Source organism: Mytilus californianus, unplaced genomic scaffold, assembly GCF_021869535.1.
Source record: "Mytilus californianus isolate M0D057914Y unplaced genomic scaffold, xbMytCali1.0.p SCAF_3, whole genome shotgun sequence".
In the NCBI taxonomy this organism is placed as follows: Eukaryota; Metazoa; Mollusca; class Bivalvia; order Mytilida; family Mytilidae; genus Mytilus; species Mytilus californianus.
In genome coordinates this window covers 45754126-45898304 of record NW_026262679.1, presented here as the reverse complement: position 1 = coordinate 45898304, position 144179 = coordinate 45754126, and the positions used below count along the sequence as shown (strand labels likewise).

Genomic DNA, 144179 nt, shown 5'->3' with positions numbered 1-144179 from the left:
GAATTCGTCTCAAATCTAGCCCAAATTCACAGATCTAACATTGTTGGGCTAAATTTGAGACTTATTTATATATATATTAAATATACTTTTTCACTTTTTTGGTCTTTTGGAACATGTTGTTTGTGCTGTATTTAGACCCCTCTGTCAAGAAATCTGTTTTGCATGCACACGTATAAAAATTGCAGTTTTTATCCAAAAATTGTATGGCTTTCCAAATACCGTTTCGATTCTATATATATAATGCCAATTTTGACTGATTAAATGAAAACAGAATGAAAACAAGGTCAAAATAGGCCGAAAATTACGGATATCAATAAGAAACAAATTTGCACAGATATTAATTCAAGCCTTTTCAAATTTTGCTCTGTTTTGCTCTCTGTACATTTTTACTTCGACTTGGGACACTACCAGAAAAGAAGAATACAAATGAGTAGATATGATATGGTCGCATAAGACAACTATCCATATCATGATATGTAAAACTCAAATGGACATCCAAATTTGACCTCATAAAGAAATACAATTCCAAATCAACGGCCAATTCTACATATGTAGTCCTACTGTTAACAATTACTGAACGTTGTCTATCTAAAATGCCTAAAAATTGTCTATAATAGTACTAAAAATAAAAATGAGAATGGAAACGGGGAATGTGTCAAAGAGAAAACAACCCGACCAAAGAGCAGAAAACAGCCCAAGGCCACCAATGGGTCTTAAACACAGCGAGAAAATTCCGCACCCAGAGGCGGGCTTCAGCTGCCACCTGGAACCGAAATAAAAAAAAACATACAACACTACAATGGCAGAGATTCCCGACTTGGGACAGGCGCAAAAATGCGGCGGGATTGAATATGTTTTGTGAGATCTCAACCCTTACCCTATACCTCTAGCCAACAAAACACATGTGCAATACGCACAGTAAAACTCAGTTTAAAAGAAGTTTGAGTGTATGTTTGTACAATGTATCACTTTATTTTTCGATGCATCTTGCCTCTTAATTAAATAACCTACCGGAGGTCAACTTTGGTTAAATCAGAAAAACAAATACCAAATAAAGATTCATTTGTTTTCTAAAATTTTTTCATGTAGATATATAAATAAAAATCTACTCATAATTTGGTTATTCTCATTGTGCATAATAACGTTTCCGCTGAATATTTGCGCAGATTTTAAAGAGCAAAAAATCTATGTTGGCAATACTTACTCATAAAAAATGAGATATGGTATGATTGCCAATGATATATTATTTGTAAAGGCTAAATTCAAAGTAGAAAGAAGCGAACAGTTATCGAACACTATGCGTCCTTCAACAACGAGCAAAACCTAACCCATATATAGTAAGCTATGTGTAAGTACTTAAAAAAATCCTTGGGTAACACATTTCTATGTATTAGCGTTCCTGATGAATGTAAATCCAGAAAAGCAATTCGGACGCAACACATTTAAAAAGTGTTATTTTCATTTTTCCATAAAAGGCCCCGATAAGACACCATGTTAAATAATACAAAAGAGAACATTCGTGGATAAATTTGTTGGCGCACACAAACCTCCTCCCAGTGGGACAGAGGTGTGGCAAAACAACAAACCTTTTCCTCCCAGTGGGACAGAGATGTGGCAAAACAACAAACCTCCTCCCAGTGGGACATAGGTGTGGCAAAACAACAAACCTCCTCCCAGTGGGACAGAGGTGTGGCAAAACAACAAACCTCCTCCCAGTGGGACAGAGGTGTGGCAAAACAACAAACCTTCTCCCAGTGGGACAGAGGTGATGCAAAACAACAAACCTCCTCCCAGTGGGACATAGGTGTGGCAAAACAAACCTCCTCCCAGTGGGACAGAGGTGTGGCAAAACAACAAACCTTCTCCTCCCACTTGCACTCCGTGCACTTGAATTAAATCATTTGAAGAATAAAGAAAATAATTGTCAAATCATACACTTGAATTGAATTATTGCATACCTGTGTAAATAATTGTAAAACTGTGCACTTGGATTAAATCATTGCAGATATGTGTAAATAATTGTAAAACTGTGCACTTGAATTAAATCATTGCAGAATTTAGGAAACTAGTAATTGTAAAACTGTACACTCGAATGAAATCTTTGCAGAATTATCAAATAATTGTAAAACTCTGCACTTGAAAGAAATCATTGCAGAATTTTGAAAATAGTTGTAAAACGGTACATTTGGATGAAATCATTGCAGAATTGTGAAAATAGTTGTAAAACGGTGCACTTGAATGAAATCATTGCATAATCATGCAAAAAATTGCAAATCTGTGCACTTGAATTTAAATTATTAAATTTATATTCATCATGAAATAGGAATTATGCAGCATTTTGTTACTTGTGTTCAGTACGAATAAAACTTGCAGAATTATGCATGCCCGATTAGTCTGATATATGTCTTTTTGGGCATGCCAAGTTCGGCAATTATTAGTACTCATTTATATCTGCCAATCATGAAATTGATTAAATCATCTTTCAATTTACTAAACTTCGTTTGTGTATTGCAAAATTTTAACTAAATCGAAAATAAATTTCATTTGAAAAATAAATAAAAAATAATTATAAATTATTTCAATTAAAAAGATACACAAAGAAACGCGGGTTTTCTTTTCTCCCGTCTCTACCTTGTTTGTTTCCTTCTGTTCTTCTTCATTTGTATATTTTTATTGCGTAAATTTTCTTATATTTTGAAAATACTACACTTCAGAATAATGTGTACGCAGTTTCTAATTAAAAAAAAAGTTATGGACATAAACTGCAATTTTCATCGTTTTTTTTTTAACAGTTGTGGAGTAAAGAGCTGCAGTTATAATATTTGGGTACAGAACTATAGATAAACTGATGACAACAATTTCAGACTCTTTTTGAAAAATGTGTGTGACTCTGAAAAGAACCGTTTTTTAAGTAGTCTGGTGCTTTTCCTCTAGTCATACATCTCAATGTCTGCTGAAGAATCTCCTGAAATAATGTCGACAACTTCCCCAAACAGTTCATGCCTCATTTCGGCTACGGATTCTGCTTTCTGGTGAGCTTAGTCATAGTACATGTTCCGCATTCCATCAACAACTGCTATGCGTAGACGTAGCGAGTATATGAACGACTTGTTGTTGTCAATCTTGGCTCTGTTGTATCTCTTTTGAAGTGCGTCTAAAGAGTAATTCAATTGGACAATCTGTTCACAGGCTCTCTTGAATCGACAATCACTCTCAAACAGTTTAGACCTCTTGTTGAGGTTTCTCATTTGTACTTGAGCTTTCATGAATGATAAAGAATATGTAGTTGTTAGCACTATGCGAGTTGAAAACAAGTTCTAGTGAATATTTGGAAAGGATTGATTATATAGCTCTTTTAAGTGACACATGAAATTGAGAAACGGCAGGGTAATGAGGCAGAGTAATTAATTTTAGTTTCTAGTTACGCACGAGTCCATTGTCAAAACAGTCTCGTGTCGTGGGCTTGTGTATATTGTCAAACTTCTTTGTTTATTAATCATGATTTATTGTAATCCAATCAAGAAATTGATTAAATCATCTTACAATTTACTAAATGCTGTTTGTTTATTGCAAAATTTCATTTTAATCAAAAATTAATTTCATTTGAAAAATTAATAAAAAATAATAATAAATTATTTCAATTAAACGAAACACAAAGAAACGCGGGGTTTCTTTTCTCCCGTCTCTACCTTGTTTTTTTCCTTCTGTCCTTCATCATTTGTATATTTTTATTGCGGTAATTTTCTTATATTTTGAAAATATATAATTCGTTTTATGAGAGAAGGTTGTTGCTCGAAACTACTTTTTCACTTTTTTTGGTCTTTTGGAAAATGTTGTTTGTGCTGTATTTAGACCTCTCTACCACGAAATTTGTTTTGCATGCACACGTATAAAAATTGCGGTTTTTATCCAGCGCAATCATAGGTTTGAACGTTGTTTTCAATTTAGACTTATTTATATTTTTTTCGTTTGGGCTTGTATTAAATTTGCCTTCGGGTTTATATGATCCGTTTATCCTATTTCGACTTCAAAATTCAAGAGTCTATCCTCAATTTCGGTAAATTATATGGCCTTCCAAATACCGTTTCGATTCCTAACATCACTGAAGATACATTAATTGTCGAAATCCGGATATGGTGTACAAATTTTTGCACCTCATGTTTGCGGTATACTATCTTTTCCGCAAATTTATTGTTTTCTGTTGGTATTAAATTAATAATAAAGATCCATTTTGTTACACCTTGTGATCCGTTTATTTAGCAATCGCCAATGGCAGTCAGTAGGGTTTAAGAACATCCGTTGTTCGACCTGTTAGTCAAATGCGTTTTGTGTAAATAAACTTTTTCACTTTATTGGTCTTTTGGAAAATGTTGTTTGTGCTGTATTTTGACCTCTCTACCACGAAATTTGTAAACTTTTGCTCAAGCATTGTAATTAAGGTTGACATCTGCAATCAATACAGGGGCGGATTCAGGTGGGGGCGTGGCGGGCGTGCGCCCCCTAAAATTTGCAAAGCATGGGTTGTCCTCAGCTTAATAAAGAATATTTCGAAAATTTTACCTCAAAAAAATATTTAAGTTTGCGCCCCCCTAACCAAAAATCCTGGATCCGCCCCTGCAATAGATAGGCGGGGCTTCAGCTTGTATTCATTACACATAACATCCAATTACATTTTTTTTTTTTTAATTTTTATTATTTTCAAGATTTACAACAAATACAACACATCAAACATACATACAGTAATATTAGCAATACATTTGAATATCTATTTATTTATGACAATAAACATTGTTGAAAATTCAGTTTTATATTTATATGAAAAGAGAACATAAATACGGAAGAAAAGATAATTTGAGTTAATATACAAGCTGAAGCCACGCCTATTTATTGATTGCAGATGTCAATCTTAATTATAATGCTTGAGCAAACATTTATACAAACAAAGCAAGCAAGCCAACCAAACCTTGAAACTACAAGCTTTAGGAAAATAGCTCTAAATGAACGAGCCTATTTCATCAAATAATTGTATAACTGTGAACTTGAATTAAATCATTGCACAATCATACAAAAAAGGCTAAATGGTGATGCCCTCGGAAAATATGATTTTCTTTTGTGAAAAAATCTTCATATCTCCCTAAAAAAATGTATAATATCGCAAGAAACAATACATTTTAAAACATATCTCAACACATATGCCTATAGAGGTGTCAGACCACCAATTAAAAACCCATATTTGTACGACTTTGTCCCCAGCAGAGCTATAGAAAAACAATGACGTTACGCACGATATTGCGTCTCAAATTGTAACGTCATTTTTTTTTAACGTTTTACGGCGATTAATGATTATCATGATTATATTGGGGATATTGTTTTTTATTTCGCTTGCAATTTCTGTTTTGCACATCAATATTGATACTTCTTAATGTTTGGTTGTACTGAATTTGCATGAAATATTTCCCACTGAAAGTAACGTAAGCAACAAACAACAAAATATATCGTATTTGGGTAATGCATAAGTCTATATGAAAAAGAAGATATATACGGTATGATGAGTGACAATGAGACAACTCTCTACCAGAGACCAATTGACATAAAACGTAATAAAATGCAATGTTTCCCCATTTTGATCCGAAAAGGAAGAAGATATATATTTTGATTTAATTAAAAAATGTTTGTCGGGAATTACAAGTTAAACGGGTCTTGGTTATAAAATTCACTGTACTTTCTTTAATAACGGAACAATTAGATTAAGAGATGAAACGATTGTCAGAAAAAAGGTTAATTCTATTCATCTCATATGTTTACAAGCCTTGTATGATATGGAGAGGTATATAGCCACGCTTCAGGTCCAATTTTATTTTTACTTTCAAGTTCTATACATATGAATCTTATTGCAGAGAAATAAAAAAAATCGCAGTTTTACGCTCCCCAAATTTGAAAATTTGAAAAAGATTATTTTTTATCCTCTCGTAATACACAATTTTTCACAACTAAAGAACCTTATCTAAACGAACAACCCCAGCCATCGGATTTTTTTTTATACTTTGTGGTCTTTTTGATACTATCTGACTATCAAGAAAATTCTATCTGAGGAAATATATACAGATGATCCACCATAAATAACGTCCCGAATTTACAACGTTCAAAACGTATGAAAATCGTCCAGTGGACAAACTTGCAAGACATTTCATTTCTTTGAAAACCTAGTCGTTTTGACTACGCAAATTATCAAAAAGTATGTAGCTGTTTCGTAGAGTTAAAGTACAATTACGGAAAAGCAATATTTAGCATACAACAAATCTCAATTTTCAATAATAACGTCGCAAATGACAGTTTATTTGTAAAAAGCGGCGAAATCCGACATTGGACATCTTGCAAGACATTTGCAAGAAGCCGTTGCCTTTTTATATGTGGTGTGAGTGCTGCAAAAATTTGATTTTGGTATGGTCTATATATGTACTTTTGTGAGCATAATTTACACAAACGAAATTTCATATAATCTGACATTTTGAAACCTATAAATTTTGATAACTTAAGATTTTCCTAAATCTGACCATAATGGACACTTTTTGTTTTTGCCAAAAAATAACGTTGGTTGTTACAGGAACGCATATTCAGTAATATTGTAATACTTCATATATAAAGCATATCATTCATTCGAATTTTCGCGGATATAACACTGTTTTGAAGAACACAAACACCTCTGCTAAAGTTATTATGCGTATAGTCTGTTACGTCTGACACGCATATTTTGGACGTTTTGTCAATATGTTGTCCTTATTTTAGACTATTGTAAAATATGATAAAACAGTTTGTAGTTTTTTTCGGAATAGTTTTTACTAGTCTAGTCTATGGATAAAAAATTTATATAACTTCACTGTTATGATTTTATAGAAAAGCTGTTTATTAGTGTGGACTGGTTGATTACACGATATTGACGCAATAACGTGCGTAACGTCAGTACATTAACGGGTGTTACACGGACACTTTTTTAGAAGATACACGTACACTTTTTAGTTGTTACACGGACACTTTTATGAATAGAATCACTCGTGCATGATCAGTGAGTTCATGGGCACTTTAAATTTCAATTTGATTTGAACTTTTTGATTTGATTTGATTTTTGGTGTTTTAACGCCACTTTTAAGCACCGCTTTTGGGCTATTTCGTGGCGGCCAGTTTTTATTGGTGGAGGAAGCCGGAGTGCCCGGAGAAAACCACCAACCTTCGATAGGAAAACTGACAATCCTAGTCAATTAAGACTGGAGTCGAGTGCACCAGCACGAGCGGGGTTCGAACTCACAACCTCAGTGTTGACTGGCTAGTGATTACAGTAGTAACTACTTAGACCACTCGGCCACCGAGGCCCCTGAACTTTTTGTTTCACCGACATATTTCTTGTCTTTTTTATTAAAATATTTACGTTGGCATCAATAACTATATTTTTTTCAAACAATTCCAGTATATTACTATTCTAAAAATACTACAATCGCTAAAATTATTAATAACAAAAATCGTGGTTACCCTTCTATCTATTATATGTTTTGGAGTTTAGTGTGACGTCCATTTTCACTGAACTAGCACACAATTTTAGTTAGGGGCCTGCTGAGGACCACCTCCGGGTGCGGGATTTTCTCGCTGCATTGAAGACCCATTGATGGCCTTCGGTTGTTGTATGCTCTTTGGTCGGGTTGTTGTCTCTTTGACATATTCCCCATTTCCATTCTGAATTTTATTTTTAACAGAGTTTGTCTTTAGTGCCGTGTGGAGACAAGTAGAGTGTCTCCCCGTGCTTCAGGTTTATGCTCTTATATTATACTAGTTAATGGAGTGTTTGTCCGAGCGAGAACATCTCTATGTTCATTACTTTAGGAATATTTATTCAAAACACAGTTTTCACTATTCAGCCCCATTCTACTGTTAAGGCAGACGTCAGACGCTACCCTGATATACACTGTCTTTTGTTTTTTGTCCTCAAGTTTTGTTGTTAACGTATTTTGTCGGGTACTTAATGACGGATAGCGTTTGATGTCTTTAGCCGAACAGTTTTATCATTCATGTTTACTTTTTTATATTCCTGTTTGCTGGTTCATATTCTGGACGCCATTCTTTGCTCCTTTCAATTGGTAAAACAGATAACAAAAACAAATCATGTCACTTCGAAATGGAAAAACACTTAATACTAAACTCGTTCAAAGGGTATCTACACGTCTCAATCTTCAAAATCGATTATCTAAAAATACTACAATCGCTAACATTTTTAATAACAAAAATCGTGGTAACCCTTCTATCTATTATATGTTTTTGGAGTTTAGTGTGACGTCCATTTTCACTGAACTGGCACACAATTTTAGTTAGGGGCCTGCTGAGGACCACCTCCAGGTGCTGGATTTTCTCGCTGCTTTGAAGACCCATTGGTGGCCTTCGGCTGTTGTCTGCTCTTTGACATATTCCACATTTCCATTCTCAATTTTATATCAGTACATTAAGGGATTGACCATATAACTTCAAAAGGGGAGCTATGTTTTTTTCCTAAAAAAATATTCTGATCCCCAATTTTATGAGAAAAAAATATATTGTGGTCAATCAGATGACAAATTAATGTTCTGATTCCTGATTTTCCGAAACAAAATATTTGGGTGATAGCGTTGAAAAACTAAATCATTTTCTTACTCAGAAAAAAAAACCCAACATACCCCCTCATCCTTTGAAGCTAAATAAAAATGACAGGAAAACTATAATTACTATAAAACATGTTTAACCCTGCCGCATTTTTGCGCCTGTCCCAAGTCAGGAGCCTCTGGCCTATGTTAGTCTTGTATGTTTTTTAGTTTTAGTTCATTTATATGTTGTGGAGTTTAGTGTGACGTCCATTTTCACTGAACTAGTACACTTTTTTATTTAGGGGCCGGCTGAGGCCCGCCTCCGGGTGCGCGATTTTCTCGCTGTATTTAAGACCCATTGGTGACCTTCGGCTGTTTTCTGCTCTTTGGTCGGGTTGTTGTCTCTTTGACACATTCTCTGTTTCCATTCTCAATTTTATTAATTGATCGATAATACATTTATGGTCATGAGACATTTTTCATTTACTATAAATAAGTGACTTAGTCAATATATTTAAGGTAGAAAACTTTTATTTGAGACAATTTATGGAATTGGGGCGTATTTATGCAGTTTTTACATAAGGCTATGCTATCTGCCAAATACATGGAATGATGCAACAATATAACGGGTAAATAATTTCATAAAATCTTCATGTCAACAATTTTTTTTTGACAGCAAACAACCTATATTTACTGTTTAATATCACAGAAACAACTTACTTACAGTGCATTGATAACAATTCCAGACATTTTATTTAGATGCATGATTTTTTTATTAGTTGTTATTTGCTTTGAACTAGCTTGTTATTTGCTTTGAACTAGCTGTCTATTACTGTGAGTACTCTCAGATCTGTACTAAGTGTCTTTTTTGTTGTGGGGATATATAAGTACCCTGCCACGTCCGGTCTGTATTTTTGTTAGATGTATTCTGGCTTTGTATCGATCTGATGAGTTATTCCCTTTTCAATGGATTTTTATAGTTTGTCCTTATGTTGTACTGTCACTACACCACTGTTTCAGGTTAGGGGAGGGTTGGTACCTTCAGACTAGTTTAACCCCGCCACATTCTATATGTTCCAGTCCCATGCCAGGAGCTTGTAATTGAGTGGAGGTTGTTGTTTGTTGCAGTTTATCATATTTGTTTTTCATTTATTATAATGTGTTCTTGTGTTGTGCTGTTGCACCACTGTCCAAGGTTAGGGGGAGGCTTAGGCGCCATCTTACTAGTTTAACCCCGCCACATTCTGTATGTGTCTGTCCCAAGTTAGGAGCCTGTAATTCAGTGGTAGTTATTTGTTGCTGTATATCATATTTGTTTTTAGTTCATTATTTTGAACAATCAGGCCGTTAGTTTTCTCATTTGAATTGTTTTACATTTGTCATTTTAGGGCCTTTTAAAGGTGACTATGCGGTATGGGGTTTGCTCATTGTTGAAGGCCATACAGTGACCTATAGTTGTTAACTTCTATGTCATTTGGTCTTGGGTGGAGAGTTGTCTCATTGACAATTATACCACTTCTTATTTTCATAGTGCAAGGGTGGAAAAAGTTAAAAATAGCACAAATTCAGGTTTAAGGCTCTAATCTGCCAAAAAAATGTTTCACTGCTTTTAGCTTTAAAGTTGACAGATGACTAAATCAAAACCCCTATATACCGGTAATTAACCCAATTTTTCAATTTTCACAGCTTTCGAAATGTTTTATCTTAAGGATGTACACCTCTGAGAAGCCAAAAATTTCTAGAATTAAACTTTTTTTCTTAACCTGATTTTTGTGTTTATATGACTGTAAGACTGTAACTGAAAATCATATAGTGGTGCACTTCTTTTTTTGCTACAGCCATTTAAAAGTACCCATTTTTTGTGATTTTCCCATTTTTCATCAATCTTTGAGCTATTATCATGAAAACAATCACAATTTCACAATTAAACTTTTTTTCATATTTTCACTAAAGATGAAGTGGACCAATCTGAATAAAGGAGTAGGCTGGTAAGACTCCTTTTTGGCCCCAAAATATAGCATTTTAAAATTTTCTTAAAAATATAAACTTTTAGCTATTAATTGGAAGGTAAAATACTTCTGTTACACAAATATGGGTTGTTTTTGGCAATAAAATGCACATGTATCAGGTACTAGCAATATAAATTCATGCAAAATTTAATTTTTAGACGATTTTTGTCTAAAATGGAAGTGGCTGCACTTGTGTTCAGTCTTTATATTTATATGTATGTTGTATTTGATGATAATACATAACATATGTAAAGGTTGAGGCTAAACATGAATGCGACCACTTCCATTTTTGACGAAGACCATCTGAAAAGTGACATTTTGTGGCATATTTGGTAGTTTTTCATATTTAAGCTTAAATTTGAGCGTCTTTAATGACCAAATCAGTTCAAATCTTTTACATTTACTAATTAAATGGACTGAAGTAGACACGCAAGTGTTTAAAAAATGTCAAAAATCTTTCATCAAATGTACTTCGAATTTTAGGCCAGAATTAGCCCTTACCGGACATTCTCCTTTAACTAAAGACAAAAACGTTTCCATAGTACACAGATGCCCCACTCGCACTATCATTTTCTATGTTCAGTGGACTGTGAAATTGGGGTCAAAACTCTAATTTGGCATTAAAATTAGAAAGATCAAATCATAGGGAACATGTGTACTAAGTTTCAAGTTGATTGGACTTCAACATCATCAAAAACTACCTTGACCAAAAACTTTTACCTGAAGCGGGCACTATCATTTTCTATGTTCAGTGGACCGTGAAATAGGGGTCAAAACTCTAATTTAGCATCAAATTAGAATGATCATATCATAGGGAACATGTGGACTAAGTTTCAAGTTGATTGGACTTCAACTTCATCAAAAACTACCTTGACCAAAACTTTTAACTGAAGCGGGACAGACAGACGGACGAACGAACAGACGGACGAACGAACAGACGGACGCACAGACCGAAAAAAACATAATGCCCCTAGGTGGGGCATAAAAACAACAGAATATAGGATGAATGCAGGGACCAGAAAACATAATGCCCTTCAACTATCGTAGGCGGGGTATACTTATTTGTGTGCAATCTATTCAAATGTCCATCAAACTACAAACTATTATTTAAACCTATCATAGTTAAATATGTAATAGTTTTCTATTTTCAGTTTAACATGGCCTAGTTGCAAGCAAAATCTGTCCCTATACCTGATAAAAAATCTCAACTACATACAAAAGAAAAAAGAAGAAAACATGTACCAGTTTTGTAATATATTCTATTTTAAAATTATGCACATATACTACACAAACTGTTGCATTTAATTATTTTTGCAAATGCAATTAAAACAAGAGGCTCTCAAGAGCCTGAATCACTCACATGTAATTTTTTGCTTAAATCTTTCATCAATGATTATTTTTGCTTTTCAATATATATTAATGAATGGCTTAAAACTTCCATTGAAATGTTCTTTGTATCTGTCATATTTTCTTCAAAATCAAAGAAATGCATTTTACCCCTATGTTTCATTTCAGCCATCGTGGCTATGTTTCTTGACGTACAAGAAAATAAAATACAAAATTTATACTAGATACTCTGAAACTCATTCAGCCCAAGTTTGGCTGAAATTGATTCAGCAGTTTCAAAGGAGAAGATTTTTTTAAAGTAAGCAAACTAAACGAACAAATTGTGAAAAATTGATTTTAAAGGGCAATAACTCCTTAAGGGGACAATTGACAATTTTGGTCATCGAACTTATTTGTAGATCTTACTTTGCTGAACATTTTTGCTGTTTACAGTTTATCTTTATCATTAATAATATTCAAGATAATAACCAAAATCTGCAAAATTTCCTTAAAATTACCAATTAAGTGGCAGCAATCCAACAATGTGTTATAAGATTCATCTGAAAATTTCAGGGCTGACAGAGCTTGGCCTAATAAACATTTTTACCTCTCATCAGATTAGCTCTAAATGCTTTGGTTTTTGAGATATAAGCCAAAAATTGCATTTTACCCCTACGTTCTATTTTTAGCCATGGCGGCCATGTTATTTGATGAAACAGTAAATAAAACACAAACTTTATTCTAGATACGCTAAGCATCATTCAGCTTAAGTTTGTTTGGAATTGGTTCAGTAGTTTCAGAGGAGATGATGTTTGAAATAGTTTACACCAGACGGACGACGACAGACGATGACAGACGCCAAGTGATGGCAAAAGCTCACTATTCCTTCGGAACGGTGAGCTAAAAAGGCATTAAACAATTCATTTCTGCTAAAAAAATCTTGCATTTTTATCTGCCAAATTTATCAATTGGATAAAACAAATGTCATGTATGTAAAATCAATACATCAGTACATGTAAAAAATCTGACTTATTTAAGCAATTTAAAAAAATTACAAAATATACATATAAAACTTCTGAATTGCTGAATACTATTTTTCAGTATTTGCTATTAATGAATTCAAAATCAATTTGCATATAAAAATCTTTACAACATCACTATCTATGAAAAGTAACAATAAAAAGTCTGCTCAAAATGTATATGTAACCTGTTTCCCACACTACCATGCTTTTATTTTGAGAATGACTCCTTCATTTGAATTAAATCTCCCTAACTCAGGATACATCAGATTTGCATGTTTCGACCGTACCGATAATTGTACCTGTTCACAAAAATGTTCTTTTAAAAAAATATATAAAGACAAAACAACTTCTGTTAACATAACAAGCCAATTCCTAAGTTGGTTTTAGCAACGATTTGTATAGAATAAAAATCTTGTTTTAAGTTATTCACTGTTTTACAGCATAGGCTATAATTGTAGTACTACATATATAATTTTTTGCTAAGGGGAGATAATTCCATGGTCAATTACAATCATTTAAACAATTAAGTTCATTCTACATGTATCTTATTTTGAATTATTTGAAGTCAGCAGTGTTATTAAACATGATGTAAATTAAATATATAATTGTTTACATCCTTGACCTTTACTTGACATCTTCTTCTTTCATATCTATTACTTATATTTAGCAAAATGGAGGGTTATTACATGTTGAACCAACTCCAACCAAGACACAAATAGGCATTGCTTGTTTCTGACTGTAAATTAAAAAATCAAACGGTACTTGTCAAAAATTATATTTCAATCTTAATATGCTGAACCATTGGAATTTAGTGACAAATAAACATTATAAACTACAAAAATCAAATTTTATGACGACATGAGATTTGCTTTTTTTATTTTTACCTTATATGACTGCTAGTTTGAATGTATATATATATAGCAGTTCTCCAAATAATGAATTTTCATATAGTATAAATTCTGTCAAAAACTTCATAGAGTGGGGTGCTCATTTTGCCATAATTTTCCATGTTTTCTGCAGTTTATGTTCAGATCTTTAAGTTTTTGAAGTATACTGATATTTCTATATGAAGATAACATCAAAAACAAACTATTCTTCGCTTGAAAACGTGTTTCTCTGAAAAAATTCATCTGAAAAATTAGATTAAAGGCTATTTGAAATTTCCTGATGTTTTGTCATAGGGGGACAGATATTCGCCGTTTTTACACATCTATTTAAACCAAATAACTGCAGCATTAAACAATATTTATCAAATCAATTTCCTTATAGATGAATAGCAGACATTTCAAAGATGTAAAGAACTGAAATTTAGGGCAATCAGTCAAAGAATTACTAAGAAATACTTCTTTGAAATCTTTTTTTTTCATTTAGGAAATTGGCCGAAATCGTTGTCCGTTTTTCGGTCCTTTGCGGTAAGTGCCGAAATTTTTTCTAAGTTTAAAAAATAATCCTTTATGTTATAAAAATATAATTTACCAGCATATTTCTTCCATTTCAGCAATCCTTTGAAGTTTCTACACCTCAAAATCATAAAACGGCAAATATATGCGCCCCACTCTACACAGTAGGAAAATGGCAAAAATTTAAATCTTTTTGAGAGTACGGTAAATATAGAACAAGCCCAAATAATTAGAACTGAAATGACAAATTTGGTCTTTCCAGTCTTTCAGTCAATTTTGATTAATTTCCATTGTAGTAAATTAAATACTTTTAGTTTTTAGACACTTTGCTTGCAGTCACTAAACATTTCCTTATATCAAAATAAAAAGATGTGGTATGACTACCAATGAGACAACTCTCCACCAGAAACCATATGACCACATTAACTTTAACATTGAAAGTATGCAAATGTTTCAATGTCCATGAACCATGACTGATTGGGCTGGCCATTTAGTCTCAATGGAAATGGGCAGTGTTAACAAAACAAGCTCCTGAGATGTGTCTGTGATCATTTGCAAATACCATGGACTTACTAATAAAGTTTCATTTTAAACTGACCTATATATTATCACTCACTTTAACATGTAAACTAATCTATGCAAAACATTCAAATTCAACAGACCATGACAGAGGGAGCAGGCCCTGGATATGATATGTGCAAATGTTAATACAACTGCATACCAAATGCCATTGACCAATAGTGGTTCCCATAAACTGACCTAATCACAAACTTTAAACATGTAAACTAAGCAAAATTTTCAAAGTCAATAGACTATTCTTGAGGGGGGCGGGGTCATATCATCTCCATGAAAATGAGATGTGCCAATGCTAACACAACTGCATACCAATTATCATTGACCTGAAACTTGTGGTTTCCCTAAAACTGACCTAATCGCATACACTGTTGACACTACTGTCCTGGGAAACAACAAACCTTTGTCTCGCTTTCATGACTTTGTCAAGACAGGACAAAAGAAATCAATGTCTTGATGAACAAACCTTGTTTGACTGCAAGAAAGTATTTTTTTGTTCTGGAAACTAGATATTAGTAGCAAACAGATTTTTATCTATTGACCAGTGCAGCTGATCATTTTAAATACTGAACTGCTGACAAGTACATTACATACTACGTGGGACAAATCTTAAGTAGTCTTTACTGACAACACAGTGTAACTAAATACAAATGTACAGAACTCATTCCTGAGACATGTGCCTCTGATCACACTATACAGGATAAAAGAACACAATATTTGAGACATCTGTTCTAAGAGATCCTTGAAACTTGACTGTATTATCTTCGTGTCACCTGTTATTGTTACCATCTGATGATAAATGCATGAAATGACCCTGTAAACAAAGCAAAAACTTATATTAGTTATAGAAAAGTTTATCTCCCTTGTAATTAAGGTAACTTTATTACCCACAATGACACATTTAAGTTTTCAGCAGCCATGTTTTGTGTTAGAATTCTGATACACACTATTCTCTTAAAATTCTGTTTGCTACTCACGTCATATAACAAAAATATATGAAATCAACAAATTATTTCATCAAATCTACATGAAAATATTAAACTTTCCATGTTGATTATTGAGTTACAAAATGGCTGGTGAATATCTGATCCTTAAATCTGTAAGAGTCAAACTATTTAATGGTAAAAGAATTAGTTTAATCAAAGAATAACCTTTCTTTTAAACCTAAAATGAAATGCATGTAGGTATGAAAAGTTCACTGTTAAATGTTTCACAGTTTTTAACTTTTTTTTTTATATTTTTATACTTTGAATGGATACAAAAATATGAAGTATTTAGTATTATACATGTTAGGCCTCAAATCTGTAAAATCTCGTGCCCAATTACACTTATACCGTGTTCACACTATAAAATCTGCACCGGGTCGAACCCGGGTTAATTAACCCGAATTAATTACCCCAGTTCACACTTGATAAAAAATTAACCCGGTTTGGGATTTTCCCTCTCAACAAAAATAGAAATGTTAGCGCCAAAATTGTAACCCGCATCTGTCCACTGTACATATTTACATTTTTTTTTCATCACAGATGCATTATTTAAAGTCTGAAATGTTTTACCGCACTCCTGGCCGCTTTGGAGGAGTTCGATTATCATCAACCACTTTTCGTGTTTTTAAATTACGTCCCTTTATCCAAATTGCACCCATTTTTCGCCCAAAAAAGCGACGGAAATGATATAGGTTTCATCGTTGTCATTATGCAGGTTTTTCAACATAGATTAATACACTTATATCCCTCTTGCTGCCGCTAATTTAATATGGGTTATATAATTCGTGACCCAGTAAATACGGTAACTGGACGTCTGTCAAAATATGACGTCATTCGATATATGACGTCACGTAATAGTTACGTCCCATTGAAGACTTATTAAAGCAAACGTCATATATGTCACTATAGCAACAACCTCACATTAACTTCACTTTGCGTTCACATTTAGAAGTGAGGTAGTTAACCCGGGTTCGCCCCACATTAACTCCACCTCAAATGAGGGGTAATTTTAATCCGCGTTCGCCCCGGGTTAAGGCGTTCACACTACCTTAATTTAACCCGGATTAACTAATTCGGGTCGAACCCGGTTTAAAAAGGCATAGTGTGAACGGGGTATTAGACAGCATTCATTCAACTTGACAGTCAAAAGTATTGGATAAAACCCTTAAATAGAAAAAAAAAATAAATACAGAAGTATTGAGCAACATGAATTAGCAGCCATTGATTGACTGATGGGACTGCGATTAAATACCAAAAAATCTTGATAAAACAAGTAATTAGAATCTCATTTTTGTTCATTGATCAACAATTGTTATAATAAATACATTTGATAATTACTTTTCTAGTGAACCTAAATACACTTAAAATAATATCTAGTTATCAAAATTTAAACTGTGCCCTTAGTTAAAATACTGCCACAACAAATAATGCTTTTCATTCAGATATATCTTACCCTTTGTCCAGCTAAACACTGTCGACAATTATGTTGTTTGACTGGTAAGGTCTGAGGATTTCTGTCACATTCCGTTTCTGTATTATTATTACTGCAAATATTCTGAAATAGAAAGGCCAATGTGTTACTTTGAGGGAAAAACACATTTATTTACAACATGTATTAAGAAAAAAAAAACATGCTTGCATATATAAAAGATGTAGTTTGTGTAGTCTTGTCATCTAATTGTTGGTATAGACTACTTGAATGACTGTTGAATGATATGTAATGAGTTTGATATAAATTGTTATGCTTCCATGAATCATAATGACTGGACATGTTGACCAAATGATTTTAAAGAAGGAAAAAGAACTTTAAAAAGAAGACACTCCAACAGCACCAGTTCCTTTGACCTTCCAGCTTATAAATAAACACTCAAGAGTTTGGATAGCTCCAGGTTGAAATTAGATAATGTATTTACACTTGTAGAGAAATTTCACTCATAACCAGAGCACAATTGGATTACATTATTCTCATGGGCCAATAACCTTTTTAAAGTCAGCACAAGTTCAAGTGTATGTTCAATGTGTGTGCTTACTTTCAAAATGTAGTTTTGTATTTTATGATTTTGAATAAATGCCAAAGAGAAGCGAAAGATACCAAAAGGACATTCAAACTCATAAGTCTAAAATAAACTGACAAAGCCATGACTAAAAAAGAAATCTTCTTTTTATATATATCATATACATATATTGTAGCAAATCATGCTCTTTTGAATGAATGAACTTTTTTGTCAATCTTGTTTTATGTCATATAGAAAATCAGGCTTGAACTCTGGCCTGTTATAAATGTGAAAATGTAAATTGCTTTTTATTGAAGTGTGAAAAATATTCCAACTATAGAATATAAGCTTTAATAGTATTATTAAATATACTGACTACAAGTCATATTTAGAATAAGGTAAATACGAAATGTTCCATTAATAGCAAATTATTCTTTAAAAATCAGGAAAATGACTAGTTCTTATATATGTAAATGTCTAATCTATAGAAATGAGATTTTATCTTCCTAATTATAACATATCATTTCATTAAGATATATACATTGTAATAATGTATTGAAATATGGCTCATTGGCAAATACTGTATATGTCAATAAAAATATTTGTATATATGTATAAGTAAGTTTATAGTACATGTATCAGTGTGTGTGTGTCTTAAAAAGCATGAACATTTTCTTTTGACAATGAATTTGCATTGTACTTACAGTTTCCATTGCTTCATGGTTGGTTGCTCTATCAAAAATTTCATGACTTTTATTAACTGGTAGGTGTGTTAACTCTCTCTAAAAAAAGTATATGGACAAGTATTAATAAACTAAGTATCCTGAGTATCTGACAGAAATAAACACTGCTTCTAGTGTGTTACAATATTTCTCCACTCCAGACAGTTAAATATAATATTTAAAGTGTAAGGTTTGCTGAGTTTTTTTAAATAATTAAAATTTAACTGTTGGGAGTGGAGAAATATCGTTATACACAAGTTAAAGTGGTGGAATCTGTTTCTCTAATGATTTTCAGACGATATCTAAACAAACTTTATCCTTCCTTTTCAAAGATTTGCAGAAAGTTGTGTTCTTTATATGTGACATCTTCAGGCATGGTTGCCTTTTTTTCATGACGTCACAATAGCAAATTTAGAAGAAAGCAAGAAAATTTGACCTCATAATTAAATTTCAACCAATCATTTGCCAAGAACAAAGTTTTCTCTAGAGTTGAGAAATATTTTTCTCACACCGACCGAGAAATGTGGAAAAAGCATGAAAATAAGAGAAATAATTGTCACATGTGCACTTTTTTCTACAATATTTAACACCAAACTTAGCTTTTAAATACCCAAATAGTGTTCATTAGTCCTTATGTAGAAATAGCAATAATAAACTTTTTACAATGGTACATGTACAAAGTTTATTTCTAATTTTTCAGAAGAAAAACATTTCTTATTCTACTGTAGATACAATGTATGTATACACTCAAAATTACCGTAAAAAAATATTGTTGAATAAAGCTTATTGTTTAAATTTCTGAAATTAAAAAAAAAAAAAAAATGTTGATAGTGTCCACATGTGGACACAGATGATGCCCCCGCTTGCATATCATATAGTTATAAAGGGACATAACTGAAGAACGGTAAAAGTGATGCTACCCAAATTTGAACTTGATCTGAGTTTTGTGGTTTTAAGCATTGTGTGTAAGTCTCATGACATTTGGTTGAGGCTTACTTAAGTAGAGAACAGAAACTAAAAACTCAGCAATTTTTCTATTTGTAAACACGCATAACTCTAGAAAGTTTGTGTATAAGTTTTATAACATTTGGTTGAGACAAACTAAAGTTAGAGAACGGAAACGAAAAATTCAGCAATTTTTATGTTAATAAAGGGACATAACTCAAGAATGGTAAAAGTGTTGCCACCAAATTTCGTACATAATCTGTATTATGTAGTAATAAGCATTGTGTATAAGTTTCATAACATTTGGTTGAGGCAAACTAAAGTTAGAAAACGGAAACAAAAAAATTGTTCTTGATCTTAGTTTTGTGGTAATGAATATTGTGTATAGGTTTCATAATGTTTGGTTGGGGCAAACTTAAGTTACAGAATGGGAACTAAAAATTTTGCAATCTTTCAATTTATAAAGGGGCATAACTCAATAATGATTAAAGTGACACTACCCAAATTCAACTTGATCTGTGTTTTATCAGTGGAAGTCAAAATTTAACATTGCATTGTATAAAGCATTGATTGTAGTTGATCCAACTATAATCATGGACAAAGGAAGATAACTCCAATTTAAAAATTACTTGATATTTAGAAGAAAAATTTTTTTTGCAATTTTTCCATTTCTAAAGGGGCATAACTCTAGAATGGTTAAAGTGACGCCACCAAAATTCAAACTAGATCTGTGTTTTGTGGTAATAATTAGCATTGTGTATAAGTTTCATAACATTTGGTTGAGGCAAACTAAAATTAGAGAACGGAAACAAAAAATTCAGCAATTTTTCCATTTGTAAAGGGACATAACTCTAGAACGGTAAAAGTGACGCCACCAAAATTCAAACTTGATCTGTGTTTTGTGGTAATAAGCATTGTGTATAAGTTTCATAACATTTGGTTGAGGCAAACTAAAGATTAGAGAACGGAAACGATAAATTCAGCAATTTTCCATTTGTAAAGGGGCATAACTCTAGAACGGTAAAAGTGACGCCACCAAAATTTAAACTTGATCTGTGTTTTGTGGTAATAAGCATTGTGTATAAGTTTCATAACATTTGGTTGAGGCAAACTAAAGTTAGAGAACGGAAACCATTTTGGGACGTACGTACACGTACGTACAGACGGACAAGGGTAAAACTTAATGCCCCCTCCGCTACGGCGGGGGCATAAAAAACGATCTTAATTTCCAAAAGATCTATAGTACTAAAATAATGAGGTCCAATTTGTAAGCCGGCATGACGTTAAAACGATGAATCAAAGAATTCAACTTTATATATAACTAATATAGGACAATGGTGTTGATTTAAAACTACACCATTCAGGCCCTTTTATTTTCCACATATCTAATATTACCAATAACCATGATAACTAACAAGTTCTGAGTCGAATCCGATACCGATACCAATAGTACCTGTTACCTAATCTGTACATTCCGCCTCTGTCAGGCGCACCACCAAACAGTGTATTTTGGATTTGCTATATACATGGGTCATAATCACAACCGAACTTCGTCATTATATAATTTCTGATGATAACTGGAACTGAACCAGTACTGATTTTATCACCATTTGCAGTGATGAAAAAAAATCATTAATGCCCATCAAAATCCAAAAAAAAGATTTTTATCACTTTGACTTCGTTATCATGGTTATTGGAATAAAACATCCCATTTCGAATATCCACTACAAAACAAAAGTAGACATAGTCTGCACCAAAATCTTTTCCAACAGTGAACAACTAGTCCAAAGACCAATATTCAGACATTTTCCTAAGTGCCTAAACAAAATCGAGCAAATACTTACTAATCCAAATAATATTTTACTAGTCTTGGGCATCTAACGTGGGTCTCATTGGGGTCTAAGCGTGACGCGGGATTGCCGATTTTTTGTAAGCGTGACACGTGAAAGTCAAATTATTGTGCCGTGAAAACGGGAAATGATGTCTAGCGGGATACGGGAAATTACAAAAAAAAATGAGAATTACTTACGTACATAGTGTAAGCGGGATACGGGAATCTGACAAAACAGTAAGCGGGATCCGGGATCAGAACCCCCCAATGAGACCCCTCTAACTAGTGGCTAACAGTAAAGAATGTAAACATAGGAAAAGCCATTATAAAAGCCAGAATCTTATCAGGAACATTCATCCTTAAGTTAACTTTGATAGAGCTAAATTAAATCAGTCTGCCAGCTATGTTGTTTATCCAATGAAAATATTACTCATTTTCTTCTAGACTGTCCACTTCTACTGAAAACTCATACAACTTATTTTGAACTAATGAAAGAGGGAATAATACAAAATACTGGTACCTCGAATAATATTATAATAATAATAATAATAAATTCTTTATTTAAAGAGGGTAGACTCAGTTAGTTACAATAAACTAATCTTCCCTGAGGCCCTCACATACAAATTACAATACAATCAAAAACAGATATTTACACATAGTTAATTTACAGTCAATTAGTTCAATGTAATATTACTAACATGATAAGATATAAGGCTGTTCAAGATGTACATGTAGTCAAAAAATCAAATAAAAATTAAAAAAAAAAAATAAAGAATGACCAAATAACACTGTTATTATCCAAATAACACTTGTAATGACCAAATAACACTGTTATTATCCAAATAACACTTGTAATGACCAAATAACACTGTTATTATCCAAATAACACTTGTAATGACCAAATAACACTTGAAATTTTGATATTAGCACATAGTGGTGACATTTCAACATTGATTATTATATAATATTATATTATAAGTGTATTTTATAACTTACATGTAGAAATGATTTACAGAAAGTATATAATCAATTTTTTTTATTAAATTTAAATTAAATAATATTATGTGAAAATTCTTAATATTAAAATTTCAAGTGTTATTCGGATAATTTGTTACCCTACAAAATACTGTTGCCAAAGCCTGATTATTTAACAAGAAACTGGACACAATTTAATTAGGCTTATTATAGACTGTAGACACTTTACTCATCTTTTCTCTGATACCAACCTGATGGATACAATCGAAGTATCTACTAGGGAACTCTGCTACAGGCTTCACATCTAACGCTTGAAAATGCTTGAGGCAAATGGTTGGTTGACAGGGGCGTAGCTACCCGGAGGCATGACAGCACGTGCATCCACGTCGTTTTCACCAAAAAAAAAAACACAGAGAGGGAAGGAGGGGGGGGGGGGGGGCAAAGGTAACTTATAGGAATTAGTCTTTCTATGTATGCATTTTAAAAACTACACACAGAATAAGAGCAAGAGGAATACACATGCAGCGAAATTTGTAATCCTGTAAGACATGTATGTGTACGATAAATACATACAACTTCAATAGCTCATAAAATGTCATTTACCAGAATTAAAGCAGATTCTAGACTTCTTTTCTTTCGATTTGAGACCTAAATAATACAAATATAAGGTAAAAGTCCGAGTCAGCCTTTTCCCGCCATTTAAAAAGAAATTAATATCTCGAAAAAGAGCTCCATAACCTATCAATTTTTTAGCTTAATTTGTTCCTTAACTAATGTTTTTATGACATATAGTATCAATTTTAAATTCTAGATTTTTGAAATTTCACCCAAGTACATCCTTAAGCAAATTACATCTTGACTACAAAACGAACAATGAAGAATTTAAAAAAAAAATATTCCAGATTTCCTTTGTTGAATGTTTATTTTTTGAATAAGGGTTATGTTGTTTTGCATTTTATATATTGTTTATACCTTAAGTAAGATATTTACTATTGTTAGCAATTCTTTCAGAAATGGTTCTTATGCTGTTCATTGACGTTTTTATATTGTTTTATGGTTTTATTTACTACATTATGAATATGTTTTAATCTTTTTCTGTAATACGATTTAATCCATTCATTATTGGGTGGTTTATTTATTCGAGGAATGCATAATAGAACAGGAAATGCTAGTGTTTCGTATTGATTGTCGTCTGTAAAGTATAAAATCTTGTTTCGTAACGAAATCATCCGTTAACTCAAACTCAAACGTGGAACCCTGTCATGTGTCAAAAGAAAGGTATATAAAATCTTGACTGACTGCCGTCTGAATATTGACGGCTGATTGATCTCTCTATCAGTACAACCTACGAATGAAAGTACATGTACATGAATAATGTCTTCATAGTAATATAACTATTTAATTTCCAAAAATAAAGCTATGAGGATCACAAACTATTGGATTACAAGTTTGAGCTTTTTTGTGCAAACTTTTGGTAAGTACAATATATTTGAATATAAGAACTTGATACATTGTCATAATTTGATATTCATTCATCAAAATAGATTGCAATATCATTTTTTCAAGAAAAAAATTAAATATCCTCATCAACATTTTTTTTTATATCTTGTTTAAAGTATTTTAAATGTTCTAGCTGGTTCAATTTTCAAGATTTTCATTACAGAGACTTTATGAAGAGATAACGACTCAAATAACTGAACTTATACATCCTGTTTCTTTAAATTGGTGATTTCATGTTGTATGATCTTTGAATAGCATTTCGGGAGAACATTGCGCTTAAAAAGGAAACCACCCAAAGCTCAACTTATTCGAGGAATGCAGCCACACGAAACTGGATGAAACAGATTATTGGTGGGCCGTAGACCTTGGACAGGAGTATACCATTAATATTATAACAATGTATGGTAGAGTTGACTGCTGTGGTAAGTGATATTTGAATGGTGTTATTCTAATGTTTACCGGTTATTTTAATTTTTAAAAGTTGGGACTTTTTTTTATGAATTTGTTAGCCCACGCTGATTTGCCCCAATTTTTTTTTACAGCGGATCAGCGGATCTATGTAGAGCGTTTTTGGGATCTTATTCGCAGAGGTAGCGAACTATTTTATTTAAAAGTTTACTTTTTATGATATATGTTTTTATATCTAAATTAATTATTTAAATAATTAATGACATCAAAACTCGTATGAGATATAATCAAAAGCCAATTGTTCCGGTTGAACTTTTTCAATGCCATACAACCTAATGCAAAATCTAGAATCTAGAATACCACACCAAACTTTGACCTTGACCTTAATCTCGAGGTCAAAAAGCACGGATCTCAAATCCAATGACCTTTGGTCTCTGCTATATATGGTTAATAAGTAATATCAACATACAACTAATTTTAAACATTATAGAGTCGAGAACTCTCATAAATTGTCAACGTACCCTTTCAACTAAAACTTGTAATTAACTACCAATTTATTAAAAAATATTCTGTCGATGTCTTAAACAAACGAGTTCTGCAGTGTAAGTTAAAAAATATGAACATGACCTGAATCCTATTCTTCTTACTTACAGTTTGTTTGTTTCAATTACATACATGTATCCATGATATGTCAAATACATAAACGGAAATAACTCTCACAATGGTTTGTAGAAAGTAGTTGTATGATTTAGCTTCTGGATAAATCACCCAAAGGTTTCAAGGCAATAGACTCCTACTCCCAAAGGGCCTTTTAAAATTCTTTCGTTAACTCGGAATGTCTCATAGTTGTTTATAAAACCATGTGGAATGAAACTGGGAATATGTTTTCTCCATCTTAATATACAAGGTATTGTCCCGCAATTAATTGAATCACTTAGAATTACAAAATAATTGAAGCTCTTTGTTAAAACGAGAAGGATGTACTTGTAAGTGAGCACTTGCAAGTTGAAAACAATTATATTCCCCGGATATCAATAACTTCAAGAGAATATGAAAGCAACCTGATTGTCATCCATCCACTATCACCCTTTGATTTCCATCTCTCAAATATATAACCGATAATTACGGGTTCCTTAGGTGGATCAGAATATGCTTATACCCTCCCGAAACACCTAGGATCCCTTTCTTTTTTTTGGGTAGGTTCGTGGTGGTCAGTCTTTGGTTTTTTATGTTGTGTGTTGTATATTGTTATTTGTCTCTTGGCACTTTTCTTTTTTTTGCCATGGCGTTGTCAGTTTATTTTCGACTTGAATGTCCATTTTTGTATCATTCGCCTTTTTTTAAGGTTAATTACGAAGTTGTAACTGTTTATTTTATCTCTATCTGATTCATCAAATTCCCCTTCTAACAAAATCTGTAAGACGCGATAGGAAAACCGTTCTTAGTTTAATACAAATGTGTTTGATTAGGTCTTTCCACTTTTCTGGGTTTTTTCCTCCGCCACTTTTTGATGTTGAGATTTTTTTTGTTTCGCAAGATATCGAAAAGATTTTTTGTACATGATATCAAATAATGAATACACTTTCGTAGTAACCTCTGTGTAACAGTACGCTTTCTCCTGTGAGAGTTATATCCATGTACACTGTTTTCTTCCTGTCACTCCTTCGCAACCGTAAAAGAAATACACAATTTTTTTTTCCAAATTGCTCGTTATATCCTCAGGTTGTTTTGTTAATTTTTGTCCGAAGCGATACGGAGATTCTATATGAGAGTTATTTCCCCTTCTGTATTTAACAAAGTGATATATAAATGTTAGTGATGAACTATAAGTTATAGAGACCTAGGATATTTTGATTTGATGTCCTTGGCCCACCAAAAGAAATTTGAGGTCAAGGTCATTATCTAAAAGTTTACTTATGATTGTTTTCGCTTTTCCTCACAAATGGTAATAAATAATGACAAAAAAGTTACCAAATTGTTTGTTGCGACATGTCGTGACTTGAAAAGTTTGGTAGAAAGAGTATCGTCCCTTTAAATAGGAGTTTGTTCCTCTGGAAAGTTTAAAATAAGTTGCATGGCGATATAACTCATGACGCATACATAGTAGAGACCTATGGTTTATTGATTTGAGATCCTCCCTTTATGGCCTTAAAATTGAGATCAAGGTCAAATGAAAATTTGACGTTCTAGATTTTGACCTTTGCTATAATTTCATACTGGTACATAATAAAGCCATAGGATTTTTTGCATTAGGTTTGGAGACTTTTTACTTTGAAAAATGTCAACCGAAAGTGACCTTGAGTCAACCGGAAGTAGCAATTTTTGCACTTCTTTCATGGAAAAGTACGTGGAACATATATTTTTTTCAATCGACATTCATAAACCTATCATTTGAGACAAGAGGTAAACTTATGTTAACCGGAAGTAGCAAATTATCTCTCTTAATTCCAGCAATAGTATATCGAAACCATATATTTTTGGAATCAGTGTGAAAAAAAACTATGATTTGACGCCAATAGTAACATTGTGTAAACCAGATGTGACTTCTTATCAATGATTTTGAAATCAATAGCGGAAAGGCTTTCAATTGTTTTCTGAACAATTGGTCTTTAATTCTATTGTCGTTTTGTTGGATAGAGGAAAAAATTACTGTTATTTGAAAACAAAAGAAATTCGGTAAACTAAAAAGTAAAATAATAGTACATCCTTTATATCTTTAAGGTAAGGTATCGGAAAGAACCATTAGATAATAAAATACCATTTTCCTTGCATGTTTTAAATAATTTATTTTTTTATTTTTTATTTATTTAAAAGTATTGCCCAGATGTCAAAACATAACCAGTGAACATCCGTAATACTGATAAAAAATATAATTATACAAAAATAAATATGGCAAAATTTACTACTTAGCTATTACCAGTATGTGTAAAAATATGTAAGTGTTCGGTAAACAGGAAGATGTTGAGTGGTGAATCTGAAAACGTACCAGACGGTGTAGCTCGCTCATATAAACCTTGAAACCAAAATTCAGAAAGCCTTGATGTGTAGTTCCAGAGAAAAAAGCGACGAAAATATGGGAAAATTTACTACTTGGCTATTAAGTGTTAAATTATGTAAGTTTGCGGTGAACATGAAGTTGTTGAGTGATGAATCTGAAAATGTATCACACGGTGTAGCTCGCTCATATAAACCATGAAAGCAAATTTGAGAAAGCCTTGATGTGTAGTTCCTGAGAAAAGTGCGACGAAAATTTACTACTTGGCTATTATGTGTAAAAATATGTAAGTGTTCAGTAAACAAGAAGTTGTTGAATGATGAATCTGAAAATGTATCACACGGTGTAGCTCGCTCATATAAACCTTGAAACCAAATTTCAGAAAACCTTGATGTGTAGTTTCTGAGAAAAATGCGACGAAAATTTACAACTTGGCTATTATGTGTTAAATTATGTAAGTTTTCGGTAAACAGGAAGTTGTTAAGTGATGAATCTGAAAATGTATCACACGGTGTAGCCCGCTCATATAATCCTTGAAACCAAATTTCAGAAAGCCTTGATGTGTAGTTCCTGAGAAAAGTGCGACGAAAATTTAATACTTGGCTATTAAGTATAAAAATATGCAAGTGTTCGGTAAACAGGAAGTTGTTGAGTGATGAATCTTAAAATGTATCACACGGTATAGCTCACTCATATAAACCTTGATACCAAATTTCAGAAAGCCTTGATGGGACTTACTGACGGACGGACTGACAGACAGACAGAGGTAAAACAGTATACCCCCCCCCTTTTTTCAAAGCGGGGGTATAAAAAAGATGCATTAAAATGTTTGTTACATTGGTGTTAGTCATGCATCAACTGCAACACTATCATAGGACTTGAGTCTATATTTTCTAGAATAGGGATTATATTTTAAATCGAAATACACCTATCAACTGAAATGACTCAAAAAGCAATAGCCATTTATAATTGTCATAGCATACACATTTTCATACAATTTAATTTAAATTAACTTTAATTCCAGTCCTTTGTTATTTCATACAACTCAGCTACTAGATGTTGAATATTCATGTATTGTTTATTTACTTTTTACACATCTTTGATTTGATATGTGAATATCCAATAGCCTGCATTTTGTAAATGAGTATACTTGTGTTACATCTCCAGTACTTTATTTAAATAAACTTTTACAATTGATTTTAACTTTAAATTTTGAATTATTTTACATTGTCCATATAAGTTCTGTGTGACCGATTTAAAAATAAATACCTTAGAATAATTTACCTGTGACGAAGAAATAATGAACTGTTTACATAGGAAGCCATAGCAGGAAAAATGGCTCAAGATATTATAAAATGCCAATTGTGTGATGCATCAAAAAACGTGAAATGGAAATGTGTTGATTGCAGTCTCCACCTCTGTGATGAATGCAAAACAAAAAGACACTCAAAATTTAAAGGATCTGAGGATCATGTCATTTTCCAGATAAACCAACTTGGGACATCAGTCGTAACAGATGCCATGCGTATGTTGGATCTCAAAAACATTCAGTGTTCATTTCACGGCGAGAAGTGCTCTCTTTATTGTGATGATTGTAACAGACCTGTATGCTCCTTGTGTGTCCTTGAGAGACATCAACATCACCAACTTGTTAAAATTGATGAAGCTTTCAACCAAGAGCTGACAAAACTGAAGGATTTAAAAGAGAAAATTGAAAACGACCTTCTTCCATTTTATCGTGAAAATATCAAGGTTATGAACAGGATTCTAAACAAAGGACTTGATACTTATGAAGAACAGAAGCAGAAAATACTTCATAATGAAAAGAGGAACAAGAGATAAGGCTACACTGGAGGCAATTATTGAACTTGATAAACGCTGGACACCAAAAAATGAGGCTGTACTTACAGAACTACAAAGATTACAGATGGCCGAAATGGATTTAAAGGAAAGACAAAGTGAAATAAACAATGCTATGCAATTACGTCAAGCAACATCTGTTTTTCAAACATTTCCACGTGTACAAAAGAATCTACCAGTCAAATCAGAAATCCCAAGGCATTTATTTAATTTTCCGTCAGAGAAAACTCCTGATTCAGAATCAACTGTAAAAACTCCCGAACTGAAGATCGTAAACACTTATAAGTATGCATCATTTTTTATCTCTGATCTAAAAGTGCTTAAAAATGGTACATTTGTGATACAAGACAATGCAAAAATAAAGTACTTAGTAGTGGAAAATTCTGAACTGAAACAGATTTGTACAATTGGCATAGAAGAAATGCAACCTGGATGTAATGACATGACAGTAACTGATGATTGCACGGTCTATCTATCAGAGTGTAGAGGGCATGATGTAATGTGTGTGAAGAAAGGCATGAAGCTAAAAAGATTTGCAACAATAGCCCATGAACCCCACGGTCTCCATGCAAAGGATAATGAAACATTACTTGTTGGTTTTATTTCTGGTGTCATTATATTTAATTTACAAGGGAGACAACTTCAAAAGTTTGAAATGGACACATTCTTGTGCCCTGAAAAATTGACGACAAACTTGAATGGCGATATTTGTATAATTGATCGTAGCGTTGGCGATCCAGACTACATGTATGGAAAGATTGTTGTACTCGGTTCAAAGGGCGAGTTGAAGTGGACTTACAGTGGTCATGGCATTGAAAATAGTTCCGAGGATGAATTTTCACCCTGCTGTATTGTCACTACAGAAAAAGGAAATATTCTTACATCAGAAAGTAACACCATTCATATGCTATCAAAAGACGGAAAGTTTATCAGAAGTTTTGAAGAAAAACAGGGTATTCCTTCCTCAAATATTGTAGCGGTTAACAACAATGGACAATTAATCCTTGTTGAAATGAGTGGAGAGATTTCTAAAATACATATAGTTGACTTAATTAACATTTAAAGAATTCTTTGTATGAGTGTTATCATGTAGATTTTAAACTTGTTAATTATCTTAAATTGAAATATAACGTAATCATCAATTACAAATCCTCAGCCCTCAGTAACTTATATATCCCCAGCCCTCAGTAACTTATATATCCAAGGCCGTAGCGCATGTCCAAATCAACTGAGGCAAATCGCCGAGCGGAGCGAGTCGAAATTTTTTTAGGGGGGTTCGGGTGCCTGAAACGGGAGAAGCTTATTTCAGCATTACTATGGGAGAGGTCAATGTATTTATAATAAAAAACAAAAAAAATATAACAGAAATGCGTTTTTTTTTATTAGCTAGCCTAGTAAGTAACAAAACAAGTTTCAATATTAAAGTTAATCTCTGTTGGTCAACCAAAACTTTCCGATTCTCCTGTGACCTGTACTATCGAAAAGCTTCAACACACGTTCTTTGTCAACTGTATCATTCCTATGCACATGGAGCATGGCAAGCCCACAAAGCCTGTCACCACCCATTGTAGCCCGTTCCCAGGTTTTCAAACGCCTTAAACTTGAAAACGATCTCTCACAACAGACTGATGTGACAGGCAGAGTTAAAAGTACTTGTAATATTATGAAAACATTTGGGTATAAGTCTTTGTTAGCTAGCTTAATTGCTGTCTGGAGGCTTCCTTCATCTAGCATTGCTACTGTCTTTCTTACCCACCTTTCAAGTTCACATGTTAACTCTTCCTTGTTAGTTACGTCCGGAAATGCTTGGAAAAGGGGTTCAATTAAGTCCGGTGTTAACTTGCCTACATTTTTTGGAATAAGGTAATATCCTAACATTTGATTTTTTATCTCACCAGGAAACCGGCGTTGCATTTCACTAATGACGTGATCCAAAAATGGGAAAAATAAATTAATTCGCCAATGCTGCACTGCAGTAGAGGCAGTTGCTGGGTTCTCCCTATGAACTTGACGCCCAACTCGCCTACGTGGCATTAAGTCTATTTCAATAGCATCTGCTATGACAGTACCTCGCATGAAAAGTTCTGAAAAAATTTCCTCTGTTCTCTTTTCCTGTCATAATTCCAGAAGAATTTTTGATTCCTCAAAAGCATCCACCATGTTGCAGTCAGTCTTTTGAAGGAACAATGTTAGTGGCTTAAGAATGCTCAAGACAAATTGGGCCACTAACACGGCAACAATGCATTCGGGGTCTTCCAGGTAGCGCCGATAACCACTTGCATTTGTCCTAGCATCACTTGTGCTTACATTTTCAATTTTAGTCAGAGCAGCATGAACAGATTTGTAGTTTGCAAGAAGTGACGAAACCGTGTCTTCTCTTGCTGTCCACCTTGTTTCGCATAAACGCTTCACCGAAACATCTGTTCCCTTTTTCAAAAGTTTTATGTGACATCTTCTTCCTCATTTTGTTAACCTTCAAGCATATCATCTACTAATTTTGTATTGCCTGTAAATGAGTTTAGAATGGTTTTACGCTTATGGGATGCACACAAGAACCATGTCATTTGGCCGACTGATGACATCAAATTCCGTATCTGGCGCACATCCTTGCAACTTTGCGTCACCACAAGGTTAAGGTTGTGCGACTTGCAGTGAACGAAAGGTGCATCTGGACATTGTTCACGTATGCGCTGTTGTACACCTGATACATGTCCACTCATGACAGAGGCTCCATCGTACCCTTGTCCACGCAGTTTCTGCAATGGTAGTCCCCATTTTTCTAGGTTATTAACAATTGCATTAGCAATATGTTCAGCGTCAACTTCCTTAGGTTCAACAAATCCTAAAAAATCCTCTCGTACCTCACAAGTGTCACTATCAACGTATCTGATACAAAGCGATAGTTGCTCTGTCACGGAAACATCCGTAGTTTCATCGGCCATTATGGAATAAAAGCCTGATGCTTTACATTTTTGCACAATTCGTTCTCTTATTTCAAGTTCACAACATTGTATCAATTCGTTCTGAATCTGTGGTGATATGTAGGTCATAGACTTGTGTGCTGTTTCGAGATGATCTATCAAAGTTAGATTTCCAATTGATGAAAAATTGAAAGTTTCCGTCTTCCTGGTGAGCTATTTTATCCCAATTTCCCCTTAATGCGATGTTCCTCTGCCCTAACACGATTATCACATCAATTATGGAAAGAAGTATATCATGATTTCTCTTGACCTTGTCTTCATATGCTTTGCTTGATGATGAACATATACTAGGTTTCTTGCCTTCGCATACAGAGATAAAGTTTTTAGCCTTCTCAACTGCATTCTTATGATCAACTGAGTCACCATGTGATTTTAAAGTTGATCTTTTATTACCCACTGCATTTTTCCAGTCCGTGAAACCTTTACTGCTAAAAAGTCCACCTTCATCCCGAAAAACAACACAATACCTGCAATATGCAGAATCTTCCGTACAGGAATACCTTAACCATGGAAACTGGGATTCCCAAGATGGCAGATATCGTCTCCCCCCTTTTTTAGGATAAACTTTAGATATTTCGTCAGCATCTTTTAGCATTGCCAATTTTTGACCATCTGTACTATGTTGGTTTTCAATAAGAAATATAGCTGGATCAAGCCCCTTTTGGCTACTAACTGACATATGAGTGGACTTTTTACTAGTACTCGGCTCTGGTGTTTCACTTATTTCTGGATCTTGTTCACTTTGAATGGGGGAAGATATGTCTGGAGTTGTTTTTTCTGTATCAGAATGGTCATCTACAAAGAAATTGAACAAATAACCAGATGCTAGCATTATGATAACGATAATGATGATGGATGCCTTTTTTATGTCCAGTAGCAAGTTATAAGCATATTAAGGACGAGAACATGTTAATGTGAATATGAATACGAACACAGTCACTGCTTTATTATATGTATATATTTACTAAGTCCAACAGCAAGTTATAAGCTTATAAAATACGAGATCATGTTATATCAGGATATATTTATTTTTAATACATAATCATTAACCATAAGAATAGGTACAGAGAAGACTAGACCAACATTGTTACTTAACCGGATTTTTGACGTGCTAATGTCACAAGTGATCACAAGTTACCTGTAAACATTCCGCTGGAAGACATGTCAACCTACCTGGACACATTATTCTACCAATTTTCAAGTCATTGGTTTGACCTACCGGGATTCGAACCCACGACCTACCGCACCAGAATCAATGGAACACGCTAGCATACAACCAGACAATGCTGATCATAATCAGAAAAAGAAACACGAAAAAAATATTTTCAAACAATACCAAAAATATATTTCATACTTTTATTAAAGATAAATAAAAATCATGAATTGCCTTATACATTAAAGACTTCCATAGAAAAGGCGCTTCATGATTTTGTTTAAATTAATTATAGATAATTATTATATTTTTGGTCAATGAATTATTTTATCGATTAGCATTTGTTGTTCAGTGAGTTGATAGTGTAAACATTGGTAACTAGAGCGCTATCGATTCAAAAATAAACCAAGGAAAGTAATAAGCCAGCATACTTATAGGGGGTGTTTATACTCATGAGTTACCTTTTTCATCTTTTTTTCTCTTTAAAGAACCCGTCTTCAACCAGTTTTGTAACGAAATTAAGATATGTTTCAATTTTTTTATTTTGATTTGTATTCGGAACACTTATTTTTTTACCGTCACCGCTATGGTAAAAGCTGCAATCGCTGCTGCAGATTGGACACACTGTATGTAGTGTGCCGGTAGATAATTTGAAACTCGAAACTCGCATATTGATAATGTAAAATACATAATTGAAAAAAAAATGACACTTCTAAAGTTTGGTCGTCGTTTAAAAAGTGAGGTATTTGCCTCCATTACGCTACGGCCCTAATAAGAGGTAATTCTGATGCATAATTTTGAAAATTGTATTTGTTTCTTCATTTTCCATGTTTTACCGATAAATGAACTTAGTTAAATTGCAGTTAACATTAAGATGAAATCTGGATGTACATTTTTGAAACATTGATAACTTTTTCAAACTTTCATGGAATGTTATGCATGAAACTACTGACAGAGCTTCTTCAAGATCAAGAAAATGTATCTGAAGAAAAAAGTTCAATATATTTTATGTGTTCCGTATTTAACTGATAAATGTCAGATTTTGGCAGTCAACATAACACTTTTACCATGACAGCAGCAATAGCATCATCTTCGCTATCCAAGGGTTACGATCCACTTCCCTCCTCTCCACCCTTGGCGGATTGAGATAGAATTTCGGAGACACAAGGTAATGATTTTCATTGGTTGCAGTCAAAACTCACTGCATCCAATCAAAAAGCGCCTATAACATGATCACATTTAAATGTAGAACGTGTATGTAAACAATTGCCACGTGCTTATTGTGCAACAAGTCTTTACATCCCTAATCATACGACTATATTTAGTGAGAATTTGAATGTTTATAATCAACTAATAGAAGTTCCTGTGTATGTTTCTTGCACAAATGCATTAATGTCAACGTATATTTTCGTTTCCTGCTTTACCAAGTGTGTAGAATCTAGACGCTACCGTGTTTCTACCTCCAAATTGAAGAGTTCAAGTGCTACCATTGGTCAAGAATAATGTATTAGGAATGGGCGGGACTTTAATCTACCGATAGATGGCGCAACATTGTTATCACAAATGTTGGCTTAATCTGCCAAGGGTGGAGAGGAGGGAAGTGGATCGTAACCCTTGGCTAGCGAAGATGCAATAGCATGAGATACACAAGTTATGATTCAGCGGAACCTTTGCGATTTTTTCAGTTACAGGTTGGACACAACAGTTGAGTCATAAAATGACAAGTGGAAGAGCTTGTTGGCAAGATTAAATGTAAAATGTATAATCCTGCATAATTTAATAGGTAATTGCTTTCCCTTTTAACATGTTCATGATTGAAACATGTACCTGGTTGACAGAAATAAATCAGTTACCCAAAATCCTTATTTTCGTGAACAACCCCAAAGCACAAAATTTTACCAAGAAATTTAAATAAAAAGACGATGATGATCACATTTCTGTTGTTAAAATGAGTTTTTGTTTTTCCGATTTTAAAGTCAACTGCTTAATAGTACTTATTTAAGTTCCTATCATTATCCATGCAATGAAGAAAGAATACTGGAAGAGATATCGTAAATATTCCTGAAAGTCCAGCCACTAACAAATTAGTCTCATTACAGAAGAAGTCATCCGTTTGCATATACAAAATATTTGTATCCCACACATTTCATGGCCACCTTCTACGATTGAAGATCGTATGCTGATCACTACTGTATTCATAAGCTGTCTTTTCGTTGATATTTATTGACGTTTATCGATGAACTACTTAGAACACTCGGCCACCGAAGCCCCGATCCCTTAAATAATTGCTAAGTGCAATTTTTACATCACCATTGTTTCTCCATCAAATACCCATACCCAACCCTTGTTCCATCTCATGCGAAGAAACGACACGATATTTGGACCATCATTAAAATACTGGTTGTTTTCCTAAATCCTACCTTTCATACGTGTCTGTGTTTAGGTAGGTAGGAAGACTGTTTACTTTTTTAACTATGTTTCATTTTTGGAGACGATGAGTTCAGCAAGATATTGTCAAAATAATTTGGAATGCGTATAAACCTGATACGGTAGATTATAGTAACAAGATTGTGACTGATCAGCAAACATTTAAGAAAACTAGATGGTTATAATTTTTTCTCAAAGTTTGGTAATACATGTTTGTAAAGCAGCAAGTTTTTGAGTATGTGGTAGTTAGAAAACAATTAATATTATATTTGCTTTAAGCCATGTTGTAAATTTATTCAAGTCCTCTACGTTTTGTGACAAATGGTTTACCCCACCTAAACAAACAAATTCTTTATAAAAGTAATTAATTATAAATACTATATATGGAACATATTTTACATTCTATACATTTTTAATTCATGATTGCGGAAAATGACATAAAGTAAAAATCTGTGTTTGATAAAATGGTACATTGTGAGGTCAAGATGTCTATGATTTCCTTCCGTCTTCCATTTTTACTAGCTAAATTCGTAGATAAAATATGGAATATATGCCGTGTAAGTTGTGAATTTCCTTGGTCCAACAATTCTCATTGTGACATTCTGTGTCGTCGGTAAGGTGCAAATTTCTTCCCCTGAAAAGATTAAGTGTTATTAAAGATGTATGACAAAATTATGAGGGCGCTGCGCACTACACAAACCTTCATCAGGTATCCGCTCTAGACCAAATAAATTCATAAAATTAACTTTCGTATGATGTTTGTTCAATTTATAAATGATTTGATACATAAAGGGATCGTAAACATGTGTGAGAACACACTGGACAAGTATGATTTGAATACATTATCAGTGTATATAAAGTGCGAATCCAGTTTGTTCATTTTCACTGTTGTACGCGAGTATGTCTATTGTAGAATAAAGGATGATGGGAAAAACTGCGTTTGTTTATTTTTTGAAAATACAAAATAATAGATTTGAATGTATTTTTTAACAGAATTTCATTAGACTATAACTTTTTAATGTATAATAACAGGATTAAAGTTCAAAAAAGTGTTATTTAAGCAGCAGAATCCATAATATTGATTACTGAATGCGATTCATTTTAACTATAGATGCGATGAATTATCACTGTAAGTGCAATCATTTCTGATTTGGAATATTTGGAAGTGCGATGAATTTTCATTGTCGTTTTATATGATTATTCGACATACAACAACTGAAAATAGTTTTTAAATGACTTTAATATTGATGGTATTTACAATTTGAAATGCAAGCTAGTCGTAGATGCTTACTTGAATATACACGGGTATAACCATGTTCATATCATGAATATTCAAATATTGTTGGTGAGTTTGCTATTAGCTTGTCATGGATCCGAAAATTTACTGGAGCAGAACATCCATGAATATAACGTTTTTCTACGACGAATTTTCTTTGAAAAGTTTTATAACTCGCTTAAAAATGCTTTGAACATTTGTCACGCCGTGTCATACATATTTCTACCTTATTGATAGACTTTTGCACAACGAACAGTACAAGAATTTACAACGAACGGTACTAAAGAAAGAAAACAAACTACAAAGAGAATGAATCGTACAGTGTCAAAATTTTGAGGTTAGTTTTTCAAGAAAATGTCTTCAAATAAAATTAAAACAACGGGTTTCTCATTCGTATTATGTATTTTAACAACAAAAAAGCACAAAATACACGGTCGCATTTAGTGAAAGAGCCAACCAACTATACTCTATTTGTAGTTTAATCAAGTTTGAGTTACACATAGTATTTGTTTCGCGATGTTTACAAGTAATTCACAGACCTGTCTATTTAAAATAGTCACATGGTGTTCATGTAATATAAATGATATACAATGCTGCTAGGAGCAGTAAACTTTGTTTTCATAAACATAGAATACTTAACGGAACATTTAGTCAATTAGTCTTTGGTGTACATATAAGAACGGTATATCTACCAACATTGCTTCGCGATGTAGCGATTAACGTCCGGAATCAACTGTACGGCGGTTATACCCCGTGGTATAGAACCATTTAAACATGTAACAATAAACTGTTTTCAATATTTCTTTGTATTCTCACAATTGCGTATTGGCTTATTTGTAACACCGACTTATAAGAAATTCAAGCATATTTAAGGTGACTCGACTGTTGCTCGAACTTTCTTTACTGTATAAGATTTATACACAATGGCATGATAAATATCAATTATCCAGTCACCCAAGCGTCAATTGTTTGTGCAAGATGAAAACGTTTCCACTCATTCAATCGTGAAATGAAGATCGTTTTGTGAATGTTCTTTGTTATCTCAAATGCATCCATTAGAGCAATTTTCCTAACGCTTGTAGTTTAAAGGTTTGGTTGACCTTCTTGCTTTGTTTGTATAAACGTTTGCTCAATCTTAATTACAATGCTTATGCAACATTTACACAATCAAGGCCAACCACACCTTTTAACTACAAGCATTAGGACATTAGCTCTAATGACGTTGAATTTATTAGTATGAGATGTAGATTTAGACCGAAACAGAAACTTTGCTTTAAAATTTCCGGTGACGTGGATTGGCTTAACCTCCAAGATATATGTATTTAATGATGACGTGTCATAGGAAAGAATAAATTTTATCCTACATATAGATCAGGACAAATTATTTGAGAAAATAGAATTGACTATATTAGCAATAAATACCATGTTTAAGGAATTTATTGATATATTACCTCAGACTTCCACTCGCTAAGTATGCATATATAATCAATCCTTCTGACTTCATAAATTTTGTTAGAGAGTCGGCTGAATTAAGACTTTATATAATGCAAATTAATTAATTTCCTTCTGTGAAAATGCATCGCATATATACAATAGAAATGAATCGCCCTACAGTGAAAATGAAAGTCTAGTATCATTATTCGACAGTAAACATGAATCGCATAACGAAAACTGCATAGTGGAATTTGATTCAATATCAACAAGCTGACTTTAAAAAACCTCTTTTAAGTTAAACAACATTTATAATTATGTTAAAAGGTACATTTTTCTGCAAATGAAACTTAACTGCTACTTTAAATCTCTTGCACGCTCTGTTCGTGAACTATTCTTAAAATTTATCTATTTGTGTATCAATTTTGCACCTGTATGGCTGTAGGCGCGATGAAAACCCGTCCGCATCTCATACCTATAATATTTATCAAGAATTTATAAAAACAGTACACATTATATATTATTTCTTATTTTATTAAAAAATCTTGAATTTGTCGTCTGTTTATTTATTATTCTACATCAGAAATTCATCACGGATACAGTAAAAATGACATTTTAGGATTCGCACATTACATACACTGATTATGTTGATGACAATTTACTAAGTACTCAACCCGAACATTTGATTTTGACGCTGAGACAATTCATTTTTTTTTCTCAACTTAGAATATCAATATATCTAATTTAGGTACTAAAGGTTCAGCTTTATTGCCAGTTATAGTACTGCAACTGACCTCGAAAAAGGCGCTTAGTTAACGAGTTTAATGTTCCGGAATAACACACGGCTGCAAATTGTTTTAAATGATAGAATAATATCTATATTTTAATTTCCGTCTGGTCGTAAAAAGTTTCTTTGGTCACATTTTTGTATTTTAGCCCTTAAATGGGGTACCCCTCAATTTACGGTTTTGGGTGGTCACCTTAAAATCCAAAAACAAATTTATTTTGTTAAATTTCCGGCTCTTTTCGTAAATAGTTTCGATGCACATATCATCAAGGATCATCGGAATGATGAAGACATAAATATAATACCATCCCCGAGTAAAACTCTTAAACTTAAAGTTGGCAGTTTTTAGATGGAAATTTAACGCATTCTTCTCTGAAAACGAGAAAACTTATGATTCAAAAACAGTATTTGACATTTGAGAGGAAAAAGTACATTATTGCGATACTGCATGCAAATTTCATTGGGCAAATTCCCAAACAATTTTGTCAAAAACTCAAAAATAAAATCATAATTTATACCTTTTTTTATTACGGAAATTTCATATCCGTCAATCAGCTCCATCATTTACTTTTTCCTTCACAATGAATTTGGTAGTTTCGATGTGATTATGTTCATTTTCTTGGATAAGTTAATTAATTATGAGTTTTTTTAAGAGTGATTTGATTAAATATAGTAGTTCTTTCGTGTGTTTTCTGTAAATAAGTTATATTTTTGTTGATAAAATTTTGACTTTTTATAAAAGTTAACCAAATCCTTCGGATAAGATGTTTTTTCCGGATATTGACTAGTTGTGGAAGTCCTGTAAAGTTTACTCCTACTAGTCCCAAAAGGAGAAGGCTTGACAATGTGTGGAAAAATATATTGTATGTCAATGTTCAACCTCAGAGCAATTATTATGCATGCAAGCTGTCAGGGAAAAAAGTACTTTTGATGTTTTGCAGAGATTTGGTGTGTGACAAGGTGATGCTACAACTAACTTCTCTTGATATTCTGCTTTTCTTGGACGAACGAGTTGTGAATCATCAGTGATGTTATAAGACTTACACCAGAAGGCAAAATTGTAGCGTCTTCAAATTAGAAACAACAGAAAGCCAAATATGTGATCAATCTGATCCACATGTATCCTCACAACCTGACACTTTCATACGATCTTGCGCTCAGTTTCCTCCATTCCCCCTTGTAGTTTGGATATGAAAACATGTTTTTTGTGTAAAAGCAAAACCTTTGAAAAGGATAGAAAACTTCACAAAATTGAGTCGCCTGAACGTGTTGACAGTCTTTTGAGGTGTGCTAATGAGAGTAATCATTTATCCATGGTAAAGAATGGGAGTACAGATTTATTTTCAAAAGCAGTCTACCTGTCAGCATGCATTACCAAGTACTTATTGAAGTCAACACCTGTGAAATCAGGTAAAACAGTAACTGAAGAATTAGAAAATGAATTTGCTTTCAATTCATTGATAACGATTGTTAATGATGATATTTTCTTCCATAAATAGGCCTTTCTCATGTAGCACATCCTCGGCATATACCGATCACTTTTACCCAAGAATGTCTCTGATGATTACCCATCTGCCAAACTCCAGACCAAACTAACTAGTTGTTATGACACCTTACAATTCAGACACAGCAGGGACAAGGGATGTCAAATATAGAGTTCAGCTCTGAGCTCACTATAGGGGATACCATATCTGCTGCAGGAAAATTGAAGTCTATGTTAAGACTTTCAGAATTACACCCAGGTGTGTCTGAAGATATCAAGGATACATTAAAAGAAGAAGAATTACTTCACTCTGCCGCAAGCGCTCTTAGAAGCTCTGTCTTCGTCGGGTGCTTTTATGGAAAAGATGCCCGCATCGCTTTTTTGAAAAATCACACAAAGGCGCTTCTGAACCGTGTGTTGTCTCTAAAGATAAAAAAGAATCGTAAATGTATGGCTATTACAAAATCAATCGTTTCTGTAGCAAATTCAACATTTCGCCCATTGCATTTGGGATTGGCCGTGCAGTTATATCATGACTATGGGAATATGGGTCACGAACATTGATGGAAACTTTGTACTCACATGGCTTTTGTGTTTCCTATGCAGCGGCAAGACTATACCCGACAAGCATTGCCATGCACGAGTTTGACCGAATCAAGACGGTATTTACTCTCCAGATGGCATTGTTTCAAAACACCAAGTGGGTGTTTGATATTAAAAGGTACCGACAATAAAGTCATCAACACGGAGACAATTAAAAGTGAGGAACGTTTCATTCCATGGCACAAGCAGACTTTCAGGTTTGTCAATCTACAATTGATTCCAGTTTGCATCAGATTAAAGTGAAAAGAGGTCAAGATAACACTTTTCAATTTACTGACAGTGCATCATCGTTGGCGGCTGTTTCATTATACTAAAGGTAAGAGAGGTCTTCCTCGCGTTCCGAATGTTTCAAATACATTTCAAATTGTGCTGAAAATATGGAAAACACATCAGATATTCCTTGGGTAATTTTGCGCTCCATGTTAAGATATATCGGAAATATTACTGTTAAGTCAGAAACGTTTGACCATCAAGTTATTTCATTTGAGACCAGATATAACAACGCTTTCTGACTTCAGGCTTGAATTTTCGGCCGGGAAGACAAAAATGAATAAACCCCCAACATTTTTCAAGGGACAAATGTCATCAGATTACTTACAAGATTGTATTGGTACCTGCAAAGGTAAATCTCTGTGCTTAAAAGCGGTGTTTGCTTTGAACAAACTCTGTCCTGCACCGAACTAGTTTGTGTCATGAACAGGAAGTGTGTTGTAGTGCAAATACGCATACCATGACGAAGAGATTGATCCATATCCCTCTATAATGAAGACTAGAGCTATTGTATGTAGCTTTTAAAAGACAAGTTATATAAGGGTCTTGACCGATTTTAAATTACAACATTAGCAAATTGGCATTAAATTGTATTTTTCATTACTTCCCTAAAAAAATGATGAGTCTACACTTATTTACCAGGATAATGCAACTAAGACAATGTTCATGCACCAAACTGAGTTTGTTTTACACTCAACCAACCGCTAAATCAATGCATGTCACACTTATGATTTTTTTTAACCTCGCATTCGCCTCGGTGTACTATGATTTTTTTTGTGTTATAACTGATCTGTCCGGACTTTGCAAATACACAATATTTATAACTAGATCCTAATTTTCCCAAAATACACATCATTTTAGATGCAAAATTAAAAACATTGTTTCAGCGCTTGAATTTTGTTTTTTTCAAAGATAGAAAAAATATTTAATAATTTGATAAACTGGTGTTTTTTAGTTTAGAAAATAATTCTGTAATATACTGTAGTGAAAAACTATAAGAAATATGAAAGTTGATGGATGTAAAAAGGTCAAGGCCACTTCTACTTTTGCTATGTCATAAATGGAAAAAATCAGGAGGTTCCAGATTAACGCCATTTTGTAATAGCAGCTCTTCATATAAATAGTCAAATTTGTCGTTTTAACATCCTTTGCAGCATATGCTTATGATTGAACCGTTTTTGCAGCATTCTAATGAATGAATATCAGAAAATTTCTCCTTTTTGTCCTTGTGGTTGTAATACTGATATTTTTAGGCCTGACCTTTGACCCCAATTTCACAAAAATGTGACCACTCTGAAATTTTACGACCAAACTTTTCTTTTTGTACACGTTTTCCTCTTTCCATCGATATATAATTTAGGTGTGTGTTCTTCCGGAACATTAAAGTTTTAAAAAATTAACTCTGGTTGCAGTACTATTAAAGCTAAGATGAGTTTCAACGTTTAATACAATTCATGGTACAACATTTTCCATAATCATCGAAAAGCAAGCAGTATCATTTTATTTACATTTTTTTTCAACGTCTGAAAGATAAGGTACGATTGCAGGTCAAATTGGTCTTTAAAAATGATGTATTTTTGAACCGTTTTTTGATATGCAGATTCAAATGTTAAATCTATGAACTTGAATAAAACATTGCAGTTTTTGTTCAAAATTGGATTACAGTAAATTAAGAAAATTGGCGAAATTAGACTTCATTTTTTTACAGGCACATGCTTAGAAATAATACAGTGCACACCACTCTGCCAAAAAAATATTTACACAGGAGGGGTATGTTGTTCATCTATTCGCTGGTAAAATATTGTGTGGGTGACACTTGTTAATTTAGCCCAAATGTTCTTAAAATTAGCATATCTTGGCTAAAATCTTTAAAAAAATCGGACTTAGGATGTAACTGTACGTCAAGACTAAAATATTATTTACATTTTTCTGAAAGTTAAAAAAATGTAATAAGTAATGGCGTCAAACAATTTTTTGTTAATGATTTTACACGTATCAAAGAATCCCTAAATATGCCTTTTTGATTTGTTTCAGGATGTACGGCATACTATACAATTTCTTTATACAGAATACATTGTTTTGGTTTTGTGTGATTTATCATGGTTTTACTTTTCCATTTATGAAACATTTGTACTGTAGTCCTTTTGTTTTGTGCGAATGCTCAGTTAGATTTCTACAATTCTATTTACATGTTGTGAAAGGTTCGTTGTGAAATATTTGCCACTTGGCTTATGCAATGAAAACAAAACTGAATCATTTTCTTTATGTACTGTTTACGATATTTACATTATAATTTGATTGATTGATGATTGTTTGATGCTTATTGTCCAGTGGCAAATATTTCGTGCATGTTCAGGACGATGTTATTATATAAAACAAGTTCGTACCTTTCTTTGGTAAAGGAAGCTGTTCAGTTACTCCATCAATGATTTCATATATTTTTTTAACAGTTTTGTCTGTTATGTGCCCTATACAAACTTCGTATTCCTGTACTGTAGCTGTGAACAGAATGTTTAGAAATGCCATTGGATAATGCCAGCTAACTGTGCCATTCAAACATTCATAAGGAATATCCACATTCCTCTCTGGTCGTTTTCTAAAATACAAGATTTGGGATGATTCAGTGGTCATTATGTCAATATTACAAAGGAGGTTGATACTGAAAGAGAGGTGAAAGATACCAAAGGGACATTCATAAGCAGACCCTGCTCCACATGTGGCACCCGTCGTGTTGCTCATTTAGTACTTCCCTTTTTCCTTTGCATCTGCGTTTCTGTGATTCATCATTTATGTATCAACGCAGGTGTCAACTTTCTATTTAAAATTTTAAGGTTTTAATTATTTAGCTTATTAAAGCGTATTTAATTAATTAGTGAATTCATTAATCCATTTATTATCATACATGTGACAGAATGCTCAGCAAGATAATGTATCCAAAACAAAAATATTATGTTTTTCATGTGGAAGATTTCCAGACAATTTACACTTTTTTTCAGATAATCAAGAGATAGAAATGATTCAAGAGTGTAGCTATTTGTGTACGTTATTACAACAGCAGGAAACTTATAAACAGGCAATGAAATCACAGGTTGAAAAGGGGACAAAAGTGATGTATAAGATACTTAAAAAAAGGGAAAATTTCAAAGCCTATCAGCTTCTTGTCAGTTAGATCTTTTGATAGAGTAGTCAAACCTGTTCTGTTATATAGATCAGAAATATGGGGATTCAGTAATTGATATTATTGAAAAGTTTCATCTAAAATTTTGTAAGTTGCTCCTGAATCTGAAATCGTCCACTCCCAACTGTATGATATACGGTGAGCTAGGACGTTTTCCACTTACTTTAGATGTAAAAATTAAAAATGATGACCTACTGGTCAAAATTAATTAAGGGAAAACAGTACTACTTGTATTGTACCAAAAACATAGATTTTAAATGGTTAAGAGTTGTTAAAAGTATATTTGATCAATGTGAATTTTTTTATATCTGGAACACACAGTACTTTTTTAAATGACATATGGTTGAAACGTAATAGCAAAGCAAGATTGTGTGGTCATGCAATTCAAGCAAACATGACTAGAGACTATTCAAAACTGTTTGGAAGCCTTGATTTATCGTATTTTAACGAGTTTATTTTGTTTTGAAGAATATTTTAATATTTTAGACGAAAACGATTTTTTGACGTTATGTAAATTTAGATATGTAACCATAAACTTACAGTCGAACTTGGAAGATGGTTCAATATAGAAAGGGAAAATAGAAAACGTAATTTATGCAATCTAGACGGGCGCCGGACGTTTGCGCTTTTTTACCTGTAACACGAAAGGACATTTGCGCTCCAAACACTCTGGACATTTGCTCTTTAAAATCTCTGATACACCTGAATTAAATTGACCGGACATTTGCACTTTTTACTTATGATAGTTTACTTGTTATCTTAACCAAATTTATATAAATCAAGGATCGATGTTCACACAATTTCTTTGAAAGTTCTCCCGTACAAACCACAAAAACAGAAAAAAATATTCGGGTAAACGATAGAGAAAAAGAAATTTTTATGGAGGCAACTTTATCCGAAATAATAGTTAACAACGATAAATAAGTTTATTTCTTATGCAGCAAAAATACTGCAATCTGATTGGTTAATTACCCCGGTGTAAATAACACCCCACCCTTGTTTACCCCGGGATAAATAAAATTTTGCCAGAAAAAAAAAAAAAAAATAAAATGTAAAAAAAAAAAAAAATAATAATAAATTAAATGTAAAAAAAAAAAAAATTTGAGGACAAAAATTTGCAAAAAATTAAAAAGAATGTTTTTTAATTTTTTTCCCTCGAAAATTCAAAAGAACAATTTTTTTTTCTGAATTTCCCCAAAATAAAGAAAAAAAGTATTTGACAATGCGCAGCAATATCGTCGTTGAAAAAATGTTACACTGGAAATTTTTCATTACCATTTTTCAATTTTACATCCCGGTTTAAAAATGAGTAAAGGAATTGTTCATAAGAAATAAATTCGTTATCTTGGTGTAATCAGGGGTGTACGGAATTTTACACCGTTGTTGAAAATTCATACACCCATTCGGCTGCGCCTCAGGGTGTATGAATTTTCAACAACGGTGTAAAATTCTGTACACCCCTGATTACACCAAGATAACTAATATTATACCCGAAAGACAATACATATTTTAACTTCCAAATTAATTTTGGTTTTGGTTAACATTGTCCTTCTTATACATTTTTGGGATAAATACTCAAAATATGCCAAAATATGTTAAAATTCTTGCACTTTCTTCGGGCGTTAATATATTGGTAATGTGTTAAGAATAAAAGCCATATTATTGTTAAAACCTTAAAGTACACACATTAGGCTGATTGAAAGACTTTTTGAAAATGCTTTGGTGTGAAATAAATTCAGGAAAAATTGGCCACAGCAAGACCAGAACCATAAGCATATGTGTTAAAAAGCATTAATAAAACTGTTGCAGATTATATAAAATACTAACAGACAAATATACTTAATGGGTTACATGTAAACATATCTGTACTTTATTGATAGTTTTCTGGGGTAAAAACATTTATTTATTTCTGCTTTGCATCGATCTGATGAGTAAAGCCATTATCAACTCATTTTTTTTTGTTCTTATGGTGTGCTGGAACACCACTGTCCCAGATTAAGGGAGGGTTGAGCGCTCACAAACATGTTTAACACATTTTTTATGTGCCTGTCCCAAGTCAGGAGCCTGTAGTTCAGTGGTTGTCGTTGGTTCATTCTGTCATATTTGTTTTCCATAAATTGTTTGTTATAAATTAGGCCTTTAGTTTTCTCAATTGAATTGTTTCATATTTTTCATGTCGGGGCCTTTTATAGTCGATTATACGGTATGGGTTTTTCTCATTGTTGAAGGCCGTACGGTGCCTATAATTGCTTACATCCACTTTATTTAAACTTGGGTGGATAGTTGTCTCATTGGCAATCATATACCACATCTCCATATTTCTATATTAAGACGATTGGTTCACAGGACTTCACATGTATGTTAAGATATAGTATGATAAAGTGATATGCTAAAATATATTTCAAATGACCACGTTGTAATTTTATTTTTATGCTTTTTGGTGAGTTGCCACCTCATTGACGAACATTCCATTTATATTTTTATTTTAGGGAATAGATAGTTGGAATTATATACCATTATTATACCACAGTTATCATTTTCTATATAAATCAAAGCACTGTAGTACTGAACATCGGATGACTGCAAGTTCTTGTGGATGGTCCGCACAAGCACTTGTCTCAGAAAAAAAAATCACATCTCTATACCTGAAAGTGAGGTTAATGTACAGATACAATTTTTTTTCTTAGACAAGTTCGTGCGTGGATGATAAATAAATGACAGGGAATTCAACCTTCACCGTAATAAATATGATATTGAAGTGATACAAATCAGTATATTCTGGTTGTTGTTATATATTATATTAATATTTGTATATTACAGTTACATGTATATATAATTTTTATCCATTTGTATATCATTCTATTCTACTATATTAATAAAAGTAAAACTTTCAATCTCCCATGCAGAGTTATCGGTCCTTGAGAGAGAGCGAGGACCGATAACTCTGCATGGGAGATTGCAAACGTTCTTGAGATATTCTTCCGCATGCGTTAACACACATTTTCTGTACGTGTGCATATATATTAAAGATTTTTTTACTTATATATATATTTCTAACGACAAAACATTTTCATATTATTAATTTATGTTCTAAAAAAATATTTTAGGAGTATCCATTGAAAAAATGAATTTATAACAAGCGATAAGGAATGTTATTTTGTACTCGATAATGTCCGTGTATTTATCATGTTTATAGATCGGTTACAATCCCAACACAAAAAGTTACGTAATGTAAATCTAGGCGACAGCAATACACCGGAATGCCCTCACGGTCATCCGATGTAAAAAGTACACAATATTTTCACTATTTTTCAAATTGCAAGTGTTGAACTATTTGACCGGTCAATAGTTTCCAACTATTGTCCCTCGGTGAAACTATTTGACCGCAAGCGTTCAGGACAATAAACTTACTATTCCACTCATACCCAGTCAATAAGTATAAAATATCAGAGTGCCTGCAATGTCAATGGCGGAAACCACATTGCTACAATACGTAAGAAATTTTAATTGTGGTTTAAAAATCACAAGCAGCTAAAATTGTATTTTGATTGCCACTTTGAATTAACCAATCAAATAAACATAAGACAAATGACAAAACATTTCCGCAAGATCCTGGAACTTTACATAACTAAACGTAAGATATGTATGATAAAAACATTTTCGCAAGATCCTGGAACTTTACATAACTAAACGTAAGATATGTATGATAAAAACACTTCCGCAAGATCCTGGAACTTTACTTTACCAACGGACAATTAATACGACAACATCCTCTACAAAGGATAATAACTGATTACACAACAAGACCTAATGTCATAATTCCCGGATTTCGAAACAGAGGTAGAACTAATATGCATATATATTACAGAAAAACATGATATTTACACCACTGTACCACTAAGACTTGACAGGAAAAGGTTAATGTATAGATACTTACGAAAATAATACTGGGTTGCAAGGGTCCGTTGTATCCAAACGACAATTTATCGTTACCACATTTAGAAGAAATAATGATGATACCAAAATAATACTTTTTATTCGGTCCATTCTAGACTCTTATATATTAGAATTAGTTATTTAATTATTATTCAAATTCATCTGACATGATGAATGTCATCTACTTGGGATAATTACGCAGTAAAGAATGAACATTAAAATATAAATGATAGTCTCTTCATTAATTATACTTATGTGTAAGCTACAAGGTGATGTTTTCTTGTGTTCTTATGACGGTCGCTATATGTCATTTAACTAAAAGGTCACTCTGGTTGTCAAAAGTTTGTTTGTTTACTACTCTGTTCTGGTTATTTCACTATTTCCGGTACACATTTTGTTAAAGAAATGACAAGCAATAATTTAGCTGGCCACAATAATCTATTAACATGTAAACAACGAAGTTGTTCCACGAATTTCTGTAAGGAGCGTTCTATTTCATTTTCATAATACATCAGCTACTCAAGATAAAAAATATTAAGGCGGTCTTGAGGTCTCCTGTCAAATCACAATCCATAAAGATCTTTTTCTTGTAAGACAAAACCGTTTTAGTTTTTTTTTTAACCAGTTTTACATATATAAAGTCAAAGTGTAAGTAATTGGGCAATATTTGGAAATTTAAGTATTGTCTTTAAAAAGAAAGCATCATATTTCCTAGTCCGTCCTTCGTCGTGTTCTTCAACAGCCAAAAGTTTTTACGCTGTTAGCATTAATGCAAAACGCTAAGCGTAAAATGTACGTAAAGGTTGTATAAGCCCGAACACTTTTAATGTGAATATGCATGTCACAAGTCAGGAATCTTATAATTGTCAGTGGTTGTCTTCTTTTTATGTTACTGGGGTTTTTTTTAATTGTTTTTTTGGGGGGGGAGGAGGGGTCCCTTGTATTTTTTGTTGTTGATGGTAGAACTGTGGTAGTCTCTGATAAATCTATTCACATCTTGTCTTGTGCTTGACAAATGGTATTCACAAGTACCCCAAGTCTATTTTTGAAGAACATATGTTGCTCTTTAGTTTTTTCCCTGAGTTTATTGTGTGGATTGATATTTTATTGACGTATACCATGCAAATATTATTTTTATACCGGCTCGATGGTCTCGTGGTAGCATTGTAGAGTGCGGTAAGTCATGGGTTCGATCTCAGGCTGGTCAAATCAGAGCACGCGGTTTTGAGGATTGGGAACGAAAAATGTTTGAATCGGAGTCGAAATGATGTGTTCCGGTAGAGTGACATGTCTCCCAGCGGATTGTTACCTTGTGAGCTAGCAACTATAATTCCGACTTGGTGTGTTAGGTTCGTATAAAGTACATTCATATCACACTTAAAGGTAATCGTCCTGAAAATGCATGTAATAAACAATGTAGTCAACAGACGACAAACGTGACTTTGCCTTCAGAAAATTCAATTTACATATCACAATTTTTAGAAGGTAAAGTCTTCATCATACAGCCTATCCCATCAAACTGAATGTAAATCCTAATAGTTTTGATTTCATTTAAATTTTAATGTAATACCTCGATGCTATAGTAATACTTTACAACACAGCTTTAAAAATTTGAATGTTAAGGGTTATGTTGTTGTTTCGTGCGTATGTTTGTTTGTATAGTTAGTTTTTGTCTCGCCTGCAGTATGCGAGACTTAGGTATTGCTATCCGGCGGCGGCTGCGGCGTAAGTCACTGATTCTGCGCTAGGTATAGATATATCGAGTATTTTATCACGGTGTTGTTTACAAAGCGAAAGAAGCACGTCATATTAGAATTGTGAATTAACGTCATGTTTCGATTCGTTGATGCAATTCTGTCATACATTGAACTCTTTCATGAGGATTACAGATATCAATTTTCAAGCCCCGTGCTAACGATTTATTCTTTTAACTAGCTGTTCCTTTTATGAGAATGATAGAAATAAAACATATGAAAATAAAAAATAACACTTTTAAATGTGTTGCGTTCAATGCTATTCTAGTTTGACCTTTGCCAAGAACGCTCAAATCCAAGTTTTGGATTTCAAAGATATATAAAAGTTGAATAGTTAAGGGGCTATATGACTTTATTCGTGTGTGTGTGTGTGTGTTTCGGCCAGGCTGACTGGTAGGTTTTAGAAATTTTACTGAACATGAAACAAATAAAAACATGTGTCTGTTATGTTCGGAACACAAGTTCCTGAATAAAGTGATGCTTGGTTGATCGATAATGTAACATGACTATTGCTAAGTGTGCGTGTATTCGTCTTCATCCGCACACATGGGCAAATTTTATTCTCGTATAAAATGGTTATTTCAAAGTCGAATTGAATTATCAAATTCATTATGGAACCTTGTATCTTAATTAACAAGAAATTTGAATGCAAAAGCAACTAATTTTGTAGAAAGTATGGTCTGATGCACATTTTTTTTCTCTTCATTTTATAGTGGAAAACTTGCATGTAGTTTTAGTCTCAACAGGCATATATTTGAACCTCTTACTATCCTAAAGAGGAAATAAAGGTAGTATATGAAATGATTATGATGCACTTATCATTGTATCTTTTTACAGTTTTGGTGAAATATTTATGATTGAGTTCAACTGCTATGTACAAAGCTCGTCTTATTTCAAATGCACCAAACAGGTCGTTCGACGTGAACCATTAATACAACACATTTCCCACATTTTTTCTGTAATAATCTACTTTTTTCTAGATTAAGAGTTCACAAATGATTAACGAAACTTAAATTAAGCATATATATATATATATATATAAACACAAATATCAAAACATAGAAAGACAGCATGCCTCTTAGTCATAAAAATTGAAACCGGCTTACAAATGCTTATTTTAGCCATATAATGCCAAAATCGGACATTTCAAAATAATTTCTATCAAATAAAGATGTCAATCATTTACTTTCATTCAGTTTGATAAATTGATACCAACAAGTCATTCAGGGAAGTTGCCAAAGTACAGAATCTACATTTACTGAATTCATCTCTTAGGATAGAAAGACTTGACCTATTCTATAAAACTTTCCAGGCCTATGTTTAGAGAATTATAAGAGAGTTGGCCAAGTTTCATGGCCATAGGATATATATCATACAGACTATAGATATAAGAAGATGTAGTATGAGTGCCAATGAGACAACTCTCCATCCAAGTCAAAATTTATAAAAGTAAACCATCATAGGTCACAGTACGGTCTTCAACACGGAGCCTTGGCCCACACCGAACAGTAAGCTATAAAGGGCCCCAAAAATTACTTTGGTAAAACCATTCAAACGGGAAAACCAACGGTCTAATCTATATAAAAAACGAGAAACGAGAAACACTTATGAACCACATCAACAAACGACAACTACCGAACATCAGATTCCTGACTTAGGACAGGTGCAAACAAATGCAGCGGGTTTAAACGTTTTAATGGTACCAAACCTTCACCCTTTTTCTGAAACAATAGTGTAACATCACAACATAGAAAGACACACTATAAAATATCAACTGAAATAGCTTAACTCAATCAAAGGACATATTAACACCATTGAACATACACTGAACAAATAAATTTGACTTATGATACAATGTAAATACAAAATAAATAAACTAAGGGAAGAACTATGGCCATTTTAATATTGAATTTTAGATGTTTATTTTTGACGTTTAAATCGAACAATTTTAACTATCAAGATTTGGGCCTAAAAAATTTAAATATTGCAAAAAAGCTTTTAAATGTCCTTTTATATCATATATTATGGATTAAAAGCAAATGAACACTCATTTGAGGTATTAGATTTATTGCAATAGTTCAAAAGTAAAATTTATATGAGCATGTTCCCGAAAATAGAGATTTTCTTATTAAGGGGGCCTTTTTCATAAACATGTATTGTTTTCAACCAAGTAAAAAAAAAAAAAAATTTAACTTAAATTATTTTTCCACATATATTTAATGTACTTTTAATGGAAAGAAAAGTTACAAATAGCATACAAAATGATTAAAGGTTGGTCTTAGGCCATGTAAGATTGAAAATTATTTTGGGTCAATTAAGGCCGTTGCACATATTTACTTATAAAAATGCAAACGGAAGCTATAAGAAATAGAAATTTGTTACTTTTTGCTCATTTCTATGCTAAGATATCATGATACAAGAAGTCTGAATGCAAAAGCGCTCCTGCGTTCAACTGTTTTTGCAGACAGTATGACCTGCTGCACAGTTCTTTCACTTTTCAGTGGAAAAATTGCGTTTAGTTTTAGTCTCCACAGCATACACTTGAACCACTTTCTATCCTATAGAAGAAAATGAAGGTAGTATATGAAATGACTATGGTGCACTTATCATTGCAAAGTGCTTTCTTTACAGATTTAGAGCTACCAATTATTCCCAGCATCCATTGTCACTTCTAACCGCGAAGAGCCAATAAATATTCTTTTTGTTATAGGAGTATGTAATAATTTTGTTAAACCTTCATAAAATTTTACAACATTTGGAGTGAAGCTTTTTATGATCAAAAGACAGTATCCATTTTAAAAAATATTATTTTAATTTTTCTGTATTTTACTTTTAAATGGACTTTTTACAGTTATACAATCTAAGGTTAAATTTTTCAGTCATCAACAACTTTGTCAAACCTTTATGGAATTTTAAGAAATTTGGATAAAAGATTTTTTATGATTAAACTACAGCATCAAGAACAAAATAAGAAATAAAAATCTTCACATTCCCGTGTTTTAATGAATAATGTCTGAAACAAAATTTAGAAAATTTATTTCTTTCATTCTTCAGTATGTTACTGATAGATGGACTGTCTTGGATTAAATTTGTTGACATAATACAGTTGTAAACATGCATGGATTGTTATGAAACTTGGACAGAAGCTAATCTACAAGATCAATAAATAGGATCCAAAGAAAAAATTTTGATTTTATTTTTAATTCTGTATTTCATTGATAAATTGACATTTACAGTCAACATTAATCTTTAACACTGACAGCAGCAATCGCAGGCGCGTCACAGGGTTCCACGGAAACCTTTACGAATTTTTCATTTCTTTAGTTTATCTATATTTCGATTCGATCTAAAGTTAAATCAGTTATAAAGATCGGCGTCTTTTTGAAAATACAGATGAAAATGTTGCTTCCCTGTAAATATGCTGACTTTAATACATCTTGCAAATGACCCTATCAGTTTATATAGACATTTAAAACATTTTTAGTTGAAAATTCACATTAATACAGATCAGAGCTATAAGGCATTGTGAAAGTTTAAACTTTAAAGATCTTAATCTTTTTGAATAACTGTTTAAAAACACCTTACAACCAATATCAGTATGAACAAACCCTACCCGAACCTCGACTGATAGCATTATCAGCAAAGATAAAAATTTCACCTGAGCCGCCATACCCAACAACCAAGGAAATGACTATTAATCTGAGAACATTTGTTGAATTTATTCTACTTTTCTATTTGAATTTGAAATTTTCTGGTAAGTTTTATAAACAATCACTTTTGGATCCTTTTTTTTATAAATTATTGTCGCCAAGGGAGTTCTGTAATGATGTTTCTATGTGTGTTTAGTATCAGAACAAGCTGTTTCCGGTTTCGAGAAAAACAATATGATTGGGTATAACACGACTTTTGTTTTTAAATTTGATAGCTATTTGTTCAAATTATTTGAAATAAAGTTAAAAATGATGCTCCTTTTACATTCAATAACTGTTCCTATTTGTTTTTAATCACTGATAATATGTTTTGCAATTGCTGTCTACCATTAGTAGCCGAATAGTAAAAACCCAAGACGTTTCCCAATATCATAATATATTTTCATAAGATATATTCATACAACAATATATTTCTACATATTAAGCATTTGTAATGAGGTTATTCATAACTAATTATAATTTATTATATAATTACAATAAACACACTATGCTATAATTTATCTAATATTAGTCATGTTGATATCTATTCCTGTATAAATACAAGACATTGACAACAGAGCTATTTCTTTATCATCATGGATTTCGCCATTTTAAAAATAACTTTACCCGCCTTTATGTATTAGCTATTATTTTGAGTCCAAGTGGTAGATCTTTTTTTTTAACGTTTAACAATTAATTTGAAAAAAAAATAAAAAGTACAGAAACATTAATAGAGAGCAAAATTTTACTTTTTTTTTTTTCTGCGCTGGAAAAAGTGGGAAAAGACGTTCAAATAATTTTTCTTCAGTATTATATAATATTCAAAAAGCATATCAGATAATTATCACATGCATTAGCACAACTAGTGTGTACTTTTGCAGTGGATACTGGAGAAATTTAAAAGCAAACACTAAATGTTCAAATGAAAATTCAAATCGATATTATACAAATATAGCCTTTGTATGAGGTCGATACGAGGATATACCGACATGAAAGCAGTATATTGAATGAGGACGATCTATAAGGCATTTTCTTTTTATAAAAAGAATATCTCGTTGATGAATACCATAAGATGTATTATGTATTGTTTCAAATTGTCTAATTGCAATTATTTAACACATCTACATAGTTTTAGAAAATGCTAGTGAAAAGATGGCACTGCCAACTGATTCTCCCCGAAATGCACATTTAATGAGAGAGAGAGAGAGAGAAAAAAAGTAAAAAGATGGCACTGCCTACTGAAGTTCCCCGAAATGAACATTTAATGAGAAACACATTTCTATTGTGTCAAAACACTAGTATGCTTGAAAAGTGGGGAGAATAAACATGCACCATTATTGCCAATTTTCCACCTGTATGTTGCAACTTTATTTTGCTTTGTAATAATTTGCATATAAGACCTCTTGAAACCATCAATGATAATGTGATTTGTAAAGATATGCTTTACTTTCAATGGATGTTGCTGTTTGGATAAGAACATTTTTTCCATTGATTGCTTATATGAATACAAAAAATCGTTTTAAAGCATTCCTAATTGAATTTTATATACAGTATTAACGTTGTCAGAACCCTAAAATACACATTAAAGTTGTAATCATACGTTCGTTTAATTATACATTGCATGCTTTCTTCTTGCCATTTGTATATGTTTGTTATATACTATGTTTTGTTTCTATTGTCACAAATCATATCAGTTGGTTTATATGACAATGAAGTTTTGAATTGGATTGTTATGCAGCGAATCTAAGCGGAAATCCAATGACATTATAATATCCTGTCCATGAAAAAAATGCAGAAGGAAACTAGCACTTTTTTATTACACATTTTTTTCATAATGTTTGCCTTTGTTCAGTGTCCCTGTGTTCTGCAGTCCTTAAACTTCGATGTTTTTGCTAAATTTAAAAATCAAAAACAACAGCATCAGTAATTGTGAATAATGGAAAGTATTCTGCACCGCAAGCAACATAATCACATGTAATCAAAAATCTATTACATTTAGATGGCAGATGTTTCATACCGGCAGCCTATCATGGCGACTGGTATTCTCAAGAGAGTGGTGCAGATGTCAGAACAAACATAGACGTCAATTTATGGAGCAGAATCTCAACACCACAAGAACGACTAGAATGTATTGATATATACCAACATAAGCAAGAAATCTCACTCATCAAACAACTAAATAGTTCTATGGTCAACAGTACTATGTTAATGTCGGTTGCGTAAGTAAACAGTTGAATAGTAGAATGGTCATCAATACAATGTCATTGTAATGAATGATAATAATGTCATTGTAATGAATAATAGCAATGTCATTGTAATGAATAATAGTAATGTCATTGTAATGAATGATAATAATGTCATTGTAATGGATGATAATAATGTCATTGTAATAAATGATAATAATGTCATTGTAATAAATGATAATAATGTCATTGTAATGAATGATAATAATGTCATTGTAATGGATGATAATAATGTCATTGTAATAAATGATAATAATGTCATTGTAATGGATGATAATAATGTCATTGTAATGGATGATAATAATGTTATTGTAATGAATGATAATAATGTCATTGTAATGAATGATAATAATGTCATTGTAATAAATGATAATAATGTCATTGTAATGAATGATAATAATGTCATTGTTATGAATGATGATAATGTCATACTAATGAATGATAATTATTTTATTGTTTTGAATGATAATGTAATATATGTTGCACAAAAAAAGTTAATTATCTAATAGTTCAAATGCCAATTGAATACTAGTAGTGTTTTGGCATAAGTAGATAATCGAAGAATACACCAATGCACACTGGTTTATGATCGACAATATCATATCTATAATTGGATAGTCCTAGTTTTAACAGTAATTTGTAAATGTTTACAGAATGAGTTTATTTGTTGTTGTTTGTTTGTTGATATGTAACGCCACTTTTAGTTTCATTGGTTTTATCATGGTGGCCAGTTTCATTGGTTGTAGAATCCGGAGTACCTGGAGAGATGCTCGTCAATTAAGATCGGGAGTTGAAAACACTTCGACAAGAATGGGGTTCGAACGAACGTTTTCAAATTTGACAGGCTAATTTGAAGTCGAAGATGAACTACTAGTTTCAAGGTTGAACTTTCCAAAACTGATCTAAGGTAGAACTAACTAAATCTGTTATATGTTAGAACTTCAAGGATATGTTCTACGATAGAACTATCCAAGCTGTTCTATTGCAACTGTCAGAATCTGTTCAGTGGTAAAACTATTCTATGATAGAACTCTCAAAAACTGAAACTGTTTATGGCGTGTTTACACTTAATCCGTTGGATATGGACTAATTGATACTTTAGTCTGAATATTAGTTGTAATAGGCTTTGAACCAGCTTTCAGTTTCAGTAACTGTGATTACTTTTTTTTTCGGTGCTTTGTGTTATTGTTTTTATGTTAGTTTTTTGTTTGTGCTTTGTACCGATCTATTGAATTAAGCCTTAGTGCAACTGATTTTTACAGTTTGTTCTTATGCTGTGCTGTTACACCACTGTCCCACAAACATGTTTAATCTTATTTTATTCTTTATGTGCCTGTTCCAAGTCAAGAGCTTGTGACTCAGTGGTTGTCGCTGGTTCATGTCTGTCATATCTGTTTTTCGTAAATTGTATTGTTATAAATTAGGCCGTTAGTTTTCTCGTTTGAATTATTTCACATTTTTTTTATGTCGGGTCCTTTAATAGCTGACTATACGGTATGGGTTTTCTCAATGTTGAAGGCTGTACTGTGGCCAATTGCTTACATCCACTTTTTTAAACTCTAGTGGATAGTTGTCTCAGTTGCAATCATATAACATCTCCTTTTTTTATAATGCAGAGCATCCAACATCTGTCAGAAACTGTTTTAAAATAGTTAAGAGAACTGTCAGATGTTAAGAGAGGATAGAATTGTTCTCAACTGTAATAACACTCTTCGTTTTGATATGAACAAGAAAACATAACTATATTGAATGACATTTGTTTTATGAACTCCGTAGTAATGTGAAAATGACGTGTTTTTTTTTATTTTTGAATTTCAGAGGAGACACAAACAGAAATAGATGTTTTTTCTGTGTAGATGTGTTATTCCGGACAGTTAACATCATACAGTACAGACGACGTGAGTAATCATTTATCAAATTCTTTCTGTGCGTATGAATAGTGAGAGCGATGCAGAGGTATGCATTTGTAACACGGGTAGCTATCCAAAAAGATATACGGCTTTCTGAAACGAAAGCATTCATCCTATAATAGCAACTTCTTATCGTAATTTGACAAGTTCTAAGTCATTTAACAGTTATAGCCATATCTGACAATTTACTGAAAGGAGAGACACCGATAACCATAGACAATGTTACTGACTTTGGCCATGCGTACTAATAAAGCCATTTTTATGAATACCTATTCCTCCAGGTTGCCTTGACAAGCCAATAGTACAAACATTACAAAGCAATGCATTTAATTTAATTGTATAAGTATTTGAGACGGAATCAACATGGCGACACGTAAAATACATTTCTTTTATATTACCGCACCTTAAAAAATACGCAATACCTCAGAAACGATTTCCTGCAACATCATCTTATTAAGTAAAATAATGCAGTAGAGCTCAATTATATCACTGTAACTAAATTGCTAACATAAAGTCTTTTTGCATATAAAACTTTAAATATCATATCATTATCAACACACCACAAAAATACACGATTCAACAATCATTACAAGGGATTGCCTAGTTTGAAATACTTGTTGTGTCGGAACTAAATGTCATCAAGTAAACATAAACTGTCACACACCGATGCTTATAGCACTGATAAACTTTTGTACGGGTTCGACCAATCTTGAAGAAAGTATGTTTTAAAGTCTTATACGCTACTGCAAACACGGAATATCAAACACGTGTGACATGTAATGTCACCAAAGAAAGGGAAAAATACACTCAGGGTTCACTCAGCATACTTACAACAGCTATTTTATCAGACGACATGAAATTTAAGTATTCTACGAAATTGCACATAAGCTCTAAGATCTGAAAGAAAAATCAAGAGGTCCGGGTACACAGTTATCGTCCTTTGATTTTCGTTGTCCACGAATATAGTCCCTAGTGTGGACAGTGTGTTACTTGTCGATTTTTTTTATACCCCTTCCGAATTTATTTCTCCATGTTTTATGACTCAAATAGTAAGTAGGGGGGTGAAATGACACTGTAAAAAAATTTGGGTCATGAATTTTAAAGTAAAGTAGTGATTTGGTCCAGCTGAAAAATGTTAAAAATTAGCACTTCGGAGGCTGTCAAAAGATTTGAAGACCCCCTCAGCATGAAATTGTCCATATTTTGAGTTAGAGCCGATGAAGTTTTCTATAATTTTGATATAATTTGTCCCAAAAGTAGTACAACACACTGTAAAAATATTATTGAGAAAGCGCAGGTGGGATTTTTTTAATTTTCATTTATTGTCTAAAAGAAATGCACTACGAAATAACTGTGTACTCGGACCTAAGAGGTGAAATCAGGAAATATAGAATCTGTACTTTGGCAACTTCCCTGAATGATTTGATGGTGTCAATTTATCAAATAGCATAAAACTAAAGGATTAAAACTTTTATTTGATAGAATTTCTGCAAAAATGACCAATTTTGGCATTTTATTGTCAAAATAAGCATTTCATAGCTTTTTCAATTTTGATGCATAAGTGGCATTCTGACTTTCTATCTGACAGGTTTTTATGTGTCAATATTTGTGTTTCTATGCTTCAACCCAGTTGTATTACTCATTTGTGAACTCTGAATCTACAGAAAAGAAGATTATCTCAGACAATATGTTCAAAATGTGTTGTATATATGGTCCTCGTCTAACGCCCTGTTTGGATCGAGTTAAATGTGAGGAGCTTGGAACATAAAAGTTGAAGTCCATTATAAAGACCTCACTAAATTTGTATAAAAAGCACTTAACAATGTCTTTTGTACCTGTTTTATGTCACATAATATCTTTCTTTTCTTCTGTAGGATAGCAAGTGGTTCAAATATAAGCCTGTTGAGACTAAAATTGCATGCATGTTTTTCACTAAAAAGTGAAAAATCTTTGTATCAGACCATACTGTTTGCAAAAAAAGTTGAATGCAAGAGTCTTTTTGTGCTCAGATTTATTGTATCATGTCACCTGAGTATAGAAATGATAGAAAAGACACAAAATTTTATTTCATATAGCTTCAATATGCATTTTTAAATGTAAATATGTGATACGGCCTAAATTGACCCTAAATTATTTTCAGTCTTACTTGGCCTAAGACCCTTTTAAACTAATGTGATATGTTATTTGTAAGTTTTCTTTCCATTTAAAGTACATTAAATACATATGTAAGGATTATTTATAACCAAAAAGCTTTACAAATTTAAAATTGCTGGAAAATATTACATCTTCATGTAAGGCCCCCCTTCATTGGAAAACCTCCATTTTTAGCCACAGGCTCATATAAATTTGACTTTTTAATAATTATGATAAGTCTGATAAATCAAATGAGTACTCTATTGCTTTTAATACATAATATATTATATATTAAGGCATTTCAAAAGTATTTTTTTGCAATATTTAAATTTTTTAAGCCCCAAATGTTGATAGTTGAAAATTTTCAATTTTAACATCTAAATTTAACACTCAAAGTTGAATATAGAAGTAGTCATATTGTCTATAATATATATCCTATTGCCATGAAACTTTGTAAGCAGTCTTATAATTTAATAAGCTTTGGTCATACCAAGTTTCATTAAGATTGGTCAACTTTTTCTACCCTATTAGGTCCGGGTACACAGTTATCGTCCTTTGATTTTCGTTGTCCACGAATATAGTCCCTAGTGTGGACAGTGTGTTACTTGTCGATTTTTTTTATACCCCTTCCGAATTTATTTCTCCATGTTTTATGACTCAAATAGTAAGTAGGGGGGTGAAATGACACTGTAAAAAAATTTGGGTCATGAATTTTAAAGTAAAGTAGTGATTTGGTCCAGCTGAAAAATGTTAAAAATTAGCACTTCGGAGGCTGTCAAAAGATTTGAAGACCCCCTCAGCATGAAATTGTCCATATTTTGAGTTAGAGCCGATGAAGTTTTCTATAATTTTGATATAATTTGTCCCAAAAGTAGTACAACACACTGTAAAAATATTATTGAGAAAGCGCAGGTGGGATTTTTTTAATTTTCATTTATTGTCTAAAAGAAATGCACTACGAAATAACTGTGTACTCGGACCTAAGAGGTGAAATCAGGAAATATAGAATCTGTACTTTGGCAACTTCCCTGAATGATTTGATGGTGTCAATTTATCAAATAGCATAAAACTAAAGGATTAAAACTTTTATTTGATAGAATTTCTGCAAAAATGACCAATTTTGGCATTTTATTGTCAAAATAAGCATTTCATAGCTTTTTCAATTTTGATGCATAAGTGGCATTCTGACTTTCTATCTGACAGGTTTTTATGTGTCAATATTTGTGTTTCTATGCTTCAACCCAGTTGTATTACTCATTTGTGAACTCTGAATCTACAGAAAAGAAGATTATCTCAGACAATATGTTCAAAATGTGTTGTATATATGGTCCTCGTCTAACGCCCTGTTTGGATCGAGTTAAATGTGAGGAGCTTGGAACATAAAAGTTGAAGTCCATTATAAAGACCTCACTAAATTTGTATAAAAAGCACTTAACAATGTCTTTTGTACCTGTTTTATGTCACATAATATCTTTCTTTTCTTCTGTAGGATAGCAAGTGGTTCAAATATAAGCCTGTTGAGACTAAAATTGCATGCATGTTTTTCACTAAAAAGTGAAAAATCTTTGTATCAGACCATACTGTTTGCAAAAAAAGTTGAATGCAAGAGTCTTTTTGTGCTCAGATTTATTGTATCATGTCACCTGAGTATAGAAATGATAGAAAAGACACAAAATTTTATTTCATATAGCTTCAATATGCATTTTTAAATGTAAATATGTGATACGGCCTAAATTGACCCTAAATTATTTTCAGTCTTACTTGGCCTAAGACCCTTTTAAACTAATGTGATATGTTATTTGTAAGTTTTCTTTCCATTTAAAGTACATTAAATACATATGTAAGGATTATTTATAACCAAAAAGCTTTACAAATTTAAAATTGCTGGAAAATATTACATCTTCATGTAAGGCCCCCCTTCATTGGAAAACCTCCATTTTTAGCCACAGGCTCATATAAATTTGACTTTTTAATAATTATGATAAGTCTGATAAATCAAATGAGTACTCTATTGCTTTTAATACATAATATATTATATATTAAGGCATTTCAAAAGTATTTTTTTGCAATATTTAAATTTTTTAAGCCCCAAATGTTGATAGTTGAAAATTTTCAATTTTAACATCTAAATTTAACACTCAAAGTTGAATATAGAAGTAGTCATATTGTCTATAATATATATCCTATTGCCATGAAACTTTGTAAGCAGTCTTATAATTTAATAAGCTTTGGTCATACCAAGTTTCATTAAGATTGGTCAACTTTTTCTACCCTATTAGGTCCGGGTACACAGTTATCGTCCTTTGATTTTCGTTGTCCACGAATATAGTCCCTAGTGTGGACAGTGTGTTACTTGTCGATTTTTTTTATACCCCTTCCGAATTTATTTCTCCATGTTTTATGACTCAAATAGTAAGTAGGGGGGTGAAATGACACTGTAAAAAAATTTGGGTCATGAATTTTAAAGTAAAGTAGTGATTTGGTCCAGCTGAAAAATGTTAAAAATTAGCACTTCGGAGGCTGTCAAAAGATTTGAAGACCCCCTCAGCATGAAATTGTCCATATTTTGAGTTAGAGCCGATGAAGTTTTCTATAATTTTGATATAATTTGTCCCAAAAGTAGTACAACACACTGTAAAAATATTATTGAGAAAGCGCAGGTGGGATTTTTTTAATTTTCATTTATTGTCTAAAAGAAATGCACTACGAAATAACTGTGTACTCGGACCTAAGAGGTGAAATCAGGAAATATAGAATCTGTACTTTGGCAACTTCCCTGAATGATTTGATGGTGTCAATTTATCAAATAGCATAAAACTAAAGGATTAAAACTTTTATTTGATAGAATTTCTGCAAAAATGACCAATTTTGGCATTTTATTGTCAAAATAAGCATTTCATAGCTTTTTCAATTTTGATGCATAAGTGGCATTCTGACTTTCTATCTGACAGGTTTTTATGTGTCAATATTTGTGTTTCTATGCTTCAACCCAGTTGTATTACTCATTTGTGAACTCTGAATCTACAGAAAAGAAGATTATCTCAGACAATATGTTCAAAATGTGTTGTATATATGGTCCTCGTCTAACGCCCTGTTTGGATCGAGTTAAATGTGAGGAGCTTGGAACATAAAAGTTGAAGTCCATTATAAAGACCTCACTAAATTTGTATAAAAAGCACTTAACAATGTCTTTTGTACCTGTTTTATGTCACATAATATCTTTCTTTTCTTCTGTAGGATAGCAAGTGGTTCAAATATAAGCCTGTTGAGACTAAAATTGCATGCATGTTTTTCACTAAAAAGTGAAAAATCTTTGTATCAGACCATACTGTTTGCAAAAAAAGTTGAATGCAAGAGTCTTTTTGTGCTCAGATTTATTGTATCATGTCACCTGAGTATAGAAATGATAGAAAAGACACAAAATTTTATTTCATATAGCTTCAATATGCATTTTTAAATGTAAATATGTGATACGGCCTAAATTGACCCTAAATTATTTTCAGTCTTACTTGGCCTAAGACCCTTTTAAACTAATGTGATATGTTATTTGTAAGTTTTCTTTCCATTTAAAGTACATTAAATACATATGTAAGGATTATTTATAACCAAAAAGCTTTACAAATTTAAAATTGCTGGAAAATATTACATCTTCATGTAAGGCCCCCCTTCATTGGAAAACCTCCATTTTTAGCCACAGGCTCATATAAATTTGACTTTTTAATAATTATGATAAGTCTGATAAATCAAATGAGTACTCTATTGCTTTTAATACATAATATATTATATATTAAGGCATTTCAAAAGTATTTTTTTGCAATATTTAAATTTTTTAAGCCCCAAATGTTGATAGTTGAAAATTTTCAATTTTAACATCTAAATTTAACACTCAAAGTTGAATATAGAAGTAGTCATATTGTCTATAATATATATCCTATTGCCATGAAACTTTGTAAGCAGTCTTATAATTTAATAAGCTTTGGTCATACCAAGTTTCATTAAGATTGGTCAACTTTTTCTACCCTATTAGGTCCGGGTACACAGTTATCGTCCTTTGATTTTCGTTGTCCACGAATATAGTCCCTAGTGTGGACAGTGTGTTACTTGTCGATTTTTTTTATACCCCTTCCGAATTTATTTCTCCATGTTTTATGACTCAAATAGTAAGTAGGGGGGTGAAATGACACTGTAAAAAAATTTGGGTCATGAATTTTAAAGTAAAGTAGTGATTTGGTCCAGCTGAAAAATGTTAAAAATTAGCACTTCGGAGGCTGTCAAAAGATTTGAAGACCCCCTCAGCATGAAATTGTCCATATTTTGAGTTAGAGCCGATGAAGTTTTCTATAATTTTGATATAATTTGTCCCAAAAGTAGTACAACACACTGTAAAAATATTATTGAGAAAGCGCAGGTGGGATTTTTTTAATTTTCATTTATTGTCTAAAAGAAATGCACTACGAAATAACTGTGTACTCGGACCTAAGAGGTGAAATCAGGAAATATAGAATCTGTACTTTGGCAACTTCCCTGAATGATTTGATGGTGTCAATTTATCAAATAGCATAAAACTAAAGGATTAAAACTTTTATTTGATAGAATTTCTGCAAAAATGACCAATTTTGGCATTTTATTGTCAAAATAAGCATTTCATAGCTTTTTCAATTTTGATGCATAAGTGGCATTCTGACTTTCTATCTGACAGGTTTTTATGTGTCAATATTTGTGTTTCTATGCTTCAACCCAGTTGTATTACTCATTTGTGAACTCTGAATCTACAGAAAAGAAGATTATCTCAGACAATATGTTCAAAATGTGTTGTATATATGGTCCTCGTCTAACGCCCTGTTTGGATCGAGTTAAATGTGAGGAGCTTGGAACATAAAAGTTGAAGTCCATTATAAAGACCTCACTAAATTTGTATAAAAAGCACTTAACAATGTCTTTTGTACCTGTTTTATGTCACATAATATCTTTCTTTTCTTCTGTAGGATAGCAAGTGGTTCAAATATAAGCCTGTTGAGACTAAAATTGCATGCATGTTTTTCACTAAAAAGTGAAAAATCTTTGTATCAGACCATACTGTTTGCAAAAAAAGTTGAATGCAAGAGTCTTTTTGTGCTCAGATTTATTGTATCATGTCACCTGAGTATAGAAATGATAGAAAAGACACAAAATTTTATTTCATATAGCTTCAATATGCATTTTTAAATGTAAATATGTGATACGGCCTAAATTGACCCTAAATTATTTTCAGTCTTACTTGGCCTAAGACCCTTTTAAACTAATGTGATATGTTATTTGTAAGTTTTCTTTCCATTTAAAGTACATTAAATACATATGTAAGGATTATTTATAACCAAAAAGCTTTACAAATTTAAAATTGCTGGAAAATATTACATCTTCATGTAAGGCCCCCCTTCATTGGAAAACCTCCATTTTTAGCCACAGGCTCATATAAATTTGACTTTTTAATAATTATGATAAGTCTGATAAATCAAATGAGTACTCTATTGCTTTTAATACATAATATATTATATATTAAGGCATTTCAAAAGTATTTTTTTGCAATATTTAAATTTTTTAAGCCCCAAATGTTGATAGTTGAAAATTTTCAATTTTAACATCTAAATTTAACACTCAAAGTTGAATATAGAAGTAGTCATATTGTCTATAATATATATCCTATTGCCATGAAACTTTGTAAGCAGTCTTATAATTTAATAAGCTTTGGTCATACCAAGTTTCATTAAGATTGGTCAACTTTTTCTACCCTATTAGGTCCGGGTACACAGTTATCGTCCTTTGATTTTCGTTGTCCACGAATATAGTCCCTAGTGTGGACAGTGTGTTACTTGTCGATTTTTTTTATACCCCTTCCGAATTTATTTCTCCATGTTTTATGACTCAAATAGTAAGTAGGGGGGTGAAATGACACTGTAAAAAAATTTGGGTCATGAATTTTAAAGTAAAGTAGTGATTTGGTCCAGCTGAAAAATGTTAAAAATTAGCACTTCGGAGGCTGTCAAAAGATTTGAAGACCCCCTCAGCATGAAATTGTCCATATTTTGAGTTAGAGCCGATGAAGTTTTCTATAATTTTGATATAATTTGTCCCAAAAGTAGTACAACACACTGTAAAAATATTATTGAGAAAGCGCAGGTGGGATTTTTTTAATTTTCATTTATTGTCTAAAAGAAATGCACTACGAAATAACTGTGTACTCGGACCTAAGAGGTGAAATCAGGAAATATAGAATCTGTACTTTGGCAACTTCCCTGAATGATTTGATGGTGTCAATTTATCAAATAGCATAAAACTAAAGGATTAAAACTTTTATTTGATAGAATTTCTGCAAAAATGACCAATTTTGGCATTTTATTGTCAAAATAAGCATTTCATAGCTTTTTCAATTTTGATGCATAAGTGGCATTCTGACTTTCTATCTGACAGGTTTTTATGTGTCAATATTTGTGTTTCTATGCTTCAACCCAGTTGTATTACTCATTTGTGAACTCTGAATCTACAGAAAAGAAGATTATCTCAGACAATATGTTCAAAATGTGTTGTATATATGGTCCTCGTCTAACGCCCTGTTTGGATCGAGTTAAATGTGAGGAGCTTGGAACATAAAAGTTGAAGTCCATTATAAAGACCTCACTAAATTTGTATAAAAAGCACTTAACAATGTCTTTTGTACCTGTTTTATGTCACATAATATCTTTCTTTTCTTCTGTAGGATAGCAAGTGGTTCAAATATAAGCCTGTTGAGACTAAAATTGCATGCATGTTTTTCACTAAAAAGTGAAAAATCTTTGTATCAGACCATACTGTTTGCAAAAAAAGTTGAATGCAAGAGTCTTTTTGTGCTCAGATTTATTGTATCATGTCACCTGAGTATAGAAATGATAGAAAAGACACAAAATTTTATTTCATATAGCTTCAATATGCATTTTTAAATGTAAATATGTGATACAGCCTAAATTGACCCTAAATTATTTTCAGTCTTACTTGGCCTAAGACCCTTTTAAACTAATGTGATATGTTATTTGTAAGTTTTCTTTCCATTTAAAGTACATTAAATACATATGTAAGGATTATTTATAACCAAAAAGCTTTACAAATTTAAAATTGCTGGAAAATATTACATCTTCATGTAAGGCCCCCCTTCATTGGAAAACCTCCATTTTTAGCCACAGGCTCATATAAATTTGACTTTTTAATAATTATGATAAGTCTGATAAATCAAATGAGTACTCTATTGCTTTTAATACATAATATATTATATATTAAGGCATTTCAAAAGTATTTTTTTGCAATATTTAAATTTTTTAAGCCCCAAATGTTGATAGTTGAAAATTTTCAATTTTAACATCTAAATTTAACACTCAAAGTTGAATATAGAAGTAGTCATATTGTCTATAATATATATCCTATTGCCATGAAACTTTTTAAGCAGTCTTATAATTTAATAAGCTTTGGTCATACCAAGTTTCATTAAGATTGGTCAACTTTTTCTACCCTATTAGGTCCGGGTACACAGTTATCGTCCTTTGATTTTCGTTGTCCACGAATATAGTCCCTAGTGTGGACAGTGTGTTACTTGTCGATTTTTTTTATACCCCTTCCGAATTTATTTCTCCATGTTTTATGACTCAAATAGTAAGTAGGGGGGTGAAATGACACTGTAAAAAAATTTGGGTCATGAATTTTAAAGTAAAGTAGTGATTTGGTCCAGCTGAAAAATGTTAAAAATTAGCACTTCGGAGGCTGTCAAAAGATTTGAAGACCCCCTCAGCATGAAATTGTCCATATTTTGAGTTAGAGCCGATGAAGTTTTCTATAATTTTGATATAATTTGTCCCAAAAGTAGTACAACACACTGTAAAAATATTATTGAGAAAGCGCAGGTGGGATTTTTTTAATTTTCATTTATTGTCTAAAAGAAATGCACTACGAAATAACTGTGTACTCGGACCTAAGAGGTGAAATCAGGAAATATAGAATCTGTACTTTGGCAACTTCCCTGAATGATTTGATGGTGTCAATTTATCAAATAGCATAAAACTAAAGGATTAAAACTTTTATTTGATAGAATTTCTGCAAAAATGACCAATTTTGGCATTTTATTGTCAAAATAAGCATTTCATAGCTTTTTCAATTTTGATGCATAAGTGGCATTCTGACTTTCTATCTGACAGGTTTTTATGTGTCAATATTTGTGTTTCTATGCTTCAATCCAGTTGTATTACTCATTTGTGAACTCTGAATCTACAGAAAAGAAGATTATCTCAGACAATATGTTCAAAATGTGTTGTATATATGGTCCTCGTCTAACGCCCTGTTTGGATCGAGTTAAATGTGAGGAGCTTGGAACATAAAAGTTGAAGTCCATTATAAAGACCTCACTAAATTTGTATAAAAAGCACTTAACAATGTCTTTTGTACCTGTTTTATGTCACATAATATCTTTCTTTTCTTCTGTAGGATAGCAAGTGGTTCAAATATAAGCCTGTTGAGACTAAAATTGCATGCATGTTTTTCACTAAAAAGTGAAAAATCTTTGTATCAGACCATACTGTTTGCAAAAAAAGTTGAATGCAAGAGTCTTTTTGTGCTCAGATTTATTGTATCATGTCACCTGAGTATAGAAATGATAGAAAAGACACAAAATTTTATTTCATATAGCTTCAATATGCATTTTTAAATGTAAATATGTGATACGGCCTAAATTGACCCTAAATTATTTTCAGTCTTACTTGGCCTAAGACCCTTTTAAACTAATGTGATATGTTATTTGTAAGTTTTCTTTCCATTTAAAGTACATTAAATACATATGTAAGGATTATTTATAACCAAAAAGCTTTACAAATTTAAAATTGCTGGAAAATATTACATCTTCATGTAAGGCCCCCCTTCATTGGAAAACCTCCATTTTTAGCCACAGGCTCATATAAATTTGACTTTTTAATAATTATGATAAGTCTGATAAATCAAATGAGTACTCTATTGCTTTTAATACATAATATATTATATATTAAGGCATTTCAAAAGTATTTTTTTGCAATATTTAAATTTTTTAAGCCCCAAATGTTGATAGTTGAAAATTTTCAATTTTAACATCTAAATTTAACACTCAAAGTTGAATATAGAAGTAGTCATATTGTCTATAATATATATCCTATTGCCATGAAACTTTGTAAGCAGTCTTATAATTTAATAAGCTTTGGTCATACCAAGTTTCATTAAGATTGGTCAACTTTTTCTACCCTATTAGGTCCGGGTACACAGTTATCGTCCTTTGATTTTCGTTGTCCACGAATATAGTCCCTAGTGTGGACAGTGTGTTACTTGTCGATTTTTTTTATACCCCTTCCGAATTTATTTCTCCATGTTTTATGACTCAAATAGTAAGTAGGGGGGTGAAATGACACTGTAAAAAAATTTGGGTCATGAATTTTAAAGTAAAGTAGTGATTTGGTCCAGCTGAAAAATGTTAAAAATTAGCACTTCGGAGGCTGTCAAAAGATTTGAAGACCCCCTCAGCATGAAATTGTCCATATTTTGAGTTAGAGCCGATGAAGTTTTCTATAATTTTGATATAATTTGTCCCAAAAGTAGTACAACACACTGTAAAAATATTATTGAGAAAGCGCAGGTGGGATTTTTTTAATTTTCATTTATTGTCTAAAAGAAATGCACTACGAAATAACTGTGTACTCGGACCTAAGAGGTGAAATCAGGAAATATAGAATCTGTACTTTGGCAACTTCCCTGAATGATTTGATGGTGTCAATTTATCAAATAGCATAAAACTAAAGGATTAAAACTTTTATTTGATAGAATTTCTGCAAAAATGACCAATTTTGGCATTTTATTGTCAAAATAAGCATTTCATAGCTTTTTCAATTTTGATGCATAAGTGGCATTCTGACTTTCTATCTGACAGGTTTTTTATGTGTCAATATTTGTGTTTCTATGCTTCAATCCAGTTGTATTACTCATTTGTGAACTCTGAATCTACAGAAAAGAAGATTATCTCAGACAATATGTTCAAAATGTGTTGTATATATGGTCCTCGTCTAACGCCCTGTTTGGATCGAGTTAAATGTGAGGAGCTTGGAACATAAAAGTTGAAGTCCATTATAAAGACCTCACTAAATTTGTATAAAAAGCACTTAACAATGTCTTTTGTACCTGTTTTATGTCACATAATATCTTTCTTTTCTTCTGTAGGATAGCAAGTGGTTCAAATATAAGCCTGTTGAGACTAAAATTGCATGCATGTTTTTCACTAAAAAGTGAAAAATCTTTGTATCAGACCATACTGTTTGCAAAAAAAGTTGAATGCAAGAGTCTTTTTGTGCTCAGATTTATTGTATCATGTCACCTGAGTATAGAAATGATAGAAAAGACACAAAATTTTATTTCATATAGCTTCAATATGCATTTTTAAATGTAAATATGTGATACGGCCTAAATTGACCCTAAATTATTTTCAGTCTTACTTGGCCTAAGACCCTTTTAAACTAATGTGATATGTTATTTGTAAGTTTTCTTTCCATTTAAAGTACATTAAATACATATGTAAGGATTATTTATAACCAAAAAGCTTTACAAATTTAAAATTGCTGGAAAATATTACATCTTCATGTAAGGCCCCCCTTCATTGGAAAACCTCCATTTTTAGCCACAGGCTCATATAAATTTGACTTTTTAATAATTATGATAAGTCTGATAAATCAAATGAGTACTCTATTGCTTTTAATACATAATATATTATATATTAAGGCATTTCAAAAGTATTTTTTTGCAATATTTAAATTTTTTAAGCCCCAAATGTTGATAGTTGAAAATTTTCAATTTTAACATCTAAATTTAACACTCAAAGTTGAATATAGAAGTAGTCATATTGTCTATAATATATATCCTATTGCCATGAAACTTTGTAAGCAGTCTTATAATTTAATAAGCTTTGGTCATACCAAGTTTCATTAAGATTGGTCAACTTTTTCTACCCTATTAGGTCCGGGTACACAGTTATCGTCCTTTGATTTTCGTTGTCCACGAATATAGTCCCTAGTGTGGACAGTGTGTTACTTGTCGATTTTTTTTATACCCCTTCCGAATTTATTTCTCCATGTTTTATGACTCAAATAGTAAGTAGGGGGGTGAAATGACACTGTAAAAAAATTTGGGTCATGAATTTTAAAGTAAAGTAGTGATTTGGTCCAGCTGAAAAATGTTAAAAATTAGCACTTCGGAGGCTGTCAAAAGATTTGAAGACCCCCTCAGCATGAAATTGTCCATATTTTGAGTTAGAGCCGATGAAGTTTTCTATAATTTTGATATAATTTGTCCCAAAAGTAGTACAACACACTGTAAAAATATTATTGAGAAAGCGCAGGTGGGATTTTTTTAATTTTCATTTATTGTCTAAAAGAAATGCACTACGAAATAACTGTGTACTCGGACCTAAGAGGTGAAATCAGGAAATATAGAATCTGTACTTTGGCAACTTCCCTGAATGATTTGATGGTGTCAATTTATCAAATAGCATAAAACTAAAGGATTAAAACTTTTATTTGATAGAATTTCTGCAAAAATGACCAATTTTGGCATTTTATTGTCAAAATAAGCATTTCATAGCTTTTTCAATTTTGATGCATAAGTGGCATTCTGACTTTCTATCTGACAGGTTTTTATGTGTCAATATTTGTGTTTCTATGCTTCAATCCAGTTGTATTACTCATTTGTGAACTCTGAATCTACAGAAAAGAAGATTATCTCAGACAATATGTTCAAAATGTGTTGTATATATGGTCCTCGTCTAACGCCCTGTTTGGATCGAGTTAAATGTGAGGAGCTTGGAACATAAAAGTTGAAGTCCATTATAAAGACCTCACTAAATTTGTATAAAAAGCACTTAACAATGTCTTTTGTACCTGTTTTATGTCACATAATATCTTTCTTTTCTTCTGTAGGATAGCAAGTGGTTCAAATATAAGCCTGTTGAGACTAAAATTGCATGCATGTTTTTCACTAAAAAGTGAAAAATCTTTGTATCAGACCATACTGTTTGCAAAAAAAGTTGAATGCAAGAGTCTTTTTGTGCTCAGATTTATTGTATCATGTCACCTGAGTATAGAAATGATAGAAAAGACACAAAATTTTATTTCATATAGCTTCAATATGCATTTTTAAATGTAAATATGTGATACGGCCTAAATTGACCCTAAATTATTTTCAGTCTTACTTGGCCTAAGACCCTTTTAAACTAATGTGATATGTTATTTGTAAGTTTTCTTTCCATTTAAAGTACATTAAATACATATGTAAGGATTATTTATAACCAAAAAGCTTTACAAATTTAAAATTGCTGGAAAATATTACATCTTCATGTAAGGCCCCCCTTCATTGGAAAACCTCCATTTTTAGCCACAGGCTCATATAAATTTGACTTTTTAATAATTATGATAAGTCTGATAAATCAAATGAGTACTCTATTGCTTTTAATACATAATATATTATATATTAAGGCATTTCAAAAGTATTTTTTTGCAATATTTAAATTTTTTAAGCCCCAAATGTTGATAGTTGAAAATTTTCAATTTTAACATCTAAATTTAACACTCAAAGTTGAATATAGAAGTAGTCATATTGTCTATAATATATATCCTATTGCCATGAAACTTTGTAAGCAGTCTTATAATTTAATAAGCTTTGGTCATACCAAGTTTCATTAAGATTGGTCAACTTTTTCTACCCTATTAGGTCCGGGTACACAGTTATCGTCCTTTGATTTTCGTTGTCCACGAATATAGTCCCTAGTGTGGACAGTGTGTTACTTGTCGATTTTTTTTATACCCCTTCCGAATTTATTTCTCCATGTTTTATGACTCAAATAGTAAGTAGGGGGGTGAAATGACACTGTAAAAAAATTTGGGTCATGAATTTTAAAGTAAAGTAGTGATTTGGTCCAGCTGAAAAATGTTAAAAATTAGCACTTCGGAGGCTGTCAAAAGATTTGAAGACCCCCTCAGCATGAAATTGTCCATATTTTGAGTTAGAGCCGATGAAGTTTTCTATAATTTTGATATAATTTGTCCCAAAAGTAGTACAACACACTGTAAAAATATTATTGAGAAAGCGCAGGTGGGATTTTTTTAATTTTCATTTATTGTCTAAAAGAAATGCACTACGAAATAACTGTGTACTCGGACCTAAGAGGTGAAATCAGGAAATATAGAATCTGTACTTTGGCAACTTCCCTGAATGATTTGATGGTGTCAATTTATCAAATAGCATAAAACTAAAGGATTAAAACTTTTATTTGATAGAATTTCTGCAAAAATGACCAATTTTGGCATTTTATTGTCAAAATAAGCATTTCATAGCTTTTTCAATTTTGATGCATAAGTGGCATTCTGACTTTCTATCTGACAGGTTTTTATGTGTCAATATTTGTGTTTCTATGCTTCAATCCAGTTGTATTACTCATTTGTGAACTCTGAATCTACAGAAAAGAAGATTATCTCAGACAATATGTTCAAAATGTGTTGTATATATGGTCCTCGTCTAACGCCCTGTTTGGATCGAGTTAAATGTGAGGAGCTTGGAACATAAAAGTTGAAGTCCATTATAAAGACCTCACTAAATTTGTATAAAAAGCACTTAACAATGTCTTTTGTACCTGTTTTATGTCACATAATATCTTTCTTTTCTTCTGTAGGATAGCAAGTGGTTCAAATATAAGCCTGTTGAGACTAAAATTGCATGCATGTTTTTCACTAAAAAGTGAAAAATCTTTGTATCAGACCATACTGTTTGCAAAAAAAGTTGAATGCAAGAGTCTTTTTGTGCTCAGATTTATTGTATCATGTCACCTGAGTATAGAAATGATAGAAAAGACACAAAATTTTATTTCATATAGCTTCAATATGCATTTTTAAATGTAAATATGTGATACGGCCTAAATTGACCCTAAATTATTTTCAGTCTTACTTGGCCTAAGACCCTTTTAAACTAATGTGATATGTTATTTGTAAGTTTTCTTTCCATTTAAAGTACATTAAATACATATGTAAGGATTATTTATAACCAAAAAGCTTTACAAATTTAAAATTGCTGGAAAATATTACATCTTCATGTAAGGCCCCCCTTCATTGGAAAACCTCCATTTTTAGCCACAGGCTCATATAAATTTGACTTTTTAATAATTATGATAAGTCTGATAAATCAAATGAGTACTCTATTGCTTTTAATACATAATATATTATATATTAAGGCATTTCAAAAGTATTTTTTTGCAATATTTAAATTTTTTAAGCCCCAAATGTTGATAGTTGAAAATTTTCAATTTTAACATCTAAATTTAACACTCAAAGTTGAATATAGAAGTAGTCATATTGTCTATAATATATATCCTATTGCCATGAAACTTTGTAAGCAGTCTTATAATTTAATAAGCTTTGGTCATACCAAGTTTCATTAAGATTGGTCAACTTTTTCTACCCTATTAGGTCCGGGTACACAGTTATCGTCCTTTGATTTTCGTTGTCCACGAATATAGTCCCTAGTGTGGACAGTGTGTTACTTGTCGATTTTTTTTATACCCCTTCCGAATTTATTTCTCCATGTTTTATGACTCAAATAGTAAGTAGGGGGGTGAAATGACACTGTAAAAAAATTTGGGTCATGAATTTTAAAGTAAAGTAGTGATTTGGTCCAGCTGAAAAATGTTAAAAATTAGCACTTCGGAGGCTGTCAAAAGATTTGAAGACCCCCTCAGCATGAAATTGTCCATATTTTGAGTTAGAGCCGATGAAGTTTTCTATAATTTTGATATAATTTGTCCCAAAAGTAGTACAACACACTGTAAAAATATTATTGAGAAAGCGCAGGTGGGATTTTTTTAATTTTCATTTATTGTCTAAGAGAAATGCACTACGAAATAACTGTGTACTCGGACCTAAGAGGTGAAATCAGGAAATATAGAATCTGTACTTTGGCAACTTCCCTGAATGATTTGATGGTGTCAATTTATCAAATAGCATAAAACTAAAGGATTAAAACTTTTATTTGATAGAATTTCTGCAAAAATGACCAATTTTGGCATTTTATTGTCAAAATAAGCATTTCATAGCTTTTTCAATTTTGATGCATAAGTGGCATTCTGACTTTCTATCTGACAGGTTTTTATGTGTCAATATTTGTGTTTCTATGCTTCAATCCAGTTGTATTACTCATTTGTGAACTCTGAATCTACAGAAAAGAAGATTATCTCAGACAATATGTTCAAAATGTGTTGTATATATGGTCCTCGTCTAACGCCCTGTTTGGATCGAGTTAAATGTGAGGAGCTTGGAACATAAAAGTTGAAGTCCATTATAAAGACCTCACTAAATTTGTATAAAAAGCACTTAACAATGTCTTTTGTACCTGTTTTATGTCACATAATATCTTTCTTTTCTTCTGTAGGATAGCAAGTGGTTCAAATATAAGCCTGTTGAGACTAAAATTGCATGCATGTTTTTCACTAAAAAGTGAAAAATCTTTGTATCAGACCATACTGTTTGCAAAAAAAGTTGAATGCAAGAGTCTTTTTGTGCTCAGATTTATTGTATCATGTCACCTGAGTATAGAAATGATAGAAAAGACACAAAATTTTATTTCATATAGCTTCAATATGCATTTTTAAATGTAAATATGTGATACGGCCTAAATTGACCCTAAATTATTTTCAGTCTTACTTGGCCTAAGACCCTTTTAAACTAATGTGATATGTTATTTGTAAGTTTTCTTTCCATTTAAAGTACATTAAATACATATGTAAGGATTATTTATAACCAAAAAGCTTTACAAATTTAAAATTGCTGGAAAATATTACATCTTCATGTAAGGCCCCCCTTCATTGGAAAACCTCCATTTTTAGCCACAGGCTCATATAAATTTGACTTTTTAATAATTATGATAAGTCTGATAAATCAAATGAGTACTCTATTGCTTTTAATACATAATATATTATATATTAAGGCATTTCAAAAGTATTTTTTTGCAATATTTAAATTTTTTAAGCCCCAAATGTTGATAGTTGAAAATTTTCAATTTTAACATCTAAATTTAACACTCAAAGTTGAATATAGAAGTAGTCATATTGTCTATAATATATATCCTATTGCCATGAAACTTTGTAAGCAGTCTTATAATTTAATAAGCTTTGGTCATACCAAGTTTCATTAAGATTGGTCAACTTTTTCTACCCTATTAGGTCCGGGTACACAGTTATCGTCCTTTGATTTTCGTTGTCCACGAATATAGTCCCTAGTGTGGACAGTGTGTTACTTGTCGATTTTTTTTATACCCCTTCCGAATTTATTTCTCCATGTTTTATGACTCAAATAGTAAGTAGGGGGGTGAAATGACACTGTAAAAAAATTTGGGTCATGAATTTTAAAGTAAAGTAGTGATTTGGTCCAGCTGAAAAATGTTAAAAATTAGCACTTCGGAGGCTGTCAAAAGATTTGAAGACCCCCTCAGCATGAAATTGTCCATATTTTGAGTTAGAGCCGATGAAGTTTTCTATAATTTTGATATAATTTGTCCCAAAAGTAGTACAACACACTGTAAAAATATTATTGAGAAAGCGCAGGTGGGATTTTTTTAATTTTCATTTATTGTCTAAAAGAAATGCACTACGAAATAACTGTGTACTCGGACCTAAGAGGTGAAATCAGGAAATATAGAATCTGTACTTTGGCAACTTCCCTGAATGATTTGATGGTGTCAATTTATCAAATAGCATAAAACTAAAGGATTAAAACTTTTATTTGATAGAATTTCTGCAAAAATGACCAATTTTGGCATTTTATTGTCAAAATAAGCATTTCATAGCTTTTTCAATTTTGATGCATAAGTGGCATTCTGACTTTCTATCTGACAGGTTTTTATGTGTCAATATTTGTGTTTCTATGCTTCAATCCAGTTGTATTACTCATTTGTGAACTCTGAATCTACAGAAAAGAAGATTATCTCAGACAATATGTTCAAAATGTGTTGTATATATGGTCCTCGTCTAACGCCCTGTTTGGATCGAGTTAAATGTGAGGAGCTTGGAACATAAAAGTTGAAGTCCATTATAAAGACCTCACTAAATTTGTATAAAAAGCACTTAACAATGTCTTTTGTACCTGTTTTATGTCACATAATATCTTTCTTTTCTTCTGTAGGATAGCAAGTGGTTCAAATATAAGCCTGTTGAGACTAAAATTGCATGCATGTTTTTCACTAAAAAGTGAAAAATCTTTGTATCAGACCATACTGTTTGCAAAAAAAGTTGAATGCAAGAGTCTTTTTGTGCTCAGATTTATTGTATCATGTCACCTGAGTATAGAAATGATAGAAAAGACACAAAATTTTATTTCATATAGCTTCAATATGCATTTTTAAATGTAAATATGTGATACGGCCTAAATTGACCCTAAATTATTTTCAGTCTTACTTGGCCTAAGACCCTTTTAAACTAATGTGATATGTTATTTGTAAGTTTTCTTTCCATTTAAAGTACATTAAATACATATGTAAGGATTATTTATAACCAAAAAGCTTTACAAATTTAAAATTGCTGGAAAATATTACATCTTCATGTAAGGCCCCCCTTCATTGGAAAACCTCCATTTTTAGCCACAGGCTCATATAAATTTGACTTTTTAATAATTATGATAAGTCTGATAAATCAAATGAGTACTCTATTGCTTTTAATACATAATATATTATATATTAAGGCATTTCAAAAGTATTTTTTTGCAATATTTAAATTTTTTAAGCCCCAAATGTTGATAGTTGAAAATTTTCAATTTTAACATCTAAATTTAACACTCAAAGTTGAATATAGAAGTAGTCATATTGTCTATAATATATATCCTATTGCCATGAAACTTTGTAAGCAGTCTTATAATTTAATAAGCTTTGGTCATACCAAGTTTCATTAAGATTGGTCAACTTTTTCTACCCTATTAGGTCCGGGTACACAGTTATCGTCCTTTGATTTTCGTTGTCCACGAATATAGTCCCTAGTGTGGACAGTGTGTTACTTGTCGATTTTTTTTATACCCCTTCCGAATTTATTTCTCCATGTTTTATGACTCAAATAGTAAGTAGGGGGGTGAAATGACACTGTAAAAAAATTTGGGTCATGAATTTTAAAGTAAAGTAGTGATTTGGTCCAGCTGAAAAATGTTAAAAATTAGCACTTCGGAGGCTGTCAAAAGATTTGAAGACCCCCTCAGCATGAAATTGTCCATATTTTGAGTTAGAGCCGATGAAGTTTTCTATAATTTTGATATAATTTGTCCCAAAAGTAGTACAACACACTGTAAAAATATTATTGAGAAAGCGCAGGTGGGATTTTTTTAATTTTCATTTATTGTCTAAAAGAAATGCACTACGAAATAACTGTGTACTCGGACCTAAGAGGTGAAATCAGGAAATATAGAATCTGTACTTTGGCAACTTCCCTGAATGATTTGATGGTGTCAATTTATCAAATAGCATAAAACTAAAGGATTAAAACTTTTATTTGATAGAATTTCTGCAAAAATGACCAATTTTGGCATTTTATTGTCAAAATAAGCATTTCATAGCTTTTTCAATTTTGATGCATAAGTGGCATTCTGACTTTCTATCTGACAGGTTTTTATGTGTCAATATTTGTGTTTCTATGCTTCAATCCAGTTGTATTACTCATTTGTGAACTCTGAATCTACAGAAAAGAAGATTATCTCAGACAATATGTTCAAAATGTGTTGTATATATGGTCCTCGTCTAACGCCCTGTTTGGATCGAGTTAAATGTGAGGAGCTTGGAACATAAAAGTTGAAGTCCATTATAAAGACCTCACTAAATTTGTATAAAAAGCACTTAACAATGTCTTTTGTACCTGTTTTATGTCACATAATATCTTTCTTTTCTTCTGTAGGATAGCAAGTGGTTCAAATATAAGCCTGTTGAGACTAAAATTGCATGCATGTTTTTCACTAAAAAGTGAAAAATCTTTGTATCAGACCATACTGTTTGCAAAAAAAGTTGAATGCAAGAGTCTTTTTGTGCTCAGATTTATTGTATCATGTCACCTGAGTATAGAAATGATAGAAAAGACACAAAATTTTATTTCATATAGCTTCAATATGCATTTTTAAATGTAAATATGTGATACGGCCTAAATTGACCCTAAATTATTTTCAGTCTTACTTGGCCTAAGACCCTTTTAAACTAATGTGATATGTTATTTGTAAGTTTTCTTTCCATTTAAAGTACATTAAATACATATGTAAGGATTATTTATAACCAAAAAGCTTTACAAATTTAAAATTGCTGGAAAATATTACATCTTCATGTAAGGCCCCCCTTCATTGGAAAACCTCCATTTTTAGCCACAGGCTCATATAAATTTGACTTTTTAATAATTATGATAAGTCTGATAAATCAAATGAGTACTCTATTGCTTTTAATACATAATATATTATATATTAAGGCATTTCAAAAGTATTTTTTTGCAATATTTAAATTTTTTAAGCCCCAAATGTTGATAGTTGAAAATTTTCAATTTTAACATCTAAATTTAACACTCAAAGTTGAATATAGAAGTAGTCATATTGTCTATAATATATATCCTATTGCCATGAAACTTTGTAAGCAGTCTTATAATTTAATAAGCTTTGGTCATACCAAGTTTCATTAAGATTGGTCAACTTTTTCTACCCTATTAGGTCCGGGTACACAGTTATCGTCCTTTGATTTTCGTTGTCCACGAATATAGTCCCTAGTGTGGACAGTGTGTTACTTGTCGATTTTTTTTATACCCCTTCCGAATTTATTTCTCCATGTTTTATGACTCAAATAGTAAGTAGGGGGGTGAAATGACACTGTAAAAAAATTTGGGTCATGAATTTTAAAGTAAAGTAGTGATTTGGTCCAGCTGAAAAATGTTAAAAATTAGCACTTCGGAGGCTGTCAAAAGATTTGAAGACCCCCTCAGCATGAAATTGTCCATATTTTGAGTTAGAGCCGATGAAGTTTTCTATAATTTTGATATAATTTGTCCCAAAAGTAGTACAACACACTGTAAAAATATTATTGAGAAAGCGCAGGTGGGATTTTTTTAATTTTCATTTATTGTCTAAAAGAAATGCACTACGAAATAACTGTGTACTCGGACCTAAGAGGTGAAATCAGGAAATATAGAATCTGTACTTTGGCAACTTCCCTGAATGATTTGATGGTGTCAATTTATCAAATAGCATAAAACTAAAGGATTAAAACTTTTATTTGATAGAATTTCTGCAAAAATGACCAATTTTGGCATTTTATTGTCAAAATAAGCATTTCATAGCTTTTTCAATTTTGATGCATAAGTGGCATTCTGACTTTCTATCTGACAGGTTTTTATGTGTCAATATTTGTGTTTCTATGCTTCAATCCAGTTGTATTACTCATTTGTGAACTCTGAATCTACAGAAAAGAAGATTATCTCAGACAATATGTTCAAAATGTGTTGTATATATGGTCCTCGTCTAACGCCCTGTTTGGATCGAGTTAAATGTGAGGAGCTTGGAACATAAAAGTTGAAGTCCATTATAAAGACCTCACTAAATTTGTATAAAAAGCACTTAACAATGTCTTTTGTACCTGTTTTATGTCACATAATATCTTTCTTTTCTTCTGTAGGATAGCAAGTGGTTCAAATATAAGCCTGTTGAGACTAAAATTGCATGCATGTTTTTCACTAAAAAGTGAAAAATCTTTGTATCAGACCATACTGTTTGCAAAAAAAGTTGAATGCAAGAGTCTTTTTGTGCTCAGATTTATTGTATCATGTCACCTGAGTATAGAAATGATAGAAAAGACACAAAATTTTATTTCATATAGCTTCAATATGCATTTTTAAATGTAAATATGTGATACGGCCTAAATTGACCCTAAATTATTTTCAGTCTTACTTGGCCTAAGACCCTTTTAAACTAATGTGATATGTTATTTGTAAGTTTTCTTTCCATTTAAAGTACATTAAATACATATGTAAGGATTATTTATAACCAAAAAGCTTTACAAATTTAAAATTGCTGGAAAATATTACATCTTCATGTAAGGCCCCCCTTCATTGGAAAACCTCCATTTTTAGCCACAGGCTCATATAAATTTGACTTTTTAATAATTATGATAAGTCTGATAAATCAAATGAGTACTCTATTGCTTTTAATACATAATATATTATATATTAAGGCATTTCAAAAGTATTTTTTTGCAATATTTAAATTTTTTAAGCCCCAAATGTTGATAGTTGAAAATTTTCAATTTTAACATCTAAATTTAACACTCAAAGTTGAATATAGAAGTAGTCATATTGTCTATAATATATATCCTATTGCCATGAAACTTTGTAAGCAGTCTTATAATTTAATAAGCTTTGGTCATACCAAGTTTCATTAAGATTGGTCAACTTTTTCTACCCTATTAGGTCCGGGTACACAGTTATCGTCCTTTGATTTTCGTTGTCCACGAATATAGTCCCTAGTGTGGACAGTGTGTTACTTGTCGATTTTTTTTATACCCCTTCCGAATTTATTTCTCCATGTTTTATGACTCAAATAGTAAGTAGGGGGGTGAAATGACACTGTAAAAAAATTTGGGTCATGAATTTTAAAGTAAAGTAGTGATTTGGTCCAGCTGAAAAATGTTAAAAATTAGCACTTCGGAGGCTGTCAAAAGATTTGAAGACCCCCTCAGCATGAAATTGTCCATATTTTGAGTTAGAGCCGATGAAGTTTTCTATAATTTTGATATAATTTGTCCCAAAAGTAGTACAACACACTGTAAAAATATTATTGAGAAAGCGCAGGTGGGATTTTTTTAATTTTCATTTATTGTCTAAAAGAAATGCACTACGAAATAACTGTGTACTCGGACCTAAGAGGTGAAATCAGGAAATATAGAATCTGTACTTTGGCAACTTCCCTGAATGATTTGATGGTGTCAATTTATCAAATAGCATAAAACTAAAGGATTAAAACTTTTATTTGATAGAATTTCTGCAAAAATGACCAATTTTGGCATTTTATTGTCAAAATAAGCATTTCATAGCTTTTTCAATTTTGATGCATAAGTGGCATTCTGACTTTCTATCTGACAGGTTTTTATGTGTCAATATTTGTGTTTCTATGCTTCAATCCAGTTGTATTACTCATTTGTGAACTCTGAATCTACAGAAAAGAAGATTATCTCAGACAATATGTTCAAAATGTGTTGTATATATGGTCCTCGTCTAACGCCCTGTTTGGATCGAGTTAAATGTGAGGAGCTTGGAACATAAAAGTTGAAGTCCATTATAAAGACCTCACTAAATTTGTATAAAAAGCACTTAACAATGTCTTTTGTACCTGTTTTATGTCACATAATATCTTTCTTTTCTTCTGTAGGATAGCAAGTGGTTCAAATATAAGCCTGTTGAGACTAAAATTGCATGCATGTTTTTCACTAAAAAGTGAAAAATCTTTGTATCAGACCATACTGTTTGCAAAAAAAGTTGAATGCAAGAGTCTTTTTGTGCTCAGATTTATTGTATCATGTCACCTGAGTATAGAAATGATAGAAAAGACACAAAATTTTATTTCATATAGCTTCAATATGCATTTTTAAATGTAAATATGTGATACGGCCTAAATTGACCCTAAATTATTTTCAGTCTTACTTGGCCTAAGACCCTTTTAAACTAATGTGATATGTTATTTGTAAGTTTTCTTTCCATTTAAAGTACATTAAATACATATGTAAGGATTATTTATAACCAAAAAGCTTTACAAATTTAAAATTGCTGGAAAATATTACATCTTCATGTAAGGCCCCCCTTCATTGGAAAACCTCCATTTTTAGCCACAGGCTCATATAAATTTGACTTTTTAATAATTATGATAAGTCTGATAAATCAAATGAGTACTCTATTGCTTTTAATACATAATATATTATATATTAAGGCATTTCAAAAGTATTTTTTTGCAATATTTAAATTTTTTAAGCCCCAAATGTTGATAGTTGAAAATTTTCAATTTTAACATCTAAATTTAACACTCAAAGTTGAATATAGAAGTAGTCATATTGTCTATAATATATATCCTATTGCCATGAAACTTTGTAAGCAGTCTTATAATTTAATAAGCTTTGGTCATACCAAGTTTCATTAAGATTGGTCAACTTTTTCTACCCTATTAGGTGAAATCAGGAAATATAGAATCTGTACTTTGGCAACTTCCCTGAATGATTTGATGGTGTCAATTTATCAAATAGCATAAAACTAAAGGATTAAAACTTTTATTTGATAGAATTTCTGCAAAAATGACCAATTTTGGCATTTTATTGTCAAAATAAGCATTTCATAGCTTTTTCAATTTTGATGCATAAGTGGCATTCTGACTTTCTATCTGACAGGTTTTTATGTGTCAATATTTGTGTTTCTATGCTTCAATCCAGTTGTATTACTCATTTGTGAACTCTGAATCTACAGAAAAGAAGATTATCTCAGACAATATGTTCAAAATGTGTTGTATATATGGTCCTCGTCTAACGCCCTGTTTGGATCGAGTTAAATGTGAGGAGCTTGGAACATAAAAGTTGAAGTCCATTATAAAGACCTCACTAAATTTGTATAAAAAGCACTTAACAATGTCTTTTGTACCTGTTTTATGTCACATAATATCTTTCTTTTCTTCTGTAGGATAGCAAGTGGTTCAAATATAAGCCTGTTGAGACTAAAATTGCATGCATGTTTTTCACTAAAAAGTGAAAAATCTTTGTATCAGACCATACTGTTTGCAAAAAAAGTTGAATGCAAGAGTCTTTTTGTGCTCAGATTTATTGTATCATGTCACCTGAGTATAGAAATGATAGAAAAGACACAAAATTTTATTTCATATAGCTTCAATATGCATTTTTAAATGTAAATATGTGATACGGCCTAAATTGACCCTAAATTATTTTCAGTCTTACTTGGCCTAAGACCCTTTTAAACTAATGTGATATGTTATTTGTAAGTTTTCTTTCCATTTAAAGTACATTAAATACATATGTAAGGATTATTTATAACCAAAAAGCTTTACAAATTTAAAATTGCTGGAAAATATTACATCTTCATGTAAGGCCCCCCTTCATTGGAAAACCTCCATTTTTAGCCACAGGCTCATATAAATTTGACTTTTTAATAATTATGATAAGTCTGATAAATCAAATGAGTACTCTATTGCTTTTAATACATAATATATTATATATTAAGGCATTTCAAAAGTATTTTTTTGCAATATTTAAATTTTTTAAGCCCCAAATGTTGATAGTTGAAAATTTTCAATTTTAACATCTAAATTTAACACTCAAAGTTGAATATAGAAGTAGTCATATTGTCTATAATATATATCCTATTGCCATGAAACTTTGTAAGCAGTCTTATAATTTAATAAGCTTTGGTCATACCAAGTTTCATTAAGATTGGTCAACTTTTTCTACCCTATTAGGTCCGGGTACACAGTTATCGTCCTTTGATTTTCGTTGTCCACGAATATAGTCCCTAGTGTGGACAGTGTGTTACTTGTCGATTTTTTTTATACCCCTTCCGAATTTATTTCTCCATGTTTTATGACTCAAATAGTAAGTAGGGGGGTGAAATGACACTGTAAAAAAATTTGGGTCATGAATTTTAAAGTAAAGTAGTGATTTGGTCCAGCTGAAAAATGTTAAAAATTAGCACTTCGGAGGCTGTCAAAAGATTTGAAGACCCCCTCAGCATGAAATTGTCCATATTTTGAGTTAGAGCCGATGAAGTTTTCTATAATTTTGATATAATTTGTCCCAAAAGTAGTACAACACACTGTAAAAATATTATTGAGAAAGCGCAGGTGGGATTTTTTTAATTTTCATTTATTGTCTAAAAGAAATGCACTACGAAATAACTGTGTACTCGGACCTAAGAGGTGAAATCAGGAAATATAGAATCTGTACTTTGGCAACTTCCCTGAATGATTTGATGGTGTCAATTTATCAAATAGCATAAAACTAAAGGATTAAAACTTTTATTTGATAGAATTTCTGCAAAAATGACCAATTTTGGCATTTTATTGTCAAAATAAGCATTTCATAGCTTTTTCAATTTTGATGCATAAGTGGCATTCTGACTTTCTATCTGACAGGTTTTTATGTGTCAATATTTGTGTTTCTATGCTTCAATCCAGTTGTATTACTCATTTGTGAACTCTGAATCTACAGAAAAGAAGATTATCTCAGACAATATGTTCAAAATGTGTTGTATATATGGTCCTCGTCTAACGCCCTGTTTGGATCGAGTTAAATGTGAGGAGCTTGGAACATAAAAGTTGAAGTCCATTATAAAGACCTCACTAAATTTGTATAAAAAGCACTTAACAATGTCTTTTGTACCTGTTTTATGTCACATAATATCTTTCTTTTCTTCTGTAGGATAGCAAGTGGTTCAAATATAAGCCTGTTGAGACTAAAATTGCATGCATGTTTTTCACTAAAAAGTGAAAAATCTTTGTATCAGACCATACTGTTTGCAAAAAAAGTTGAATGCAAGAGTCTTTTTGTGCTCAGATTTATTGTATCATGTCACCTGAGTATAGAAATGATAGAAAAGACACAAAATTTTATTTCATATAGCTTCAATATGCATTTTTAAATGTAAATATGTGATACGGCCTAAATTGACCCTAAATTATTTTCAGTCTTACTTGGCCTAAGACCCTTTTAAACTAATGTGATATGTTATTTGTAAGTTTTCTTTCCATTTAAAGTACATTAAATACATATGTAAGGATTATTTATAACCAAAAAGCTTTACAAATTTAAAATTGCTGGAAAATATTACATCTTCATGTAAGGCCCCCCTTCATTGGAAAACCTCCATTTTTAGCCACAGGCTCATATAAATTTGACTTTTTAATAATTATGATAAGTCTGATAAATCAAATGAGTACTCTATTGCTTTTAATACATAATATATTATATATTAAGGCATTTCAAAAGTATTTTTTTGCAATATTTAAATTTTTTAAGCCCCAAATGTTGATAGTTGAAAATTTTCAATTTTAACATCTAAATTTAACACTCAAAGTTGAATATAGAAGTAGTCATATTGTCTATAATATATATCCTATTGCCATGAAACTTTGTAAGCAGTCTTATAATTTAATAAGCTTTGGTCATACCAAGTTTCATTAAGATTGGTCAACTTTTTCTACCCTATTAGGTCCGGGTACACAGTTATCGTCCTTTGATTTTCGTTGTCCACGAATATAGTCCCTAGTGTGGACAGTGTGTTACTTGTCGATTTTTTTTATACCCCTTCCGAATTTATTTCTCCATGTTTTATGACTCAAATAGTAAGTAGGGGGGTGAAATGACACTGTAAAAAAATTTGGGTCATGAATTTTAAAGTAAAGTAGTGATTTGGTCCAGCTGAAAAATGTTAAAAATTAGCACTTCGGAGGCTGTCAAAAGATTTGAAGACCCCCTCAGCATGAAATTGTCCATATTTTGAGTTAGAGCCGATGAAGTTTTCTATAATTTTGATATAATTTGTCCCAAAAGTAGTACAACACACTGTAAAAATATTATTGAGAAAGCGCAGGTGGGATTTTTTTAATTTTCATTTATTGTCTAAAAGAAATGCACTACGAAATAACTGTGTACTCGGACCTAAGAGGTGAAATCAGGAAATATAGAATCTGTACTTTGGCAACTTCCCTGAATGATTTGATGGTGTCAATTTATCAAATAGCATAAAACTAAAGGATTAAAACTTTTATTTGATAGAATTTCTGCAAAAATGACCAATTTTGGCATTTTATTGTCAAAATAAGCATTTCATAGCTTTTTCAATTTTGATGCATAAGTGGCATTCTGACTTTCTATCTGACAGGTTTTTATGTGTCAATATTTGTGTTTCTATGCTTCAATCCAGTTGTATTACTCATTTGTGAACTCTGAATCTACAGAAAAGAAGATTATCTCAGACAATATGTTCAAAATGTGTTGTATATATGGTCCTCGTCTAACGCCCTGTTTGGATCGAGTTAAATGTGAGGAGCTTGGAACATAAAAGTTGAAGTCCATTATAAAGACCTCACTAAATTTGTATAAAAAGCACTTAACAATGTCTTTTGTACCTGTTTTATGTCACATAATATCTTTCTTTTCTTCTGTAGGATAGCAAGTGGTTCAAATATAAGCCTGTTGAGACTAAAATTGCATGCATGTTTTTCACTAAAAAGTGAAAAATCTTTGTATCAGACCATACTGTTTGCAAAAAAAGTTGAATGCAAGAGTCTTTTTGTGCTCAGATTTATTGTATCATGTCACCTGAGTATAGAAATGATAGAAAAGACACAAAATTTTATTTCATATAGCTTCAATATGCATTTTTAAATGTAAATATGTGATACGGCCTAAATTGACCCTAAATTATTTTCAGTCTTACTTGGCCTAAGACCCTTTTAAACTAATGTGATATGTTATTTGTAAGTTTTCTTTCCATTTAAAGTACATTAAATACATATGTAAGGATTATTTATAACCAAAAAGCTTTACAAATTTAAAATTGCTGGAAAATATTACATCTTCATGTAAGGCCCCCCTTCATTGGAAAACCTCCATTTTTAGCCACAGGCTCATATAAATTTGACTTTTTAATAATTATGATAAGTCTGATAAATCAAATGAGTACTCTATTGCTTTTAATACATAATATATTATATATTAAGGCATTTCAAAAGTATTTTTTTGCAATATTTAAATTTTTTAAGCCCCAAATGTTGATAGTTGAAAATTTTCAATTTTAACATCTAAATTTAACACTCAAAGTTGAATATAGAAGTAGTCATATTGTCTATAATATATATCCTATTGCCATGAAACTTTGTAAGCAGTCTTATAATTTAATAAGCTTTGGTCATACCAAGTTTCATTAAGATTGGTCAACTTTTTCTACCCTATTAGGTCCGGGTACACAGTTATCGTCCTTTGATTTTCGTTGTCCACGAATATAGTCCCTAGTGTGGACAGTGTGTTACTTGTCGATTTTTTTTATACCCCTTCCGAATTTATTTCTCCATGTTTTATGACTCAAATAGTAAGTAGGGGGGTGAAATGACACTGTAAAAAAATTTGGGTCATGAATTTTAAAGTAAAGTAGTGATTTGGTCCAGCTGAAAAATGTTAAAAATTAGCACTTCGGAGGCTGTCAAAAGATTTGAAGACCCCCTCAGCATGAAATTGTCCATATTTTGAGTTAGAGCCGATGAAGTTTTCTATAATTTTGATATAATTTGTCCCAAAAGTAGTACAACACACTGTAAAAATATTATTGAGAAAGCGCAGGTGGGATTTTTTTAATTTTCATTTATTGTCTAAAAGAAATGCACTACGGAATAACTGTGTACTCGGACCTAAGAGGTGAAATCAGGAAATATAGAATCTGTACTTTGGCAACTTCCCTGAATGATTTGATGGTGTCAATTTATCAAATAGCATAAAACTAAAGGATTAAAACTTTTATTTGATAGAATTTCTGCAAAAATGACCAATTTTGGCATTTTATTGTCAAAATAAGCATTTCATAGCTTTTTCAATTTTGATGCATAAGTGGCATTCTGACTTTCTATCTGACAGGTTTTTATGTGTCAATATTTGTGTTTCTATGCTTCAATCCAGTTGTATTACTCATTTGTGAACTCTGAATCTACAGAAAAGAAGATTATCTCAGACAATATGTTCAAAATGTGTTGTATATATGGTCCTCGTCTAACGCCCTGTTTGGATCGAGTTAAATGTGAGGAGCTTGGAACATAAAAGTTGAAGTCCATTATAAAGACCTCACTAAATTTGTATAAAAAGCACTTAACAATGTCTTTTGTACCTGTTTTATGTCACATAATATCTTTCTTTTCTTCTGTAGGATAGCAAGTGGTTCAAATATAAGCCTGTTGAGACTAAAATTGCATGCATGTTTTTCACTAAAAAGTGAAAAATCTTTGTATCAGACCATACTGTTTGCAAAAAAAGTTGAATGCAAGAGTCTTTTTGTGCTCAGATTTATTGTATCATGTCACCTGAGTATAGAAATGATAGAAAAGACACAAAATTTTATTTCATATAGCTTCAATATGCATTTTTAAATGTAAATATGTGATACGGCCTAAATTGACCCTAAATTATTTTCAGTCTTACTTGGCCTAAGACCCTTTTAAACTAATGTGATATGTTATTTGTAAGTTTTCTTTCCATTTAAAGTACATTAAATACATATGTAAGGATTATTTATAACCAAAAAGCTTTACAAATTTAAAATTGCTGGAAAATATTACATCTTCATGTAAGGCCCCCCTTCATTGGAAAACCTCCATTTTTAGCCACAGGCTCATATAAATTTGACTTTTTAATAATTATGATAAGTCTGATAAATCAAATGAGTACTCTATTGCTTTTAATACATAATATATTATATATTAAGGCATTTCAAAAGTATTTTTTTGCAATATTTAAATTTTTTAAGCCCCAAATGTTGATAGTTGAAAATTTTCAATTTTAACATCTAAATTTAACACTCAAAGTTGAATATAGAAGTAGTCATATTGTCTATAATATATATCCTATTGCCATGAAACTTTGTAAGCAGTCTTATAATTTAATAAGCTTTGGTCATACCAAGTTTCATTAAGATTGGTCAACTTTTTCTACCCTAAGAGGTGAAATCAGGAAATATAGAATCTGTACTTTGGCAACTTCCCTGAATGATTTGATGGTGTCAATTTATCAAATAGCATAAAACTAAAGGATTAAAACTTTTATTTGATAGAATTTCTGCAAAAATGACCAATTTTGGCATTTTATTGTCAAAATAAGCATTTCATAGCTTTTTCAATTTTGATGCATAAGTGGCATTCTGACTTTCTATCTGACAGGTTTTTATGTGTCAATATTTGTGTTTCTATGCTTCAACCCAGTTGTATTACTCATTTGTGAACTCTGAATCTACAGAAAAGAAGATTATCTCAGACAATATGTTCAAAATGTGTTGTATATATGGTCCTCGTCTAACGCCCTGTTTGGATCGAGTTAAATGTGAGGAGCTTGGAACATAAAAGTTGAAGTCCATTATAAAGACCTCACTAAATTTGTATAAAAAGCACTTAACAATGTCTTTTGTACCTGTTTTATGTCACATAATATCTTTCTTTTCTTCTGTAGGATAGCAAGTGGTTCAAATATAAGCCTGTTGAGACTAAAATTGCATGCATGTTTTTCACTAAAAAGTGAAAAATCTTTGTATCAGACCATACTGTTTGCAAAAAAAGTTGAATGCAAGAGTCTTTTTGTGCTCAGATTTATTGTATCATGTCACCTGAGTATAGAAATGATAGAAAAGACACAAAATTTTATTTCATATAGCTTCAATATGCATTTTTAAATGTAAATATGTGATACGGCCTAAATTGACCCTAAATTATTTTCAGTCTTACTTGGCCTAAGACCCTTTTAAACTAATGTGATATGTTATTTGTAAGTTTTCTTTCCATTTAAAGTACATTAAATACATATGTAAGGATTATTTATAACCAAAAAGCTTTACAAATTTAAAATTGCTGGAAAATATTACATCTTCATGTAAGGCCCCCCTTCATTGGAAAACCTCCATTTTTAGCCACAGGCTCATATAAATTTGACTTTTTAATAATTATGATAAGTCTGATAAATCAAATGAGTACTCTATTGCTTTTAATACATAATATATTATATATTAAGGCATTTCAAAAGTATTTTTTTGCAATATTTAAATTTTTTAAGCCCCAAATGTTGATAGTTGAAAATTTTCAATTTTAACATCTAAATTTAACACTCAAAGTTGAATATAGAAGTAGTCATATTGTCTATAATATATATCCTATTGCCATGAAACTTTGTAAGCAGTCTTATAATTTAATAAGCTTTGGTCATACCAAGTTTCATTAAGATTGGTCAACTTTTTCTACCCTATTAGGTCCGGGTACACAGTTATCGTCCTTTGATTTTCGTTGTCCACGAATATAGTCCCTAGTGTGGACAGTGTGTTACTTGTCGATTTTTTTTATACCCCTTCCGAATTTATTTCTCCATGTTTTATGACTCAAATAGTAAGTAGGGGGGTGAAATGACACTGTAAAAAAATTTGGGTCATGAATTTTAAAGTAAAGTAGTGATTTGGTCCAGCTGAAAAATGTTAAAAATTAGCACTTCGGAGGCTGTCAAAAGATTTGAAGACCCCCTCAGCATGAAATTGTCCATATTTTGAGTTAGAGCCGATGAAGTTTTCTATAATTTTGATATAATTTGTCCCAAAAGTAGTACAACACACTGTAAAAATATTATTGAGAAAGCGCAGGTGGGATTTTTTTAATTTTCATTTATTGTCTAAAAGAAATGCACTACGAAATAACTGTGTACTCGGACCTAAGAGGTGAAATCAGGAAATATAGAATCTGTACTTTGGCAACTTCCCTGAATGATTTGATGGTGTCAATTTATCAAATAGCATAAAACTAAAGGATTAAAACTTTTATTTGATAGAATTTCTGCAAAAATGACCAATTTTGGCATTTTATTGTCAAAATAAGCATTTCATAGCTTTTTCAATTTTGATGCATAAGTGGCATTCTGACTTTCTATCTGACAGGTTTTTATGTGTCAATATTTGTGTTTCTATGCTTCAATCCAGTTGTATTACTCATTTGTGAACTCTGAATCTACAGAAAAGAAGATTATCTCAGACAATATGTTCAAAATGTGTTGTATATATGGTCCTCGTCTAACGCCCTGTTTGGATCGAGTTAAATGTGAGGAGCTTGGAACATAAAAGTTGAAGTCCATTATAAAGACCTCACTAAATTTGTATAAAAAGCACTTAACAATGTCTTTTGTACCTGTTTTATGTCACATAATATCTTTCTTTTCTTCTGTAGGATAGCAAGTGGTTCAAATATAAGCCTGTTGAGACTAAAATTGCATGCATGTTTTTCACTAAAAAGTGAAAAATCTTTGTATCAGACCATACTGTTTGCAAAAAAAGTTGAATGCAAGAGTCTTTTTGTGCTCAGATTTATTGTATCATGTCACCTGAGTATAGAAATGATAGAAAAGACACAAAATTTTATTTCATATAGCTTCAATATGCATTTTTAAATGTAAATATGTGATACGGCCTAAATTGACCCTAAATTATTTTCAGTCTTACTTGGCCTAAGACCCTTTTAAACTAATGTGATATGTTATTTGTAAGTTTTCTTTCCATTTAAAGTACATTAAATACATATGTAAGGATTATTTATAACCAAAAAGCTTTACAAATTTAAAATTGCTGGAAAATATTACATCTTCATGTAAGGCCCCCCTTCATTGGAAAACCTCCATTTTTAGCCACAGGCTCATATAAATTTGACTTTTTAATAATTATGATAAGTCTGATAAATCAAATGAGTACTCTATTGCTTTTAATACATAATATATTATATATTAAGGCATTTCAAAAGTATTTTTTTGCAATATTTAAATTTTTTAAGCCCCAAATGTTGATAGTTGAAAATTTTCAATTTTAACATCTAAATTTAACACTCAAAGTTGAATATAGAAGTAGTCATATTGTCTATAATATATATCCTATTGCCATGAAACTTTGTAAGCAGTCTTATAATTTAATAAGCTTTGGTCATACCAAGTTTCATTAAGATTGGTCAACTTTTTCTACCCTATTAGGTCCGGGTACACAGTTATCGTCCTTTGATTTTCGTTGTCCACGAATATAGTCCCTAGTGTGGACAGTGTGTTACTTGTCGATTTTTTTTATACCCCTTCCGAATTTATTTCTCCATGTTTTATGACTCAAATAGTAAGTAGGGGGGTGAAATGACACTGTAAAAAAATTTGGGTCATGAATTTTAAAGTAAAGTAGTGATTTGGTCCAGCTGAAAAATGTTAAAAATTAGCACTTCGGAGGCTGTCAAAAGATTTGAAGACCCCCTCAGCATGAAATTGTCCATATTTTGAGTTAGAGCCGATGAAGTTTTCTATAATTTTGATATAATTTGTCCCAAAAGTAGTACAACACACTGTAAAAATATTATTGAGAAAGCGCAGGTGGGATTTTTTTAATTTTCATTTATTGTCTAAAAGAAATGCACTACGAAATAACTGTGTACTCGGACCTAAGAGGTGAAATCAGGAAATATAGAATCTGTACTTTGGCAACTTCCCTGAATGATTTGATGGTGTCAATTTATCAAATAGCATAAAACTAAAGGATTAAAACTTTTATTTGATAGAATTTCTGCAAAAATGACCAATTTTGGCATTTTATTGTCAAAATAAGCATTTCATAGCTTTTTCAATTTTGATGCATAAGTGGCATTCTGACTTTCTATCTGACAGGTTTTTATGTGTCAATATTTGTGTTTCTATGCTTCAATCCAGTTGTATTACTCATTTGTGAACTCTGAATCTACAGAAAAGAAGATTATCTCAGACAATATGTTCAAAATGTGTTGTATATATGGTCCTCGTCTAACGCCCTGTTTGGATCGAGTTAAATGTGAGGAGCTTGGAACATAAAAGTTGAAGTCCATTATAAAGACCTCACTAAATTTGTATAAAAAGCACTTAACAATGTCTTTTGTACCTGTTTTATGTCACATAATATCTTTCTTTTCTTCTGTAGGATAGCAAGTGGTTCAAATATAAGCCTGTTGAGACTAAAATTGCATGCATGTTTTTCACTAAAAAGTGAAAAATCTTTGTATCAGACCATACTGTTTGCAAAAAAAGTTGAATGCAAGAGTCTTTTTGTGCTCAGATTTATTGTATCATGTCACCTGAGTATAGAAATGATAGAAAAGACACAAAATTTTATTTCATATAGCTTCAATATGCATTTTTAAATGTAAATATGTGATACGGCCTAAATTGACCCTAAATTATTTTCAGTCTTACTTGGCCTAAGACCCTTTTAAACTAATGTGATATGTTATTTGTAAGTTTTCTTTCCATTTAAAGTACATTAAATACATATGTAAGGATTATTTATAACCAAAAAGCTTTACAAATTTAAAATTGCTGGAAAATATTACATCTTCATGTAAGGCCCCCCTTCATTGGAAAACCTCCATTTTTAGCCACAGGCTCATATAAATTTGACTTTTTAATAATTATGATAAGTCTGATAAATCAAATGAGTACTCTATTGCTTTTAATACATAATATATTATATATTAAGGCATTTCAAAAGTATTTTTTTGCAATATTTAAATTTTTTAAGCCCCAAATGTTGATAGTTGAAAATTTTCAATTTTAACATCTAAATTTAACACTCAAAGTTGAATATAGAAGTAGTCATATTGTCTATAATATATATCCTATTGCCATGAAACTTTGTAAGCAGTCTTATAATTTAATAAGCTTTGGTCATACCAAGTTTCATTAAGATTGGTCAACTTTTTCTACCCTATTAGGTCCGGGTACACAGTTATCGTCCTTTGATTTTCGTTGTCCACGAATATAGTCCCTAGTGTGGACAGTGTGTTACTTGTCGATTTTTTTTATACCCCTTCCGAATTTATTTCTCCATGTTTTATGACTCAAATAGTAAGTAGGGGGGTGAAATGACACTGTAAAAAAATTTGGGTCATGAATTTTAAAGTAAAGTAGTGATTTGGTCCAGCTGAAAAATGTTAAAAATTAGCACTTCGGAGGCTGTCAAAAGATTTGAAGACCCCCTCAGCATGAAATTGTCCATATTTTGAGTTAGAGCCGATGAAGTTTTCTATAATTTTGATATAATTTGTCCCAAAAGTAGTACAACACACTGTAAAAATATTATTGAGAAAGCGCAGGTGGGATTTTTTTAATTTTCATTTATTGTCTAAAAGAAATGCACTACGAAATAACTGTGTACTCGGACCTAAGAGGTGAAATCAGGAAATATAGAATCTGTACTTTGGCAACTTCCCTGAATGATTTGATGGTGTCAATTTATCAAATAGCATAAAACTAAAGGATTAAAACTTTTATTTGATAGAATTTCTGCAAAAATGACCAATTTTGGCATTTTATTGTCAAAATAAGCATTTCATAGCTTTTTCAATTTTGATGCATAAGTGGCATTCTGACTTTCTATCTGACAGGTTTTTATGTGTCAATATTTGTGTTTCTATGCTTCAATCCAGTTGTATTACTCATTTGTGAACTCTGAATCTACAGAAAAGAAGATTATCTCAGACAATATGTTCAAAATGTGTTGTATATATGGTCCTCGTCTAACGCCCTGTTTGGATCGAGTTAAATGTGAGGAGCTTGGAACATAAAAGTTGAAGTCCATTATAAAGACCTCACTAAATTTGTATAAAAAGCACTTAACAATGTCTTTTGTACCTGTTTTATGTCACATAATATCTTTCTTTTCTTCTGTAGGATAGCAAGTGGTTCAAATATAAGCCTGTTGAGACTAAAATTGCATGCATGTTTTTCACTAAAAAGTGAAAAATCTTTGTATCAGACCATACTGTTTGCAAAAAAAGTTGAATGCAAGAGTCTTTTTGTGCTCAGATTTATTGTATCATGTCACCTGAGTATAGAAATGATAGAAAAGACACAAAATTTTATTTCATATAGCTTCAATATGCATTTTTAAATGTAAATATGTGATACGGCCTAAATTGACCCTAAATTATTTTCAGTCTTACTTGGCCTAAGACCCTTTTAAACTAATGTGATATGTTATTTGTAAGTTTTCTTTCCATTTAAAGTACATTAAATACATATGTAAGGATTATTTATAACCAAAAAGCTTTACAAATTTAAAATTGCTGGAAAATATTACATCTTCATGTAAGGCCCCCCTTCATTGGAAAACCTCCATTTTTAGCCACAGGCTCATATAAATTTGACTTTTTAATAATTATGATAAGTCTGATAAATCAAATGAGTACTCTATTGCTTTTAATACATAATATATTATATATTAAGGCATTTCAAAAGTATTTTTTTGCAATATTTAAATTTTTTAAGCCCCAAATGTTGATAGTTGAAAATTTTCAATTTTAACATCTAAATTTAACACTCAAAGTTGAATATAGAAGTAGTCATATTGTCTATAATATATATCCTATTGCCATGAAACTTTGTAAGCAGTCTTATAATTTAATAAGCTTTGGTCATACCAAGTTTCATTAAGATTGGTCAACTTTTTCTACCCTATTAGGTCCGGGTACACAGTTATCGTCCTTTGATTTTCGTTGTCCACGAATATAGTCCCTAGTGTGGACAGTGTGTTACTTGTCGATTTTTTTTATACCCCTTCCGAATTTATTTCTCCATGTTTTATGACTCAAATAGTAAGTAGGGGGGTGAAATGACACTGTAAAAAAATTTGGGTCATGAATTTTAAAGTAAAGTAGTGATTTGGTCCAGCTGAAAAATGTTAAAAATTAGCACTTCGGAGGCTGTCAAAAGATTTGAAGACCCCCTCAGCATGAAATTGTCCATATTTTGAGTTAGAGCCGATGAAGTTTTCTATAATTTTGATATAATTTGTCCCAAAAGTAGTACAACACACTGTAAAAATATTATTGAGAAAGCGCAGGTGGGATTTTTTTAATTTTCATTTATTGTCTAAAAGAAATGCACTACGAAATAACTGTGTACTCGGACCTAAGAGGTGAAATCAGGAAATATAGAATCTGTACTTTGGCAACTTCCCTGAATGATTTGATGGTGTCAATTTATCAAATAGCATAAAACTAAAGGATTAAAACTTTTATTTGATAGAATTTCTGCAAAAATGACCAATTTTGGCATTTTATTGTCAAAATAAGCATTTCATAGCTTTTTCAATTTTGATGCATAAGTGGCATTCTGACTTTCTATCTGACAGGTTTTTATGTGTCAATATTTGTGTTTCTATGCTTCAATCCAGTTGTATTACTCATTTGTGAACTCTGAATCTACAGAAAAGAAGATTATCTCAGACAATATGTTCAAAATGTGTTGTATATATGGTCCTCGTCTAACGCCCTGTTTGGATCGAGTTAAATGTGAGGAGCTTGGAACATAAAAGTTGAAGTCCATTATAAAGACCTCACTAAATTTGTATAAAAAGCACTTAACAATGTCTTTTGTACCTGTTTTATGTCACATAATATCTTTCTTTTCTTCTGTAGGATAGCAAGTGGTTCAAATATAAGCCTGTTGAGACTAAAATTGCATGCATGTTTTTCACTAAAAAGTGAAAAATCTTTGTATCAGACCATACTGTTTGCAAAAAAAGTTGAATGCAAGAGTCTTTTTGTGCTCAGATTTATTGTATCATGTCACCTGAGTATAGAAATGATAGAAAAGACACAAAATTTTATTTCATATAGCTTCAATATGCATTTTTAAATGTAAATATGTGATACGGCCTAAATTGACCCTAAATTATTTTCAGTCTTACTTGGCCTAAGACCCTTTTAAACTAATGTGATATGTTATTTGTAAGTTTTCTTTCCATTTAAAGTACATTAAATACATATGTAAGGATTATTTATAACCAAAAAGCTTTACAAATTTAAAATTGCTGGAAAATATTACATCTTCATGTAAGGCCCCCCTTCATTGGAAAACCTCCATTTTTAGCCACAGGCTCATATAAATTTGACTTTTTAATAATTATGATAAGTCTGATAAATCAAATGAGTACTCTATTGCTTTTAATACATAATATATTATATATTAAGGCATTTCAAAAGTATTTTTTTGCAATATTTAAATTTTTTAAGCCCCAAATGTTGATAGTTGAAAATTTTCAATTTTAACATCTAAATTTAACACTCAAAGTTGAATATAGAAGTAGTCATATTGTCTATAATATATATCCTATTGCCATGAAACTTTGTAAGCAGTCTTATAATTTAATAAGCTTTGGTCATACCAAGTTTCATTAAGATTGGTCAACTTTTTCTACCCTATTAGGTCCGGGTACACAGTTATCGTCCTTTGATTTTCGTTGTCCACGAATATAGTCCCTAGTGTGGACAGTGTGTTACTTGTCGATTTTTTTTATACCCCTTCCGAATTTATTTCTCCATGTTTTATGACTCAAATAGTAAGTAGGGGGGTGAAATGACACTGTAAAAAAATTTGGGTCATGAATTTTAAAGTAAAGTAGTGATTTGGTCCAGCTGAAAAATGTTAAAAATTAGCACTTCGGAGGCTGTCAAAAGATTTGAAGACCCCCTCAGCATGAAATTGTCCATATTTTGAGTTAGAGCCGATGAAGTTTTCTATAATTTTGATATAATTTGTCCCAAAAGTAGTACAACACACTGTAAAAATATTATTGAGAAAGCGCAGGTGGGATTTTTTTAATTTTCATTTATTGTCTAAAAGAAATGCACTACGAAATAACTGTGTACTCGGACCTAAGAGGTGAAATCAGGAAATATAGAATCTGTACTTTGGCAACTTCCCTGAATGATTTGATGGTGTCAATTTATCAAATAGCATAAAACTAAAGGATTAAAACTTTTATTTGATAGAATTTCTGCAAAAATGACCAATTTTGGCATTTTATTGTCAAAATAAGCATTTCATAGCTTTTTCAATTTTGATGCATAAGTGGCATTCTGACTTTCTATCTGACAGGTTTTTATGTGTCAATATTTGTGTTTCTATGCTTCAATCCAGTTGTATTACTCATTTGTGAACTCTGAATCTACAGAAAAGAAGATTATCTCAGACAATATGTTCAAAATGTGTTGTATATATGGTCCTCGTCTAACGCCCTGTTTGGATCGAGTTAAATGTGAGGAGCTTGGAACATAAAAGTTGAAGTCCATTATAAAGACCTCACTAAATTTGTATAAAAAGCACTTAACAATGTCTTTTGTACCTGTTTTATGTCACATAATATCTTTCTTTTCTTCTGTAGGATAGCAAGTGGTTCAAATATAAGCCTGTTGAGACTAAAATTGCATGCATGTTTTTCACTAAAAAGTGAAAAATCTTTGTATCAGACCATACTGTTTGCAAAAAAAGTTGAATGCAAGAGTCTTTTTGTGCTCAGATTTATTGTATCATGTCACCTGAGTATAGAAATGATAGAAAAGACACAAAATTTTATTTCATATAGCTTCAATATGCATTTTTAAATGTAAATATGTGATACGGCCTAAATTGACCCTAAATTATTTTCAGTCTTACTTGGCCTAAGACCCTTTTAAACTAATGTGATATGTTATTTGTAAGTTTTCTTTCCATTTAAAGTACATTAAATACATATGTAAGGATTATTTATAACCAAAAAGCTTTACAAATTTAAAATTGCTGGAAAATATTACATCTTCATGTAAGGCCCCCCTTCATTGGAAAACCTCCATTTTTAGCCACAGGCTCATATAAATTTGACTTTTTAATAATTATGATAAGTCTGATAAATCAAATGAGTACTCTATTGCTTTTAATACATAATATATTATATATTAAGGCATTTCAAAAGTATTTTTTTGCAATATTTAAATTTTTTAAGCCCCAAATGTTGATAGTTGAAAATTTTCAATTTTAACATCTAAATTTAACACTCAAAGTTGAATATAGAAGTAGTCATATTGTCTATAATATATATCCTATTGCCATGAAACTTTGTAAGCAGTCTTATAATTTAATAAGCTTTGGTCATACCAAGTTTCATTAAGATTGGTCAACTTTTTCTACCCTATTAGGTCCGGGTACACAGTTATCGTCCTTTGATTTTCGTTGTCCACGAATATAGTCCCTAGTGTGGACAGTGTGTTACTTGTCGATTTTTTTTATACCCCTTCCGAATTTATTTCTCCATGTTTTATGACTCAAATAGTAAGTAGGGGGGTGAAATGACACTGTAAAAAAATTTGGGTCATGAATTTTAAAGTAAAGTAGTGATTTGGTCCAGCTGAAAAATGTTAAAAATTAGCACTTCGGAGGCTGTCAAAAGATTTGAAGACCCCCTCAGCATGAAATTGTCCATATTTTGAGTTAGAGCCGATGAAGTTTTCTATAATTTTGATATAATTTGTCCCAAAAGTAGTACAACACACTGTAAAAATATTATTGAGAAAGCGCAGGTGGGATTTTTTTAATTTTCATTTATTGTCTAAAAGAAATGCACTACGAAATAACTGTGTACTCGGACCTAAGAGGTGAAATCAGGAAATATAGAATCTGTACTTTGGCAACTTCCCTGAATGATTTGATGGTGTCAATTTATCAAATAGCATAAAACTAAAGGATTAAAACTTTTATTTGATAGAATTTCTGCAAAAATGACCAATTTTGGCATTTTATTGTCAAAATAAGCATTTCATAGCTTTTTCAATTTTGATGCATAAGTGGCATTCTGACTTTCTATCTGACAGGTTTTTATGTGTCAATATTTGTGTTTCTATGCTTCAATCCAGTTGTATTACTCATTTGTGAACTCTGAATCTACAGAAAAGAAGATTATCTCAGACAATATGTTCAAAATGTGTTGTATATATGGTCCTCGTCTAACGCCCTGTTTGGATCGAGTTAAATGTGAGGAGCTTGGAACATAAAAGTTGAAGTCCATTATAAAGACCTCACTAAATTTGTATAAAAAGCACTTAACAATGTCTTTTGTACCTGTTTTATGTCACATAATATCTTTCTTTTCTTCTGTAGGATAGCAAGTGGTTCAAATATAAGCCTGTTGAGACTAAAATTGCATGCATGTTTTTCACTAAAAAGTGAAAAATCTTTGTATCAGACCATACTGTTTGCAAAAAAAGTTGAATGCAAGAGTCTTTTTGTGCTCAGATTTATTGTATCATGTCACCTGAGTATAGAAATGATAGAAAAGACACAAAATTTTATTTCATATAGCTTCAATATGCATTTTTAAATGTAAATATGTGATACGGCCTAAATTGACCCTAAATTATTTTCAGTCTTACTTGGCCTAAGACCCTTTTAAACTAATGTGATATGTTATTTGTAAGTTTTCTTTCCATTTAAAGTACATTAAATACATATGTAAGGATTATTTATAACCAAAAAGCTTTACAAATTTAAAATTGCTGGAAAATATTACATCTTCATGTAAGGCCCCCCTTCATTGGAAAACCTCCATTTTTAGCCACAGGCTCATATAAATTTGACTTTTTAATAATTATGATAAGTCTGATAAATCAAATGAGTACTCTATTGCTTTTAATACATAATATATTATATATTAAGGCATTTCAAAAGTATTTTTTTGCAATATTTAAATTTTTTAAGCCCCAAATGTTGATAGTTGAAAATTTTCAATTTTAACATCTAAATTTAACACTCAAAGTTGAATATAGAAGTAGTCATATTGTCTATAATATATATCCTATTGCCATGAAACTTTGTAAGCAGTCTTATAATTTAATAAGCTTTGGTCATACCAAGTTTCATTAAGATTGGTCAACTTTTTCTACCCTATTAGGTCCGGGTACACAGTTATCGTCCTTTGATTTTCGTTGTCCACGAATATAGTCCCTAGTGTGGACAGTGTGTTACTTGTCGATTTTTTTTATACCCCTTCCGAATTTATTTCTCCATGTTTTATGACTCAAATAGTAAGTAGGGGGGTGAAATGACACTGTAAAAAAATTTGGGTCATGAATTTTAAAGTAAAGTAGTGATTTGGTCCAGCTGAAAAATGTTAAAAATTAGCACTTCGGAGGCTGTCAAAAGATTTGAAGACCCCCTCAGCATGAAATTGTCCATATTTTGAGTTAGAGCCGATGAAGTTTTCTATAATTTTGATATAATTTGTCCCAAAAGTAGTACAACACACTGTAAAAATATTATTGAGAAAGCGCAGGTGGGATTTTTTTAATTTTCATTTATTGTCTAAAAGAAATGCACTACGAAATAACTGTGTACTCGGACCTAAGAGGTGAAATCAGGAAATATAGAATCTGTACTTTGGCAACTTCCCTGAATGATTTGATGGTGTCAATTTATCAAATAGCATAAAACTAAAGGATTAAAACTTTTATTTGATAGAATTTCTGCAAAAATGACCAATTTTGGCATTTTATTGTCAAAATAAGCATTTCATAGCTTTTTCAATTTTGATGCATAAGTGGCATTCTGACTTTCTATCTGACAGGTTTTTATGTGTCAATATTTGTGTTTCTATGCTTCAATCCAGTTGTATTACTCATTTGTGAACTCTGAATCTACAGAAAAGAAGATTATCTCAGACAATATGTTCAAAATGTGTTGTATATATGGTCCTCGTCTAACGCCCTGTTTGGATCGAGTTAAATGTGAGGAGCTTGGAACATAAAAGTTGAAGTCCATTATAAAGACCTCACTAAATTTGTATAAAAAGCACTTAACAATGTCTTTTGTACCTGTTTTATGTCACATAATATCTTTCTTTTCTTCTGTAGGATAGCAAGTGGTTCAAATATAAGCCTGTTGAGACTAAAATTGCATGCATGTTTTTCACTAAAAAGTGAAAAATCTTTGTATCAGACCATACTGTTTGCAAAAAAAGTTGAATGCAAGAGTCTTTTTGTGCTCAGATTTATTGTATCATGTCACCTGAGTATAGAAATGATAGAAAAGACACAAAATTTTATTTCATATAGCTTCAATATGCATTTTTAAATGTAAATATGTGATACGGCCTAAATTGACCCTAAATTATTTTCAGTCTTACTTGGCCTAAGACCCTTTTAAACTAATGTGATATGTTATTTGTAAGTTTTCTTTCCATTTAAAGTACATTAAATACATATGTAAGGATTATTTATAACCAAAAAGCTTTACAAATTTAAAATTGCTGGAAAATATTACATCTTCATGTAAGGCCCCCCTTCATTGGAAAACCTCCATTTTTAGCCACAGGCTCATATAAATTTGACTTTTTAATAATTATGATAAGTCTGATAAATCAAATGAGTACTCTATTGCTTTTAATACATAATATATTATATATTAAGGCATTTCAAAAGTATTTTTTTGCAATATTTAAATTTTTTAAGCCCCAAATGTTGATAGTTGAAAATTTTCAATTTTAACATCTAAATTTAACACTCAAAGTTGAATATAGAAGTAGTCATATTGTCTATAATATATATCCTATTGCCATGAAACTTTGTAAGCAGTCTTATAATTTAATAAGCTTTGGTCATACCAAGTTTCATTAAGATTGGTCAACTTTTTCTACCCTATTAGGTCCGGGTACACAGTTATCGTCCTTTGATTTTCGTTGTCCACGAATATAGTCCCTAGTGTGGACAGTGTGTTACTTGTCGATTTTTTTTATACCCCTTCCGAATTTATTTCTCCATGTTTTATGACTCAAATAGTAAGTAGGGGGGTGAAATGACACTGTAAAAAAATTTGGGTCATGAATTTTAAAGTAAAGTAGTGATTTGGTCCAGCTGAAAAATGTTAAAAATTAGCACTTCGGAGGCTGTCAAAAGATTTGAAGACCCCCTCAGCATGAAATTGTCCATATTTTGAGTTAGAGCCGATGAAGTTTTCTATAATTTTGATATAATTTGTCCCAAAAGTAGTACAACACACTGTAAAAATATTATTGAGAAAGCGCAGGTGGGATTTTTTTAATTTTCATTTATTGTCTAAAAGAAATGCACTACGAAATAACTGTGTACTCGGACCTAAGAGGTGAAATCAGGAAATATAGAATCTGTACTTTGGCAACTTCCCTGAATGATTTGATGGTGTCAATTTATCAAATAGCATAAAACTAAAGGATTAAAACTTTTATTTGATAGAATTTCTGCAAAAATGACCAATTTTGGCATTTTATTGTCAAAATAAGCATTTCATAGCTTTTTCAATTTTGATGCATAAGTGGCATTCTGACTTTCTATCTGACAGGTTTTTATGTGTCAATATTTGTGTTTCTATGCTTCAATCCAGTTGTATTACTCATTTGTGAACTCTGAATCTACAGAAAAGAAGATTATCTCAGACAATATGTTCAAAATGTGTTGTATATATGGTCCTCGTCTAACGCCCTGTTTGGATCGAGTTAAATGTGAGGAGCTTGGAACATAAAAGTTGAAGTCCATTATAAAGACCTCACTAAATTTGTATAAAAAGCACTTAACAATGTCTTTTGTACCTGTTTTATGTCACATAATATCTTTCTTTTCTTCTGTAGGATAGCAAGTGGTTCAAATATAAGCCTGTTGAGACTAAAATTGCATGCATGTTTTTCACTAAAAAGTGAAAAATCTTTGTATCAGACCATACTGTTTGCAAAAAAAGTTGAATGCAAGAGTCTTTTTGTGCTCAGATTTATTGTATCATGTCACCTGAGTATAGAAATGATAGAAAAGACACAAAATTTTATTTCATATAGCTTCAATATGCATTTTTAAATGTAAATATGTGATACGGCCTAAATTGACCCTAAATTATTTTCAGTCTTACTTGGCCTAAGACCCTTTTAAACTAATGTGATATGTTATTTGTAAGTTTTCTTTCCATTTAAAGTACATTAAATACATATGTAAGGATTATTTATAACCAAAAAGCTTTACAAATTTAAAATTGCTGGAAAATATTACATCTTCATGTAAGGCCCCCCTTCATTGGAAAACCTCCATTTTTAGCCACAGGCTCATATAAATTTGACTTTTTAATAATTATGATAAGTCTGATAAATCAAATGAGTACTCTATTGCTTTTAATACATAATATATTATATATTAAGGCATTTCAAAAGTATTTTTTTGCAATATTTAAATTTTTTAAGCCCCAAATGTTGATAGTTGAAAATTTTCAATTTTAACATCTAAATTTAACACTCAAAGTTGAATATAGAAGTAGTCATATTGTCTATAATATATATCCTATTGCCATGAAACTTTGTAAGCAGTCTTATAATTTAATAAGCTTTGGTCATACCAAGTTTCATTAAGATTGGTCAACTTTTTCTACCCTATTAGGTCCGGGTACACAGTTATCGTCCTTTGATTTTCGTTGTCCACGAATATAGTCCCTAGTGTGGACAGTGTGTTACTTGTCGATTTTTTTTATACCCCTTCCGAATTTATTTCTCCATGTTTTATGACTCAAATAGTAAGTAGGGGGGTGAAATGACACTGTAAAAAAATTTGGGTCATGAATTTTAAAGTAAAGTAGTGATTTGGTCCAGCTGAAAAATGTTAAAAATTAGCACTTCGGAGGCTGTCAAAAGATTTGAAGACCCCCTCAGCATGAAATTGTCCATATTTTGAGTTAGAGCCGATGAAGTTTTCTATAATTTTGATATAATTTGTCCCAAAAGTAGTACAACACACTGTAAAAATATTATTGAGAAAGCGCAGGTGGGATTTTTTTAATTTTCATTTATTGTCTAAAAGAAATGCACTACGAAATAACTGTGTACTCGGACCTAAGAGGTGAAATCAGGAAATATAGAATCTGTACTTTGGCAACTTCCCTGAATGATTTGATGGTGTCAATTTATCAAATAGCATAAAACTAAAGGATTAAAACTTTTATTTGATAGAATTTCTGCAAAAATGACCAATTTTGGCATTTTATTGTCAAAATAAGCATTTCATAGCTTTTTCAATTTTGATGCATAAGTGGCATTCTGACTTTCTATCTGACAGGTTTTTATGTGTCAATATTTGTGTTTCTATGCTTCAATCCAGTTGTATTACTCATTTGTGAACTCTGAATCTACAGAAAAGAAGATTATCTCAGACAATATGTTCAAAATGTGTTGTATATATGGTCCTCGTCTAACGCCCTGTTTGGATCGAGTTAAATGTGAGGAGCTTGGAACATAAAAGTTGAAGTCCATTATAAAGACCTCACTAAATTTGTATAAAAAGCACTTAACAATGTCTTTTGTACCTGTTTTATGTCACATAATATCTTTCTTTTCTTCTGTAGGATAGCAAGTGGTTCAAATATAAGCCTGTTGAGACTAAAATTGCATGCATGTTTTTCACTAAAAAGTGAAAAATCTTTGTATCAGACCATACTGTTTGCAAAAAAAGTTGAATGCAAGAGTCTTTTTGTGCTCAGATTTATTGTATCATGTCACCTGAGTATAGAAATGATAGAAAAGACACAAAATTTTATTTCATATAGCTTCAATATGCATTTTTAAATGTAAATATGTGATACGGCCTAAATTGACCCTAAATTATTTTCAGTCTTACTTGGCCTAAGACCCTTTTAAACTAATGTGATATGTTATTTGTAAGTTTTCTTTCCATTTAAAGTACATTAAATACATATGTAAGGATTATTTATAACCAAAAAGCTTTACAAATTTAAAATTGCTGGAAAATATTACATCTTCATGTAAGGCCCCCCTTCATTGGAAAACCTCCATTTTTAGCCACAGGCTCATATAAATTTGACTTTTTAATAATTATGATAAGTCTGATAAATCAAATGAGTACTCTATTGCTTTTAATACATAATATATTATATATTAAGGCATTTCAAAAGTATTTTTTTGCAATATTTAAATTTTTTAAGCCCCAAATGTTGATAGTTGAAAATTTTCAATTTTAACATCTAAATTTAACACTCAAAGTTGAATATAGAAGTAGTCATATTGTCTATAATATATATCCTATTGCCATGAAACTTTGTAAGCAGTCTTATAATTTAATAAGCTTTGGTCATACCAAGTTTCATTAAGATTGGTCAACTTTTTCTACCCTATTAGGTCCGGGTACACAGTTATCGTCCTTTGATTTTCGTTGTCCACGAATATAGTCCCTAGTGTGGACAGTGTGTTACTTGTCGATTTTTTTTATACCCCTTCCGAATTTATTTCTCCATGTTTTATGACTCAAATAGTAAGTAGGGGGGTGAAATGACACTGTAAAAAAATTTGGGTCATGAATTTTAAAGTAAAGTAGTGATTTGGTCCAGCTGAAAAATGTTAAAAATTAGCACTTCGGAGGCTGTCAAAAGATTTGAAGACCCCCTCAGCATGAAATTGTCCATATTTTGAGTTAGAGCCGATGAAGTTTTCTATAATTTTGATATAATTTGTCCCAAAAGTAGTACAACACACTGTAAAAATATTATTGAGAAAGCGCAGGTGGGATTTTTTTAATTTTCATTTATTGTCTAAAAGAAATGCACTACGAAATAACTGTGTACTCGGACCTAAGAGGTGAAATCAGGAAATATAGAATCTGTACTTTGGCAACTTCCCTGAATGATTTGATGGTGTCAATTTATCAAATAGCATAAAACTAAAGGATTAAAACTTTTATTTGATAGAATTTCTGCAAAAATGACCAATTTTGGCATTTTATTGTCAAAATAAGCATTTCATAGCTTTTTCAATTTTGATGCATAAGTGGCATTCTGACTTTCTATCTGACAGGTTTTTATGTGTCAATATTTGTGTTTCTATGCTTCAATCCAGTTGTATTACTCATTTGTGAACTCTGAATCTACAGAAAAGAAGATTATCTCAGACAATATGTTCAAAATGTGTTGTATATATGGTCCTCGTCTAACGCCCTGTTTGGATCGAGTTAAATGTGAGGAGCTTGGAACATAAAAGTTGAAGTCCATTATAAAGACCTCACTAAATTTGTATAAAAAGCACTTAACAATGTCTTTTGTACCTGTTTTATGTCACATAATATCTTTCTTTTCTTCTGTAGGATAGCAAGTGGTTCAAATATAAGCCTGTTGAGACTAAAATTGCATGCATGTTTTTCACTAAAAAGTGAAAAATCTTTGTATCAGACCATACTGTTTGCAAAAAAAGTTGAATGCAAGAGTCTTTTTGTGCTCAGATTTATTGTATCATGTCACCTGAGTATAGAAATGATAGAAAAGACACAAAATTTTATTTCATATAGCTTCAATATGCATTTTTAAATGTAAATATGTGATACGGCCTAAATTGACCCTAAATTATTTTCAGTCTTACTTGGCCTAAGACCCTTTTAAACTAATGTGATATGTTATTTGTAAGTTTTCTTTCCATTTAAAGTACATTAAATACATATGTAAGGATTATTTATAACCAAAAAGCTTTACAAATTTAAAATTGCTGGAAAATATTACATCTTCATGTAAGGCCCCCCTTCATTGGAAAACCTCCATTTTTAGCCACAGGCTCATATAAATTTGACTTTTTAATAATTATGATAAGTCTGATAAATCAAATGAGTACTCTATTGCTTTTAATACATAATATATTATATATTAAGGCATTTCAAAAGTATTTTTTTGCAATATTTAAATTTTTTAAGCCCCAAATGTTGATAGTTGAAAATTTTCAATTTTAACATCTAAATTTAACACTCAAAGTTGAATATAGAAGTAGTCATATTGTCTATAATATATATCCTATTGCCATGAAACTTTGTAAGCAGTCTTATAATTTAATAAGCTTTGGTCATACCAAGTTTCATTAAGATTGGTCAACTTTTTCTACCCTATTAGGTCCGGGTACACAGTTATCGTCCTTTGATTTTCGTTGTCCACGAATATAGTCCCTAGTGTGGACAGTGTGTTACTTGTCGATTTTTTTTATACCCCTTCCGAATTTATTTCTCCATGTTTTATGACTCAAATAGTAAGTAGGGGGGTGAAATGACACTGTAAAAAAATTTGGGTCATGAATTTTAAAGTAAAGTAGTGATTTGGTCCAGCTGAAAAATGTTAAAAATTAGCACTTCGGAGGCTGTCAAAAGATTTGAAGACCCCCTCAGCATGAAATTGTCCATATTTTGAGTTAGAGCCGATGAAGTTTTCTATAATTTTGATATAATTTGTCCCAAAAGTAGTACAACACACTGTAAAAATATTATTGAGAAAGCGCAGGTGGGATTTTTTTAATTTTCATTTATTGTCTAAAAGAAATGCACTACGAAATAACTGTGTACTCGGACCTAAGAGGTGAAATCAGGAAATATAGAATCTGTACTTTGGCAACTTCCCTGAATGATTTGATGGTGTCAATTTATCAAATAGCATAAAACTAAAGGATTAAAACTTTTATTTGATAGAATTTCTGCAAAAATGACCAATTTTGGCATTTTATTGTCAAAATAAGCATTTCATAGCTTTTTCAATTTTGATGCATAAGTGGCATTCTGACTTTCTATCTGACAGGTTTTTATGTGTCAATATTTGTGTTTCTATGCTTCAATCCAGTTGTATTACTCATTTGTGAACTCTGAATCTACAGAAAAGAAGATTATCTCAGACAATATGTTCAAAATGTGTTGTATATATGGTCCTCGTCTAACGCCCTGTTTGGATCGAGTTAAATGTGAGGAGCTTGGAACATAAAAGTTGAAGTCCATTATAAAGACCTCACTAAATTTGTATAAAAAGCACTTAACAATGTCTTTTGTACCTGTTTTATGTCACATAATATCTTTCTTTTCTTCTGTAGGATAGCAAGTGGTTCAAATATAAGCCTGTTGAGACTAAAATTGCATGCATGTTTTTCACTAAAAAGTGAAAAATCTTTGTATCAGACCATACTGTTTGCAAAAAAAGTTGAATGCAAGAGTCTTTTTGTGCTCAGATTTATTGTATCATGTCACCTGAGTATAGAAATGATAGAAAAGACACAAAATTTTATTTCATATAGCTTCAATATGCATTTTTAAATGTAAATATGTGATACGGCCTAAATTGACCCTAAATTATTTTCAGTCTTACTTGGCCTAAGACCCTTTTAAACTAATGTGATATGTTATTTGTAAGTTTTCTTTCCATTTAAAGTACATTAAATACATATGTAAGGATTATTTATAACCAAAAAGCTTTACAAATTTAAAATTGCTGGAAAATATTACATCTTCATGTAAGGCCCCCCTTCATTGGAAAACCTCCATTTTTAGCCACAGGCTCATATAAATTTGACTTTTTAATAATTATGATAAGTCTGATAAATCAAATGAGTACTCTATTGCTTTTAATACATAATATATTATATATTAAGGCATTTCAAAAGTATTTTTTTGCAATATTTAAATTTTTTAAGCCCCAAATGTTGATAGTTGAAAATTTTCAATTTTAACATCTAAATTTAACACTCAAAGTTGAATATAGAAGTAGTCATATTGTCTATAATATATATCCTATTGCCATGAAACTTTGTAAGCAGTCTTATAATTTAATAAGCTTTGGTCATACCAAGTTTCATTAAGATTGGTCAACTTTTTCTACCCTATTAGGTCCGGGTACACAGTTATCGTCCTTTGATTTTCGTTGTCCACGAATATAGTCCCTAGTGTGGACAGTGTGTTACTTGTCGATTTTTTTTATACCCCTTCCGAATTTATTTCTCCATGTTTTATGACTCAAATAGTAAGTAGGGGGGTGAAATGACACTGTAAAAAAATTTGGGTCATGAATTTTAAAGTAAAGTAGTGATTTGGTCCAGCTGAAAAATGTTAAAAATTAGCACTTCGGAGGCTGTCAAAAGATTTGAAGACCCCCTCAGCATGAAATTGTCCATATTTTGAGTTAGAGCCGATGAAGTTTTCTATAATTTTGATATAATTTGTCCCAAAAGTAGTACAACACACTGTAAAAATATTATTGAGAAAGCGCAGGTGGGATTTTTTTAATTTTCATTTATTGTCTAAAAGAAATGCACTACGAAATAACTGTGTACTCGGACCTAAGAGGTGAAATCAGGAAATATAGAATCTGTACTTTGGCAACTTCCCTGAATGATTTGATGGTGTCAATTTATCAAATAGCATAAAACTAAAGGATTAAAACTTTTATTTGATAGAATTTCTGCAAAAATGACCAATTTTGGCATTTTATTGTCAAAATAAGCATTTCATAGCTTTTTCAATTTTGATGCATAAGTGGCATTCTGACTTTCTATCTGACAGGTTTTTATGTGTCAATATTTGTGTTTCTATGCTTCAATCCAGTTGTATTACTCATTTGTGAACTCTGAATCTACAGAAAAGAAGATTATCTCAGACAATATGTTCAAAATGTGTTGTATATATGGTCCTCGTCTAACGCCCTGTTTGGATCGAGTTAAATGTGAGGAGCTTGGAACATAAAAGTTGAAGTCCATTATAAAGACCTCACTAAATTTGTATAAAAAGCACTTAACAATGTCTTTTGTACCTGTTTTATGTCACATAATATCTTTCTTTTCTTCTGTAGGATAGCAAGTGGTTCAAATATAAGCCTGTTGAGACTAAAATTGCATGCATGTTTTTCACTAAAAAGTGAAAAATCTTTGTATCAGACCATACTGTTTGCAAAAAAAGTTGAATGCAAGAGTCTTTTTGTGCTCAGATTTATTGTATCATGTCACCTGAGTATAGAAATGATAGAAAAGACACAAAATTTTATTTCATATAGCTTCAATATGCATTTTTAAATGTAAATATGTGATACGGCCTAAATTGACCCTAAATTATTTTCAGTCTTACTTGGCCTAAGACCCTTTTAAACTAATGTGATATGTTATTTGTAAGTTTTCTTTCCATTTAAAGTACATTAAATACATATGTAAGGATTATTTATAACCAAAAAGCTTTACAAATTTAAAATTGCTGGAAAATATTACATCTTCATGTAAGGCCCCCCTTCATTGGAAAACCTCCATTTTTAGCCACAGGCTCATATAAATTTGACTTTTTAATAATTATGATAAGTCTGATAAATCAAATGAGTACTCTATTGCTTTTAATACATAATATATTATATATTAAGGCATTTCAAAAGTATTTTTTTGCAATATTTAAATTTTTTAAGCCCCAAATGTTGATAGTTGAAAATTTTCAATTTTAACATCTAAATTTAACACTCAAAGTTGAATATAGAAGTAGTCATATTGTCTATAATATATATCCTATTGCCATGAAACTTTGTAAGCAGTCTTATAATTTAATAAGCTTTGGTCATACCAAGTTTCATTAAGATTGGTCAACTTTTTCTACCCTATTAGGTCCGGGTACACAGTTATCGTCCTTTGATTTTCGTTGTCCACGAATATAGTCCCTAGTGTGGACAGTGTGTTACTTGTCGATTTTTTTTATACCCCTTCCGAATTTATTTCTCCATGTTTTATGACTCAAATAGTAAGTAGGGGGGTGAAATGACACTGTAAAAAAATTTGGGTCATGAATTTTAAAGTAAAGTAGTGATTTGGTCCAGCTGAAAAATGTTAAAAATTAGCACTTCGGAGGCTGTCAAAAGATTTGAAGACCCCCTCAGCATGAAATTGTCCATATTTTGAGTTAGAGCCGATGAAGTTTTCTATAATTTTGATATAATTTGTCCCAAAAGTAGTACAACACACTGTAAAAATATTATTGAGAAAGCGCAGGTGGGATTTTTTTAATTTTCATTTATTGTCTAAAAGAAATGCACTACGAAATAACTGTGTACTCGGACCAAGATCCGAAACACAAATTTACCTAATAGGCATTTATCGCTTCTTGTTCAGATATACTTAGTATTAAAATACTTTTGTCTTTTTACAGAGCATTGCATAAAGAGTTCGAATGGTTCTAACATTAGTATTTGTAGAGGTATTTCCGAAGGCCTACCTGACATGGAAAGTACTACTACGATGTTCAGTAAGTAAAGAGTGAGGCATATCCGAATATTGGTATTACTCGACTAACGAAAGCTATATTGTATATAGCTTAGTTGCCCACGTGTACCTACACAGCTACTTTAGTACAAGCAATCTTGATGTACATTAAGTAAGATGCATATACAATGTACATATAAATTGTACATACGTAAAAAGTATATGAAACGTCATTCCGTTGAGATGCATATAAACTGTACATACGTGAAAAGATGTCTATACACTTTACAAATATACAGTTAGTATGCATCTTTGAAGATGTACATATTATATACATCTTAACAGATGCACAGTCAGTTTATATGCATCTCAACAGATGTACAGTTTACATGCATCTCAACAAATGTATAGTTTATATACATCTCAACAAATATATAATTTATATGCATATACATTACTAGTACTACAGCAGCAGTGTCAGTGATTGTATGGTTTATTTGTTTATGATGGGTGTCTGAGACGGTGTTTTGAGATGGGAAAAATGAATATCAGCATTATCGCACATTTTGTGACTGAAACGAGAAAGTCTTTACATATTCTTCGTTAATGCTTTTTATTGTTTTTTTTTTGTATTTTTGTGTTTGTTGTAGCTTTCTATTGAGCGAGTTAGTTACTGGTACTTTGTGTAGATTGCGGTGTTGTTCAAAACTTGTAGTGATTTTTAGAAATATATATCCGTAAAAAAAAACCGAACTTACCCCGTTTTGAGGGAGGTTCAAACAGACGTCTTGTTCGTTTTATATTGCGTCCTAAGGTTGTGTTTATATTCTACCACTTTACTGATTACACGTGAACTGGTTTAAAATATCTTAAATGTTATACCTAGAAGTTATATATTGTTATGTTGTTGAATTACAATGAAATATAAAGGAAACACGGTTAGCACCCTTTATTTCATCATGATTAATGTTTTAAGGACACACATAAGAACAAAAATATATAGCTAACTGAACTAGAGAAGTAAAAAGATATTAAACAAGCAAAGTGCATATGGAAACAAAATATAATGGGTTCTACATTCCAAATAGAATTGTCCAATATAAAATATGAAAATACCACAAAATATCTATTTTATATTGTAATGAATGGTTTACTTAATTTTTGTACTCATACCTAATGAAGGTAACAGGAGGTAAGTGAACCAATTAACTCCTAGACAATAATAGACACTGGTGTCCTCCTCGATGGACTGTGGCATCCACAGTCATGAAGGAGTAGAACTTCTATAATATCGTAGCCATAAGGATTCTCTTTGATTACTTTTTGGGTTTGAAGTAGTAAGAGGATTCACTGGGAGACGTGAGGTGAGTAGGTGAGTGAATTAGAGAGAGAACGAGTGAGTGAGTAAGAGACTGAGTGAGTGAGAGATTGAATGAGTGAGACACAGTTTGGTTGAAACAGTGACAGAGTGATTCAGACAGTGAATGATAGTGTGGGTGAGATAGAAGGAGTCTGTCTGAGACAGATCGTGTGCAAATGAGTGAGTGAGACAGACAGTGTGTGTCTGAGTGAAGGTAGGTGGTTGTGAGAGAGGTAGTGTGCAAGTGAGTGAAGGTGCAAATGAATGAGTGAGTATGTGTGGTTAAGATAACAAAAGAGAGTGAGAAAAAGCTTGTACGTGAGTGAACAAGAGATTAACTGATTGTTCAAGAGAGTGAAAGTGAAAAAAGCACGTGTGAGTGAAAGCGAAAGAACGCGAGTGAGTGAACGAGACAGAGAGCGAAAAACAGTGACAGAACGAGACAGAGAGCGAAAAAAGGTAACAGAAGAACAAGATAGAATGATTTTGTGTCATGAATGGATACCCCATTTCCTTTATTTTTCTATTAGAAAGAGTGAGTCAGTAAACGAGACATTGAGCGAACAAAAGAGTTAGTGAACGAGAGAGAGAGTGATTGAACGTGAGGGAGTAAATGAGATACAGAGGGATATATCCAGTGAGTCAAAACGAGTGACTAAAAGAGATAGAAAGTGAGTGAAAAAGATAATGAGTAAGAGAGAGAGAGACGCCATTAATCCCCGAATCCGCCATTAGGGGTCCAATTCGTCATATTTATTTGTCATTCATCATCATGTTATTATAACATATACTACATGCATAGTAAGGTGTTATTATTTTGAGTATAGTATCGCTATAGCAGAGGTTATTCAGGGGAATGAGAATCAGTTCATACGTTTTTTTAGTAAGTAAAGATGAAGGTTTTCCTACCTACAAAAGCTGAAATTAAAAGCTATACTTAACTTTTGTCTATTTGTGTACCGTTGGACATCTCTGTCATATTGATTATATAGAATAACAATGGGCAGGGACAGGAAAAAACTGTATTTGTTATCATTATTGATAATACAAAATAGTGTTTTGTGTTTATTTCAAAGGAATAAGTCCAATCGATATTAACTGTATAACAACAATAGAAGGAATGTACCAGTTTACATATGAGGTCGGAGGTGCCATGTCGAGAGGGGGGATCTGTAACAATTCCAACAGTATAATAGCTGCTTGTCAAGATCCAGGATCAGCATATGTAGACAACAAGTATTTCCAGATGAATTATTCCAGATGCTATGATGTTTCTACATCCAAGGATCAAAGTATGCTTGGAACTTAAGTATTTTTGTCTAAGTTATAAGTTTAGATTTGAATGCCTAAATATTGTAAGCATGACCAATAAACACAGACGGTAGAACACAAAAAAAAAACAACAACAACAAAAATTCTGAGAATATGAAAATGATTTTAAATAGATTCTGATTTATAATTTTTCCCGAAAATTAAAAAAATAGAAGGGTTATAATATACACAGGAGAAATTATCTAAAAAAATAAAGAGTAAAACAAGACCTAAATTCCTCAAAATTTCTTAATGTCGTCAAATCTATTAAAACGGCATGAATGATACTTTCGGTGGCTTTTAGTGAACAAAACAACAAACTATAGGTAGTTTCAGTAATCCAAAATACAACATTTGTGAAATTACCAAAACTTACAAATATATACCATCTGCATCTATGTAACAGGTATACGATATAGATGTATGGGATCTTGGTATGCTGTTAAGAATGGTGTTGGCTATATTTTTGCTGCAGTTGCCGCAGTGGTTGAAGCTGATATTAGAGAGAAATTTAAATGCATGGTAAGTTTTGTTTTAAAACAATAATACAATTATACAATTTGACAATGTATAAGTGAAACCGGAGCGCCCGGAGACAACCATCGACCTTCGGCAGGAAAATGTCTATTTTAGTCAATTAAGATCGGAGTCGAAAGCACCTGCCACGTGTGGGGTTTGACATTAAATATCATTGAGATGTTTATTTTCTGTAAATTTACTGTATATTAAATGCTGAATTGGAAACACTAATATGTGCACGTGTCTACCCCAGGTATAGATTGCCTTAAAAGTGATTTAAGGAATTTTCGGTTTTTAAAGCAATCGACTTCGTATTTGATTTTGGCCTTTCAACTGTTAATTCGAGAACCACTGATGAGTCTTATATAAACGAAAAGCACGCCTGGTGTTCAAAATTATAAGCCTGATATCCATGACCGGTCTGTTGGTGTCTTTTGACAAGGCAAAATGTCTGCCCCTTTTATCATACCCACATATATATGTTCAAATTTCCCGCCTTAAATTTCGGCGGGCCTTCCTTGCAAAACCTATCTATTATATTAAATATTCAATTTTTCTTGTCCCGAATTTGCATAAAATAATTGTCACTGGACTTTTAGCAAACAACAATCAAGCAATACTACCATAAAAAAAATATCTGTGAATGATAAAAACAACAATTGAAAAGAAGTGCCCGATAAAAGTATACAAGTATTTTGCACTTTCTAAAACTCATGCAATTGCCTAATATTAGATGACCATGAAAGACCAGAAGGATCCGAATAACTGGGTTCGTTGGGTGATGAGTAGATTTCCAAATTGTAATTCTTTAAACAGTATCTACGATGGCGACCGGAAGCTCATATTAAGAAGAGGTAAGTAGAATTAAAATCCTATCTAGAAGTTGAGTTTGAGATAAACTTTCTCTATCGTTCTTTTATATATTTTTATGTATAGATGTACATTACATACAATTATTTAATCGTTTTATTTTGTCCCACCCGCCAAACAGCCAGTGCGTCAACACATGCATGCTTTAAGCGATGCATTTGAGCTTCTCTTTCAGACAAAGGATATATTGGACGTAATCTGTTTTCGGCTTTTCCTGTTTTATAAATCTCAAACGTTTTATATTTATGGTTTTTCTTATTTGTTTATACTCGAGATCTACTTCATTATATATTTGTCCTAGAATCATTCGCAGTCTTAAGGTAATGTTCAGTAAAAATAACAAAAAAACACTTCAACTATATCTTAAAAAACAAGTGTACGCTGAACAAATGTGTTTTAATGTTGTTTTTTTTCACTGTGAAATTATAATAGAAAAACAAAGGACATGGGGTATCCATCCATGACACAAAATCAGTACATGCACAGCAAAAAAACACACAATAAGCAAAAGAACAGCGCTTTTATTGCTGTTCTTCATCTTAAAGTCACAGTGAGGCCTTCAACACGGAGCAAAGAAACTCACATCACTGCAAGTTTAAGATGGTCCCTAGTACCCGCTTGAGCGGAATTCTTTGCAAAAATAAATTTGGATAGACTTTGTAATATGTAACACCACCTAATCGGACCTGGTAAATAAAGAACATACTGGAAAGTAGTACAGTAAAAAAAAAGTTCCTACGCATAGGTGTGAATCTAAAACGATGTAGCATATATTTTAGTAGTTGAGGTATCAGGTGAAAGGTAAAGGACTAGTGATCCTTGTAGAACACATAATTTACTGATAATTTTGAATAATACAAAAATGTATGAATGAATTCTAAAATTGAGGGCATGTATTGCCTGTTATCACTTTATCAATAGGAAAGACTTTCCAGTACCACGGTTAAAATACTCTTGTGAATAGGGCTTACATAGGCCTGTGTCCTATCCAATTCAATGTATTTGAATAAAATATTGTTTAAACTATTCAACTACTCTTTGATAGAAACCTAAAGATTGAGTGAGCTCGGATTGTCTGGAATGACGAGTAGTTACGGGTCCAATAATAATGGGTTTGACTTGTAGAAATTAAAAATATAATTGTTATTAGATGTTACACTTTTATTGCACATGAATAAGCTTATTAGCCCCCTTCTCCCACAAAATAAGAACAATATTAGATGCGATTTTGATTAAGTGAACGTTTACACTGTATATATCGCTATAAGAATTTACAAATAGTACAATGAAAATACTGACATGTTTTAAGACTTTGATATTACAGTCACTGAAGATTTTCTTAGTCCTCTCTTTTCCACGCCATCCTGTGCAGCACAATCTTACACTTATTCCTGCTTCGATTAATTTTCAGTTCTGCCACCTACGAATTTTCTCCAGCCTCATTGTGTGTTACCAAGGAATATATCGGGAAATTGGTTCACACAAGGGAAACAGTTTAAATCTGATGTTTTAATTAATGAAACACATATAACATTTAAAACCAGATTAAACCAGTTTACACTGAGGAATTCGTACTTCTCCTGTCAGCAGTCAAAAGACACACGATACATGATGACAAGGGTAACAGAGGGCAAATGGTAAAATCTATTATTTTATTTTCACTCGTAAAATTCATTATTTTATATTCACTGTTTAGTCTAATATGGTGTAATAATTCATGACACAGAATCACTAAGTCAGATAGGGTGAAGCCTTAAGCATCGACGAAAAGCTCACATCTCCGTGACTGCAAGTTCTAGAATATCTGTATTATCTGTTTAGGCAAAAGTCTTGAAGGTTCTATAAAATTATTAAAGTTCTTAAATGTTTGACCCCAGACTTGACCCAAAGTTGACTGCCAACAGAATTTAGTAAAATACGGGAAAAAAAAACTAAAAGAAAATTATAAACTTTACTCTAGATGATGGTACATATGTATCTCTTGATTATGAAGATTTTGTAAACGTGTCTTGAAATTCCAGCAAGGTTTAACAAGGTTATTACCCATCCCTTTCCCCACATCCATATTTTGTATGTGCCTATATAATGTCATTAACATATAAGTCAGTTATTGTTGTTTCACATTTTGTTTATAACTGACAATACGGAATGTTTTATAAACTACTGTTGAAAACCGTACGGTGACTAATAGTTGCTTACATCCGCGTACTTTTGGTCTCTATTGGATATTTGTCTCATTGGAAATCATACCGCATCTCATTTATTTAAAATTGATGTTTAAAAACTTTAACCCTTAATGTTTGACAAAGTTATTGATGTTTTAAAAACTTTAATCATACGATGACAAAGTTGTCTAGAATCGCTGTCTCGCCTTTTTCTTCGCAAGCAAATCATAATTATTATAGTCATTCAACCAGTAAATATTGTATAATGACGTTTGAATAAAGGACTGATTTTTATTTCTTAACTTCTCAAATAACAAGGAAAAAGATAAAGATTACGGAAAAGGTGACATTTGAATATAATTCGAGGCATTCATTTAGATTTGCTTATGAAAAATAAGAAAAACAACATGATTATAGAAATACAGTTCATTATTACATAGACGTTTACTTATAATTTGGTATGATATTACTTTGTTTATACTTACAGCGAAGTTGACTTGGTATGTTTTGACATCTTGCCACGACACCATAGTGTTGTGAGGTACAGGATAGGTATGTATCGTCAAAATAAACTATTATCATTATCTATCGGGTTACCAAATTTACTCATTACAAACTTGCCATAATTTTGAATCCTCCCTTTAAAGACGGTTACGCCTTCTTGATCGGTGGTATCGTTGGAGTCGGCTTGCCTGGAGGAAGGGAGGTCATAGGTTCAATCCCATGCCAGGTCAAATCAGAGTCTTGAAAATCGGTATTTGCTGTTTCTCCGCTGAGCTATCGGTATTATGGAGTAATAGCATAGCCATATGGGCTCGAAGCCAGAATTCTATATCCGGGTAGGTTGACATATCTTATTTCGGACTGTTACCTTGTGAAATAACGTCATAAATTCCGCTTAGAACAACGCAGGGTTCATATTCATAAAAATTTTACATGTTCTCGTCTTCATATGCATGTAATTTTTGCCACTGGACATTAAACACCATCCAAACCATCCATCCATAAAAGGCGGGAATGATTGTAGTTTGCTTGAGGATGTAACGTGATTCTCGTTTGCTTTCCTGGATGATTTGCTCTTTGAAAAAATTTAAACTTATTTGTTACATTTTTACTCAATTTTGTTAATCAAATACGGCAATTTTGTCACAGGTCCGACAATAAATCAAGTTTGTTTAACTTAAAATTGTTTCATGCATAGAAACAAGTCCTAATTAACTTTACGGGTTGAGGATTAACGGTTTTCATCGTGAAACTTTCTGTGTTTTTCCTTATGACATCTCGAACAATTCATTCGTCTTTGCTTTTACACAATTTGCTTTTCTTCGTCCTATGGTTATTTATTGCAAACATTATACATGTAGTATACCCTGATAAGACCTATTTAGATTTTGGACGTTAACTTGCACTACGCAGGATTATACTATAAACTTTGTTTTATGGATCTGAACTTGATTTGATTAATGCATATTTTTATAAGCATTGTGGAAACATTTGAATTTATTGATTATTCTCTATATCATGCTTTTTTGTCTGTTTTTAATTTTTTAACAAGCTGGTACTTCTTCAACGACGAGCTACAGAGAAAAACCACAAAATCAAAAAAACTAAGCATCTGTAAAAAAAAAACTATAGCTCAAAAACAATATATATTGTTTATACAAAAACTTATCTATTTTAACTTTAGGCAAACCTGTCAGAATATCACAAGACGAAGCACGGAATAACAAAATACTAGTCAAGAAATTTAGGGCAGCATGTAGCTGGATGTCATTTACTTTTAACCGAGAAGAAATTGATTGGAAATATGAAGTCCTAATCCGTAAGTATAAGATAGCACTTCATGATTTTCGGGACAGACATGTATATGAAAAATTTAACTGGAGTTAACAAATATCATCTTTATTTATTTACTTTAAACAAAAAATACTATATTTTCTAATGGTTGTCTTTGAAATAAGAGTAATTGTTTTTCGTTTCAGTAAATCCACCCGCTCCATTTCCTTGTCCTATAGCCGGACGATATCATTTTGAACAATTTTATATGACAAAAACAGAAAAGTTCAACACCAGAATCAGAGGTGTAACACAGCGACCGAGGTCTAAGATATACTGTCGAATTACTGTATCTGAAATGAAGTCATGTACCAATGATGTAAATAAAATCTCCGTTGATGCTGAGTACTGCGAAACATTGAACTACAGAGGACGTCCAATTGGAGAATATGGTAGGTATCAACAGCAATCATTTTTTAAAACAATAAGTTTTTGTATGATTCTTAAGGTTCATATCAGCAATATCTTGGTCAAGTTTTTTAAGAGTTATTTCCCTTGCATAGATAAAATATGTGACATTTGAACGCTGTTTTTATTATTTTTTTTATGATACATTCGAGTTCAAACTACGGTAAAGTTAATTTTGTTGACAAATAAACAATGTCATTAATAACGAGTTTGGAAGAAGAAAAACGCAACTAACAGGGCAATAAGCATTTTCGACAATAACATTGATATTTTGCGGTAAGTTTTGAAATGATACATTGATAGTTGTTAGTTTATTAGCTCTATCTAAACTTGTGCGAGGCATTAACTCTAATTTCTTTAGTATGATTCGTCAATAATTCATATGTATAGATGTGTCTGACCATGAGTTGACATGCGTTGGGTTCTGGATGGAAGATTACAAGTCGTACTTGATCACTTGGGATGAGGAAGACGCCATTTCAAACTTCAGATGCTGGGTAAGTGCCTTTTACAAGATTACGCTTTTGCTTTTGGATTTTATACTCTGTGCCAGACCTTAATATCATTTAAAAGAATTTACTGATCGTAACACATCTTAGAAAAAGTCGTTTTACTTTTCAAAAAGAAAGAGGATAAGTATCTTTGCTCTGAAGTAGATAAAAGAACAACGTTGTCAGAAATCACACTGATTCAAACAAAATTTACCTAGAAAAACACATTTTAGATTATTAATTTTTTAATCGATTAATCGATTATTGGACATATTATGCAACAGATACATGTATTTCCTATGGGCACCAGTTATGCACCGTTTCTTGTGGTTTTTCTCTCTACTCATCTGAAGAATTAGTTCGAGGGATTTCACAAAACAAAAAAAATAATCCAGGAATTTAATCGTAACTTCCACTATGGCGATGATATACTTACTATAAACAATAAAGTATTTAATATTATTAACAGCTCATATATCTCTGGAACACAATCAAATAGAAATGAAGGATCCTTCTTAAACAATAGAAACTGATTCATAACTAAACTTACACATATTGACAGAAACTAAATAAATTTTGCAAAATATTTATGCCAAAGTTTCTGAATAGAAAATTTTTCTTTTGCGACATAGATCCCAGTTATTTCACACATATTCAGGACGACAGTCCGTTTGGAGTATAAAATAATAGTTTTTGACTGTTTCATATCATAAGTCGTAACTTAAAATATATCTCCCTTAACATAGTAGGTTGTTGAATATTAGTAGCTTGGAATTCCGATGTAAATATTCAATAAATCTTAATATTTAATACAAAGTCTTAATTCACTAGAATTTGTCTCTACAGGTGTATGAGCGATTGAGTTGGACAGATGTAATGATGTCAAGGTCACAAAATGCTAGATGTCCACCAGAACAAACAGCCGATTCTTATCAGTTAGATGGAACCGGTCTGTCACTTAAACTCACAGAAAGTGAGAGATTGTGTAAGTTATCAATAACGTGGTACGGTTCTGATATTGTAGCACATGGAAAATGAAAGGCTTTAAACATTATAACTGGTTCGCATGGCAGGTCACGCATGCATAGCATATCCTGTTTACTCACTCATTCGCTCAAACTTCATTTGGAGTTCATGCATTTCCCTCAATTTTTTTTATCTTGGTTTGTATATTCAAAATGGATTAACAAGTTTTGAACAAAGATGAACTACTGTTGCCTCTGATTTATTTAGTTAAACAAATGAACCTGAACTGAAACTCACTCGGAAAATAAAATGAAAGTATGATACCGATTTCAGGGCGCCTCACAACTGTTGCTTGAATCAACTCCGTAGTAAGGTACGACAGAAACAATCTAACTATGCCAAACGCACGATAGTATTAATAGGCTAAATAAGAAATCAACGAAATTAATTTTTGTAATGCAATCTCAGTTTCAGTACAATATCAAAATAACACACTTTATAAATTTGGCACATCCAACGCGCTTTTCTGGATCTACTTTTATCATTAATATTAAACCCCAAAAATTGAAATCCAAGGATATATAAGTACTTGGATACGTTAGGAGAATAAGGAACCTGTCGATAAACTTTATTTCCGAAATGTCATAGATGTTGTCAAGAAGAAAATTTACCGTTTTAATCATCTCATCACACTTCCAGAAAGTATATCTAGAGTAGTCAAGGTCGTTTTAAATTGGCCTTTTAACTGGTTTGATTCGATCCCACTGACGAGTCTTGTGTAGACGAAACGCGCGTCTATCGTACAAAATTATAAGCCTGGTAACTTTGATGAGATTTAACAACTACTGGGTCGATGCCAATGCTGGTAGACGTGTCGAATAGAAAGCATCACCATTCCAGTAGTCAACACTTCTTAGCTGACCTGACATATAATCGATATGCAGTTTAATGATATGTCATTTTTTGTACATGTGTTGTTCCTAAAACTTTTAAATCATTAGAAATACTCAGGTTTTCTACACCAGGGTTAAAATGCCGTAGTTAAATTTTTACATATTTTGGAATTTAAGGTTTTCAATGTTCTTCAAAGTCTTATCTTATTTGGCCTTTCAACTTCTTGATTCGTGTGCCACTGATTAGTCTTGTGTAGACGAAACGCGCATTTTGCGTACAAAGTTATAAGAATGGTAACTTGACTGAGATTTTAGTAATCCGATTATGTATTAAACAGTTAAAAATAAAATGATATTAGTACAGATAAAGAAAATATTCAAAGATCTTACTACAATGCAAAATTAGGACCTTTGAAAACGATTTTAGTCAAAGGAACAATAAGTTTATTTGGATCGTTTAAATTAAGGGATTGAGCCTTGGTTAAAGGAGGTAATCCTTCAAATCAGTAATGTGTTTGCGAAATGGCGGTTTCAACAATGCATTTCAAGCAGTCATGTCAAACAGAATAATTGTTGCTAGCACAAAATAATCTGTGTAAATTAACAGCGTACAGTATATTTATGAAAAAGGTTATTAAACACAAACATGCCAGTGATTTTAAGGGTACTGTCCCTTATTTTATGTCTACCTCCTTAAAACTCAGAGTGAATACTGGAGAATTTCTCAGTAAAATTGTGCTGGAACTGGTACTCGCTGAAAGTCGATTACCGCATCACGTTTAGTCAGTTAGACGTAACAGGTTCGACCACAGGGACTTGTTTAGTGGTTCAGAAGCGGTTTTACTGTCAATGGCGGTCGCTATCCTATATGATAGCGACCGACATTGACAGTAAAATCTCATCTGACCCCTTAAACAAGCCCCTGTGGTTCGACATTGAAACTTTAATAAAAGTTGTCGAAATGCTTTTCTGGTTCAATAAAGTTGGTACCGTTTATGTTGTTAACGACTTCAAAGGTTTAAGGCTTTAAAATTATTATTATATCAGTATACTATTCCAGATACCCGTGTTGTGCGCACTGAAATTGGTATCACACGTGTTTATACCCCCGCTTAAAAAAAGTGGGGGTATATTGTTTTACCTCTGTCTGTCCGTCCGTCCGTTCATCCATCCGTCCATCCGTTAGTCCATCCGTCAGTCCGTCCATATGTCCCATGAATATTTTTCGTCGCAGCTTTCTCAGGAACTACATCATAAGGATTTTTGAAATTTGGTTTCAGGGTTTATAGAAGTCAGCTATACCGTATGATGCGTTTTCAGATTCATCACTTAACAACTTCCTGTTTACCGAACACTTACATATTTTTACACTATTAAAATTATCCAGTTGCGGCGGGGGTATCATCAGTGAGCAGTAGCTCGCAGTTTCACTTGTTTTTTTATTCTACGAAAGAAGTGTGCCATTGAAATCAGTGAACATAAAGGCAATAGAAGTTTTTTTGTTTAATGGTAGACGATGCAGCAATGAAACTCACTGAAAAATAAAGAGAATGCAAGTTTTTTTTAAATGACACAGTCGCAGACCAAACCTTTGCCTTATATATTTCGATATTTTGATATAAATACAATCAACATCATTAATTACATTCATAAAAAAGTTATTAATGGTAATTGATAATGTATTGTAATTTATATAAAATATGTATTGTAATTCATAGAAAATAAACCAACTTTCGAAGAGAACAATATTTATTTCGTAGTGCCGAGTTAATTGGTTCTTATATAGAAAGGAAATTATCAAAACATGCATAATGCACAGCAAATAATAAACATGGGTTTTAATTAATAGAATACCTAGTATTCAACTGAAATATTGAAGGTTTTTTATTTGATACATATTTCACAAAATCGCTAATAATCATTTCGGTAATAAGCTGTTTCATTACATGTATACATATCCGATTACAGTTGATGACTGTCCACAAAGGTTCGACCCTGGACTTGATCCTTACAGAAAGCCAACAATTATCTACATACTCAACAAAGCCAATGGTTCAACTCCTTCATACTGTTTGTTACTTTTAACATTATTTGCAATACACTTTAGAGTAACATAACACCAAACGGTCCAAACTCTGGACTACAGATGAATAGACCTTTTTTGCATACGACTTCGGATTAGTGCATATCTTATAATAGAACAGCGCTGAGAATTAAAAGTTTGTATAAATGTACCGTGTTGTATTTAGCATTTTATTAATGTTTTCAATACATGTATGATTGTTTCTGGATGCAATTATGATTTTGGATGATGAGAACAAATAATATTCTTGTGCAGTGTAATACTGCGAACACAATTTTCACTGGTACCTTCAGTGAATGGTGTGAGATGCTTTATCCTGTTTTTCTACACGAAGTTTTTCATGAATTTATAGTTTGATTTAAATTTGTTTAAGCATAAATCTATGTATAAAGTGCAAATTTTCTTGTTTTATATATATATACTAGTATTCCAATTCTTCTTATATTAATTGTCTAACTGTATTTCAATACCATATCATCTTATCATGAATATACACTTAACTCGAATTATTCTGAGATAGAGATATTATGGATTTAGAAGTATGTTTTAACCCGTTAAATTTTAAAACATACGATTTGAAATTGTATACGGTATGTATATGCCGCTAATGACACGAATGGTCTCTCCCTATTACACTACATATTTGTTGAAGCTTTAAATGTTGTAATATTTTATTGTATATTGTTGACTATGCACAATTTATTTTATATATAATGTAATTATGAGGATAATATATGATAATTATGAAAAAATATTTACACATGATATGTTTTTCTTACCTCTAACCCATTTCAAAAATATGACAGTGAAAAAATGGTAATAAAAACATCAAAATAATAGTAATTTTCCATTTGTCCTATCATTTGTAGCGTTAAGCATGTTCCCGTTTTTTATAATTGGTTTTTATTTTCAGTAAGTAGCTTAGAACATTTGTAATTTCTCGGTTTCCTATTTTAATAACAATAAAAACATATTATTTCGTATAAACTAATAAATCCGCATTAACTGTAATGTGTTGAATAAATCTTTGAGAAATAATAATATTAACAAGCCCTAAAACATTATGGTTTTCATTCAATCAACACTTTTGACTTATAAAAAAAGTATTTGTTACATGGCACAGCATTGAGAATTAAAAGTTTTTATCATCAAATATTCGTAGCTGTATTCAATAAGCAATTACAACATTTATCATTGAGAATTGATCCAATTATGTTTTTAAATGTTGAAAACCATTCTCGAGATTTAAAATACTGTGAAAATAGTTTTAGTGGTACTTTTAGTGAATGCTGTAAGGCTTTCTAAAAACATTAACAGTACAATTTTTCTTAAGTGATAGTTTACGCATTTTTGTTACGTTTGAAGATTTTCATGTTTGTAAATACTTTTTAATAAAAGGGAAAAAAATTATAGTTTGATCTTAAATTGTTAACGAAAATCAAATGAATCTGTAAAGAGCAAATCTCGATTTATGGTTTCAATTTTATTTCAATCTTTACTGAATATCTAAACGTATTTCAATGTTGTATCATTTTATCATGAATACCCATTTAACTCACATGAGAGAGAGAGAGAGAGAGAGAGAGAGAGGATTGACACAGCTTTATAATTCAATGTACTCGTTACATTTTATATGTCGAAAGTACAAATGTTCCATTTCATTGTATATTTCATGAAAAATACATTAATACAGTATGTAATTATGAGAATAAAGTACTAATATAGTTTATTTGTTACCTTTAACCCGTGGAATGTGAAAAACGTGTCCAAAATATAGCAGTGAAAAAATGGTAAAGCACTGATTTTCATTTCAATTTGTTTTATATATGATTATAATTTAGTACATTTGTAATTTCTCAGTCTCAAATTTGAATAACAATACAAATATTTTAGTTCATATACTAATAAATCAACATTATGTTATGTATTGAAAAAATCTGATCTCTTCGAAGATTAATCTATTTACAAGTTTCCATACAGTACGGTTTTCAAAGAATTAATACTTTTGATCTAGCACAAAAAAAGTATTCTGGTAAGTGTCACGAAAAAATCAGGCTTTCATCTCAGATTTTTAATGAAGTCTTTGTATTTGTCCCTGTTTTCTACTTTGGACTTTGTATATGGAATAAAGGCCATGTATGTCTTCATACGTCTTGGTCCAAAAAATGTAAGGGACAAACCTCCATCGTAGTCAAAACATTCTGACTGGTCTGAAATTGGAAAACAAAAATTATTACAATATTATTAAACTACAATTGTAAGTATTAAACTTCCATGTCACTTTACGTTTTACAATATATGTTTAGCATATGAATATAAAATAACGAAACATTTCAAAGGAACTTCGTCAAGTATAATGATCTATAATGTAGCATAAAGCATAATATAAAGTCCTCGTTGGTGGTTCCAGTGGCTTGTTAAAAAATAGAAACACATAAAGTTTCTAGAAACTAATACTTTGTTATTTAAATCGAACTGGTACTCTCACTTGTGTGTTAGTACATTGGACATGCCTGTCTTTGAAAATGGTATGTATTTAATTCAAAGTTGAAAATTGTTTTAATTGTGGCTGGGAGGCATAGATGGTTCGAACAGAAATTAACTGGCATTACAATCGGAGGCTTGGCTCTATGAAACATTTACTGTAAATTCAGAAATTATTGCGAGGTTTTTATTAATGCGAATAATGCGACTGGGTGACTATCGCAATAATAAGAACTCGCAATCTGATGTCTGTTACATATATCTGTATGCAGATTTTCATGATATCGCAATAATTAATCTCACATTTTTGTCCATTCTTGAAAAATCGCAATAATAAATTACGCAGTAATTTCTGAATTTACAGTATTAGCCAAAACTTTCATTGTAGAAAGCATATACCAGCTAGGGCTATGTCGATCATTGTGGTATTATCGCTTTACTAATACATGTGTTTTGAATGGCCATTTAATAGGTATTATGGAGTTAGTGCTTTTCTGAATCGGTTTTTACACAACGTTCTTTTATGTATCGTTTGGGTTATGGTAGAAATAAGAGGGGAGTCGAGTGGTTAAAACTAGTTAAGCTCCGAAAGCGTCAGCAGCTACCCCTAAACTAATGACGACTATTAAAATGCCTTGATGAGTAAAATACGGCGACTAGGCATCATTTCAGCAAATTGTTCACCTAATTCCTTAACCAGCTGAATTCATAAATTCTATAACTCTCAAACCTAACCGAACGTGAAAATTTAAAACGAAAACATGGTTATGGATGAAAAAGGATTAAAATGACTGTTACCTATTGAAACAACACAGACATTGAAAAAAAAATAATTACAACATCAAAAACTAAAGAAAAAACAACAGGGTCCCCTTTTAAACAAAAACTAAGGGTGACCTCATACGCTCCGGATGGGTATGCATTACCTGCTCCACAAGTGTTTCCCGTCGCGTTGTTCATTGCAAGAAAAATGTGGGGGATAAATCTTTTTCGATGATGTTTATATCGAACAATAGAGGGCGGAATTGTAGTCTTTTGCTGAAGACATTATGTTGTCCAGTTGGTCTCAATTATGAGTACCGGACTTTAATAATTCATACTTGCTATTTCTTTTACTAAATTTATATTTTGATTTTGCTGCATTTATTGTTCTACGTTTTGATCGAAATCGATGCTCCAATTTCTTGTCTTTACAACTCTTCGTTTTAGGATCATGTTTCTGGATCTTAACCATGTCAAAGCCAAAAAATTGACAATAAAAATATTATGAAATAAAAAAAGACTAGGAAGATACACTATGTAGAATGACTACATTTGTCTTTAAAATCGTTTTTAAAAGCATACCTTTCTTACTAGGAAGATTGATTTTCCTAGATCCTAAACGGGTAGTTATCCGTGCCCTTTTTACAAATGGATCATGAACATATCCCACGCAAAATGTGAACTTCCCATTTTCTTCTGGAACAACCACTTTCAAAGTCCGTTCTGGATAGTTCCAATATAGCGTACCTTCTGTGCAATTGGATGGCAGAACAACTCTTTGTACTCGTCGGCTGAGTAAATATAATATAATACAATGCTATTTATAGATATTCGAACGTGAATGAATTGTACAAAAAACATGCGTTAAACACTTGTGTGAAAGGAAGAAATAGAGGTTTTGATAGACTGGGCATTTGACTTATTTTTTTAGTAAAATTGAAAAATGTTAAAAAGAAAATATGCGAAATTTAATAGAAAATGGAAAAGTGGAAGGACACAGACCATTTTATTGTCTCTTATTGTGTCTAATATTAACGAAGATGAAGGGAAAGGATTTCATGAATTTCTATCAGGTCGTACATGCATACCTCTGCATTTGAAAGATTAGTGTGCTTTCGGAATTTAATGAATAAGTTATGACATACTAATAAACATTTACATAAAAATGCATACACAATGCGATCAATGTACGTTTGATAAAATCTTAATTCGTCAAGAGGCATTATTTTTCTGGTTATTCGAACGCTCTAATTAAAATCGGAATACAGTCTTATATTGACCAATATTGAAATTCATACAAGAAATAAAATCTATAAATCAATTTGTGTATTCTATGAAACATCTGTCTCCTTTTGCTTATCGACCATAACCATAAAAACTTAAAAACTATAATCTCTTTTTTATTTAAGTCATGTTTTATAACCCTGAACGTTATGGTGATTTCGTTTACTCGTATTCGTTTTTTTCCTTCAGTAATATTTTATATAAGCCAATCCATGAGCTAAATAAAAAAGTATATACATGTACTTAAGGGAATCAAATTTGTGAATAATAAAAGATACATTACCGGTACTTTTCCTAATTCGATAAAGATTTTAGTTTTTATAAATATTGTAGTAAACGCCACCGTCATAAGTCATTCCTTATCATAAATAATATTTATTTCTTATGTCTCACTAATATCTGCTTCTCGGATGAAATATGTTGGGTTTTTTTTGGTAAATCTATGTAAAACCGTTAATAATTGCTGTCACTGAATCATTTCTGAGCATATCCTTTTGTATAACGATTTTTTCAGAAAATTGTTGTTCTACAAAAACCCAATTGATTTCTTTAAGTCATACACAATACTTTTTGTATCTTTTCCCATGAAGCATCTATATACAGATCATTCTTACGAAACCATCGGAACGTTATGAAAAATAATATTTAAGACTTAGTTTAAGAATAATATACCTCTTAAACGTGTCAACACAATATTTAGTGTGAGTAAAAAGTAACTTCGGACGCACCAAATTTACAAAGTGGTTTTGCATTAACTGTCATAACTATAAATTTACAATATGAAGTGACATAAAAAAAACCCAATTTATTGCATATCAAACGACCCAGCAGTATCTAAATGGCATCCTTATTTAAAATTAAAATTGAGAATGGAAATGGAAATGGGGAATATGTCAAAGAGACAACAAAAGTTTACTCTCCTTGATATTAACAGTTTATATAAAAAAAAAACACATAACATTTTTTTCATATATCATTCAAAATATCAGTTGTATTTCATATATTAATCACTTACCGCTTAATTCCTATGTTGCATCGATCAATCCTTAAACTGTATGATAAACCGATATACACACAGACAAGAAATACGAAGATTCCTTGTGAAGTCATTGTTAATTATAATTACAAGTGAAAAGGCGCAACACGTTTTATACTAAAGATGATAAATATTTTGGGACACTTAGCTGTAACCGGAGGTTTCCAAATATGTCGGTCATTTATCGTAAGCAATAAAACGTTTGATCATTTCCTTTACTTATTAAAATTATGAATTGTCGTGACATATAATGGAAGATACAAATTTTATACAAAATGAAAAGAATTAAGAATACATGTTGAAAAGTCAAAAGGTTTGAAATTTACGTAACTTACATGTTGAAGCGGTTATGTATAGAATACTAAATAACATGTTGATATTTAACCATAGAAAGATGATGTTATTGTACTGACAAATGTTTGTTCATTAGCCTTATTCAAAAAAATCTTTTTGTGAAATTAGATTAATGGTGTTACTTAATTTACCATCATCGAGACAACACATTTACTAGTTGACTGTTATTCCTCGGTGGTATTATTCGGCTAGTGGTCAGTTAAGATTAAAAAAAAGCAGCATCCATATGATTAAACAAATTTTTACTCGTGCAAACTTGAAATTAAATGATTTGTCTTTTTTGCTGTATTCATATTCCTTCCTTTTTAACTTGTGACCATGAACCTGTTTGTGTTCAATCCAGAAAACTGAATGTCAACAGGATATATCGGTATTCACATTTTGACAAATGCTTCCAATGGTTGACAATTGATAAGATACATTTGTATGAAATTCAAGTTTAAGATCGTGTTTGATAGATTAAAACTTGCCAGTAAACATCTACCTTAAACTAATTTTTACTGTTCAGTAATGGTTTTTAAACTTGTTTTACTGATCAGTTTGAGCTTCTTATTGTTTTTTCGTGATTCAACGTTATATACATAAATATGATTTCTTTCAATTGTAACAGGAAAACTATTCGAGTGCAGTTGAATAAAACTAGTAGTAAATAAAGTATTCAGTCTGAAATTTTTATTTGACCACTTGGAGTTACAAGTGTAGCACAGGATGTCTACACTTCCATAGTATGTTCATTCAACGTATTAATTTGAACATTAACCTCGTTTTGTTACGCCCATTTGCAGTGTTATTTAGCTCCATGGTAATTGTTATCCGTTCATTTGGAGTTGTTACAGAGATAGTTTATTTGTCTTTCCACTTTCCTCACGGCTCAAAGCTTTTTTTTTCAGTTCATGTGTTGTCCTCTGGTTTTCAATGGTTGGTTAGGCACCTTCCATTCTTTATTAAATACAGTTTTGTAGATATTTGATCAGTGATAAAAATGCGTCACTTAATTTGGAGTACACACTTTTTTTGTATAATACATATCTCTCTAAGACAGGAATATTCACTTAATGGAGTCAAAATAAAACATATCAAACGGTTGAAATGATATGTTTTGCACACGCTTAATAACCTACCAACAATGTTGACGTTGTTTTACGTAAAACCACATCGAGATTAAAATAGCATGAAATTTTAACTAAATGTCCTCCGTCCAAACCCCCACACAGCTACTAAAGTACAAGCAATCGTGATGTACATTTAGTAACCTGTATATCTGTAAAGCTGTATATAAAATGTGAATCCGTTGAGACGCGTATAAACCGTGCATACGTTAAAACGTATATAAACTGTAAATCTTTAAAGATATATATACACAGTTAAATATACAGTTAATATGCATCTTTAAACATGTACATATTATGTGCATCTAAACAGATGCACAGTCAGTTTATATGCATCTCAACAAATGTATAGTTTATTTACATCTTTACAGATGTACAGTTTATATGCATCTAAATAGATGTACAGCAAGATTGCTAGTACTAAAGTAGCTGTGTGCCTCTGAAGAATATATCGAAAATTAAAATCTTTTAACAATGAAATACTAATAACTGAAAGATACTACTTAACATCAATAGTTAGGAATCTACTTTCTATGTCGTATTTTTCATCAAATTTGGTATGAAACTACTGTAAGAAGTTGTAGAATTAAGATCTAAAAAAGGACAACGATCTCTCTTCCGTTATAATGTTAAGAAAAATCGGGATTGTAAAGAGTGAAATGTCGTGTAATTATCTGCAGGTATTCTTAAAATATTCATCAATTGTTGTTCGTTGGGTCTTTAATGAAGTCAATTCTAATTCATAATAGTAAAGAAACAAATCCAGATGAAAATGTCTTCATCATTAGAATTCCAGTTACCTGGCGATTTAATCATCTCCATAATGAAAAGATAAAGATAACACTTTATAGTTTGGTAGACTCCGAAGCGTGTATCTGGATTTACCTTCAGTAGCAACGCTCACACCCAAAAACAAAAATCAAATGCCAAGGATGTTTAACTACCTAAACTCTGGAATGCTTATATGATCAATAGAGACATAAAGGATAACCAAATTCATCTTTGACTTTTGATAGGGTTTGTGCTGCTCAGTCTTTAGTTTTCTGTGTTGAGTTTTGTATTCTGTTGTTTCTCTTTTGTCGTTTTTCTTCTTTTGCCATGGTATTGTCAGTTTGTTTTAGACTTATGATTTTGGCTGTCCTTTGTTTTCTTTCGCCTCTCTTTGACTGAGGGAGTTGGAACCTTTTTTCAAATTCAATTTATCAAATTATCAACAGAGAATTTAAATGCAAATGTATGTTATAAATCAAGTCGGTACCGACGCGCAGACTACTGAGCTTATTATAGTTACAGTCCACCAGCAGCGGTATTGAACTTATTGCATCCAAAATTATCAACCACAAGAGGATACTAGAGACTTTGCCTTCTTGTTCATCGTCCCTATTCAAATAATAGCCCTGCTGGTCATATTTTATCTGGAGACCCTTGCATCGTAAATAGTGAACAAATTAGAGAGTTGTTAGCCAAAGAACAGAAATATCGATTTTTCTTGCCAATCAACTGGAAGAAGAACTTCAGGTGACTGATGGATGCAAATGTTGAATATGCCAGAAAATAGGTAAAACGCGACCCAAATGAACAAAAACTGGGCAATGTATCTGACTGGATCAAAGATAGTCGGTCATGAGTTCAGAAGCTCATTCAAAATCTTCGATGTATTATGAGCACACGGATTTCTAAACTATTCAAGAGGCCCGATGTTTCGGATACTTTACCTTTCCCTGTACACAAATATGGTTTTGTTCAAGCAGACAAAGCCTCTAATAATATTGTTGTTATATGAAAAATCAATTTTTGAAGTGTCTTACTAAAGAACTTGGAATTCACAGTAAAACCAGGAACCCCACAATTACCCCTAAATCATTCACGAAAGAGGAGATTTTAGAAAATAACAAATCAGTCTTTCCCCCCTTTGGTGTTAATATAGAAAGGTTGATGAAAATATCCCATCTTTATACTGGATACATAAACTTCACAAAAATTCTTATTAATAACAACATATATCCGGGTCGTCAAGATGTTCGAATTAACATCTCTCTTAAGTTCTTACCACCATTCTTTCTAAAGTTAAAGATGGCCTTCAGAATTAAAACGATTAGGTATATTCAACCAACGGTGTCGATCAGATGTGGATTCTTACAAAAACTAAAGATCTACTCTATAAAATGTTCAATTATAATCGTTTCAATTTTCCAATAATACTTAAAAATTTGTCTTATATTAAACAGAGCCTTTTCTACATGAATTGGAGACTTAGATACAAATTCCATGTTTACCATTACGAAATGTTTCGTTTTTGAAGAACCACACTGATTATCACAACAAATACACCGAAGATGATATCAAAATTCAGGACTTTTTAATCGGCAACATATTTGCAGAGTATTTGATCTAAAAGTCGGTATTCAAACGGATTCTAATTGTGCACCCCTACTGACCGACTTGTTTGTGTACTCAATATGAAGCAGGATATATGTAAAGCTAAGACAAAAAAAGTTCTATAATATCACTGTCAGTCCTTTCATAAATTATAAAGAAACTAAGGTGTCAACTCCTTCAGGCAAAATTAACATTAGATGGATTTGGCTATTTATTTTTTCTAGACCCTTGTTGGTAATATAGCTCCTCAACTGTTTCGAGTTCTTTCAGATATTTAGCTTTGAGTGATCCTGATGACGTTTAATCCAGAAAAGCGCTTCAGACGCATTAATTTTATAAAGTTTTGTTTTTTAACCCCTCCCCCCTGCATATATACTGACAATATCCTGTAACTCAATAACCCAAATTTCAGTGAGTTTGCATCTCATGTATCATAATGAACTTGAGATGTAGAATACTAATGCAACTAGAAAGTCTCTTCATATCTTGGTCTTTTCCTCGAAATTGACACATATCGACGACTTCAACTAGAATCTATGACAGACGTGATGATATCAACTGTCCAACTTCCAATTTCTCAACTGTAGCACACCCTCTGCTCCATCGTATGGCGTTTGTGTATCTAAATTGGTACGGTACGCTTGTGCATTTTTATACCATACGGACTTCATTAGCAAGGGTATGCTCCCAACACAAAACCTGCTCCAAATAGTAATGAAGACGAGCGAGTGAAATCGACACTACAAAAGTGTTCGCGGTCATAGATCTTTAGATACCAGAATAATCGTCTGGTTTGTGATTTTACCGATTGTGTTCTAATCCCAATTGTGGCATTGTGACTGGGAGTGGATTTACATGCATTGCAGATAACGCATACTCTAACGAAGCACCCGGTCTTGTGCCTTTAGAGTTCATGTGATTAACTCAGTTTGTGTTTGTAATCTTGATTTGTCTTCTTAATCGATTTATGAGATTTGAACATCGATTAACTATTGTTGCTTATATTCTTCAAAAATTTAATTCCAATGATATATTTCTACCTAACCACGTGAAAAGCTATATTATCAAAAGTGGCATAAAGGAATAACCAAATTCATCTAAAATCAACTAAACCTGACGGAGTTGGAACCTTATTTTTTAAAAAATGTAATTGCAAAAGTATGTTTTAAATCATATCAGTACCGAAGCACCGACTATCGAGCTGATGATGCCTTCGGTGACTAACAGTTCATAAACAGCGGTATCAAACTAGGGATAGCAAAATGAAAATAACACTTTATGAATTTGTGCGTCCGTAGGGCTTTGCTGGATTTACCTTCATCAGGAACGCTCTTACCCAAAAAATGTAAAACAAATGATGTATAACTTCCAAAACACGAAATAAAACATTATTATCAAGCATATACTAATTAAATGGCTTCAAATATTCAATCAAAAATTTCGTTTTTGAAAATATACAATGATTAAAAAAAAGATAGATTTTTTTTTATTAACTCTGAAACATTGGTTACTGTCTCTTATTCCTTTTCTTGTTTCGACAGCTTAACTAACTTAAATGATATAAATACGGCAAACGATGTAGGGAAATGTGGACCCTTAAACGCCATTGTGATGTTTCCAAATTTAGGCTTAGAACAGCTCGGCTTACCTAAAACGAAACAAAATACAAATGCCATATCACATAATCATTATACAAAATTTATTTTGACATAGTATACAACATGTTATACAAATTTTATAAATTTTTATAAATGGGTTCGTCTAAGCATTACCGAAGGCTCATAGTTCGATGTTTTGATTGAGAGATTATCGTTAAGAAATCAAAGGAGGGATGTTATTTTTCATCAATTAGATGAAACACAAAACACAATCAATAGTGAAAAGTAAAATCACAAAAAATACTGAACTCCGAGGAAAATTCCAAAAGGAAAGTCCCTAATCAAATGGCGAAATCAAAAGCCCAAACACATCAAACGAATGGATAACAACTGTCATATTCCTGACTTGGTACAGGCATTTTCTTATGTAGAAAATGGTGGAATGAACCTGGTTTTATAGCTAGCTAAACCTCTCACTTGTATGACAGTCGCATCAAATTCCATTATATTGACAACAATGCGTGAACAAAACAAACAGACACAATAGGTAAAAATGTCAAAAATAGGGGTACATCAATCAACATTGTGTTATCATCTTAATCACTATAAAAAGAAACAAATGTAACAAAGAAGCAAAAAAAAAAAAGGCATACATCAAATTTAATATCCTCATTTTGCTTTTTTATTATACGATTTTATTTATCTATGTAAAACCCACCCATAAAGGATGGAAGTTTTTAAGTACTGGCGTAGAGTCGCGTGCTTGACGTCACACATGTAGATATAAAATAATTTTGTCGTTCAAAGTATGACGGGATACATAAGTACAGAGACACGTCAAATGGATATCACAAAAAAAACCAGACTTAACAGTAAAAGTGATCTCAAGTAATATTAGTTGTAATATGCCTTATGTATATACTGTATTTGAATACACGTGTGAGCAGTAAGGTTCAAAGTTAATAAAGAACTTATTTGTTTGTCGGAATTAAAAAAATACACGAAATTGTGATGTGTTTCATAATATATACAGTCGTCAAAGCTTTTTATGCAGGTACTTAAAATAAGGAATGGCTAAAACTTTACCATTAGATGTCCTGTTCAATAAAGACATTGTGAGCAGTAACCTTTAAAGAAAGGGGAAGTCCCGAATATCAACAAGGTATAGATAATATACGTATATGAAGATGGCGCATGAATCTTGCTACATTAAAAACGGAAAGATGACACTTGGGAAATTGAAATCATCTTTTTGTCGTCAACTTTAGTCCCTCACTGTCAATTTTTAGATGTCAGTCAAGATATGTAGTAACTAGTATTATAGAGTTTTTATATGGATCATTAATTCTTTATTTATTGTGTCCCATGGCATTACCATGCTCTCTGATATATTGTTCGAGTTGTTTTTTGTTTTATATATATATATATATATATATATATATATATATATGAAATTTTTCCACAAAACGTTATGCGAACATCAATTAATAGTTTTCCATATGAAAGTTTTATCAAAGTTGGCTGTGCAGGCCAGTGGCTTGATCATTTAATAGTTATCAACCAGATAAATATGTCAAATTATCAAATTATTAATATCATAATTCATTGAAAGATTTATTGAAATAATTGTTACAAGAATAATTAAAATGCGAATAATGACAACTGGTTTATATTAATAAAAGAAAATTTTAAAATACCTGGTTTAGGAAGCGGTAGCCAAGTTAATTCACCATCATCGTTCTCTATAATATCAATGGTTGTGCTTGAAATTCTTTCGATGCAAAGACAATGCTCCTCTTCGATGTTTATTGGTTGAAACCTTGTTTCAAGATACCTCATAGGCACATTCCATGGCATGGTACCATTTGTACAGTTGACTTTTATCTCTTCTGTCAAGTTTGACGAAAACGTACTGCAATACATATTACATTTAATATAAATAAACAAAAATGTAAAACCAAGATATTAGGAGGTTAACGGAGATTATTATTTAAAAAAATTTAAATCCTCCAACGTCTTTCCAAACATAATTTACAGAATAACTTTAGAGTTATCTTGATAAAAAGAAATGAAAACAACACTTTATGAATATCATGCATCCGAAGCGCTTTTCTGGATTTACCTTCACCAGGAACGCCAAAAGCCGAATATACCAAAGATAAGGATGTATAAGATTGAAAACAGTTGTAGAGCTATATAACCAAAAAGGACCCAAAAAAGTCAAATCCATCTAAGGTCAACTTTGCCTGAGGAAGTAAAAATCTTAGTTTCTTTATAATTTCAAAATAAAGCTCTGAAGTAAATTCTCGAAGCAAGCCTTTCTTGTCATGCATGCATCATCCGTCATGCAAGTCTTCTCCGACTTATGCTTTTCATTTGAGAAAGGCAGGCAAATGGTTTGATATTACAAACATAATGGTTTACTTTTATAAATTTTGACTTGGATGGAGAGTTGTCTCATTGGCACTCATACCACATCTTCTTATATCTATATAATAAATAGTATTATTATACTTTATGCAAATTTCTTATATCATCCATTCATTTCATTGGACACGCGGCATTTGTTAATTTTCACTAATCTTTCATTAACCCCGCCCTTCCATAGCAACATGTGATAATATTAGCAACGGGTGTTAATGCCTAAAATTAACACCCGCCTGAGCTCGAGGTTTGCCGATTCGGAACAGTTAACACCCGCTACGGCCGAGGTTTACCGATTCTTATTTCTACATCATTTCCGTCGTTTTGTTGTTGTTATTGAAATAATTTAGACAACAAAAAATGACAGTGGAACGTATATCAGAATCTATATAAGAAAGCATGACAAATTAACCGAGGATGTGACGTTACATACGGAACACTAAAGTATAACGTTACGTTACGCCCAATTAAAGTCATTACAGTTATTAGTAAACTATCTTAATTTATGGCTTTATTTTTTCACAATTGTCCTTCTAATAACATAGTGCAGACTTGAATCATAACGCATTCAGTATAATAAAAAAAACATACTGCCCTTGGATGAAGGTGTTAGGGTGATTAACACCCTCGGTGAAAAAATTATCATCCTCCATTGAGTCTTCGTCTTGGGTGATAATGTTTCCCTCGTGTGTTAATCTACCCCCAACACCTTCATCCAAGGGCAGTATGCTTATACTTCCGTATCTTTTTTGTTTGTTGGTTAGGTTTGACATTCACTATGATTTACCTTGATAGCCGAGAGGGTTGCTTATATCTAATCTCGACCAGCATCCAGTTTAATGGTCGTCTCAACGAATTGATAAGCCATTACAAAATGAGGGTCGAAATAAATATGTTCCATTAACAGATATCTGAAGGTAATATGACCATTGGGATGGATCGGATATACTATCGTAGTACGGGGTGTCAACAGTAAATGCAGTGTCGAATTATTAGATATATCTATACAAAGAGAAGAAGAGTATATGTATAACAGACGACAATCCAACAACAACAACAAAAACACAAAAAAAAAACCAAACCAACAAACCAACAAAAAAAAAACAAAAAAAATCAAGGAAAAGAAGAGAAAAGAAAGGAAAAGGAAAAAGACATGAAACAAAACATATCAAATCTAACGTTGTGTTCGACGTAACGACGTGCATTTCGTCGCACAAAATAAGGAAGAGATAAATACAAAGGAAGCTATTAAACCATGAGTCTCAAAATAAGAGTTGCAATGGTTACATTGTGGTTTACAAGAGAAAACAATGTTTATGTTGATTTAAATATAGATTATCTGTTTGTAATAACCTAGTCTATTCAACCCATATTTAACTAAGTAGCTTAACGAAGAACCTTGCATCCAATATATAAACTAACAACAAAAATTCCCTTTATCACGTATGACCAATAAAATGAAACGATTTCTATGATCAAACTATTAATAAAGTTGGTTATTTTTTTACAAATGTCAAAGGGCTTTACATTTACATGCTATAATCTTAACTTTATTGTTTTAATATACTTCGTACCAACAATGCTACATCCTTTCATTAGTTATTTCAGTAGTGGTAAAATTAGTAACAGTCTGTATTATCAACAGCCGGGAAAAACAATGTATACACGCAAAATAGGTTGATGTTAGCAATAACAGAATTTGCAATATTTAAAAAATAAAAGGGCTTTAGACACCACTGTTTGAACTCTTCAATTTTATCACTTACTTCACACACTTTTTTGACTGGAACAGATAGGATATAGAAACATGACTCCACATTTGACAGTAGTGGGTTCCACTGTGTATTCGTAAAATGATGAAATTCACACCATAGAAAAACTAAATATGATTTGGTGAATCTTAAAACTTTTACATTAACGCGAAATATCATTACGTTTGGTGCAACTTTTATTGGATTTTCATAATAGGAAATTTTATGGTTATGCACTAGGCATAGCTTAGTTCATACACTTTGAATAATTTTCAGTTGATTAATTTTTTAATTGTACAAACTCGATTGACCTTTGGTCATTTTAATTATTTTTTTCTTTTGACACCGTTTGATTGTATCTATGCATTTTTGACGTTTATGCCCCGCACGTTCCTGTACTTGAGGGCATACGATACAGTTTTGATCCCACGGTGATTTTTTTTACGAAAATTTGCATACAAGCTATTTTTCACCCGGTCAATTCAAATATGTAATAAAAAATATACCTTCATGTGCTACTTTAAGAGATAAATGGGGTCGAAATTTTAGACATTTACTCAAAATTTCATTTTTTTTGACATTTCTATTCTTTGGATAGACACACCTAACTTTTTTACTTCAAAAGATAGACAAAAGCGGATTTTTGCAAAAACATTTGGGAAATCGTCTTTACATAAGTATGTTCTAAATTTATATAACAATTCTTTGGAAATAATTAATTGTTATCAAAGTTTCATGATTTTGGAAAAAACGGCATTTTTTTGCTGTATACTTATCTAATTTAAAAAAAATTTCATCGGCGACATTTTCAAAAAAATTAGTACAAATAATCTTGTACGTAATCAAACCTAATGTCATTTTAAAAAAGAGGGGTCCATGAACTCGTGTTCAAGTTAAAACAGTCTGAATGATAAAAACCAGTCGAAAAATGCATCTTTTTCCGATGTGTCATAGTTTGACTTCGCGAAAGTAACATTTTACGTTAAATCCCCTGTAACTGTATCGTATGTCCTTAAAAGAACGTTTAATGTTGTTGTAAGTCCAATGATAATCCACATAATGTCCGTGAAAGTCAGCATTGATAGTTCCTATTTTAACGAAATAGAAAAAAAAATGGACCAGGTGAGCTAATGAAAAAAATAAGGAACAATTTATAAAATCAAAACAAGCGGACTAAGAATATTGAATTTTACCATTTTAAGTGTACAGACAATTGAATTTGGTATATATATATATATATATATTTATATCAAGATAACGGAATTGAGAATATTGCAATGCTCAATCCCTGTTAAAATGCAATAGAAAAATAACTAAAAGTAGTATTTTTATGTTAAAAATGAGATGTGATTGTCGCAAATAGATCATTTCAGATGATGGCTCAAAGTAGAGGTATTAGTTGTTACAATTCGTTTTTCAATCCATTATAAGAGGTACCAAAAGCTAGATCAAAATGTTGATTCATGTTTTTTTTTTCTCCAATTGCTGCTGTAAAGTGTATAAAATAATACAGAAAATTGTGATCGGTATAAAACTGTTATTAATGATAAAAATGTAAGTGTAAAAAAAGAAGATACATGTACTGGTCATTAAGTTCTAACAATCACATATTTTTTGTTTGTTTAATGGGTACAAAACTGTTTCGTTTTTATCATAGAAATTATAATGTAAGATATGTCGTTGAATTCAACTTTAATTATGACAAATGTCAAAACTGAGATTTCATTGGACGTTTTAGAGTGCCTGACTTTCTTATATAATGTAACTTTCTAGTGCTGACTTTCCTTTTTGATTAAGATATTAAGTTTGAAACAATTAAATAACACTTACCTGGCTAAAGGTCTGTTGCATGGATGAGAAACGTTGAAAGTTGCTGTCACTGTAGAACTAAAAATGCAAACTATACCTATCAACAATAGCAACCATCCTGTTACTTTACCCATAGCTATATAATTTCTTCACCTGTTTATCAAGCAGTATGCTACATTAGACTTAATTCATTGTGTACAACTTCCTTTACAACAATATGCCTTTGTTGTAACAATAAGTCAATAAAAATATTATGTAATTACTCCTTAAGACCTATAGATTTTTAAAACGACTCAGATTTAATAGTAATGTAAGATGAAGATGGACATGGGAAGACTTGTTCAAGATTTTGTGTTAAGAGGCTTAAACAATGCACACTTTCAACGATAAGCGAGAGATGTTCCTTAATTTTATCATGGCTAATCTTTATAAGACTATACAATAGTAAAATAGTCTATAATAATAAGTGTATGAAGAATGTGGACTATAATTAAAACTCTGTAACGAATGAATATATCAATCACCAAAAATAAGATTTCAGCATGTAGATTAAAACAGCGTGATTGTATTGGCCCTTTCCTTGTGCAACGTGTACTGATGGTAAAATTGAACTCCAATCCCATACTTCCACGGATCAGGTTACGGTTGAAATATATGTCATCTTAAAGAAATAGATATTTGACTCCCAAAGTACATTTGTTTTAAAGTTTACTGGTATCTTATGTTATTCTATTTGCCTTGTGTGAGGAATCTTAGATTCATTACAATAATGTAACACATGCAACCATGAATGCACAATTAGCACCAATGGAATACCTTATAAGCTTTCCAACACACGTTTACTTCCAGAAAGATTCCTTCATCGATTATCTTGTTACTCTGGATCAAACACTTTTTGCTGTAAGGCGAACAGGAATATATTAAACACGTTTGTATCATATATGATTTATATCTTATACTTTTATACCTTGAAATATTTTAAGACATACTTCCTCTTCATTCTTTTCATGAATGGAGTTCGCATGTTTAAAAACATTCCTGTATTGTTGAACTTCATACAGCAATAACAAATTTACAATTTACTAAAATAAAAAAGTAAGGTTTAAATAGTATATACATATTGAATTAGAAATAAGAAAAAAAATGATATTGCGAAGTAGGCGATTATCCACTGATAGTAAACCAAAATCTCTTCCTGAACATGCATGACATATTTGCTACTGGACGTTAAGT

General features: G+C 31.7%; 3 protein-coding genes and 2 long non-coding RNA genes across 5 annotated transcripts; 2 read left to right on the top strand and 3 right to left on the bottom strand.

Moving 5' to 3' along the window:
* Window positions 1-29108: 29108 nt before the first annotated feature.
* LOC127733496 (uncharacterized) lies at window positions 29109-30917 on the top strand. The gene has a single exon (XM_052242848.1). The coding sequence runs from the start codon at window positions 29109-29111 to the stop codon at window positions 30210-30212; it is 1104 nt and encodes a 367-aa protein (XP_052098808.1). The 3' UTR covers window positions 30213-30917.
* A 5186-nt stretch (window positions 30918-36103) lies between these two features.
* On the bottom strand, window positions 36104-48862 carry LOC127734687 (uncharacterized). The gene is made up of 3 exons (XR_007997701.1): window positions 48676-48862; window positions 43948-44156; window positions 36104-36344 (listed from the first exon to the last, which is right to left on the bottom strand). It is a non-coding gene; the product is annotated as an uncharacterized LOC127734687 (long non-coding RNA).
* A 7284-nt stretch (window positions 48863-56146) lies between these two features.
* On the top strand, window positions 56147-126927 carry LOC127734685 (uncharacterized). Its single transcript, XM_052244680.1, has 13 exons — window positions 56147-56336; window positions 58179-58258; window positions 113002-113097; window positions 115491-115706; window positions 116132-116247; window positions 116978-117098; window positions 118526-118751; window positions 119767-119831; window positions 120967-121101; window positions 121262-121507; window positions 121914-122020; window positions 122861-122999; window positions 125842-126927. Exons 1-13 carry the CDS (start codon window positions 56305-56307, stop codon window positions 125988-125990), a joined length of 1728 nt encoding a protein of 575 aa, XP_052100640.1. The 5' UTR covers window positions 56147-56304; the 3' UTR covers window positions 125991-126927.
* An 825-nt stretch (window positions 126928-127752) lies between these two features.
* Window positions 127753-132123, bottom strand: LOC127734686 (uncharacterized). The gene is made up of 3 exons (XR_007997700.1): window positions 131502-132123; window positions 129785-129993; window positions 127753-128166 (listed from the first exon to the last, which is right to left on the bottom strand). It is a non-coding gene; the product is annotated as an uncharacterized LOC127734686 (long non-coding RNA).
* A 4614-nt stretch (window positions 132124-136737) lies between these two features.
* On the bottom strand, window positions 136738-143128 carry LOC127733567 (uncharacterized). The gene is made up of 3 exons (XM_052242911.1): window positions 142968-143128; window positions 138660-138874; window positions 136738-137012 (listed from the first exon to the last, which is right to left on the bottom strand). Exons 1-3 carry the CDS (start codon window positions 143078-143080, stop codon window positions 136882-136884), a joined length of 459 nt encoding a protein of 152 aa, XP_052098871.1. The 5' UTR covers window positions 143081-143128; the 3' UTR covers window positions 136738-136881.
* Window positions 143129-144179: the final 1051 nt, after the last annotated feature.

Excerpts from the sequence above, each read along its gene's own strand:
- LOC127734685 (XM_052244680.1), top strand. The coding sequence starts at position 56,305 with ATGGTCAACAGTACTATGTTAATGTCGGTTGC. Across the intron at positions 115,707-116,131 it reads TTCTACATCCAAGGATCAAA|GTATACGATATAGATGTATG; the intron begins GTATGCTTGGAA and ends TCTATGTAACAG. Across the intron at positions 119,832-120,966 it reads TGTTGTGAGGTACAGGATAG|GCAAACCTGTCAGAATATCA; the intron begins GTATGTATCGTC and ends TTTTAACTTTAG.
- LOC127733496 (XM_052242848.1), top strand. The coding sequence starts at position 29,109 with ATGAAAAGAGGAACAAGAGATAAGGCTACACTGGAGGCAATTATTGAA.
- LOC127733567 (XM_052242911.1), bottom strand. The coding sequence starts at position 143,080 with ATGGGTAAAGTAACAGGATGGTTGCTATTGTTGATAGGTATAGTTTGC. Across the intron at positions 138,875-142,967 it reads TGCAACAGACCTTTAGCCAG|TACGTTTTCGTCAAACTTGA; the intron begins GTAAGTGTTATT and ends TATGTATTGCAG. Across the intron at positions 137,013-138,659 it reads GCTACCGCTTCCTAAACCAG|GTAAGCCGAGCTGTTCTAAG; the intron begins GTATTTTAAAAT and ends GTTTCGTTTTAG.